The sequence below is a fragment of the Narcine bancroftii genome, chromosome 5, assembly GCF_036971445.1.
Source record: "Narcine bancroftii isolate sNarBan1 chromosome 5, sNarBan1.hap1, whole genome shotgun sequence".
In the NCBI taxonomy this organism is placed as follows: Eukaryota; Metazoa; Chordata; class Chondrichthyes; order Torpediniformes; family Narcinidae; genus Narcine; species Narcine bancroftii.
Genome location: NC_091473.1, coordinates 99398121 through 99523472, shown reverse-complemented (window position 1 = coordinate 99523472; position 125352 = coordinate 99398121). Strand labels below are relative to the sequence as shown.

Sequence of the window (125352 nt, the reverse complement as noted above, 5' to 3'; positions counted from 1 at the left end):
CAAACAGGGGATACATGGGTCCAGACAGTGATGGGAAATGTGATTTTCTCAACATATGTACAAGTGACAGTCCGTGCATTAGTTTTCCAGTCCGTGCATTAGTTTTCCAGTCCGTGCATTAGTTTTCCAGTCCGTGCATTGTATCTTTCTTTCTTTATAGACTTACACGATGAACATTGCAAACCTGTCTTACTTTGAATGAAGCTCATTTTATCTTTCAAATGACTATCCAATTGATACCCGCCCCTTCCTCAGAGACCACACTTTCCCCCTTGGCAATTGAGCAGCGAGAGGGCGGACAAGGAAGCAAGAAATCTTACAAGAGGGGGGTTGGCTCCCCCGCAAGCTGCAGCAGGCAGCCCAGGAGCGAATTATCCTGCGAGCCAGGGTGTCCGGGCCGCTTTAGTGAAACACCAAAGTGTGGAACAATCATTTCCTGGTCGCCCGATGACTAGACCGGGTTGGGCCGGCGTGGGGTCCCGGAGGAAGAGAGGGGTGGCGGCCGATTCCTGGTGCTCTCTGAGCCGCCGCTGTTCTGCCGGAGAGATCGGGTACGGACCAAGGTAAAGGGGCCAGCAGCTGCTTCCTGTTGCTGCTTCATTGCATGAATCATTGGATTCGCCTGGAGTTCCTTCCCATCGATGCTGTAACCAGGTGTTGGACCCAGGGCTGCGAGATAAAGCTGCAGGAAGATTGAGCAATGACCCCCCACCACTCCCCAGCCGCCCTCCAGAGAGAAGGTGATGGTTCTCTGCAGGATACATTGGTGGCTTGACATCTAAAGTCATCCTGAAATGTCATTCCTCAAAAAGAAGAATTGAAAGGGCTGCAATGCGCCCAATAACCATTAAATCAATCCTGGATGGGGTGGCTACCCTGCCAAATCCTCATTCACAAAGTATTGGAATATGGGGTAAAACGCGCCATGGCGAATACTGGCGCTTTCCAGGGAAGTGGTGAGAACACACAGCCTCAGAAATGTAGATTATGCGTCTCCATTGGGGATCAGAGAAGAGGGTGAGCAAATTTAAGTTTTTGGGGGTCACTCGGCCCTTTCAAACTGCCGTGTCAAAATTTGCCCGGTTCGAGGCAGTTAGAAAGGGTCTGACCCGGTCAGCCCCGTCAGAATCCAACTGGGTCCCTGACCTACCTCAGAGTTAGTCAGGGAACCCAGTTAAACTTACCTAGGTCAGATCCACAGGCAATTTGAACAGGAAAATGGCCAACCCGCTTATTCCACGCTTGCGTGCGTGCATCACCGGGCAGCCAACATCTGGACATTCAGCAGTATTTCTGGTGAGTGCGTGATGCGTCATCGCGGGGGCAGGATGCCCCTTAAATCGCCGGGTCAGCAATTTGATGGGTTGATCCCCCTGCAATTTAAAAGGGGCTTCCAGCCCCTTTGCCCCAGTAATAGCACCTGGCTCCCAGGTGCCGCGATTTAAAAAGGGCTATTAACTTGGAGGATCTTTCCTGTGCCGAACACACTAATGTCATCGTAAAAAAAGCACGCCAGGGCCTCTATTTCTTCGTTCGGCATGATGCCAGAAATCCTGGCAAATTTCTACAGATGTGTGGTAGAAAGTGTGCCGACTGGCTGCATCACAGTCTGGTATGGGGACACCAATACCCCTCAACATAAAGCCCTGCAAAAGGTAGTGGACACAGCCTAGGACATCACAGGCAAAACCTTCCCCACTATCAAGAACATCTACAGGGAATGTTGCCGTCAGAGAGCAGCAGCAATCATTAAGGATTCACACGATCTAGCACATGTTCTTTTCTCGCTGCTTCCATTAGTAAAGAGGTATAGGTGCCACAAGACTCGCACCACCCGGTTCAAGAACAGCGGCTATCCCTCCACCATCAGATTCCTCAACAACAAACTTAATTAGGGACTCATTTAGGTATTCTTACTTGTGCACTATATTGATGTTTTCAAATTCTCTCTGTTGCACAATCCGTTTGTTTACATTCATTATCTGTACGTTGTGTACTTTTGCACTACCTATAAGTGGTAATTCTGCCTCGCCCACAGAAAAAGAATCTCAGGGTTGTATGTGATGTCATACTCTGACAATAAATCTGATTTCAGAAACACAGGATAACTCTGATAATCCAATGTTCAGAAGTCCCAATGGTTTCTGGCTCACTGGGTTCTGGTTCCTGCACTCCCTTTAAACTCATCTGATTTATTTGTATGTGTGTACTTTTCATCATCAAAAAATGTGTACGATGTCAATCGAAACAATATCCAATACTCTGGAACATCTACCAGTTTTGTACCAGCAAAGTCTGAAAGTGCCCAAGCAGATGACCTAGAATCGCTGATCGGTTAAAATTCATCAGTTCTGTAAAAATGCCAGACCCATTCCATGCCTTTGGCATCCTTGTTTCAAATAATGGTCGTGGATTGGTTGGGCTATGGGGACAATGTGAAATTTTTGGTTAAATGTTTAGATCCGATGATACTAATGAAGATACCAAGAAGGAAAATGAGAAACGTTCTGATGCTTGTGTAGTGTAGTACTTGTTTTGAAATATTTTAGGTCAAAATGGAATGGCAAAGTGTGAAAGGGTATTAAAATATTCAGAAGGCTTAAGAGTTACAGTTGTGAACAGGTGAGATATTCACTGAAGTGTTTGTTAAGATCATTGCACAGTTGATGATTGTGTACACAGGCCATGTATCATCGAGATGGTTATAGTGCAAATTCAAAGCTGCATGTCCAAGATTCATGGCTTCATATACTGTATTCACTTTCTTAAAAAAATCTTGCTTGCTATCCTATCTTTACCAATCGTGAGTAACCATTTTTAAAGTGCAACTACTTCTCAAAATGTTGTGTGTGCTATTAGCAGTCAGTCTTGATGAAGGGTCACAACGTAAATTGTTGACTATTCTGTTGCTGGACCCACTGAGTTCCTCCAGCTGTTTATTTTTTTTCCATTGAAGACTGCGTCATCTGCTGTGTTTGACCTCTGTCTGTGCTTTTAAGGAAAGGTTAATTCTGCCTCTGCTCAGTACCCAACATTTTTCTGAACATTTCTTGAACAATCATGAATTGATAATCAGGTTGTTGATTTGTTTTTCTCCTTGTCCCTGATTTAGAAGCTGAAGCTACTTGCTGTGTCTTTATCGTTTAAAAGGTCCAAAATCACCATGGGATATCTGATAGTTTATATTGTAAAATTTAATGTGACCATTTTGAAGATAATCTGAAGAGGCCTGTGATGTCACTAGCATCCTTCTTGTCTGAGTTGAAGTACAGCATGTCCTGTCTCAAGGTTTTGTATTTGAAGACTTGAGTGTTTTAAATACTACTCCTTGAGATCTCTTTCATGGATTGTTGATGTCTATTGGAAGATCTTAAGAATTGTACCTGTATCTGCAAGGCTCCAAACTTCAACATTGTTTTGAAAGCTCGTGGTGTACATTAACTCAAAAGAACAAAAAACTTTAGCCATCGCTCATATGAATAATGATTCTTTAGAGACAAATCACGGTTGCTATTGCCCTGTATCTGAACACACTGAGCACTTTAAAATTTGTGCTTGGGGTCGTGGGCTGACGGTGTCATTGCGACATCATCAGCCCTTCCCTTGGCAGCCGCTTCCAGCGCCATTCATTTTATGGAGGAGGTGGAGCACTACAATCCATATTTAAGTGTACCCCCCTTAGATGGAAGCTGGAGCATATTTCAGCAGTCCATCCGCCTTCGGACATTTCTTTGGCGGTAAGTGCAGCGATAGAGAATCTCTGTCTTTGCATTTGCCTTTTTTCTCTATAAAAAGGCCCATTGCTAAGAAGATGAATGGAGACATTACCAACAGAATAATGTTGGAATGGTCCCTAGCACTTCCAAAATAAACCTTCTCAGTGTTAAGTTGCCTTTACATTGTTAAGTGTGAAGTATTTGCATTTGCTAATCTGCCTCCAGCACCTAATCACACATTACCTCAGCCCCAGGAAGGTTCTATCAGATCCTTTGCATTTACAGCTGTGAATCCCTTGGCAGCTGTCAGCTCCTATTTATTGTCTTACCACATTTGCAAGCGGATCTGGGGAAGAGAGATTTCCTTTGCTTTGAAGCTTCCTCTGGGGAGTCTTGATTTCTTTTAAGTATTTCTTCATGAAGTTTTTTTTTGTTTTCCAGTTGGCAGAAATGAGGACTGCATTCTGGCTTCAGGAGGTTAGGAGGCACCGGGCTCACTTGGCGAAGCTGCAGATATCAGCAAAACCTCTCAGCACTCCCAGAAAGAATTCAGATTTGGATAAAAAATATAAAATGAAACATCAGAAGTTAACAAGCAATGGACTATTCTGTTTAGTGAGAGACTTAGGAGTTTGGCCAAGCTGGACTCAACCTAATGTGATTTTGTTATCATGTACAGGACAACATAATATCTTCAGAAATACTGTACACAATGAAGGACATCTATCAAAAAGGTCACTAGCCATCAATCCAAACCCACTCTCCTTCAGAAACATTTCTCACTGCACTCAACATGCTCCTGCCTACATCTTGTCAAGGAAAAGTTTTATTGTGAACAAAGTTGGTGACATACCACGTAACTTCCACACAACTCCTCGGGTCCTCGCCTTGCCGATCGCTCTGATTCTGTTTCTGCTGAAGCCCCTCAAGAAAATTACAGCGATGATTCTTGGCAGGTAAATTGATTGCAGCATCAACATTTCAGTGAATAAGGTGCTCTCCTGATGCAAGCCTAAGATTTTTATAAGGGAATGGCAGCAAGAGGTATGGAATGGGCATTTCAAACTTCAAAGGAAGTATAAACAATTTGGAGATAATGTTATGTGTCACTTCTATGGCAGGGTGAAATTAGATTTAACATGACAGTAAATTGATTTTTTATAATGCATTTAGTAACGATGTAATTTGAGATTCTTAACAGGGCTCCAAGTGTGAGCTATTGGGGATTATCTTCATCTGGATTTCAACTGTATGGAGTCAGTTGCAGCAATTGAAAGAAGGGACATGAAGCTTAACTTCATTTGTTCTGAAAACGATCTCAGTAGAAGGAGAAATGTGGAGAAATATGGAAGTTGTTACATTGGCCACATTTTCATCTCTATTGGTGCACTGTTTGCAGTTTTGGCTCCCTATGTGAGGATAGCTTTGGATGGTCCAAAGAAAGTAACATGACTATTAGATATCTGAAAAAGCAAAATTTAAGGTTAGACACTTTATTTTCAGAAAAGAGATGTTGACACGTTTTCCTTGATATTTTCATATCAAACAATTGATAGAGTGGTAGAAGACTGAAATATCAGGTAGAGCAAATTCACACGACTAAACTCAAGAGTCAAAAATTAGGAATCGGTGGATAAAGTTGAGAAAGGTTACCAGAATATGTAATTGTGGGAATAATTTGTGCTTTTAGAAAAAGGTAGGTGAGAAAGTGCTCAATGTAATTGATTTCTGGAAATGACCTGCTTATCAGGCCTTCATTGTCCTCAATATCCCATGCTGGCAAAAATTCACCTGAAGTCATATGGTCTGTATTGCATTGTATGTTTTTTATAATTTGAATTTTTTTTAAAAGTGTGTTGGTGTGTGATACTATTGGAAATACAAATGATCAATTATGAGAAAAGAACATGGGTAGTTAAAGCTCGACTACTGTTTTACCCCCTCCATAAATCTTCATCCGCGAAGCCAAGCCAAAGACTGTTTAATTGGATGCAAATGCTACACCAGGAATTCTTGACATTATGGAAGTTTCATTGTACTTGTAACAAAATACAGGTGTGCACTGCTTAACGACTGATCGGGCAACGTCCGGCCGCCATATGGTCTGATAGGGTTATAATGGAGTTCAGTCAGAAATCCCGATCGGAGAACGTGAGAACGGGATGTAGCAGACATAACCAGAACTGATGAAGAGGCAAGGGAAAAGGAAACTGCAGATGGAGAAGAAGAACAGATGGAGAAGAGGTTCTCGTTAAGGGGTTAGCCATATTCTTTGCAGACCTTAACAATGAATGCTTTTCGCTGGTAGAGAGGAACGCTCATGCGTGTTTGCTGCATATGAAGAAGTTTATAAAGAAAAGAAAAAGCAAACTGGGCAAACAACACTGGAAATATCCCTGAGGAAGCAACACCTGCCTAAGAAGACCCTCAGCTGGGTCCTTCAGGCATAACAGAGCGACAGTTCATAAATGGAGTTATTTGACCTGAAACTCTTCGAGTGGAACACTATGAGGTAGTTTGAGAACAGTGATGTGGATGATCCTGATTCTCTTTGTTAAACTGTGTGTGAAATAGGCTATGAAAGTGTTTACATAAAAGTTTAAAAAGTGAAAAATAAACAGTTTAATTTATCATAAGTTCAGCATACCTTATTGTTTTATTAAGTATATACAGTAATATAGTGTTCACAAAATGACTACATTGCATTACCTCCAGTTTCACAGAACGTATTGTGGATGTTAAACTGTACAGAAAAATCCCCATTATCCGGCATTCAGTCAAAAAAACGGCAAAAAAAATCAGAATAAATCAAAAGTAAATAAGAATAAATAAAATTTTAAATAAATATTTAAAATTGCATAAGTAATTGTTCTCCAAAACAACACACAGCCCCTTGGGAGCAAACATTCAGCCAGTGGAGTGCCCCAGTCGTGCCCCACTCACAGCAGCCATTTCAATAAAGTTGTGTTTGAATAAAATGGCGGCAACCAGGATGAAGAGCTGGCCGGTGCCACTCACCAGGGTTGAAATCTAAATTTTTGTAGCCACAAAAATGTGTTCCACACACGCAGCAGGTTAAGCTCACTCACTTTATTAGGGCTGGAAAGGCTGCTTTTATACTGTTCAAGTTCCTGCCTGTTTTTTACTTATTGACTGACTCATCCATATGAATAACAATAGCGGGCGGGAACGTCCATGCATATGAAGGCCCTTCTTCCCCAGCCTGTTTCTGCTGAGTTAGCTGGGATGCTTGACCAATGCCATTTTAGGGTTGTTGGTCTGATGCTGCCCCAGCTTCTACCCCTGCCAGTTCGTTGTCCTGGGAGTCGCTTTAGCGATCACTGTCCGCGTCTGCTGCCATGCGATGTGCCGGCCCGATTTCCACAATTGCGGGCTGCCACATGACCCCCCCCCCAGAACCAGTGTAACAATCCATAGTGTCCGTAGATATAGTCCCCAAAGTCTTTTGTGGTCTGCCTATGTGTCAAGGTGTTGGTGTCTCCACAGGTTCTGCTGGGTCTGTGTGGGCAGGTTTGAGTCTATCTGTAGTGAAGGCCTTTGGTTTACCACCCATGTTCAGCTCGAAGGTGGCTCTGTTGTTCTGGATGACTTGAAAGGGGCCTTCGTATGGCTTCTGTAGTGGTGAGCGGTGGGGTTCTCTGCTTACAAACACGTACTCACAGTCCTTGAGTTCTTTGGGTACGTTGGACTTGGCTTGTCCATGAGTGGAGGGTGGGATCGGAGCCAGGTTACTGACCTTTTCGCGCAGCCTGTCCAGGAAGGTGGTTGTCTCCTCCTGCTGTCCTCTGGCCTGTGGAATGAAATTCTCAGGAACCGTGAGTGGGTTCAGTGGAGGATGCATGGAGGTCCTCTTTCGGCTCAATTCGGATGCCTAGTAGTGCCCGTGATAGCTTGTCCACCCAGTTGGGTCTCTTGAGTCTGGTCATGAGGGTGGTCTTTAGGTGCCTGTGGAAACGCTCCACCAGGCCGTTGGCTTGCGGGTGGTATGTGCCCCACAGGTTGGCACTGTCGGTCCACAAACTGGAGGTGAACTGTACGCCTTGGTCAGAAGTGATGTGTTGTGACAATCCGAATCTTGGACAAGAGGAGTGCTTTGGCACAGGACCTGCTGGATGTGTCGGCCAGGGGGATTGCTTCTGGCCACCGGGTGAAGCGGTTGACCTCTGTGAACAGGTAGCGGAAACCCTAAAAGACTGGCAAGGGTCCCATTAGGTCCACGTGAATGTGGTCAAACCTGCGTTCCGTTGGCTTGAAAGGCTGTGGGGGGACTTTGGTGCGTCACTGCACTTTGGCAGTTTGGCACTGCGTACATGCCTTGGCCCACCCTGGGACTTGTTTCTGCAATCCATGCCACTAGCCAGCCTGACCGTAGTCCTGATGGATGCCTGTGCCAGCCCGTGGATAGAGTCAAAAACTCATCGCCTCCATGCTGTTGGAACAATAGGCCACGTCTCACAGCAGGGTGGTAGTACCTGTACCGACTGGAATGTCCTGAAGCCGAAGGCCTGTGACAGCAGTCCTGTACTGCGGGATCTCGTCATCCTGCTGCTGTGTCTCTGCCGGTGCTGCGAAGTCCAAACCATTGACCAGGGAGTGGATGCTGTGTCTTGACAAGGCTTTCGCGACCATATTTTTGCCTGAGATGTGCTGGATGTCGGTGGTGTACTCCGAGATGTAAGACAAGTGTCTCTGTTGGCGAGCTGAGCAGCGATCGGAGATTTTAGCCAGGGAGAAAGTCAGTGGTTTGTGGTCTGTGAAAGCCCTTCCCTCAAGAAAGTACCGGAAATGCTGGATGGCAAAGTACAGCGCCAGTAGCTCTCTACCGAAAGCACTGTACTTTAGTTCAGGGGGCCACGGATGTTTGCTGAAGAAAACTAGTGGGAACCACCTTCCTTCTATCTGCTGCTCCAGGACTCCACCAATCATTGTTCCTGAGGTATCGACTGTGAGGGCCGTGGGTGCATCTGGTCTGGGGTGGGTCAGGAGTGCAGCTTTGGCTAGGTTTGGTTTTCGCAAACGCACGTGTGGATTCATCATCCCAGGTCAGGTCTTTCTCCTTGCCGGACAACAGGATAAACAGAGGACACATCTGTCGGGCAGCTGCTGGGATAAATGGGTAATAAAAGTTTATCATCCCCACAAACTCTTGCAGTCTTTGGTTGTACTGGGCTCCTGGAAGCTGTGGATGGCCTCTACCTTGTCGGGCAGTGGTGTGGCCCCATTCTTTGTAATTCTGTGGCCCAGGAAGTCGATGGTGTTCATGCCAAACTGGCATTTGGCCAGGTTGATGGTGAGGCCGAACTCCTGCAGACGACTACAGAGATTTCAGAAGTGCTGGAGGTGTTCCTGTCGGGTTCTACTGGCCACGAGGATATTGTCGAGGTAGACGAAAGTGCCATCCAAGTCTCAGCCCACTGCATCTATCAGTCACTGGAATGTCTGCGCCACATTTTTGAGCCCGAATGGCATCCTCAGGAACTCGAACAGCCCAAATGGAGTGATGATGGCCATCTTAGGGATGTCATCAGGATGCACCACGATCTGGTGATATCCTCGTATGAGGTCCACTTTTAAGAATATTGTTGCCCCGTGCAGGTTTGCTGCAAAATCCTGGATATGTGGCATGGGGTAACGGTCCGGGGTGGTGGCCTCGTTGAGCCGGCGATAGTTGCCACATGCTCTTCAGCCCCCAGTTGCTTTAGGCACTATGTGCAGGGACAGGCCCATGGGCTGTCTGACTGTCGAACAACACCCAACTCCTCGAGCTTTGCGGAACTCCGCCTTGGCCAGTCGGAGCTTCTCCGGGGGAAGTCGTCTCGCCCTTGCGTGGAGAGGTGGGCCCTTGGTCAGGATGTGATGTCTGATGCCGTGTCGAGGCATCTCCGTTGTGAACTGAGGGGAAAGGATTGCCGGGAATCCTGCTAGCACCTTGGAGAATTCATCCTCCGAGCTGTGGATGGAGTCCAGGTGCACTGCCAGAATACTAGCGCCCCTCAGTACGATGGTCTGGTAGGTCTCGGTGTGGATGAGTTGCTTACCCTTAAGGTGCACTAGAAGGCTGTGGGCACATAGGAAATTTGCTCCGAGGAGTGGTTGTTCCACTGTGGCCAGTGTGAACTCCCACGAGAAGTGACTGCCCCCAAACTGCAGCTCGGCCCTATGAGTGCCATAGGTCCATATACTGCTGTTGTATCAATGTGGGTCTCACTAGCCTGCGCTTAGTGTCCATCCCTGTTGGGATATCATGCTGACCTGTTCCTGTATCCATCAGGAAGTTTCTGCCGGACAAGTTGTCCCAGACGTATAGGAGGCTTTCTTGGTTTCCAGCCGTTGTGGCCATCAACGAATGCTGGCCTTGTTGTTTCCCTGGAACTCGCAGGGGGACTGGCATCGATGGGCCTCGGTGCCCCGTCACTGGTGGTGGAAGCACCATCTGTCGCTGGATTCGCTCCTGCCTCTCGTCTGCTGGTCCTTGCTTGGGGCTGCTCTGGTCTGATTGCGGGATTTCTTTACGAGCCCCACAGTAGCCGAGCACTTCTGTTTCTGTTTCCACAGAATCTCTGCCTATGCTGCGACTTTCTGGGGGTCAGTGAAATCCGCATCCACCAGGAGCAGATGGATGTCTTCAGGCATCTGTTCCAGGAACGCCTGCTCGAACATGATGCCGGTCTGCTCATCTCACAGGAGGGCCAGCATCTCGTTGATGAGTGCCAATGGAGATCTGTCTCCAAGCCCACCTTGGTGGAGCAAACATGCTCCTCGCTCTCGCCGCGAGAGTCCAAAAGTCTCAGTTAATAGCTCTTTGAAGGCAGTGTAAGTGCCTTCCGATGGTGGCTTGTGGATAAAGTTGGCCACTCTATCTGCAGTCTGCGGATCCAGGGCGCTGACCACATGGTAGTACCGGGTGGTCTCTGCTGTGATGCCCTGGATCTGGAACTGAGCCTCCGCCTGGTCGAACCATACGTTGGGTTGAACTGTCTAGAAGGTCGGGAGCTTCAGGCCAACTGCGCTGACTGCTGCTTCGTTCTCCATTGCTAGGTTTAGATTCCTTCTAAACTGTCGGGGTCACCAATTGTAGCCGACTGCTGCAAAGAAACACACACACACAGGTTAAGCTTGTACTGACAATAACCACAACAGCAATGCGAGTATAAGACAGCTTTAATAAACTAATATGTACATTAAGAGGTCTTATCTCTCTGCAAGACAAATTTGAAAAGCTAGACTGTAGCTCTGGACTACTTTATATACAAGGTCATTGGGATGACCCCTGGTGACCTAGTGGTGTAAGTACATATCACCACATTCACTCCCCACTTAAAAAAATTGTTATCTCCCCCAACCCCACCCCCCGTCCTCCTTCCCTTGTTAGTAAGTTCATAAGTCCAAAATTTTTCGTGGCTTCCATTGCCTTCTGGACCTCCTCGGTAGCAATAAAGGGTGGGGAGTGCGGTCTGCCTTTCGGCCTTTCTTGGTGGAGGTGTGGGAGTGGGAAGTACTGGTTGGTCATGTGGGCTGGGGATCCTCTTGTATGGGATTAGGTCCTGCCATCGTCTAGGGTGGTGATATTTCGTGGGGCGGGCATACCCAGGGTCCTGATTTCCGAGGTGGCTGGTATAGTCCTCTGGGGTGACTCGATGGACGACTGTTCTAGTGACTGCTGCTGCGCTCCTTGTTGATCCGTAGACATCAGTGCTTCCTTCCCATTGTTTACACATCTGGCCAGCATGAGATCCCTGGTGGCCACCGAGTCTTCTCTTCCATCTGGGAATGTGACGAAGGTGTACTGAGGGTTCGCGTGCCTCAACTCCACTTGATCCACCAGCGGGTCCACTTTGTGGGGTCTGCAGTGCTTCCGGAGGAGAACAGGTCCCGGTGTCATCATCCATTTAGGCAGCAATGTGCCCGTCGTGGCTTTCCTTGTGAAAGAAAATATATGGTCATGTGGGGTCATGTTAGTGGCAGTACACAACTAAGAATGTATAGGGTGCAGGGCTTCTGGCAACACTTCTTGCCATCTAGTAACAGGCAGGTCTTTTGCTTTTAAAGTCAAGAGGACCGTTTTCCAGATAGTGGCATTTTCCCTTTCGACTTGTCCATTCCCCCTGGGATTGTAACTTGTAGTGCAGCTGGTAGCAATCCCTCTTTCATGCAGATACTGCTGTACTTCTGCGCTCATGAACGCAGCTCCCCTGTGTGTATGTAGTTCGGGTACCCAAATATGCTCAAGATGGGTTGGAGGCATTTTATAACAGTGGCTGCTGATACATCAGAACACGGGATTGCGAAGAGGAAACGGAAATATTCATATATTACGTTTAGGAAATAGACATTTCTATTATTGGATGGGAGCAGGCCTTTAAAATCGAGGCTGAGGTGCTCAAAAGGTTTGATAGCTTTTATCAGGGTGGCTTTATCTGGCCGGTAAAATTGCAGTTTGCATTCCGCACAGATGAGGCAGCTCTTGTTCACTGACCTCACTTCCTCTACTGAAAATCGGAGGTTTTGGGTTTTAATGAAGTGAAACAGTCTAGCGACCCCTGGGTGGCTCAGCTCACTGTGCAAGTTCTGCAACTGGGACATGTGGTTAAGGATGGCGCAAGTGCCTCTCGACAGTGCATCCGGGGGCTCGTTGAGTCTCCTGGGGCGGTATAGAATGTTGTTAAATGTAGATAATTCTCTCTGCCAGCGCAGGATTTTGTCATTCTTAATTCTCCCCCTGTTCTGGTTATTGAACATAAAAGCCACAGACTGTTGGTACGTGACGAGGGTGAAGTGTTTGCACGCCAGATAATGTCGCCAGTGCCTTATTGCTTCCACAATGGCTAGGGCCTCCTTCTCTACTGCTGAGCGTCTTACTTCTGACCCCTGTAGGGTTTGCAAGAAAAAAGCCACCGGTTGTCCGTCTTGGTTTAGAGTGGCTGCCAGAGCCACATCAGATGCATCCGTTTCTGCTTGAAACGTGATTGACTCATCTATGGACCACATGGTAGGTTGAGCGATATGGTCCCTAATGTCCCTGAATGCTCTGGTGGCTGCTGGGCACAGTGGGAAAACTGAGGCTTTTATAAGTGGGCGGGCCCTCTCGGCATAGTTGGGGACCCATTGGGCGTAGAAAGCGAACAACCCCAAACACCCTTTTAGTGCTTTCAGCATGTATGGCACTGGGAGGTCTCGGAGAGGGCGGATACGGGCTGGGACTGGACTGATTTCCCCGTTCTGCACTATGTAGCCCAGGATTGGCAACTTCATGGCGCTAAAGACGCATTTGTCCCTGTTGTACGTTAGGTTCCTTTCCTCGGCTGCCTGGAAGAAGCGTTTTAAATTCGTGTCATGATCCTCCTGAGTGTGGCCATAAATTGTCACATTGTCTAAGTAGGGGAACACCGCTTTCAGTTGGAACTCATCTACTATTTGGTCCATTTCTCTCTGAAACAGGGACACTCCATTGGTGACACCGAAGGGAAGTCGCAGAAATTGATACAGCCTGCCGTCTGCCTCAAATGTCATGTAAATGCGATCGCTGTTTCTAATGGGCAGTTGGTGGTATGCTGCCTTCAGGTCTATGGTGGAGAACACCTTATACTGCGGAAAGTTGTTGACGATGTCTGTTATGCGTGGCAGGGGGTAGGCATCTAGTTGTGTAAATTTGTTGATCCACTGCCATGCGCAGTTTTTCTCCTGACTTTACTACAACCACCTGGGCTCTCTAGAGGCTGGTGCTCTGCTCTATGATGTTTTCCTGTAGTAGCCTGCGGATCTCTGTCCTAATGAAGGCTCTATCCCTTGAGCTGTACCTCCTGCTCTTTGTGGCTATTGGTATGCATTCTGGGGTCAGGTGTTTGAACAGCGGAGGGGGTTCTATGTACAGGACAGACAGGCTGCAGTGTTGTTTCTTCCTAAGGCGTAGTGGGGGGTGAGGCTCGTTGTGCACTATTGTAATGCTTTCTAACTGGCACTGAAAATCTAACCCCAATAGTACCGGGGCACAGAGGTGAGGGAGTACTAGTAATTTGAACCCTTCGTATTTTGTGCTCTGGATTTCTAGAGTAACCCTGCAAAACTGTTTTACCTCAGCTGCAAGGTTGCTGGCTGCTAACAGGATCTGGTGCTCACTCGGGCATGTGGGGAGGGCAAGGCGGTTGACGAACCCCTGGTCAATATAACTTTCAGTGCTTCCACTATCTATTAAGCAATTTACCCTCACATCATTAATTTTGATGCACACAGTGGCGTCAGATAAATTGTGTGGACTCACCTGATTCATGTGTAAGGAAGCAAGTCTGGTGTGTCCTTCATGCCCTTCCGTCCGATAGTACTCGGCGTCATATTCAGCTCCTGAAGACTGTGTCCTCTGCTTTGTAGCATTTGTCCAAGATGGCCGGCTGCACATGGCATTCTTCTTTTTCAGTTTGTGGAGAAAGAAGAGCTTTCCCGCCTCTCATTAGCATGAGAATGGGCCGTGGCTGTGGCCTTGGGACTTCTGCAGACTTTTGCATAATGCCCACATTTTCCACAGTTGGAACAGACATTTTCTCTGGCAGGGCAGAGGGCTCTGGGGTGGTTTCTTTGTCCACAAAAAAGGCACTTGAGACCCTCAAGGTGTGCTGCTGCTGTGAATTCCTGTGAGGCAGGATACTTTTCTTTTCATGGGGCTAGAGAGTCCAGCAGTGTGACGTTTGTCCCAGCCCCAGGGTCCTGTGAGCACTCCTCCAATTCTTTCCTGGTGCTTTCTAAAGCTTCTGCAATAGTCTCTGCCTCATCTAGCCCCACCATTCCTTTCTCCAGCAATCGATGTCTCATCTCAGTGGACCATATGCCTGCAACAATTCTGTCCCTAATAAGGTCCTGAGCTGATACTGTTTTAAAGTTGCAGCCTCTCGCCAGGTCTTTCAGAGAGAGCATAAAGTCTCTGGCAGACTCCCCTACTTGTTATGACCTGGTCATGAGCCTGTACCGGGAGTGGTGTTCACTATGCTCCTCACTGTAATGCCTCTGTAAAATGCTCATTGTCACTTGGTAGGACCTGGAATCCTGTATAAGGGAGTAAGGGTGGTCTCCCAGCTGTGCTAACAGCAGCATTAATAGCTCTTTATCTGATGCCTCAGCACCCTCCACATAATTCAGAAAGCATCTCTGCCAGCGGCCGAAGTGTGTGCCAGCTCCGGGATTTCTGAGGTCAAGCTCCAGCCTGTCTGGTCGCACCACATGGCTAAGCCGCAGTCTCTGGTCCCTTAGGTGTAGCAAGGGAGGATCCTGGGGTACTGGGAGCTGCTGGTAGAGCCTCTGTGAGGCTTATGTCTGCTGGAGGAGTAACCTGGGTGCTTGGGGGTGTTGGCTGAGTCTCTGGCTTTGGGACATTTGCAACGGGCTTAGGGGGGAATCCCAGCGCTAGCGTCAGGTCTCCGTGGTACTGGGGAAACTGCTGCTGGGGGAGTGATGGTAGCGGTGTCTGCTTTCCCTGGCTCTGGAGTGGTTGGAAATTCTGCACATACGTGGCGATTGGGAGCACGACGTGGAGATCCTTCCACCTGCACTTGTAGTTGCCCCTTTCTGATCGGACCGGGGTTTAGGGTCGGTGGCGCCTGTACCGGCAAACCCACGGGCAGGCAGGGCTCTTGGCCATTTCGTACCTGCCCTATCGTACTTCTGTGGTCTTCCCTGCATTCCACCACGATTCTAGTACAGTGGTTCCTTGCTGTCTCTGTCCTCGGAAGCACGTGCGTGCTAGTCGTCTCCGGATTCCATTCCTCAGGAAGAGTCTCCAGGTGGTTGGGAATGTGCGTTGGAGCAGAAGCAGCTTCCATCCTAGTAGCTATCATATTAGTTTATTAAATTGTACTGACAATAACCACAACAGCAGTGCGAGTATAAGACAGCCTCGGTCGAGTGAGGCAGAGAGTGGGAGGCGGCGGCCCCAGTCCGGGCACAGGGAGAGCAGCAGCGGCCCCGGCCCAGGTCCGGGCGAAGGGTAGGCGGCGGCCCCGATACGGGCAGGAGCAAGGGGGAGACGGCGGCCCCGGCCTCGGTCGAGTGAGGCAGGCGGAGGCCCCGATACGGGCAGAGAGTTGGAGGCGGCAGCCCCAGTCCGGGCACAGGGAGAGCAGCAGCGGCCCCGGCCCCGGTCCGGGCGAAGGGTAGACGGCGGCGGCCCCAATATGGGCAGGAGAAAGGGGGAGATGGCGGCCCCGGCCTCGGTCGAGTGAGGCAGGCGGAGGCCCAGATACGGGCAGAGAGTTGGAGGCGGCGGCCCCAGTCCGGGCACAGGGAGAGCTGCGGCGGCCTCGGCCCCCGTCCGGGCAGTATGGATTGACCTAGGAGGGGAGGCAGACCCCTCCAGCCTGGGTAATAAACCTGCATAGGAGAAGGCCACTCCGATATAAAACCTACGACCCAAGGACCTCGCTGCCACGTCCCAGCTCGCTTGGCCACGGCACACGAACCATGGGTGTAAAGGGTGGGGCCAGTACTGCGCGCACTGCACTCCACCTAAAACCTACTTTGCGCAGGCCCGAGGACAGGTCCACGTCCTCCCCCTCCACGTCCTCCCCCTCCAAGTCCTCCCCCTCAAAAGATGCTCACAAACTCAAGCTAGCATGCTGGAACATCAGAACCATGCTAGACAAGGCTGATAGCCACCGACCTGAACGTCGGTCTGCCCTCATCGCACATGAACTCCTCAGACTTGACATCGACATAGCCGCTCTCAGTGAAATCCGCCTGGCAGATGTAGGCAGTCTCCAAGAACGCGGCGCGGGCTACACACTCTACTGGTCTGGCAAGCCTTCGGATGAACGACGCCTATCTGGTGTAGGCTTCATGGTCAAGAGCTTCATTGCCTCCAAACTCGAAAACCTTCCGACAGGCCACTCAGACCGAATCATGTCCATGCGACTCCCCCTTCAAAACAAGCGTTGCATCACCCTCATCAGTGTCTATGCTCCAACCCTCCAGGCGGAACCAGCAGAAAAGGACAAGTTCTACACCGACCTGCGCAACCTCATCCAACGCACCCCTACAGCCGACAAGGTTGTCATCCTTGGCGACTTCAACGCTCGCGTCGGCAAAGACTCAGAAACCTGGCCTGGAATCCTGGGCAAGCATGGCGTCGGCAAGTGCAATGACAATGGGCGCCTCCTGTTGGAGCTCTGCGCAGAACAGCGGCTTGTCATTACAAACACCCTTTTTCAGCAGAGGGATAGCCTTAAGACTACCTGGATGCATCCCCGATCCAAACACTGGCACCTCCTGGACTACATCCTGGTGCGAGAAAGTGACAAACGAGATGTGCTCCACACCAGGGTCATGCCCAGCGCGGAATGCCACACTGACCACCGGCTGGTTCGCTGCAAGCTCAACCTTCACTTCAAGCCAAAGCCCAGGAACAGTAAAGCCCCCAGAAAGAGGTTCAATGTTGGAAACCTGCAGTCAGACGAAGCGAGAGGAAACTTCCAGGCAAACCTCAAAGCAAAGCTCGACGATGCAACCCGCCTCACGGACCCGTCCCCTGAAACCCTCTGGGATCAGTTGAAGACTACCATACTGCAATCCACTGAAGAGGTACTGGGCTTCTCCTCCAGGAAAAACAAGGACTGGTTTGACAAAAACAGCCAGGAAATCCAGGAGCTGCTGGCAAAGAAGCGAGCTGCCCACCAGGCTCACCTTACAAAGCCGTCCTGTCCAGAGAAGAAACAAGCCTTCCGTCGCGCATGCAGCCATCTTCAGCGCAAACTCCGGGAGATCCAAAATGAGTGGTGGACTAGCCTCGCCAAACGAACACAGCTCAGCGCGGACATTGGCGACTTCAGGGGTTTCTACGAGGCTCTAAAGGCTGTGTACGGCCCCTCACCCCAAGTCCAAAGCCCGCTGCGCAGCTCAGACGGCAAAGTCCTCCTCAGCGACAAGATCTCCATCCTCAACCGATGGTCAGAACACTTCCAATCTCTTTTCAGTGCCAACCGCTCAGTCCAAGATTCCGCCCTGCTCCAGCTCCCTCAACAGCCCCTAAGGCTAGAGCTGGATGAAGTCCTCACCCTGGATGAGACATATAAGGCAATCGAACAACTGAAAAGTGGCAAAGCAGCAGGTATGGATGGAATCCCCCCAGAGGTCTGTAAGGCTGGCGGCAAAACTCTGCATGCCAAACTGCATGAGTTTTTCAAGCTTTGTTGGGACCAAGGAAAACTGCCTCAGGATCTTCGTGATGCCACCATCATCACCCTGTACAAAAACAAAGGTGAGAAATCAGATTGCTCAAACTGCAGGGGAATCACGCTGCTCTCCATTGCAGGCAAAATCTTCACTAGGATTCTACTAAATAGAATAATACCTAGTGTCGCCGAGAATATTCTCCCAGAATCACAGTGCGGCTTTCGCGCAAACAGAGGAACTACTGACATGGTCTTTGCCCTCAGACAGCTCCAAGAAAAGTGCAGAGAACAAAACAAAGGACTCTACATCACCTTTGTTGACCTCACCAAAGCCTTCGACACCGTGAGCAGGAAAGGGCTTTGGCAAATACTAGAGCGCATCGGATGTCTCCCAAATTTCCTCAACATGATTATCCAACTGCACGAAAACCAACAAGGTCGGGTCAGATACAGCAATGAGCTCTCTGAACCCTTCTCCATTAACAATGGCGTGAAGCAAGGCTGTGTTCTCGCACCAACCCTCTTTTCAATCTTCTTCAGCATGATGCTGAACCAAGCCATGAAAGACCCCAACAATGAAGACACCGTTTACATCCGGTACCGCACGGATGGCAGTCTCTTCAATCTGAGGCGCCTGCAAGCTCACACCAAGACACAAGAGAAACTTCTCCGTGAACTACTCTTTGCAGACGATGCCGCTTTAGTTGCCCATTCAGAGCCAGCTCTTCAGTGCTTGACGTCCTGCTTTGCGGAAACTGCCAAAGTGTTTGGCCTGGAAGTCAGCCTGAAGAAAACTGAGGTCCTCCATCAGCCAGCTCCCCACCATGACTACCAGCCCCCCCACATCTCCATCGGGCACACAAAACTCAAAACGGTCAACCAGTTTACCTATCTCGGCTGCACCATATCATCAGATGCAAGGATCGACAATGAGATAGACAACAGACTCGCCAAGGCAAATAGCGCCTTTGGAAGACTACACAAAAGAGTCTGGAAAAACAACCAACTGAAAAACCTCACAAAGATAAGCGTATACAGAGCCGTTGTCATACCCACACTCCTGTTCGGCTCCGAATCATGGGTCCTCTACCGGCATCACCTACGGCTCCTAGAACGCTTCCACCAGCGTTGTCTCCGCTCCATCCTCAACATCCATTGGAGCGCTTTCATCCCTAATGTCGAAGTACTCGAGATGGCAGAGGTTGACAGCATCGAGTCCACGCTGCTGAAGATCCAGCTGCGCTGGGTGGGTCACGTCTCCAGAATGGAGGACCATCGCCTTCACAAGATCGTGTTATATGGCGAGCTCTCCACTGGCCACCGTGACATAGGTGCACCAAAGAAAAGGTCCAAGGACTGCCTAAAGAAATCTCTTGGTGCCTGCCACATTGACCACCGCCAGTGGGCTGATAACGCCTCAAACCGTGCATCTTGGCGCCTCACAGTTTGGCGGGCAGCAACCTCCTTTGAAGAAGACCGCAGAGCCCACCTCACTGACAAAAGGCAAAGGAGGAAAAACCCAACACCCAACCCCAACCAACCATTTTTCCCCTGCAGCCGCTGCAACCGTGCCTGCCTGTCCCGCATTGGACTTGTCAGCCACAAACGAGCCTGCAGCTGACGTGGACTTTTACCCCCTCCATAAATCTTCGTCCGCGAAGCCAAGCCAAAGATACACTAAGAGGTCTTGTCTCTCTGCAAGACAAACCAGGAAGGCTAAACTGTTTTATATACAAGGTCACTGGGATGACCCCTGATGACCTAATGGTGTAATTACATATCACCACAAAGCTCACTCACTTTATTAGGGCTGGAAAGACTGCTTTTATACTGTTCAAGTTCCTGCTGTTTTTACTTATTGACTGAGTCATCCATATGAATAATAATAGCGGGTGGGAACATCCATGCATATGAAGGCCCTTCTTCCCCATCCTGTTTCTGCTGAGTTAGCTGTGCAGCTTGACCAATGCCATTTTAGGGCTGTTGGTCTGATGCTGCCCCAGCTTCTACTCCTGCCAGTTCGTTGTCCTGGGAGTCGCTTTAGCGATCTCTGTCCACGTCTGCTGCCGCGTGATATGCCGGCCTGATCTCCGCAATTGTGGGCTGCCACATTTTGTAAGTTATGGGAATTACTTGATCAAAGTGAACTTTACATAATTAAAGACTTCCTGCTATTTTTTTTAAATTACATTTTGAATTGTCTTTTGTCTTAAATGCAGTATCCTTAATGCAGGTGTATTAGGCATTGTAAGAGTGAGTCTCAGTTGACCAGAAAATTGCATTTCCAGCAATCGCAATCCCCATAGATGCTGGATAATGGGGATTTTACTGTAATTGCAATAGATAAAGAAGAAAATGGTGAAAATATTCAGCAGGTCAGGCAGTATTTGTGGCAAGGGAAGCAGTTAATGTTTTGATTTCAGTTCTGACCTAAGGGTTTACCGCCTGAAATGTTAACTGTTTCTCTTTTCACAAGGCGGCCTGTTCTCATGAGCGTTTCCAGTATTTTCTGATCTTATTTCAAATTTCAAGCATCTGCAGTTATTTGATTTTTTTTCAAATAACTGAATTAGTTTTAAAAGCGCTTGAGCTATGTGAGGTCCTGGTTTTTTTTTGTTTAGTAGAAATGATAAAATTAGAAACAGTGCATTTCATTGGCAAGGTTTGATTATTTTTGCTTGAATAAGATGATTTCTGAATGCATCATCGTCTGACAGAAACCAATCATTTGTGTTTGACAACGGGAAGGCTTTCAGCCCCGAGCTTGTTCTTCCAGAAGTTATGTCAACGTTGATCAGTACTTCATGTTCATTCATTTGCTTTAGTAAAAAAAAATCAAATGATATCTCATCTTTAAGTTTTCATTAGTTTCCTGTGGAAAGAGAGATTGAAACTTCACCTGCCCTTTGCAGGGAATTGGGGGAAGTGTATCTATTAGCGCTGTTATAGCTCAAATTGTAAGGTTATGCCCCTAGTTTTGGATAATCCCAAGAGAGAAATTAATGCCACTGCCTCTACCTAATCAGATGTCAAATTTTTAAACACTTCATATGGATCCCTCCAAGGAAAAGGTCAAAGGAATACAAAGCAAATTTCAGCCTTAATATAAATCTGCTGAATCTATGCTGTTCCCGTTCAACACCTGTGCAACATGGGCATTATATTTTATCACTCCAATTCCCTTGACATAAACAAAGCATTACTTTGGTTTCATTCAATATTTTATGAACTTGAACAGTAAATTTTTTGTTAGTTATGTACATGGACATTTATGTATGTGTGTTTTAGCAAGAAAATTGAGAGTTGGGTCTAGATTACTGAGAAGCAGTCCAGTGGTTACACCAGGCTTTCTCTTTGTTACACTCTGTTTAACAAATTACTACCCCATTAATAAATTTATTTTTATTTTTGCCAATCGTTTATGGAACCTCTTTCATTTTAGATACAGCATTGTAACAGGCCCTTCTAGCCCACGCCATGCTGCTAAATTACACCTGGGTGTCAAATTAACTTACTAACCCTCTATGTCTTTAAAATGTGAAAGGAACCAGGAAGCCCTCGCGGTCCCAGTGCGAATGTACAAACCTTACAGGCAGTGCTGGAATTGAACTTGGGTCACTGGCGCTGTAACTGCATTGTGGTAATCATTACACTAACTGTGTCATCCTTTCTGAGGTTATTAAATGCAACACCCCAATGCTTTCTAGTAATCGTTGCCAAAATTGTAACTGTAGATTTGTCACTGTTACACCTCTGCATCTTAAATCCATCTGACTCTAGTTCAGATTGTCCAAAAGCTTAGTCTCCGATAGATTTCAATGATCTTTGAATGATGTAAAATTTAATAGACAGTGTTTACTTTGTTTTGATTTTTATTAATGAATGATGCGATGTTTATAATATTTATAAAGACAATGTCTATAAAGTTTTAGAAAATTGTGGCAAAAGTTATATTTCCTTTGGAGAATAAGCCATTTGTAGCTGATTTATTCACCTTGCATCCTGGAACGATTATCGACAATGTAAGTGCGACAGAAAAAGAGGGCATAGAATTAATTCAGATTTTTTTTTCTGACACAAAGGGGAATGGGAAATGAACAGACCTCCCATTATTCTTTCCTTGGCTTCTGTGAAGCATTTCCCTGGAGGCATAGAGTTGTATAGCATGCAAACGCCCTGCAGCCCACCAAGTCCATGCCTCCCACCAAGTCCATGCCTACCATCAAGTCATTTACACCAATCTTACCCTCATCCCATTTTATTCTTTCCACTCTGCAACCACCTCTCCCTCCCAAGTTCGACCACTTGCTTGCATGCTGGTGATATTTTACTTACCAACATGACTGGGATCAGGATGGAAACTGGAACAACCTGGAGGAAAACCATGTGGTCGTTGGGAGAATGTGCAAACTCCATGCAGGCAGTACCTGAGGTCAGAATTGGAGCTGGGTCTTTGGCAACATAAGGCAGAAGCACTTACTAGCTCCTGGCTGCAATTAAACTGCCTTCTTGAGACTAAAATTCCTCCTTGTTAGCTATGATATTGGTCTTTTCTGTGAAGGCCAATGCAAGGTGTTTATTTAGAATTTTAGACATTTATATGATTTTGGTCAGCAGAAGGCTTTGTTTTCCTTTTTGCAATCTTCATTCCTTACAATTAGGAGTTTTCCAACATTTTACTTGCAAGATTTATTTGCAATAGAGACAGAAAATACTGTCTGAGAAGGTTTGTCATAGGAAACACTGTTAATGTTTCAGATCATTATCTTTCATTAGAACAAGGAAAAAAATTAAAAATGGGTGTGATTCCAATTGCAGAGAATAATGGAGAGAATAAACAGAATGTCCATGAAAGATTGGAGGCCGAGAGAAACTGAATGATTAAAAAGGTGGTAGTGCTGGTTGTCAGAGGATGATGTAGATTGATAGTCACTGTTTATCTGTTTGACTGTGATAAATGTGGACAGAGTAGAAAACAAAGCAATGGTAGAACAAAGAGCGATGAAACACAACAGTTGCGGAATTTGAAATAAAAGGGCATGAGGGAAATATCCAGCCATTTCAGCAGGTGTGTGTGTCTGGAGGGGTGGGTGAGGGAAGAGAGAGACATTTAATATTGTAGGTTGAAGAAGGTGTAACAGCACCGATTTACCACACCTTACAAACAAATAAAGAATGCACTCACACGTTTCTTTCAGCATACCCTGAATTTGACTTCGTTAGTCACTAGGCACAACACTGCATTCTTCAACTCCCCAAACACAACCCAGCTAAACTCTTCTGACCTTCTCATTGGCTCACTGCCACACGGGTGATCCTGACCACTCTCACTCTCCTTCTCTTGCATCTGCGGTTCATCACTTGTATACTGATGCTTAACACACCTGTGCATGTCCCCTATTAACCTTGTGTGTCCCATCGCTTTCGTCAGCACCACCGCTCCTGACGAAGGTAAGTGCGCAACCAAGGTCTCATGAGAATTGTTTACGTGCACCTTCTTTTGCCTCCCTGATTTTTAAATTTTTTTCTGGAGAATCCCTACAATGTTGAGTGTTGGCATAGACTTTCCCGAGATGATAAGAAGCTCCTCAAAGAAATGAAGGAAATTGGAAAGGATCTATTTTGTTGCACAAGTTTCAAGTCAGTAATTCAGATAAAACTTTGATTTTGAATAAGAGAGTGAAATATTTTTATTTTCATTTTCTTGAGGTATTTTACTTCCTTCCTCGGTTTCAGTTTGTATTAATGTCTCTTGAATTGCAATAGTTTCCATTTTAATATTTTACTGCAAAATTGTCCTTGCATTTTATTTTTTTGCTTATTGAAATATTGTGACGTTCCCAGTCTTTTGGCTTTAACTGGGCATTTGAAAGTGCAGCAAGGTGTAAATGCTCGTGTGTTAATTCTATTAAATTTTAGACTCCAGTCAGGCTTTGAAGAACTTTTATTTTAAACATCTTGAATCCAAAGATAGAACTGCCAAACAGAGGCAATGGCACTTGGAAGTTTGTCAGCAGAAGGAGAATTGGCATTGACCAAGGTCCACTCAAAGAATTTCAAGACTCAAAGCAATGAATGCTCTCTAATCCACATTTTCCCAGCTGGGAGAATCCCATTATGTTTCTTCAAGCTATAATGTGATTGGTTTGTTTTCTCAGGAGTATACGGAAATGGTGGCAGGCTCTTCCACCTGATGAACAGAAGATGCTCAAGGACAAGGTGAAAAAGAATAAGTGGAGAATTTTGTTCAGTCTATGTGGCCTTTCAGGTGTGATTGGAATATATTTCTGGACCCATCTGGATAAGAGTCCAATCACAGGACGCACTCGCCTACTGGTGTTCAGCAAACGGCAATTTCTGCAGCTGGCTGAATTTGAGTACCAGTCGGTAAGTGTGCATTCTACATGTAACCAAGCCCTTGTGACTGATGATGTGCCTTCTTTCAGAATTAGAAGCAGAATTTATTGCAATGAACAAGTCACGAAATTTGTTGTTTGGCACTGTGCAAAGATAGACAAACCACCTTACAAAAATTTTTAAAAGTGCATGGAAAGTCAAAGTAAGGCAGTGCCTTTAGTTCATTGATCATTCAGCAATCTAATGGCAGTGTGGAAGAAGCTGTCCTTGTGCCGCTGAGTGCTCGTCTTCAGGCTCCTGTACCTTTTCCCCAATAACCATATAACAATTACAACATAGTAACAGGCCAACTTGACCCTTCTAGTCCATGGTGAACCCTTTCTCCCACCTAAACCCACTGACCTACATCAACCCATAACCCTCCATTCCTTTCCTGCCCATATACATATCCAACTTCTCCTTAAATGCTAATATTGTGCCTACCTCCACCACTTTGTCTGGAAGCTCATTACACTCACCCACCACTCTCTGAGTAAAGAAGTCCCTCCTCATGTTACCTCTAAACTTTTGCCCCCTAACTCTCAACTCATGTCCTCTCATTTGTATCTCCCCTTTCTTAAAGGAAAAAGCCTCTCCACATCAACTCCATCTATGGTCCTAATAATTTTAAATACCTCAATCAAATCCCCTCTCAACCTTGTGTGCATGTGTATTTGGGAGTGGGTAGATGGCATACTGAAATAGGTAGTTGTATACCACTTGAAAAGATTACATAAAATTTATATAATAAATTTGAAATTTTTCAAAAGATTTGGTAAACATATTTACAAATTTAAGGAATTAAGTTGTAATCACCCAACTGAACCTTCCGACTTCTAAAAATTAAGATATGTTCGACTTTATTTGATAGTTTTAATAAGTTTTTATAAATATTATCCAGATGTTCTCTTTTTTCTTTCTTTCTTTTCCATTGGGCTGTTAGGATGGAGGATAGGAGGGGGGAAATTTTTTTTAAATCACTGTATTAATTTTTAATATTTTTGAATAAGAAATTTATGTTTGTTTTTTAATACATGTGTGAAATTAAATTAATTTTTTTTTTAAACCTTGTACGCTCCAAAGAATAAAGACCTAACTTATTTAACCTTTCCCTATAACTTAGACCCTGTAACCACGGCAACATTCTAGTAAATCTTCCCTGTACTCTCTCCAATTTATGAATATCTTTCCTATACTTCGGAGACCAAAACTGTACACAATATTCCAAGTTCGGCCTCCCCAATGTTTTGTACACTTTTAATATCTCAGCTCCTATGCTCCATGCATGAGCAGTGGAGGGGGTCCTTGAGGATAGAGGCTACTTTCATAAGACACTGTCTCTTGTAGATGTCCTCGATGGAGTGAAGTCTGGTGCCTGTGATATTGCAGGCTGAGTTAACAACCCTCAGGAGTTTTTTATTGTCCTGAGCATTGGCATCTACGTACCAGACAGTGATGTAACCAACTAGAATACTCTTCACGGTTCATCTGTAGTTTTCGATAGTCTTTGGTGACATACCAAATCACCTCAAACACCTCACGAAGTATAGCTACTGACAAGCCACCTTTATGATTGCATTGACATGGAGGCTCCAGGACAGATCCTCGGAGAGGTTGACATCAAGGAATTTGAAGTTCTTGACCTTCTCCACTACTGACCCCTTAATAAGGACTGCTTGTTTTCTCCTGACTTCCTCCTGAAGTCCACAATGATCTCCTTGGTTTTGCTAATGTTGAGTGCAAGGTTGCTAGTGTTTCAGCACTCAATGAGCTGATCTATCTCCCTCCAGTACACTTCCTCATTGCTATTTGTGATTCTGCCAACCACTGTGGTGTCATCGGCAAATTTGTAGGGAGCATTGGAATTGTGCCTGGCTACACAGTTATGGGTATATAGTGAGTAGAGCAGTGGGCTAAGTACGCATCCTTGAAGTGTGCCAAGTACGCATCCTTGAAGTGTGCCTGTGTTGATAGTCATTGAGGAGGAAATTTGACCATTTGTCACCACCCTAACAATTGGCTTTTTATATAAAGCTTTAACCCAACCAATAAAATAAGGGTCAAAATTAAATTTCTCTAACACCTTAAATAAAAAATTCCATTTAACCCTTTCAAAAGCTTTTTTCTGCATCCAGTGCAACCACTATTGGGTGATTGGGTTGCTGTCTAGATGCATTGACCAATGTGATCAATCTAAGAATGTTATCAGAGGCATTTCTATTCTTAATAAAACCTGTTTGATCTACACGTATCAATTGAGGTAAATATTTACCAAGTCTATTCGTTAATACTTTCGCCATAATTTTATAATCTACATTTAGTAAAGAAATAGGCCTATACGAAGATACTTTCAATGGATCCCTAACTTTCTTTAAAATCACAGTAATTATAGCACTCGAACAAGATTCTGGCAACACCTGATCCTCAGTTATATGCTGTAGAACATCTCCAAATACCGAGGATAAATCTTCATAAAATACTTTATAAAATTCAGCTGAAAATCCATCATCCCCCGGTGACTTCCCATTCGGCATCTCTTGTATAGCGTCTTTAATCTCAAAATCTGTAAATGAGGCTTCTCATTCCCTAACCTCCTCCTCTCCTAAAACAGGTAAATTTAATTTAGATAAATAAGAATCAATAGAACCAGCTTCCTGCTTTCCCTCAGAAGTATATAATTGTTGATAAAATGAGTAGAACTAGTCATTAATTTACTGAGGTTTATAGGTAACTATTCATTTCTTTTTAACAGCATTAATAATTCGCAATGTCTGTTCTATTTTTAATTATTTTAATTATGAGCCCTCTCACTAATTCATAATAACATTGCTTAGATCAACTAATTAAATGCTCATACTTATAGGTTTGTAGTGTATTATAACGTAGTTTCAACTTCGCTAAAGCTGTCTTTTTATCTTCTGTAACATTTTTCTGAAATTTCTTTTCCAACTCAGTAATTTATTTCTCCAATGTTAAGCTTTCCGCCACATTTTTAAAAAACTTTCGTAGTATAACTAATAATTTGCCCATGCAAATATGCTTTCAAAGCATCCCATAATACAAAAGTACTACTAACTGTATTAATATTCTCAGCCAGAAATAAAGCAATCTTCTTCAACAAAAGTAACAAATTCTGGTTTCTTTAATAGCATTGTATTAAGCTGCCATCTATAAGACAATTGCACCACTTCCGGACTTGCACAAGAGAGAAACAACATAGAATGATCCGATATGTGCTGGCTTTTATATTCGGCTTGAAGTACTCTACCTTGTAAATGTGCCAACATTAAAAAAATCTATTCTAGAAAATGAATCATGTCTAAATGAATGAAAGGAAAAATATTTCTCTGTAGGATTTACTCTCCTCCAAATATCAATTAAATTCAAATCTTTCATCAAGGCCCCTAATTGTATTGCCATCTTTGATTTCCTTATACTTTTTGGTGACCTATCCAACAAAGGATCTAAAACACAATTAAAATCTCCCCCAATCAAAATATTTTCCTTGGCCTGATTTAACAAGAAAAAAGCCTCCGACATAAACCTTTCATCATTCACATTAGGTGCGTAGATATTTAACAAAGTCCATGATTCAGCAAAAGTTTTACAATTCAACCTCAAAACCATCCCTGCATTACCTTCAAAGGATTCTAATTCAAACGGTAATTTCTTATGAATTAAGATCGCTACACCTCTCGCCTTGGAATTGAAAGAAGAAGAAAACACACGACCAACCCAATCTCTATTCAATTTCATATGTTCTTTTTCAGTCAAATGTGTTTCTTGCAAAAAAGCAATATTGACTTTCATTTTTTTATATAAGCCAATACTCGTTTGCGCATAATAGGGTTATTCAATCCCTGGATATTAAAAGTTGCAAAGTTCAAGTTAGACATTTCAGTAAAATTTCCATTATAAAATATTACTCCCCTTTCTAATTCTCTAAATATTCTTGACTCCCCCCATATAAAAATACCACAAAAACAAAAAAAAAATATATATATAAACTTCCCCTCAGTAAACTACTAAAAAGTAGTAACTCCCTAAAAATCTGGATGTGGTAAAACCCACTAGTGGCAGACGACTATCACGCCTCAGTGTCATCCACCACCCACCCCCAATCAGACTTCCACAAAGTAATTATACAGACATATTCAACCCAACGATTCCAATCCCAATGATTGTTCCGGGTTTTCAATATCAAGAAGACTTTGCGTCAATTCAATCTTCTTTCCATTCTTTCTGTGTTTCCCATTCTTTCCATTCCCATTTCCATTTACCCTCTTTTTAGTCGACAATAATGGCGACCGACCATTCCCAAGCAAATCTGGTAACGAGTTAGCAAAAATTAATCTCAAAAAATTGAGATTGAAAATTCCCATAAAAAACTTGTAACCCTTTCAGCACAACACTTCTTTAGCTGAATTAAATTCTCGGCACCTTTAATAATTTTTTGACTCAAATCTGCATAGAAGAACACTCTGTTATTTTGAACCATCATTGGAGTCTGATTTTGCCATGTAACTCGTAATATCATTTCTCTGTCTTGAAATTTCAAGCAACGAATCAAAACTGCCCTTGGTGGTTGACCTGGAAATAGTTTTTTCCTCAATGCTCTTTGCGCTCGATCCAACTCAAGATCATCCGGAAAAAAATTTCTTGCCCAATACCTCAGGAATCCATTTCTTAAAAAACTTTACCGGATCTGAACCTTCCATATCTTCTGGGAGACCAACTATTTTTACATAATTTCTTTGACCTTGATTCTCTGATGAGTCAATCTTCTTCAATAATTCCTTTTTCTGAATCACCCAATCCACAAAAGAATCCTCCACTTTTTCCATTTTTTCTCTATTACAATCCATTTGGTTGTTACATTCAAAAAAGGCTTCTGCAGTGTCCACTGTTTTTATACATCTACTAACATCACTTTTAACTACAGTCATATCTTTCTTCATAGAGGTCATCTCTTCACACATATTGTTCATTTTAGTTTTCACTTCCATAAATCCTTGATTTACCTGTGTAGACATCTGCATTGACATGTTTTCCATTTGGTGAGCAATCCCTTCCAATATTGTAAACACAGAATCCAGTCCAGGTTCCATCACTTCCCCTTGAGGCCTATCTTCTCTGGTCCCAGTCCCCATATATTCTTCCTGTGTTGATTCCAATAGCGCTGGGCTCTCCTCCTCTTCTGACACAATGGTTCCTCTTCTGGTGTGTCTATGGGTCTGGATACCCGTCGACAGCGCGCCGACCTCGTCAGCCCACCGTCTTTCGGGAACCCCAACAGTCCACACCTTCTCTAATAAATCCCGAACTCGCGACGCACCGCGCATGCCCAGTAGAGTCACCGACCGCGCAGGTGCGTCATATGATGCTACACCGCACGCCCCTAGACCACCAGGCATTACCGCGGGCTCACGTATCTATTCCCTCTCGGCCAATCCGCCCACACACACAGGCTCACGTGGGCGCGAGTCAGGGCCGACTGAGCTCATCACAGAACTGGCGCCATCTTGCGGACGTGCGATTAACGCCGGTGTAATACTCAGCCGAGCAGGGGTCCTCTGAGGCTTGGGAACTCCAGTCTACGACTCCGTGGCTTCAACTTGGTAGGTAGGCCTCAATTCTTCAACACTTTTATAGGGTAATTTCTTCTGTAACTGAGTTTTTGATTTCTTCACGTTTGTAGCCATTTCAATCCTCCACTGTTCCAAAGTCTGTAAATACTATTTTTAACAACTTTTACAAGTTTTAAAATCAGGTATATTTATAAGTCTAACTGGGGAAAGGTGAAACTGCACGTCTTCCCTCTATGCTGTCTTGCCACGCCTCCCCCCCCCCCCCCCCCCAACCTTTCTCTGTAACTTGTTGCTTTATCCACAGAGATCAATGTCACAGGCATCTTTCACTTCCTTGTCTTGGGATCATTCCTAGCTCTGGTGTTGCTGACCTCTGCCTTAACTCTCTTTGTCGAACATTGGTGCAGTTGATGTTGGGTGGAAATGTAATTAGATTTTCATTCCATTCACTGAAGTGGTACAGATCTTTGCTTGCACTGGGGGCTTCCTCAATGTGGAGACATTTGGAGACTGAACTCAACTTTGGGGACCACTCTGTGGCAAAAAAAAACATGCTTGTAGCCTAATGCAGAAAGATCGTGCCTCTGGTGGGTCTGTTCCTCACCATTTTTCAACCACAGCAGCTCCACCATTGTGGAATGTTAGAGACTGAGGAGAGTTCAGATGCTGGAATCTGGAGCAAATAGCAAACTGCTGGAAGAATGCAGTGGGTCGAACTGCACCCAAGGTGGGAGAGAAATTGTTTGGGTCAAGACCTTACATCAAATGACAATTCCTTTCCCCACACAAATGCAGCAGGGACCTGCTGAATTCCACCTTTCCATATATCATTAACAGGGTTTTTTTTCTCTCTCTTTGTGCAAATTTCTATCCACTGCCAGTAGAAAAATCTTGTCGGAGTATTTCCTCACTGTTCCATGATGCCTACCTTGACAGCCTTCTTAAATCTTTTCCAGCAATCTGCTGATTGAACAACTTCTAATTTTTTTTATCCTGATTTTGCGAGAAATCAAGATGAATCACTGTGCTCCTTCATATTTTTCTTAGTAAACCACGTTTTCACCATGAACAGTTTCATATGTTTCTCAAATATTACTGGTTTTAATTCCTTTGTTATGGCTTTTTTAAAATTCCTTCTGACTTTTTTTTCCTTGACCACTGAATAATTATTCAATTATAATGAACTTCATTCTCCTCTGGACAAAGCCATATTTACGAATTGGGCTATAACATCATTCTGGACAAAACAGCTTCCACCCTTGTTGATTGTTTTTATTCCAAATGCTTTCTGCATTTATTTGCACACAAATCAAGCCCACTTCTGTCATGGTTTAAATTAATGAGAACAAAGTATAATTAAGAAAAGCGATTGACTTGCAGATTGATGAGAGGTACAGCCTCCAGGGTATTTTGGTTTTTGATAAATGAAAACTGATTTATGCATTGTTTCTGCAGTTGGATCAATTGCATCTTAATTTGCATTCCTCTCAATGTTTTCACTAAAATGAATTACTGGAACATTTTTCTATTTGTCTCATATAATTTGGCATTATACAAATATATTGTCTGCCTCCATATTTTTGTTTATGCACTGTTTTGAAGATGCCTTTGAAGTTGATGTTGAAAGTTGTAGAGATTCTGAATTCCATTTATTCAACTGCAAATGGTTTCCTCTCGTCAGATATCTTGCTGAAGAACTAGAAGCTTTCTGTGGTGTAGTGTCTCTCAGTTTATACTGCTTTTTGCTGAAGTCAAAGAGTGAAAGAGAAACTAATTCTCCTTCAGCCACTAACTCAAGTTCAAAGCCAAGGACACTAAGGCTAGGAGTCTTGGGCTACATTAGAATTATTTGGTTGTGAAGGCAGAGTTGCCACATTTCCAGATATAAATTAGCCAGTAGCTATAGTAGTGAAGCAGGCTGCTACTTTCCCTGAAAGGTCCTGAAACACTGTCAGGCAGCACAAAAAAATTAAACTAGGGCATGACTCCACATTTTCTCTATTTTATTCAGTAGGTAATATAGATTGCATTTCCAATATGATAAATTTAGGTCAGTGGGGAGTACCCTTGTGTTGCATCTTTATTGCAATCTATCTGGTACTGGAAATTTATGTAATAATTGAGAAAAAAAATTAGACATTGAGTTATGTGTATATGCCTCAAACAGGTTTCAATTAACAGCCTTACCTTTTAGAAGATGTCCTTGTAGAATTTTTTATCTTAATTTCTTTATGAACAAATTAAGTTAATTACTTCACAAAATGCACATTGCATAAAGGAAGTTGCTGAGTTCAGGTTCAATAAGCTACCTGTTTAATACTGACAACAAGAATAATGTGCTTAAAAGGATTTTGTGGTGTTTCTTTCCTTAAAGTATAGATCAGATTAAGGGTTCAGCAGCCATTTTCATAATCTGTAGCTTTTATCATTTGATAGTTTCTGTCAGCTAAAAAATGGCTACAATTTTTCAGAATGATTAAATAGTGAATGATTATTCTTTACATTGGAGAAATCTGTACACATTTTACGTGCAGTTTTAAATGGATCTTCCATTCCCTAAATGATTATCCACAAATTCCCCAAATAATTATTTTGCTTTAGGCCATTTTTTAAATAAAAATTGTATTTGTTGTGCACGAAGGGTGAAATCACTGCACTTAGCAACAAAGCACTTATAATTATGTATTACCTACCAGAAATAACTTGCTGCATAATGGAATGATGACCCCCAAAGTCAAAAATAATAGCTTGTCTGACTGTCAAGTTGTAAGTGCAATTGAATGTATTTAACTTGGTACAAAGCACAAGTAAAATTTCACACAATTTTTTTTCCAAGTTTCATTGTGATGAAGGTGGAAGGAAATTTACCACATAAAAGCACGATAAGAACAAAATTATTTAGTTAATTTGAGGAATTATCTTCAAACCTAATTAAGATACCACATGGAAGGCTGGTCTGGAAAGCAAGGTCACATTGGATTCTGGGTCAGCTGACCAACTAGACACAAAATGAAAAAGAGTAGTCGTGGAGGCTTCTTTTTTCAGATAAGAGACCTGTGACCAGTGGTGTGCTGCAAGGATCAATATTACATCCACTGTTGTGTGATAGTTCTATTGACAATTTGGATAAGAATGGAGGTAGCATGCTTAGTAAGTTTGTAGATGACACTAAAATTGCTGGTCTAGTGGACAGTGTAGAAGGCTATCAAAGACTACATTAGGATCAGAATCAACTGAGTCAATGGACTGAGGAATGGGAGATGGAGCTAAGTTTGGTTAAGTGTGAGATGTTACCCAACCAAGGTGAGATGGGCCTTGGAGAGTTAGATCAGAGAGACTAAGGGGTGCAGATACATAGTTGCCCAAAAGTGGTGACACAGGTAGACAGGGTGGTGAAGATGATGTTTGGCACACTTGCCTTCTTCTGTCAGAGCACTGAGTAGGAGTTGAGCCATCATGTTGCAACTGTACAACACGTAGATAAAGCCACATTTGGAGTATTTGCAGTGTTGTGGTTGCCTTGCTATAAGAAGGAAGTCTTAAACTGGAAAGGGTGCAGAAAGGATTCATGAGGATTTACTCAAGTAGGGGGGAGGGGGCTTGAGCTATAAGGAGAGACAACATCATCTCATACTTTCCTCCCAGGAGCATGGGAAATGGTGAGATAAATTATTATTGTCCTTTACTTAGGATAGAGTAGTCTAAAAGTAGAGGGCATAAATTTATCGTGAGAGGGAAAAGATTTAACAGGGATCCAAATGGCAACTTTTTCTACTGATTTATCTGTAAGGGCATCCAGGACCCTCTGCATGCCAACACATTTCAGTCTCTTTCGATTTGAGGAAATATAGATTCATCCTGAGACATACTGCTCTGCATAATACTTTCATAATGGCGTATAGATTGAAAGCAACTACCTCTTTTTTATACACAGATTAGGGAGCGATACCATTCAGTACAGTTGACGGAGCATCTGTAAGGGGAACTTGGTATTGCACATTGACTTAACACAGATGGTTTTTTATACTTCAAGATGCCTCAATGTTTTACAATTCAGTAGTAAGAGTTTCAAAAAGGAAAGATAAGCAATCAGGAGCTTTTGAAAGAAGAGAGGACGTTTGTTTGGCGACAGCTGGAGTCACTATGGGCAGATATTCAAGAATTAAAATAGAGGCTACTGTATGGATGATATGACCTGGCTTAATCAATAAGAATATTTGCCTAACTTGGGCGTCATCATAGGAGTGGAAGTGTGGAGTTTGGGGATGAATTTCAGGACATAACTGAGCTGTTGGGGAAAAAGTTGAAGGGAGAGTCTGTTTAGTACCTTCCAGCTAACAGTGGTATTGTTACAGCTCGTGAGCAGGGCAGCCACATGGCATGGTTTGAAACACAAAATTCTGCAGAAGCTGTTATTGTAGTGGACGCTCAAAAATGTTGGAGGAAATCAGCAGACTCGTAGTCTAAAAGAGGTAAAGATATATTACCAACATTTTGGGTCTGAGTCTTTTTTCGAGGAATGAGAAAAAGCAGGCAGGCACCTGAATCAAAATAATGGCGGGGGGAGCAGAGCAGACCAACAGTCAAAAAGTGATAAATGGATATTGAGAAGAGGTTCGGAGAAAGGTGAGAATTGATTGGAGGAGGGGGGCATTTGGCTCGGTAAATACAGAGCTAGGTTAATGAGACAAAAAGTAGTGGAGAGAGAGGAGTGCACCTAGTTCCACAAGTCCACTTATTAAGTGATCTATCCTGGACACACATCTTCTCGCTTGTCAGGAAGGTGCAACAACTTACTGAGAAGACTTGAGGTGGGCAAGGCTATTGGTCAACATCCTGTTAACTTTCTACTGGAGTTCTATCGAGAGTGCTTGGCCAGATGCATCACAGTGTGATATGGTTGGTGTCGAGCATCAGATCTGAGGTCAATCCACAAAATGATAAGAGAGGCAGAGAGGATCACTGGGGTCTCCCTCACTGACCTCCCCCCCACCAACGTGATGTATCGAGATCATTTTCTGAGGAACGCAAAATTGTTGAGGACCTCTCCCACCCAACACACAGCATCTTTTGCTACTCCTGTTAGGAAAGAGATACAGTACCATCAGGTTGAGAAACAGTTTCTTCCCACCGGCTGTGAGTTTGCTGAATGGCTAAATGAACTGCTCACACTAACTCTCTGAGACAATTATTTATAAAAACAATATTTATTTTTATATATGTACACTTGTTCTGCACATATATCACTTGCCTGTATGCATGTTATGTCTAGTTGTGTGCATGTTTTTGCACCGAGGACAAGAGGAAGCGGTTTAGTCGTGTTGTACTTGTGCGTCAGATCATTGGATGATAAATAAACTTGAACTTGAGAGGGAAAAGGGGAGAGGGAGAGAGTGAGAGAGAGAAATCAAGAACTAATGGAAAGGATATATAGCGATAGGATTGGTATGGGCTAATGGAAACTGGAGGTCTATGTTAATTCCATCTGGTTGGAGGGTGGTGTGCCTCCAATTAGCGGGTGGTCTTGGTCTGGCTGTGCATGAGACCATGGACTGACATGTCGGCAAGGGAATGGAGCAGGGAATTGAAATGCTTCCACTGGGAGATCCCCACTATCATGGCAGACAGAGCTGAGGTGATTAATGAAGCAATCTCTCAGTCTGCATCCAGTCTATGCGATGTAGAGGAGTCCACAATGAGAGCACTGGATGCAGTAGATGACCCCTGCAGATTCACATGAAGTGTTGCTTCAGATAGAATGACTATTGGGGGCCCTGAATGGTCATGAGGGAAGAGGTGTGGGTGAAGGTGGAACACCTTCTGTAGTTACAGGGGTAGGTGTCAAAGGGGTGACTGGTGGGTAGGGAGAAGTGGACAATGGAGTCACAGAGGGAGAGGGGAGGAGCAGGGAAGATGTGTCTGGTGGTGGGATCACGTAGCAAGCTGCGGAAATGGTGGAGGAAGATATGTTGAATAGGTCATCTACTGTATCTGGTGGTCCCAATGTGGTCTCATCTGCATAGAAGAGACAGGATGCAGAAAGGGAGTTCACTTCATTGAGCACCTCTGCTCTGTCCACCGCAATAGCAGGTATCTCCCAGTGTTTTTAGCCACATGGCATGGACTGGACTGTCAAATGGGTCTGAGGATAGAAAGCAAAACACTCAGCAGCACCTCTTCATATTCTCTAACTTTTCTTCTGAGGTTGTTAGATGCACTTTGTATTGAATGATGTTCTTTATGGTAATTGCCTCTTTTTCTGCAGGTGCTGGAGAACTACAAGGATAAATTTCTGCCTACTACTGATCCAGTCTACAAGACCATTCAGTTTGTTTTCAGCCAGTTAGTTGAGAAAAACAAAGATGTACCAGGAGTTTCTGAAACCAAATGGATTATTAACATTGTGGAAGATCCAGAGATAAATGCCTTCGTTTTGCCAGTAAGAAACAATTCCTGGTGAATTTCAAACTTAACATGTTACATTAATATTATTTTCAGTTTTGAAAATTATTGTAGCTAATTCTCTTATGATTTCTGATTTGCAAGAGGTAAAATTAATTTCCCAAACTTCTTTCTTGCGGTCTACATGATAGTATTATCCTACAGTTAATATATCATTACACTATATAATTAGTGAAAAGTCTTCAACATTTCAGTTTTTGTTAATGTGTGCCTTATCCTCAATTCTATATCTGATCAGTTTTATTCTCCATTGTTAATAATAAATAGCATTTATAATGCCTTTTTAAAACATCAGAACACACAAAAATTTGGAGTTGATTTATTAATAAGGCAGATAAGAATTTGAAAGAACAATATTTATCTTTTATTAACTGTGCAATTTGCAAAAGTGAGTAAGGAGGGAGGCTAGTGGGTTGGAGAAAGGTATTGCTGGAAGGCAGCTGAGAGGGACTGCAAAGGCCCTGCAGGAAGGGGAGATGATGTTGCCAAATGAGAGGGGGAAGGTTTTCAAAATTAGTAGTTTGGACAAAGTGGTTCATTGCAGCAGAGATCTGATGTTGAGGGTTCTGAAGTTTTTCCACAGCATAATGGAAGATTCTGTGGGGTACCAGCCATTTGGAATTTCATGCAAAGCAGCTGCCGAGATGAAGGTCTAAAGGCAATATTTTAGCAGAGTTACCATGACCTGAATATAATATTCCAGTTCAAGTCCATTCATGTGTTTCAGATTCTAAGCTGAAGTACAACACGTGGATTATTCCTTTAGAAGAAGAGTCAAATTAACTTAGAAGATGTGGAATCTATATGGGTAGAACTGAAGAATAGCAAGGGGCGGAAAACGTTAGTGGGGGTGGTATATAGGCCTCCAAATTGTAATGTAGAGGCGAGGGAAGGCATAATAAGAGAAATTAGAGAAGCGTGCAATAAGGGAACAGCTGTCATCATGGAAGACTTTAATTTACATATAGATTGGACTAGCCAAATTAGTAAAAATACTGAGGAGGAGGAATTCCTTGAAAGTTTACGGGACGGTTATCTAGACCAATATGTTGAGGAACCAACTTGGGAGCAGGCCATTTTAGACTGGGTATTATGTAATGAAAAGGGGCTAATCAGCAATCTTGTTGTACAAGGCCCTTTGGGTAGGAACGATCACAATATGATTGAATTTTCACTCGACATGGAGAGGGAAGAAATTAAAACCGAGACTAAGGTCCTGAATTATGATGGTATGAGACGGGAGTTGAGTAAGATTGATTGGGTGGTGTTTATGGGGAGGGGGTTGACAGTGGATAGACAATGGAAAGGATTCAAAAATCTAATGGAAGAATTGCAGAAATCGTTTATACCGATTTTGCATAAAAATAAACCAAAAAAGGTGACTCAACCGTGAATAACAAGGGAAATTAGAGACAGCATTAGGTCCAAAAGGAGAACATATCAATTGGCCAAAAAAAGTACCAAATCCGAAGACTGGGAACAGTTCAAGATGCAGCAAAGGAGGACAAAGGGATTAATCAAGAGGGCAAAAATAAATTACGAAAGTAAGCTTGCGGCAAACATAAAAATCAACTGCAAAAGCTTTTATAGATATGTCAAGAGGAAAAGATTGGTGAAATCCGGAGTAGGTCCCTTGCAGTCAGATTCAGGGGAATATATAATGGGGAATAAGGAAATGGCAGACCAATTAAATTCTTACTTTAGTTCTGTTTTCACAAGAGGATTCAAATAACCTCCCAAGGATGTTGGGAAACATAGACTAATTCAAGGGAGGAGCTGAAAGAAATCAGTATCTCTAAGGACATGGTCTTGGGGAAATTGAAGGGATTGAAGGCCGATAAATCCCAAGGGCCTGATAATCTACATCCTAGGGTACTTAAAGAAGTGGACATTCAGATAGCAGATGCTTTAAGAATTATTTTCCAGAACTCGATAGACTCAGGATCAGTACCCATGGATTGGAGGGTAGCTAATGTTACCCCACTATTTAAAAAGGGGGGGTAGAGAAAAAGCGGAGAATTATAGGCCAGTGAGTCTTACATCAGTAGTGGGAAAAATGATGGAATCCATTATTAAGGATGTAATAGCGGAGCATATGACTAGCAGAGAAGGGATCGGACAGAGTCAACATGGATTTACAAAAGGTAAATCGTGCTTGACCAATCTATTGGAATTCTTTGAGATGGTGAGAGGTAAAATAGATGGGGGAGAGCCAGTGTACCTGGATTTCCAAAAGGCCTTCGATAAGGTCCCACATAAATGACTGGCATGCAAAATCAAGGCTCATGGGATTAGGGGCAAGGTATTGATGTGGATTGAGAACTGGCTGGCAGATAGAAGACAGAGAGTTGGGATAAACGGCTCATTTTCCGAGTCTCAGGCGGTAACCAGTGGGGTGCCATAGGGATCTGTACTGGGACCCCAGCTGTTCACAATTTACATTAATGATCGAGATGAGGGGATTGGATGTAATATCTCCAAATTTGCAGATGACACTAAGCTAAGAGGGGTTGTGTACACTGAAGAGGGAGGTCAGGAAGCTCCAGTGTGATTTGGATAAATTGGGGGACTGGGCAGATACATGGCAAATGCACTACAATGTGCATAAATGTGAGGTTATCCACTTTGGTAATACAAACCGGAGGGCAGACTATTATTTGAATGGCAATAGATTGGGAGATGGGGAAATTGCAGAGAGACCTAGGGGTTCTTATGCACCAGTCACTGAAGGCGAGCATGCAGGTACAGCAGCCGGTTAAAAAGGCAAATGGTATGTTGGCCTTCATATCAAGAGGATTTGAGTATAGGAATAAGGATACCTTACTACAGTTGTACAGAGCCTAGCTGAGACCACACCTGGAGTATTGTGTGCAGTTTTGGTCGCCTTATCTGAGGAAGGATGTTCTTGCAATGGAGGGAGTGTAGAGGCAATTCACCAGGCTGATACCTGGAATGGCAGGAATAACTTATGAGGAAAGATTGCGCAAATTGGGATTGTACTCGCTGGAGTTTAGAAGATTGAGAGGGGATCTCGTAGAGACATATAAAATTCTGGCAGGACTGGACAGAATGAATGCGAAAGGGATGTTTCCGATGGTGGGGGAGTCCAAGACCCGGGGTCATGATTCGAGGATAGTAGGCAAACCATTTAGAACCGAGATGAGGAGGAATTTCTTTACCCAGAGGGTGGTGAATCTGTGGAATTCATTGCCACAGAGAGCAGTAGAGGCAGGTTCATTGAATATATTTAAGAGGGAATTAGATATATTTCTTCGGTATAAGGGAATTAGGGGTTACGGAGAAAAGGCGGGGTCAGGGTACTGAACTTTAAGATCAGCCATGATCTCATTGAATGGCGGAGGAGGCTCGAAGGGCCGAATGACCTACTTCTGCTCCTATCTTCTCTGTTTCAATGAAAGGAAAAAAAATCTGATTTTAAAAACTGTTTTTTGCTTTTTTTAAAAAAAATGTTTTTCCACTTCTGTCATGTGGAGTTGAGGTGAAACATTTACTAACTTATTTTCATGTCATCAGTAAACTTGGAAATGTTGCATTTGGTTTCCTCCTCAAGCTCATTAATGTAAATAGTAACCAATTGTGAGCCAATAACCAATCTCTGGGATACCTCACTGGTTCCATCCTTCCACCTTATCAAGGAGCCAGTTATTCTAGCCCTCTGTTTTCAATGTGATGGCATGTTTTCAGTCCATGCTAAAACTTTCTCTAGTACCTTGGGTTCTTAATGCATATGCACTAGCCTCTTGTATGTTACCTTATCAAAAGCCTTTTGGATTTACGTGCATGACATCCCCAAGCTCCCTTCTGCCAAATCTTCTAGTCATATCCTCGAAAAATTCAAGCAAATTTATCAAACATAATTTACCTTGCATAAAATCATGTTGGTTAGTTTTGATTACATTCAGCTTTCCTAAATGATTAGTTATTTCTTTGATTATTGATTCAACAATGAAGACGCTGTTTACATCCGGTACCGCACGGATGGCAGTCTCTTCAATCTGAGGCGCCTGCAAGCTCACACCAAGACACAAGAGAAACTTGTCCGTGAACTACTCTTTGCAGATGATGCCGCTTTAGTTGCCCATTCAGAGCCAGCTCTTCAGCGCTTGACGTCCTGCTTTGCGGAAACTGCCAAAATGTTTGGCCTGGAAGTCAGCCTGAAGAAAACTGAGGTCCTCCATCAGCCAGCTCCCCACCATGACTACCAGCCCCCCCACATCTCCATCGGGCACACAAAACTCAAAACGGTCAACCAGTTTACCTATCTCGGCTGCACCATTTCATCAGATGCAAGGATCGACAATGAGATAGACAACAGACTCGCCAAGGCAAATAGCGCCTTTGGAAGACTACACAAAAGAGTCTGGAAAAACAACCAACTGAAAAACCTCACAAAGATAAGCGTATACAGAGCCGTTGTCATACCCACACTCCTGTTCGGCTCCGAATCATGGGTCCTCTACCGGCACCACCTACGGCTCCTAGAACGCTTCCACCAGCGTTGTCTCCGCTCCATCCTCAACATCCATTGGAGCGCTCACACCCCTAACGTCGAGGTACTCGAGATGGCAGAGGTCGACAGCATCGAGTCCACGCTGCTGAAGATCCAGCTGCGCTGGATGGGTCACGTCTCCAGAATGGAGGACCATCGCCTTCCCAAGATCGTATTATATGGCGAGCTCTCCACTGGCCACCGTGACAGAGGTGCACCAAAGAAAAGGTACAAGGACTGCCTAAAGAAATCTCTTGGTGCCTGCCACATTGACCACCGCCAGTGGGCTGATAACGCCTCAAACCGTGCATCTTGGCGCCTCACAGTTTGGCGGGCAGCAGCCTCCTTTGAAGAAGACCGCAGAGCCCACCTCACTGACAAAAGGCAAAGGAGGAAAAACCCAACACCCAACCCCAACCAACCAATTTTCCCTTGCAACCGCTGCAATCGTGTCTGCCTGTCCCGCATCGGACTGGTCAGCCACAAACGAGCCTGCAGCTGACGTGGACTTTTTACCCCCTCCATAAATCTTCGTCCGCGAAGCCAAGCCAAAGAAAGAAAGTTATTTCTTTGATTATTGACACCAGCATCTTGCTAAAAATAGATATTAATTGAACTGGCTTATAGTTTCCTGCCTTCTGTCTTCCTCCCTTTTTGAGCAAAGGAGCTGTTGATGGACAGCAAGAATCCTAGAAAGAATTATATCATTTAAAACATTAGGGATAACTAGTTCATCTCATTTCTAACTGCACAAAAATAACTAACAATCTATAGGTTATAATGTAATACTGTATCATGTTGTATTTCTAAAATTCTGACAGTAATTCATTTGTGCTATCAGCAGAAATGCTGAGAGGCTCATTGAACATTGGATTGAATTGTCAGCATTTTGGGTTGCTTTTCCTGATAGAGCATCTGAACAGAAATGTCTGATGAAATGGGTAATTCGAATGATGTCTGTTTCTCCTGGCACAGAATGGACATGTGTTTGTATTGACTGGGATGCTGAAAGCTGTGGCAGACATTGATCAACTGGCATGTATTCTAGGTCACGAGATGGCTCATTGTCTCCTTGCACATGGGGTGAGTACACTTTCACCATATTTGGTGGTTTGGAAAGAGAATACTTTAGGAATTAAAATACAGGTTGTATTTCTTTAATCCGGTGAAGTTGGGACTCTGCCATTGCTGGACCACAGGAAAAGCTGGATAATAGAAAGTGCACAGAAAATAGGTGTCAAAAGTGGGGTAGATCCCTCGATCAGACCCATTTTCTGAGCTAAAGGAATCAAATATATCACAAATCAAATTGCAGTTAGCGCAATGCCTTTACAGTGCCAGCGATTGGGACCACAATGTGAATCCCGCGCTGTAAGGGCAGACATATGAACTGTCTGTTTCAGTGATAGAATTTGATATCATATCACTAGAATTTCCAAGACCTGATATGATTTAGGCATCTTTCAGTTCTCATATCCATTACCATTTGGTAAAACAATTGACAGTTGTTGCAGTTAAATGCTTCAAAATATGACTTGTTCTGCTTTAAGTCCATCAAGACAGACTATGTTGGAAGCCCTCAGAGGTCAGGCAGCATTGAAGGGGAGACAAAGAGAGTTGACTTTTTAGGTCACCGACTCTATCGGCACTAGAAAAGTGACAAAACAAGAACACTTTAAGTTGCAGAGAGGGGAAAGATGAAAAGAACAGAGGGAAAGACTGCGATTGGGTGAAGATCAAAGTCATTTAGGTAACAGTTGTTTTAAAAATAGGTAATTGGAGTCTAAAAGGAAGATAAAATATAATAAATTGAAACAGTGCAACTGTGTCCAGAGAGAAGAACTAAAGGATGTTTGCATTAAATTGTTAAAATTAATTGAGTCCTGAGGACCGTTCCTTGCCCAGTCAGAAAATAAAGTACTGTAGCGGCTACTATGGTAGATGCTACTAAATAAAGGCAAACATACACAAAGGTAGTCAACTCAAGACTGGTTTATTGCAGACATACACAGACCTTTTATTCCCTGCCTGTTAATGAGCTCATTAGTGAACAGCTACGCAGGTTAAAGCTATGAGCCATTAGCACCCCGCATCTTTAGGCAGGGGCTTCACCTGATCCACTTGCTGTACTTTGGCACCCAACACTGCTAGCCCACAATGCGTCAAGTAAGTCTGTGAACTGACAGTGGCTGTGCACCCGCTGCAGTATATTCCCAAAGACTAAGAGATGGGAGTGGATTTGACTGATTGGTGATTGGAAACAAGGGATGTGTTTTACTTGGAATTGCCCACACTCTGTTCGGTTTCTTCACTAAAGATGATACACTAAATTGGAAGAAATCCAAGTAATTTACTACTTCAAAAAGAACTAAAGAATCTCTGGGTTGCATGTGACAATAATCTTGACAATAACTTGAACTTTAAACCCATTTAGGACTGTAGATCTGAAGATGGAGTACAAGAAAGAATCAAAAGGTCTTTGACTGTACCTGTTGTGGTTGCATGGAAAGGTGCTAGTGAGAAGGGGGGTGGGGTGGGGATGGTGGCTGGTGGGAATGGAAGAACCAGGGAATATTGGAAAGAATTGTCCCTTCAGAATACTGAAAATAGAAAAATCAAGAAAGTGTGGCCAGTGTTAGAAATTATGGAGGAGGATGATCCCATGGTGCATGGGAGATGAGGACAAAGGGAACCCTATCCACAGTCTTATTAGAAGGAAAATAAGATAGAGCAAAAGTGTTGGAAATAGAGTCACGAGGCTGGGAGCCCTTCCATGTATGGAAAAAGAGATGACATAATTGAGGAGAAAGGAAGATGTATCAAAGACAGTGGTATGGAAAGGTGGATTTGAAAAGGAAACACTTGGACAGTGGCATGGAGTGCTTCTAGAAAATGGAAGGAAGGCATATAGTTGAGACAAGCTGCAGGAGCCTGGTCTCCACTACTTCTCTGTTACTCAGGAAATAAGATGAGATGTGTCAAGTCTTTTGAGACCTTCTTGCAGTAGTTGAATTTGATACTATTTTAATGAGGAAACAATATTACTCATCATTGTAATGCCATGGAATAAAGATGAGGACAGTACAAAAAAAATGTAATCTTTTGATGGTTTATGGGATTTTTTTATGTTAGAGAGGCACTGGGGCTGCTGTGAGTAGACAGTGGATAATCAGGGGGTGACAGAGGAGATCATATTACAGAAGTGGATTTATGGGTAGATTATAATGTTTATATGCATATAATTTGTTTTTCCATATTGAATGAGCATTAACTCAACTATTGTTGTAGGCAGAACATGCAAGTATTATTCAGCTCCTTGATTTTGTGTCCCTCGTTTTTTTGACACTTATTTGGGCTGTGTTCCCTCGAGACAGTCTTGCTCTTCTGGGGCAGTGGATCCAAGGCAAACTGATCCAGGTAAGACTGTTTTCATTTGTTTTCTCATTTGTACATACAAATGTTAGAACCAGGCATAGATTGCTCAGCCCTTAGACTGTGCTTCATTCAATAAGATCAAGACTGAGTGAATCCAGAATTGAGGATATGTTTATGGTAAAAATAATCCATTTGCTTTGGTTTTGCAAGCCTCTATTTTCATTAACCTTTCAGGAGGAATGTTCCAAAGGCTCAAGATGCTCAGTGAAGGGGAAAAAAAAAAGTCTTGTTCTTAAATAGGAAAACCTTTATTTTCAAGCAATGACCTGAACTCTAGATTCTTCCATGAGAAGAAACATTTTCCCCTTATACTCCTGATGAAGACCCCTGAGGCTCTAAGACAGTGGCTCTCAACCTTTTTCTTTCCACTCACATACCACTTTAAGTCATCCCTATGCCATCGGTGCTCTGTGATTAGTAAGGATTGCTTAAGGTGGTATGTGAGTGGGAAGGGAAGGTTGAGAATCACGACTCCACACCCAATTGTTACTGAAATATTTTGCTTGAGAAAAATTGTCATTTGCCCATTTCCTTTGGAGTTATGAAACATGAACATAACAAGTCAATTAGTTATGATTAAAACAGTGGTTTTCAAACTTTTTTTCTACCCACATATTTATTTTTTATTTAATTAAGTATTGTTATAAGCCCAGAGGAACCCAAAACCCAGCAACAATAGAAATTCACTAAGACAATTGGTTAGTTAAACAAAAGTTACTTTTAATTATCTTTAAGCATGAAAACAGAATCAAACTTTAACTTATTACTATTAACAACCCCCATCTAATTCTAAGCGCAGTGCATGTAATGTGTATTTTAGTTCAGAAAAATTCTTTAAAACAACAGTCCAATCTCATTTCTCACTCCTCCAAGTTCACTGGTATCAGGCAATTCTTATACTGTGCACAGAATTTAACATTTATAAAGTTCACCAGGCTTGAAAGGTAAATGGTTACCGCTCAGGAAGGTTCTTTTCGGTTTTCAGAGAGAGATTTGTTGCTCGTTGGACACCCACAACTAATTCCTTCTGATCAGCCACTTCAGTGTCTTGCTGAAGAAATTTTCCCCATCAGTGTCTTCTAGATGATAACCTCTTTCTTTCAGGTCACCACAAAGTTCCTTTTCTGTTTCCCTTATTTCAAGTGAAACATATGCAACCAGTCTTCTCCTTTTGTATGGATCACAAGGGCTTTGACCAGGCTGAACTAAGAACTCACAACCCGTCTTCAAAACGGGATTTTTCCATAAGCTTGCCAGCTTGTCCTGTTCCAGTTCCAACTGTTGCTGTTGAACTGTAGAACTGAATTTTCTCTCTCTCTCTCTCTCTCTCTCTCACTCAGAGAAAACCACATGACCCCTCTTAGAATAGCCAACTGCACTCAGACAGACTACAGCTCCAGACTTAATTTTCCGAGTTCATTCATCTGTTGCTTTTCAAAATATTATTCTATTGTTCCACAGCATGTCCAATTAACACCTGCTTGTGAAATCCTTAAGGCATTCTTCAAAGTTTGTGCAAAGGCATTCAGAGCCTGAACCATCTGGCTTGAGCAGAGGTCCACCATTTTAAATGAGATCTGTTTTGAAGTGTTTGTATCTGTATGTGACCTAAACTTAAAAACCTGCCACAATTTATCTCCTTTAAAACATATCTATATACAATATAAAAATAACATAATCTGTCACAGTATTTTGTAATTAAGTGTTGTGTATCCAACACTTCCTTAATCTCCATGTTGTCCAGCACACAGGCCTGTTCAATTTCAACCTCACTGTGATCAAGGTAATTTTCTCTTGTGTATACAAGAGATTTTCTCTTGTGTATACATGTCAAAGCAAAGCTCGACGTTGCAACCCGCCTCACGGACCCGTCCCCTGAAACCCTCTGGGATCAGTTGAAGGCTACCATACTGCAATCCACTGAAGAGGTACTGGGCTTCTCCTCCAGGAAAAACAAGGACTGGTTTGACGAAAACAGCCAGGAAATCCAGGAGCTGCTGGCAAAGAAGCGAGCTGCCCACCAGGCTCACCTTACAAAGCCGTCCTGTCCAGAGAAGAAACAAGCCTTCCGTCGCGCATGCAGCCATCTTCAGCGCAAACTCCGGGAGATCCAAAATGAGTGGTGGACTAGCCTCGCCAAACGAACACAGCTCAGCGCGGACATTGGCGACTTCAGGGGTTTCTACGAGGCTCTAAAGGCTGTGTATGGCCCCTCACCCCAAGTCCAAAGCCCGCTGCGCAGCTCAGACGGCAAAGTCCTCCTCAGCGACAAGATCTCCATCCTCAACCGATGGTCAGAACACTTCCAATCTCTTTTCAGTACCAACCGCTCAGTCCAAGATTCCGCCCTGCTCCAGCTCCCTCAACAGCCCCTAAGGCTAGAGCTGGATGAGGTTCCCACCCTGGATGAGACATATAAGGCAATCGAACAACTGAAAAGTGGCAAAGCAGCAGGTATGGATGGAATCCCCCCAGAAGTCTGGAAGGCTGGCGGCAAAACTCTGCATGCCAAACTGCATGAGTTTTTCAAGCTTTGTTGGGACCAAGGTAAACTGCCTCAGGATCTTCGTGATGCCACCATCATCACCCTGTACAAAAACAAAGGCGAGAAATCAGACTGCTCAAACTACAGGGGAATCACGTTGCTCTCCATTGCAGGCAAAATCTTCGCTAGGATTCTCCTAAATAGAATAATACCTAGTGTCGCTGAGAATATTCTCCCAGAATCACAGTGCGGCTTTCGCGCAAACAGAGGAACCACTGACATGGTCTTTGCCCTCAGACAGCTCCAAGAAAAGTGCAGAGAACAAAACAAAGGACTCTACATCACCTTTGTTGACCTCACCAAAGCCTTCGACACCGTGAGCAGGAAAGGGCTTTGGCAAATACTAGAGCGCATCGGATGTCCCCCAAAGTTCCTCAACATGATTATCCAACTGCACGAAAACCAACAAGGTCGGGTCAGATACAGCAATGAGCTCTCTGAACCCTTCTCCATTAACAATGGCGTGAAGCAAGGCTGTGTTCTCGCACCAACCCTCTTTTCAATCTTCTTCAGCATGATGCTGAACCAAGCCATGAAAGACCCCAACAATGAAGACGCTGTTTACATCCGGTACCGCACGGATGGCAGTCTCTTCAATCTGAGGCGCCTGCAAGCTCACACCAAGACACAAGAGAAACTTGTCCGTGAACTACTCTTTGCAGATGATGCCGCTTTAGTTGCCCATTCAGAGCCAGCTCTTCAGCGCTTGACGTCCTGCTTTGCGGAAACTGCCAAAATGTTTGGCCTGGAAGTCAGCCTGAAGAAAACTGAGGTCCTCCATCAGCCAGCTCCCCACCATGACTACCAGCCCCCCCACATCTCCATCGGGCACACAAAACTCAAAACGGTCAACCAGTTTACCTATCTCGGCTGCACCATTTCATCAGATGCAAGGATCGACAATGAGATAGACAACAGACTCGCCAAGGCAAATAGCGCCTTTGGAAGACTACACAAAAGAGTCTGGAAAAACAACCAACTGAAAAACCTCACAAAGATAAGCGTATACAGAGCCGTTGTCATACCCACACTCCTGTTCGGCTCCGAATCATGGGTCCTCTACCGGCACCACCTACGGCTCCTAGAACGCTTCCACCAGCGTTGTCTCCGCTCCATCCTCAACATCCATTGGAGCGCTCACACCCCTAACGTCGAGGTACTCGAGATGGCAGAGGTCGACAGCATCGAGTCCACGCTGCTGAAGATCCAGCTGCGCTGGATGGGTCACGTCTCCAGAATGGAGGACCATCGCCTTCCCAAGATCGTATTATATGGCGAGCTCTCCACTGGCCACCGTGACAGAGGTGCACCAAAGAAAAGGTACAAGGACTGCCTAAAGAAATCTCTTGGTGCCTGCCACATTGACCACCGCCAGTGGGCTGATAACGCCTCAAACCGTGCATCTTGGCGCCTCACAGTTTGGCGGGCAGCAGCCTCCTTTGAAGAAGACCGCAGAGCCCACCTCACTGACAAAAGGCAAAGGAGGAAAAACCCAACACCCAACCCCAACCAACCAATTTTCCCTTGCAACCGCTGCAATCGTGTCTGCCTGTCCCGCATCGGACTGGTCAGCCACAAACGAGCCTGCAGCTGACGTGGACTTTTTTACCCCCTCCATAAATCTTCGTCCGCGAAGCCAAGCCAAAGAAAGAATACTGACACAAAGTATTTATTTAGGACCTCCACAACCTTGTCTTCCTCCAGGCACATGTTGCCTCCCTTATCCTTTAGCGGCCCAAACTTCATACTTGTCAAACTTCTGTTCTTCACTTATGCATAGAACACCTGGGGTTCTCCTTAATTCTACATGCCAAGGGGTTTTCATGCCCCCTTCAAGCTCTCCTAAGTCCTTTCTTAAGCTCCTTCCTGGCTATCATATACTTCTCATGAGCCCTTCCGGTTTCCTATATCTAATGTATTCTTTCTTCTTCCTCTTGACTAGTTGCCTGACCTGTTTCGTCAGCCACAGTTCTCTTTTACTATTATCTTTTCCTTGTCCCAGTGGGACAAACCTATCTTGAACCCTGCACAATTGGTCCCTAAATTTTCTCCACATTACTTCTGTGCTTTCACCCTTAAACATCTGTTTCCAGTTTATTCTCAGTGGCTCCTGCCTCATCCCTTCCCTGTTAGAGGTCAGACTTCCCCAGGAGAAATTATAATGATCCAGAAATCTGAACCCCTGCCCCTGGCACTAACATTTCAGCCACGCATTCATCTGCTACAACTTCCTGTTCCTACCCTCTCTGGCGTGTGGCACAGGCAGAAAATCCTGAGATTGCCACCCTTGAGGTCCTGCTTTTTAACTTCTTTCCTAACTCCTTATATTCCCTCAGGTCCTCATCCCTACTCCTATTTTTGTCATTGGTTTCCACATGGACTACGACATCTGGCTGGTCACCTTCACCCTCCAGAATCCTATAAATTCAATCACAGATGTCCCTGACTCTGGCACCTGGGAGGAAACATACCATCTGGGAGTAAAGATCATGTTCACAGAACCTCCTATCAACTTGTCAAACCAATGAGTCCCCAATCACCATTGCTCTCCTCTTCTCCCGCCTCCCTTCTGAGCCAGGGCACCAGCTTCTGTGCTGGTGATATGACCACCACAATTTGTCCCTGGTAGGTCCCTCCCCAACAGTATCCGTTGATGGGAATGGCCACAGAGGTCCTCTGTGTTGTCTGCCTCTTCCCCTTCCCTCTCCAAATTACCTGTCTCCTGAGTTTTAGGGGTGACTACTTCCCCGAAATTCCTGTCTATCACTCTTTGCCTCCCTCAAGATCCACAGTTCATCCAGCTCCAGCTCCATGTCCCCAACTTGGTTTGTCAGGAGCTGCAGCTGGATGCACCTCTTGCAGGTGTAGTCATCAAGAACAAGCGTGCTGTCCTGATTTCCCACATCCTACCACCAGAGCACTGGACTGCCCAAACTACTGCCTCTATTACCTACTCCCAAGTTAATTAAATTTATTAAAGAAACTTACTGGCTTTACCTCTGTGGGAGCAAGCACTTTCTCAGCTTCTGCTCTCTGAATCCTCTCGAGCCAAAGCCTCAATGTTTTACTGTGCCACTCAAACACTGCAACTCCTTTAGCTTCACCTCCCTTTATTTGTTCCTGCCAATTATCTCAATTACGCAATCCCACAAATCAACACTGTGATGCGCTATCGAGCAGAAAAGCAGATACAAAACATAGTCTGTTCAATAGGCTTTATTCTACATAAACTTCCATAGAGCTGGCTGTGAGAGTGGCTGTGCTGGTTCTGAGACTGACCTCGAATGACCGGATGTAGCTTATATCCCGGAGGGTGATTGGCAACTGACCGGGTGGGGCTTGGTCTATTCAGGTCGGCTGATTGACAGCCAGCCAGGTGTTGCGTTGTCCTCCAGTGCTCTTCTGCAGGTACATAGGTTGCCCCCTGCAGTAGGCTAGTGGTTTATCACCACATTCACCCCCTTCTTTAAAAATTGTCCTGGGGAGGGAGGTTATATTTCACATTCTACCAAAATCCCCAAGCATATATACATTATTTACAAGTTTAGACGGTCCGGCGGCCGGCGGAGTCTCTGTGACCGTCACAGGGTTGGCTCCTGGTCAAAGGTCAGCCAGGATAAGTGGGGGCTAGTTGGGGGGGCACGGGCCGGAGCGGCTGGCATGGCCAGAGCAACTGGAGTTGAATGTGTGTGAGGTGTTGGATGCGTGAGGGGGGGGAGCGGGTTTGCACCCACGGTTGGAGTGAGTCCTGGATGCCCAGGGTAGTGTTGGGTGTCCCACAGCTGCCTGGGGTTGGGGGAGTGCGTCAGGTTGGCGTGGTTCTGGGATGAAGGATGCTGTGCTGTGGTGGGTGCTCCTGCTGGTGCCAGGTCTCTTGTTGAGATGGTGTCCTCCCTGCTGCTGCTGAACCTAACGTTGGCATAGTTATGGTTTGCATGTAAGAGGAACACCTGTTCAACCAAGGGTTTGGCCTTGTGGGCTCGCATGTGTCCTGGGGACACAAACCATGCTGGGAGTGATATTCCTGTCGTCGATTTCCTGGGGAACGAAAACAGGCATTCGTGAGGAGTCTCATTGGTAGACGTGCACAGGAGTGACCTGATGGGATGTAGCGCCTCGGGGAGGGCATCCTGCCAGTACTCTACGGACCATCTCTTAGACTTAAGGCCCTGGAGGACTGCCTTCCAGATTACCACGTTTTCGCTATCCACCTGCCCATTTCCTTTTGGGTTGTAACAAGTCGTGTGACTAGTTGCAATGCCTCTTGCTGTCAGGTACTGGTGCAGTTTCTCACCCATGAAGCTAGACACCCGATCACTGTGGATGAACATGGGGTAGCCAAACATGATGAATATCTGCGTCAGCGCGCCGATGACGGTGGCCGTGGAGGTGTCTGGGCATGGGTTGGCGAAAGGGAAGCGGATGTACTCGTCTATGACCATGAGGAAATAGACATTCCAATTCGTGGAAGACAGGGGGCCCTTGAAGTCTATGCTGAGGCGTACAAAGGGCCGAGTGGCCTTTACAACGTGGGCCTGGGATGGGTGGGAGAAGCAGGGTTTGCATTCCGTGCAGACCTAACACGCCTTGGTTGTGGTCATGAGATCCCTGATGGTGTACAGGAGGTTTCGGGACTTGATAAATTGGTATAAGCAGGTGACGCCCGGGTGGTAGAGGGACTCATGCAGGTCCTGCAGCTGGTCGTCGTGGAGCGACACACAGGTCTGGGAGAGGGCATCAGGGGAGTCATTAAACTTCCCCGGACGGTACTGGATGTCATAGCTGTATGTTGCCAGCTTGACACTCCAGTGCAAGATTTTATCGTTCCTGATTTTGCCTTTGTGGGTGGTGTTGTACATAAACGCCACTGCATGCTGGTCAGTGAGGAGGGTTGAACCTCCTGCCGGCCAGGTAGTGGCATCAATGGCGCACTGCTTCCATGATCGCCTGGGCCTCCTTTTCAATGGCAGAATGCCCCAGCTCAGAACCATAGAGGGTCCTGGAGAAGAAGGCAACAGGGTGCCCCTCCTGGTTAAGGATAGCGATGAGGGCCACATCAGAGACATCGCTCTGCACCTGGAAGGGGGAGTCCTCGTCCACGGCATGTATCGTGGCGTCTGCAATATCCTGTCTGATGCACATGAAGACTGCCTGCGCCTCGGGAGGGAGAGGAAAAGTTGTGGCCTGGGCCAGTGGGTGAACCTTGTCTGAGAAGCGAGGGACCCACTGCGAATAATAAGAGAACAGGCCTAGGCACCTGCGGGGGGGGGGGGGGGGGGGGGGGTGGCGGGGCAGCTCCATTAATGGGTGCAGCCGTTCTGGATCTGGGCCGATGATACCATGTGCCACGATGTACCCCAGGATGGCGAGGCGGGTGGTGTTGAACATGCACTTCTCTTTATTGTAATTGAGGTTCAGCTCCTCGGCCATCTGGAGAAATTCCTCCAGGTTTGCATCGTGGTCCTGCTGGTCGTAATTTCTATTTTAACACTTTAATCATGGGTTAAAATGTACTTTTAGTTCTTCCTAACTCTACTTCTGCCTCTCTTTGGTTCTGATGCTTCTTACTAATTTCAGAATCTGCATTATTGGGATTGATTACTACTAAATTTGCCCTGTGTCATGGCTCAGCTTGTTTGAAACTGTTCCTGTGCTTGAGTTTTATCATTTAAACTGTCAATAATTGAGTTAAATACCTCTGATAAGTTCTTCAATTTTAAAATATGGAAATAGTAATTAAAAGTGAGCTCTACACTCTCAAAATGAGACGTTACTTTTGTCTTGCCATCTTATATAGTGAGTCATGGGACAGTGTGGTGTGGATTGGAGGGTGCCGAGGGTAGTGTGGATGCTGGGTTGGGAAAGACAATGGGTGATGGTTTCAGGCAATGCCATTGTCATGCAAATTGTATAATGTAGGAGAGGTGGCAAGGAAGGATGAGGAGGTGATCAAAGTGACAGAGAATATCATGTGTGGTTTTAGGTTGTAACTGTTTCATTGCCTGAGACAGATTGGAACTGATTTAACACTGGTGAGTTGGGCAGTCACTTGGAAGTGGGGAAAAAAGGGCTAATGAAACATGCAGACCCTTCCCATTGGGCTGCCCACCACCTGAAGCAAGCCACTAAAATCAGATAAAATACCAGAAAAGCATCTGGGAGGAAAAGAGCTGTGGGTATTGTATCCATACAAACTGGCAAAAAAAAATAGACAGAGAAATTCTCTCACAAATATGTCTGAGCTGTTATGGATAATTCTCTGGAAGGTGTACAGCTCGGCTCCTGACTGAGGATTCTTTTGAACTCTCTCAGCATGTGATGTTCTATTCAGACCATGAAAGATAACATCAATCACGGTGAAAAATTAGGTTTGATGGAGAGGACCAGTTAACTGCATTACCCAAGTTGCTGCAGAGTGTGTAATGATTTAATTGGTACATTTGCTGGGAGGTGCAGCAGATACATAGTTCTTTATGGTGTGAAGAAAATGCACGTGCAGTAGCTATTATTATTTTTGTTTTTCACAGAACTTTTCCTGTTGGAGTGCACGTTTGCAATGTGATGTTTCATTTCCTACTTTTACCTGAAATTTTATGATAAAGCAGAGTGACCAAGCAGGGCAGAGGAAGTGTGGTCATTGAATAGGAGCTGTGAAAAAAAAAACGACCTCATTACTTATTCTTGCACTAGTCTAGACTTTATCTTAAATGTACCTAATTAATGTAAAAACAAACCAATTTTTTTTTTAAAAAAAGAGAAATCTGGAACACTAGCTGTTCTGTGTTACTTTGCATAAAGTGTTTGAGATTTTAAATCACTGCTTGTGAGATATTGACTATCTTTTGAAATTTCAATTGTAAATTCCAAAGCACGAGTATAAACTACTTTGTAAGAACAGGAGTTGCTAAATTAAATTATTGCAATTACCCACTTTATTGATATGGATTAGTCATGAAGAATAAGATCATATTATCAGTCCTCACTAACAACAGTACATTATTACCTATAGTACATGTTTGATCGACCCTACAACCGAAAACTAGAGCTTGAAGCTGATGAGATTGGACTTCAACTTGCTGCCAAGGTAACTTATGTTCCAGAAAATTTTGAACCCTTCTCTGTCAGTGTATAAGTAGCACAAAATTTCACTTACGACTGATAATACAAACAATTCTTTTTCCCAATCTTATTTTAGAGAAAAACTGGTACTAAATATGCTTTAAATAGACAATTTAAAAACAAATCAATATTCTCATTTTTTTCTGTGTTAGAAATTTTGATTCCTATTATCGGAACAGTGCTCATACTAATATAGTATGACTTTACATTTTTCATTGAGTAAGAATTCAAAATTTGTAGTGAGAAAAAGTATCTGAGATAAACATGTAAATGTTAAAAATACAGGAAGTCAATGGATGAAAGAAAAAGGTAGTTTCACATTTTAGATGGAATATTGCTCAGTTGTACCAAGGAGATCATGGATCTTTGCTAATTTTTAATGCAAAACTTCAGCACTGAGAGCAGAGGGTGGTTACGTCAATCGCCCATTGCACCCAGCCCCCCCCCCCCCCCCCCACCATCTCTTTCACATATGACCTCTCTCCTAAACCTAGGCATGTGTGGATGTGAGAGCCAGCAGTGTTTATTGGCAGCAACTGGAATTGATGAAGATTGCTTCTGGAACCTTTCAAACTCCTGAATGGTTTTCTACACATCCATCAAATGAACGTCGAGTTCAACACCTGGATAACCTGATTCCTAAGGTAAATAGGAACCTGCATTATTCAAGAAAACTGTAGACTCATATGTTTAATTTGTTCAATGTGACTCCCTTCATGGATATAAATGTTATATAAGTATTTCCTCAAATAGTTAACTGTCCTGGGGTCTGAATAATTGATTAAAAAGACTTCAATTCTGCAAGCTGATTTCCAAATTCCTTCTTTCTTGAACTTGACTTTTTGAAGTTGAGATTGTGGGCAATGTTGAACTTTGTCACTTGGCTGAGCTAAATATAAAATTTTCAGTTAGCTGGTCTCCTGTGGACTCAATCTGACTACCAATAGACGAAGTCATGCATGTTCCTTTCAGATTCAGGCAAACTTTTATTATCAGTCATAAGTAATGCCACATAACTTTTCTGATCCTATGTGGTTGTAGTTTCATTCCTTCAAAAGGCAATAACTAAAAATTTTCTGTTTGTTTTCCCTCTCTCAAATACATGGAAGGCAATACAAGATTGGAAAATAGGTGCTTTAATTATTCTTGATTAATACTTTCTCGTTGACTTGACCTGGTTTGAACTATTTGTGTCTTTGTGAGAGTTCGTTAGTCTGATTAGTGAAAAATGCGGCTTCTGTTCCTCACTGTCCCCTTAAATCACCTGTAAGAGGATCAGATGCCTGATGATGGCAAATCTGGATTTAAATGCATGTTTGTAGCTGACAGCACAGTGACACACGTAAGTATTGTTCTCTCACCTCACAACTTAAATTCAGGCCCAGTGGCGAGGTGGTAATTTGGAGTGAGGCTCAGTTGGTGATAATTAGATTAGGTCATTCTTTCTCCAATTTAATTGTATGCCTTTCATCATTTTATAAACTATCTTTTTTATTTTATATAGCTTATAGTTGAAAACCAGAATGCATAGCCACTTGAGAAGCAAAATAGTACAGTCTACAGTATATGATGAAAAACTGAGACATGCAGAAATGAGGCACCAACTTGCCATGACTGGAGGGTGAATGACGTTGGAATGCTCTTTCTGAGCCAAGAATGTTACATTGCCATTTATTGGTCCATACCCAAATATTGTTTTGTTCTTGACTGCTTCATTTTTGGAAGAGTTCTAAATGAAATTCACAATTATATTATGATTAGCAAACATCCTCACTACTGGAAGGAAGTCCATTACTGAAACGGCTGAAATGGTTGGGCCATGATCACTGACCTGGGACACTGATTATTAGCCTCTAACCTTAACCCAACAGCCACAATTCTTTCATTATCAAATGATTAGCATGTTTTCCACTTGACGTCCATTGACTTCTGTTTGCCTAGACACATCAGTCAAAGGATGCCTTAATTTCAAGGGCAGTCATTCTCAGCTCGCCTAGGATATTCATCTCTTTGATTTTGTTTGTACTGCAAATGTGAGGGGTTTGGAGCTGAGTGGTCCTGATAAAATTCAAACCGGGATTGATGAACAAAATAGTAGTGAGATGTCACATGATAGCACATTTGTCACATGTCACATGATAGCACATTTGTCACATGTCACAGGATTAGCACATTTGTCACATGTCACAGGATTAGCACATTTGTCACATGTCACACGAAAGCACATTTGTCACATGTCACATGATCGCACATTTGTCACGTGTCACAGGATTAGCACATTTGTCACGTGTCACACGATAGCACATTTGTCACGTGTCACAGGATTAGCACATTTGTCACATGTCACATGATCGCACATTTGTCACGTGTCACAGGATTAGCACATTTGTCACGTGTCACACGATAGCACATTTGTCACGTGTCACAGGATTAGCACATTTGTCACGTGTCACACGATAGCACATTTGTCACATGTCACAGGATTAGCACATTTGTCACATGTCACACGATAGCACATTTGTCACATGTCACACGATAGCACATTTGTCACATGTCACATGATAGCACATTTGTCACATGTCACAGGATTAGCACATTTGTCACATGTCACACGATAGCACATTTGTCACATGTCACAGGATTAGCACATTTGTCACATGTCACACGATAGCACATTTGTCACATGTCACACGATAGCACATTTGTCACATGTCACACGATAGCACATTTGTCACATGTCACACGATAGCACATTTGTCACATATCACACGATAGCACATTTGTCACATGTCACACGATAGCACATTTGTCACATCACATGATTAGCACATTTGTCACATGTCACATGATTAGCACATTTATCACATGTCACATGATAGCACATTTGTTACATGTCACATGATTAGCACATTTGTCACATGTCACGTGATAGCACATTTGTCACATGTCACATGATGGCACATTTGTGGCCATCATTGATGATTGGAAATAAACTAATTTGGCAGCAATTAGCCAGGTAGAATTTGTTTTGCTTTTCATGCTCGAGTGGATGCCAGATTTGTAATGGTTCTGGACCATCTTAGCTGGAGGCACAGATAATGCCGTAGTGTAGGTCTTCAGTGCTGCAGCTGTTGTCTCGTCTCACAGCTTTTACTGTGTTGTAAGTATTGTCAGCGACTTCCTGATGTAACACAGGGTGTATCAAATTGGCTGAAGAGTTATTTTTGTGATAGTAGAGATTTCAGAAGGAAGCCGAGATGGATCACCCACTGGCTGAATGTGATTGCTTCAGCTTTTATCAAAGACACTTACCTGCTGGGCTCCATGTCGTTCAAAAATTTGAGCCAATTGATTTCAGATCTCTGCTGCCTAGAGCTGTATCTGTGGGAGCTTCTAAAGATAACCTAAAAAGTTTAACAATATGTGTCAGCTGCCCATGATGCTGATTTGTGCTGGTGATATAAATAACTTGGAGGGGTCTGCCTCCCCTCTTAGGTCGGTCCATACTGCCCGGACCGGGGCCTAGGCCGCCGCAGATCACCCTGTGCCTGGACTGGGGCCACCGCCTCCCACTCCCTGCCCGGACCGGGGCCTCCGCCTGCCTCACTCGACCGAGGCCGGGGCCGCCGTCTCCCCCTTGCTCCTGCCCGTATCGGGGCCGCCGCCGTCTACCCTTCGCCCGGACCGGGGCCGGGGCCGCTGCTGCTCTCCCTGTGCCCGGACTGGGGCCGCCGTCTCCCCCTTGCTCCTGCCCGGATCGAGGCCGCCGCCGTCTACCCTTCGCCCGGACCGGGGCCGGGGCCGCTGCTGCTCTCCCTGTGCCCGGACTGGGGCCGCCGTCTCCCCCTTGCTCCTGCCCGTATCGGGGCCGCCGCCGTCTACCCTTCGCCCGGACCGGGGCCGGGGCCGCTGCTGCTCTCCCTGTGCCCGGACTGGGGCCGCCGTCTCCCCCTTGCTCCTGCCCGTATCGGGGCCGCCGCCGTCTACCCTTCGCCCGGACCGGGGCCGGGGCCGCTGCTGCTCTCCCTGTGCCCGGACTGGGGCCGCCGTCTCCCCCTTGCTTCCAATCTCTTTTCAGTACCAACCGCTCAGTCCAAGATTCCGCCCTGCTCCAGCTCCCTCAACAGCCCCTAAGGCTAGAGCTGGATGAGGTTCCCACCCTGGATGAGACATATAAGGCAATCGAACAACTGAAAAGTGGCAAAGCAGCAGGTATGGATGGAATCCCCCCAGAAGTCTGGAAGGCTGGCGGCAAAACTCTGCATGCCAAACTGCATGAGTTTTTCAAGCTTTGTTGGGACCAAGGTAAACTGCCTCAGGATCTTCGTGATGCCACCATCATCACCCTGTACAAAAACAAAGGCGAGAAATCAGACTGCTCAAACTACAGGGGAATCACGTTGCTCTCCATTGCAGGCAAAATCTTCGCTAGGATTCTCCTAAATAGAATAATACCTAGTGTCGCTGAGAATATTCTCCCAGAATCACAGTGCGGCTTTCGCGCAAACAGAGGAACCACTGACATGGTCTTTGCCCTCAGACAGCTCCAAGAAAAGTGCAGAGAACAAAACAAAGGACTCTACATCACCTTTGTTGACCTCACCAAAGCCTTCGACACCGTGAGCAGGAAAGGGCTTTGGCAAATACTAGAGCGCATCGGATGTCCCCCAAAGTTCCTCAACATGATTATCCAACTGCACGAAAACCAACAAGGTCGGGTCAGATACAGCAATGAGCTCTCTGAACCCTTCTCCATTAACAATGGCGTGAAGCAAGGCTGTGTTCTCGCACCAACCCTCTTTTCAATCTTCTTCAGCATGATGCTGAACCAAGCCATGAAAGACCCCAACAATGAAGACGCTGTTTACATCCGGTACCGCACGGATGGCAGTCTCTTCAATCTGAGGCGCCTGCAAGCTCACACCAAGACACAAGAGAAACTTGTCCGTGAACTACTCTTTGCAGATGATGCCGCTTTAGTTGCCCATTCAGAGCCAGCTCTTCAGCGCTTGACGTCCTGCTTTGCGGAAACTGCCAAAATGTTTGGCCTGGAAGTCAGCCTGAAGAAAACTGAGGTCCTCCATCAGCCAGCTCCCCACCATGACTACCAGCCCCCCCACATCTCCATCGGGCACACAAAACTCAAAACGGTCAACCAGTTTACCTATCTCGGCTGCACCATTTCATCAGATGCAAGGATCGACAATGAGATAGACAACAGACTCGCCAAGGCAAATAGCGCCTTTGGAAGACTACACAAAAGAGTCTGGAAAAACAACCAACTGAAAAACCTCACAAAGATAAGCGTATACAGAGCCGTTGTCATACCCACACTCCTGTTCGGCTCCGAATCATGGGTCCTCTACCGGCACCACCTACGGCTCCTAGAACGCTTCCACCAGCGTTGTCTCCGCTCCATCCTCAACATCCATTGGAGCGCTCACACCCCTAACGTCGAGGTACTCGAGATGGCAGAGGTCGACAGCATCGAGTCCACGCTGCTGAAGATCCAGCTGCGCTGGATGGGTCACGTCTCCAGAATGGAGGACCATCGCCTTCCCAAGATCGTATTATATGGCGAGCTCTCCACTGGCCACCGTGACAGAGGTGCACCAAAGAAAAGGTACAAGGACTGCCTAAAGAAATCTCTTGGTGCCTGCCACATTGACCACCGCCAGTGGGCTGATAACGCCTCAAACCGTGCATCTTGGCGCCTCACAGTTTGGCGGGCAGCAGCCTCCTTTGAAGAAGACCGCAGAGCCCACCTCACTGACAAAAGGCAAAGGAGGAAAAACCCAACACCCAACCCCAACCAACCAATTTTCCCTTGGAACCGCTGCAATCGTGTCTGCCTGTCCCGCATCGGACTGGTCAGCCACAAACGAGCCTGCAGCTGACGTGGACTTTTTTTACCCCCTCCATAAATCTTCGTCCGCGAAGCCAAGCCAAAGAAAATAAATAACTTAAAAATAGTTTAAAATTTTATGAGTTCAGAAAGAGTTGAAATACGATCAAAGAGTTGAAGCCTCAAGAGTCTGAAGTCCTACTGGTATGACTTGTAACAGAAAGTGCAAGCTAAAGCTGAAGATTTCAATTGACAAATCAAGGGCTTCCCCCAGAGAAAGAAAGGTCATTTAATTTGTTAAAATTGCCACACAAATATAATGGCACTGACCCAATGAGGAAAGCAGAGTTAGCAAATGGCCAGCAAGAATATGAAACTCTGGAAGTTTGAAGATGTGGGGAAGGAAGGAAAGAAAGCAACTGATGTGCTTTCTTCATGATGTCATTTGTGTGTTGGATCCAGGAAAGATCCTCTGAGATGGTGACTCCCAAAAACTTATATTTGCTCACCCTCTCCACCTCTGATCCACAATTTGCAGGTGATACCACTGTAGTGAGTTGTATCAAGAAAGGTGATGGGCCAGCATGCAGGAGGGAGAATGAAAACCTGGCTGAATGATGCACCAACAACAACCTCTCACTCAATGTCACTGGATTGTACGCCTCTGGTTTTCCCTTCCTAAAGTCAACAATCAGCTCCTTGGTTTTGGTGACATTGAGTGAGAGGTTGTTGGTGGTGACTATTCAGCCAGGTTTTCATTCTCCCTCCTGCATGCTGACTCATCACCCCTTTTTATACAATCCTCTACTGTGGTGTCATCAGCGAACTTGTAGATGTTGTTATTGACGTACTGAGCCACACAGTTGTAGGTGTAAAGTAGTAGAGTAGGGGGCTAAGAACAGAGCCCTGTGGTGCTCTGGTACTGATGGAGATTGTGAAGGAGATGTTCTTACCAATCCTAACTGACTGCGGTCTGGAGGGAAGGAAGTGCAAGATTCAATCATTTTATGGAGTATTTTGTCCCAGGTCTTGGAGTTTGCTGATCCATTTTGAGGTGTTAAATGTCAAACTGTAGTCAATAAAGAGCATTCTAATATATGCATCTTTGCAGTCCAGGTATATAGGCTTTGTGTAGAGCCAGTGAGATGGCATTCGCCTGTAGACCTGTTGTAATGATAGGTGAATTTGGAACCGATCCATATTGCCGCTCAGACAGGAGGTGATATACTTCAACACCAGGCTTTCAAAATACTTCACTTTGATGTGAGTGGCACTAGTCACAAGATCACATCATAAAGGAACAGAAGTAGGCCATTCAGCCCATTGAGTCTGCTCTGCAACTCCACCCTGAGCTTAAACCATCTAGTTCCCAATTTCTGGCCTTTACCCTGTATCCCTTGATACTCTGACTGATAAGGTACCTATCAATCTCCTCCTTCAATTCCCCCTGTGATCGAGCCTCCACAGCTGTATGCAGCAATGAATTCCACAAATCCATGACCCTCTGGCGAAAGAAATTTCTCCTCATCTCTGTTTTAAATGGCTACTGTCTAATTCTAAGACTGTGGCCTCTTTTCCTGGATTCACCCACCAAGGGAAATATCTTATTCATATCTACTCTGTCTAATCCTTTCAGCATTCAAAATGTTTCGATGAGATCCCCTCTCATTCTTCTAAACTCCAGTGAACACAATCCGAGAGCCGCTAAATGTTCCTCATATGTTAGCCCTTGCATTCCAGGAATCATCCTGGTAAATTTTCTCTGTACTCTTTCTAACATCATTACATCCCTTCTAAGAGAAAGGGCCCAAAACTGCATACAGAACTCCAAATGATGTCTCACAGTGCCCCAGAGAGCCTCATCAACACCTTTTTACTCTTACACACTATTCCTCTTGAAATGAATGCCTACGTAGCATTTGGTTTCTTTACTACCGATTCAACCTGGTGGTTAACCTTTAGGATATCCTGCACAAGGACCCCCAAGTCCCTTTGCACTTCTGAATTTTGAATTTAATCGCCATCCAAATAATAATCTTCTCGTTTATTTCCTCTTCCATAATTTACAACTACACATTTCTCAACATTGTATCTCAACTGTCATTTCTTTGCCCACTTTCCTAAGCTGTCCAAGTCTCCCTGTAACCTTTGATACAGATTGTTCTGGACTATCTTATTCTCATAATAAGGTTTCATTAACAATTCACCCTCCAAGTCATATCCACAGGCCATTTCTTTAGTCTCCTGTTCAGTTACTCCTTTCTCCCTTAAGATAGCAAGATTTTTATTTATTTTCTGTTGCTGAATTTACTCTTTTCTTGTCAGAGAAATCTTTACTCCTACAATGACCCTGCCCTTTCAAAAGTACTTCAGAAGTACTGGGCAAATCTCTATCAACTGGATTTTCTTTAGCTATCATCATTTCCTTAGTCACAGACCTAGTTACCGCACATGCAAGATATATCTCACCATCCTCTCTAACTTCATCCTTACTAGTCCGATGTGTTAATCTTAAAACTGATCCAACTTTATCCTCTGCCAAATCATTCCCCAACAAAAATGAGACACCTGCATGGGTAACTTTGGAATTACTCCTACTACAACAGGTCCTTTGACTAATTCTGAATTTAGCACGACATTGTGAAGTGATATTGACTCTACCTCACCTCCAGCACCTTTTAATCAAAGTTGTCTCCCCTGTGTCAGTCCTTTAATCCACAGTTAAAACACATTCTAACAACAATGATTGAGCAGCCCAGTATCTCTAAAAATTTTAACTGGAACCTGTGGTTCTCCCTCATCAAAAGGAGGCACTAGATTTATCTCTCGACTAGTCAAAAACCCTTCCCCAGGAGTTACAGCCTCAGTTCTCGTACTTATTTCTATCTTCATTATTAACTTCTCTAATTGACACTGTCTATCCCTTTCAATTACCTCTAACTCTTATTTCCTCCGTTTTTCAGCTTCCTCTGCCTTATATGTCCTTTGTTTTCTTCTTGCACATTCAATTTCTCCAATTCCAATTGCAATTCCAAAGATCTATTCTCTTGAAAATTTTCTAAGTCTTCCTCAATAACTTTTCCTTCACTTATATAATACTAAACTCCTTTGTATTTGTATTTTCCTCATCCAATGCTTAATTTCAGTAATTTTCAGTGCCTTAGAAATATCCATCAGTTCCTCTTTTTTTCTTGCTTTGCAGCTCTGCAGCTGATGGTTGTCACAAACATGTAACAACATCTATTGCTGCTGTTTTTACAGACACCAGCTTTAAGTTAGCTTGCAAAAATTACAGACACCATAACTTGCAAAAACGAAACCCAATTAACTAATAAATGGTAAGACTGCAATGTTCAAATCCAAAAAGGACAATCCCCCATAAAATGTTACCACTCAGGAGGGTTCTTGCTGGTTTTCAGAGAGAGATTCCTTTTCCAAGACAACCGCAACTGATTCCTTCTCAATCTTGCCCCTTTCAGGGTTCTCCAGATGATCCTCTTTCTTTCAGGTCACCTTTCAGACCGGCGGTCTTCTCCTTTGACCAGGCAGCCTTCCAAAGTTTGCCAGCTTGTGCCTCTGGAACTGATTTCTGTGACTCTTTCTCTCTCACTCGATTCCTCTCCTGCAAAAATTACATGCTCTCCCAGGCAAGCGGTATGTTGATACTTTGTTGCTCCTCTGCAACAAGCACTGCAAAAGTCCTGCAAAAATTGTGTTTTAAAATATGTGTGTGCAACCTGCTCTAGCAATTCCTCCCAAGCCACCTCAAAATACTCTGTCACAATTCCCTGTGACCTCTGACTATCGGGTATATTGATATTGTCTTCCTCAGTGAAGATTGATGCAAAATACTCATGTAGTTCATCTGCCATCTCTTTGTTACCCATTATAATTTATCCAGCATCAATTTAAATCGGTCCTAAATTGACCCGTGTCTCTCTTTTACTCTTCAAGTATTTAAAAAAAACTCTTTTTCTATGTTATTTTCCAACTTCCTTTCATAATTAATCTTTTCTTTCCTAATGACTTTCTTTGTCTCTTTCTGTAAGTTTTAAAAAGTTTCCCAGTCCTCTGGTTTTCCTCTAATTTTTGCTTCCTTGTATGCCCTCCCTTTTGGTTTTATTTTAGCCGTAACCTCTCTTGTTAGCCACATTTGTGCCATTTTTCCATTCATAATTTTTTTTTCTTGGAATTTATGTATCCTGCACTTTCTTTATTTCTTATATAAATATCATCCAATTCTGCTCTGCTGTCTCTCCATCTTGCTTAATTTTCTAGTAAACTTGAGCCAGTTCCTCTCTCACACCACTGTCATTTGTTTTGTTCTACTCAAATATTGACACACCTGATAGCTTTTCCTTTTCAAATTTGAAACTGAACTCAATCATTTTATGCCCACTAAGGGTTCCATTACATTTAATTCCCTAATCACCCCAGGTTCATTACGCATCACCCAATCAAAACCGCTGAACCCTTGGTGGGCTTATTGACAAGCTGTTCCAAAAAGCCAGCCCGTAGGTACTCTATAAACTCTCTCTCCTGAGATCCAGTAACTTCTTGACTTTCCCAATCCCCTTTCATGTTAAAATTCCCCATAATTATTTTGACATTTTTATTCTGCCACATAAAGGCAGCTTCATTCGTGCTGTGTGCTGAAGTTACCATGGCTCAAAAATGCCACATCTCTAGGCCCATTTTGAAAGCTTCTAGTGGATTGTATGAGAATTATGAACATTAGATCAGGTGGTGACCACATAGTGAATGACTGGGTTTTGTGAATGAGATGCGAATGAAAGAGAGTACCTTGTGCAAGATGGTGTGTTACATTCTTCTGTAATGCCATATAACCATATAACCACTTACAGCACAGAACAGGCCAGTTCGGTCCTACTAGTCCATGCCGTAACAAATTCCCACCCTCCTAGTCCCGCTGACTAGCACCCGGTCCATACCCCTCCAGTCCTCTCTTCTCCATGTAACGATCCAGTCTTTCCTTAAATGTAACCGATGATCCTGCCTCGACCACGTCTGCCAGAAGCTCAGTCCACATTCCTACCACCCTTTGCGTAAAGAAATTTCCCCTCATGTTCCCCTTATAATTTTCCCCCTTCAATCTTAAACCATGCCCTCTAGTTTGAATCTCCCCCACTCTTAATTGAAAAAGCCTATCCACATTTACTCTGTCTGTCCCTTTTAAAATCTTAAACACCTCTATCAAGTCCCCCCTCAATCTTCTGCGCTCCAGAGAAAAAAGCCCTAGTCTGCACAAACTTTCCCTGTAACTCAAACCTTGAAATCCTGTCAACATTCTTGTGAACCTTCTCTGTACTCTCTCTATTTTGTTTATATCTTTCCTATAATTTGGTGACCAAAACTGTACACAGTACTCCAAATTTGGCCTCACCAATGCCTTGTACAATTTCATCATAACCTCCCTACTCTTGAATTCAATACTCCGATTTATGAAGGCCAACATTCCAAATGCCTTCTTCACCACACCATCTATCTGAGTATCAGCCTTGAGGGTACTATTTACCATCACTCCTAAATCCCTTTGTTGCTCTGCACATCTCAATAGCCTACCATTTAATGCATATGACCTATTTAGATTTGTCTTTCCAAAATGTAACACCTCACACTTAACTGTATTAAATTCCATCAGCCATTTCTCAGCCCACACTTCCAGCCTTCCTAAATCAACTTTTAATCTATGGTAATCTTCCTCACTGTCCACAACACCACCAATCTTTGTATCATCTGCAAACTTGCTTGTCCAATTCTCCACCCCTACTTCCAGATCGTTAATATATATAACAAACAATAGTGGACCTAGGACCGATCCCTGAGGAACTCCACTAGTCACCGGCCTCCAATTGGACAAACAATTTTCTACCACTACTCTCTGACACCTCCCATCCAACCATTGCTGAATCCATTTCACTACCTCCTTATTTATACTTAATGCCTCCACCTTTTTTTCCTAACCTCCTGTGCGGAACTTTGTCAAAAGCTTTACTAAAGTCTAAATAGACAACATCCACAGCTTTCCCTTCATCAACCTTTTTTTGTAACCCCCTCGAAAAACTCAATCACGTTTGTCAAGCATGATCTACCCCTGACAAAACCATCCTGATTACTCCCTATCAATCCCTGTACCTCCAAATATTTGTAAATACCATCCCTCAGAGCACTTTCCATCAACTTACCCACCACAGACGTCAGACTCACGGGTTTAAATTTGGACCCTTTCTTAAACAGCGGAACCACATGGGCCACCCTCCAATCCTTTGGCACTACCCCCATGACCAGTGACATCCTAAATGTCTCTGTTAATGGCCCCACTATCTGTCCACAAGCCTCCCTGAGTGTCCTTGGGAATATTTTGTCCGGTCCCAGAGATTTATCCACCTTTATCTTTTTCAACACAGCCATCACTACCTCCTCGGTTTTCCTTATATGCTTCATGACCTCCCCACTATTTTTCTTTACTTCAACTGGTTCAATATTTTTTTCCCTAGTGAATACCGAGGCAAAGAAATCATTCAAAATTTCCCCCATTTCCTCTGACTTCTCACTCATCCTACCCTCACTATCTACAAGGGGTCCAATTTTATCCTTCACTAATCTTTTACTTTTAATATACCAATAGAAACCCTTTGGATTTATTTTTACTCTGTCTGCCAAAGCCTCTTCGTGCCTTTTTTTGGCCTTTCTAATTTCTTTCTTAAGATTCCTTCTACACTCCTTGTAGTCCTCCTTCAAACTCTCAGCTCCCTGCTCTTTCTACCACTTTTACACCTCCCTTTTTCTCCTAACCAAATTTCCAATATTCCTCGAAAACCAAGCCTCCCTATGACTTCCATCCTTTCCTTTGATCCTCACTGGGACATATGTACTCTGTACCCGCAAAATTTCCTTTTTGTATATCCTCCATTTTTCATTTACATCCTTACCTGAAAATATCCTGTCCCACTCAATACTCCCCAAATCCCTTCTTATTCCTTCAAAATTTGCTCTTCTCCAATCCAGAACCTCAACTTTAGGCCCCTCCTTGCTCTTCCCTAAAACTACCCGAAAACTAAGAGTTATGATCACTAGACCCAATTTGTTCTCCTACATTAATGTCCGATACCTGACCTAGCTCATTCCCTAACAGGAGATCTAGTATTACACCGTCCCGAGTCGATTCTTCTACTAATTGATTTAGAAAACAATCTTGAACACATTTAACGAACTCTAGCCCATCTAGCCCTCTAACTGTATGGGTATCCTAATCAAAATCTCCCATGATCACTACCTTATGTTTATTACACATATATGCTCTCTCCCTACAAATTTGTTCCTCTAATTTTCTTGGCCCATTTGGTGGTCTGTAATACACCCCTATTAGCACCCTCATGCCTCCTTCACCCCTCAATTCCACCCAAACAGCCTCACTGGACGATCCCTCCAGACCATCCTGCCACTTCACGGCACTAATGCCCTCCTTAACAAGCAGAGCAACTCCTCCCCCTTTTTTACCCCCTGCTCTATCACATCTAAAACAAATGTATCCTGGAATATTAAGTTGCCAGTCCTGCCCCTCCTGTAGCCAGGTCTCACTAATTGCCACAATATCATGACCCCAAGTATCTGTCCATGCTCTAAGCTCAGCTACCTTGCCATAGAAAGAATTTGGTTCTTGCACCTAAATATTTTAAACTCGGCTTTAAAATTCCTGTTGCAGCTTCTTCTTACAAAATTCATGGATACTAGAGTTTGATGTTCCAGATATGATCCATCAGACTTAATTGTTTCATACCTTTTAGACATGTTCTCGTTGGTATGACCCTTCTCCTAACAGTTAGTGTCCTCTGTATCTTCACTCACACGAGCATTTGGTGGGGTCAGGCAAAGAAGCCAAAATTATTTTGACATGTTTGCCAAAGATTTATTTAACAGGAAAGCAGCCCAGCTATGAGACCCTGTCCACATTCCATGATAATAAGACACAAAGATAAAATGCTTATTTATGATGAATTAGATGATGATTTCTGCTAAAAAGGACGAGCAGGTCCTTCAATGTGAATCCCAGGCAATGATCAAAACACCAGGGAAAAAGTTGTTTCCAGAAAGGCAAGAGCAAAAGGGACATTGTAGTATGTTTGTTCTTGAGTTAATATGAACTAATTAAAATGATAACATTTGATTATAGTAGTATTTCCATTTATTGTCTGTAAAATAGAACAGCTTAATTGTTCATATCTAGGTTTAGCTCACTAGCAGTGATGTTAAAAGACATTAAAAGTATGCAACTGTGGGCAGGTCTGGATAGGTTCTCGTCATCTGAAAAAGGGCTTTCACTTTTACAATATGAACAATGATCTGATTTGGTATTGTTAAAGCAGTCCTAATACTGGACACCAATCAATGAAGATCAAAATGTTATCAAATTTAACTTAAGATGTGGAGAAAGTGGCATTGATTGTGATAAGTAAGGTATACTGAAGTAAATTTAAATGATTACCCTGAATCAGGTGTTTAGCAATAGGATAAAATGGAGCATAGCTAAAAATAGCACACCAAACTAACATTTTGGACATCCTCTATGGTAAGGCTGGCCAAACTTGCTTAACGTAAGAGTCACATACAATAAATATCAGATGTCTGAGAGCCGCAAGATGTGAAAAAATATTACATGCACATTTTTACTCTTGCATGCACATCTTGTGACAAACATTTCACGTAAATATTAAGAAATACATGTATGTGATTTTATTTATTTATGTAGTTGTTAAATTGCTCATTTGTATTAGTTTCATTATTCAAAAGTACACATACCACATACACTTGTGTTATAATCGAATTTTGTGGACCAGTTTTTAGGGTAAAATGTAGGGCGTCAACTATAACACGCATATACTTTTGACTGCGGTAAGTACCTGCATTGTTTGGGGCGTCGGGAGCTTGGATAGGCAGGTGAACAGGCCTAGGCGAGAGTCCGCTGCTGGGGCGACTGGACTTCTAGAGGGCAGGCGGCCTAGATCACACTGCACTCCGCTAATTTCACTGCCCAAAACATAGCCACACATGCCACAATCACGCGATCTCAAGCCACGCCCACTAAAACTACCATTGTGAGCACCCCCAGCTCGCACAATTCTTGTCTCAACCAACGTATTTCTGCGAGCTGTACATTATATGTCAAAAAGCCACACGTGGCTGTGGTTTGGCCACCCCTGCTCTTTGAAATAAAATGTGTATATTATATCACCACAAGTTAGCACTCTAACGTTAGTATACAAATAAAAAAGTAATGGCACACAAACCATCAATTGCAAAAGATACATTTCTGGTAATCTGTAATAAAATCAAAATTTTCTGGAAAATAATTGAAGTCATTCAGCATCGGCAAAGAGGGCACTAGTTTTTCATGTTGATGGCCTTTCATCAGAAAATAGAAAGTTGAACTGTGCAAATTGTTTATAACACACTAATATTTACCCCTTTTATGCAGATATTCTAACTACCCGGTATAACTGATTCTATGTTGGTCTTGATAAAGGATTCACATCAGAAACATTGTCCCTCCATTTCTACCCATGGATGTTGTCTGACCTGCTGATCCTCCAACAATTCTTTGTTTTCTAAAGATTCCAGCATCTGGAGCTTTTGTGTTTCTTACAGTTTTTCACTGTATATGCAGGTCTTATGCTACATGCCATTCTGTGACTTTTTAAAATCTTTATTAAAAATCCTACTTCAACATGTTTTAATTTTTAAGAATTTATAAAAGTGGATAGGTTATAAAAGATTTTTATGGTAGGAAGTGTCATCATTGATTTCTAGCTGAAAAGAGGCAGAAAATAGATTTTATAAAAAAGATAAATGCAAGGGGATTGCAAGGAAAGGACAGGGTAGGTGCAAGTTGAAAGATTTAGAATTAAAATATTTGCCATGAATACAATGACCTGCTGTTATTTTGTAGAATTGTAGTTGGATTGTTAAAGAGCCACACAAAATAATGAATATAAATTAACATTAGAAGGAAGAAGTGAAACAAATCTGCAGACGCTGTGATTGTTGTAAAAAAAAACAGAAATGCTGGAGGAACTCAGCAGGTTTTGCAGCGTCCATTGGAGGTAAAGATATATAACCAATGTTTCAGTCCTGAGCCCTTCTTCAAGGAACGAGTAAAAAGCAGGCAGGCACCTGAATTAAAAGACTGGGGAGAAGAGAAAAATGGGAAGTGGGAGGAGTATGGACCAGCAGACAAAAGGTGATAATTGGATATGGGTGGGATGCAGGAGAGGGGAAAGGTGAGAATTGACTGGGAGATGTGGGGGGTTGTTTGGGGCTTTGTCGAAGCAGAGCTGAGGGAAAGGAGGGAAAGTGAAGAGAAAGACAGAGCAAGAGAAAAGGAGACATTGTGAAAGATCGTGTTAATGGAAAAGTGGAGGCTAACGTTAATGCCAACCGGTTGGAATATGAGGTGTTATTCTTCCAATCTGTGGGTGATCTCAGACTGGCAGTGCAGGAGGCCATGAGCAGACATATCGGCAAGTGAATGGGGTGGGGAAGTGAAATGGGTGATCACTGGGAGATCCTCGCTTTTGCTATGGACAGAGCTGGTGTTCAATGAAGTGATCTTCCCAGTCTGCATCCAATCTCCTTAATGTAGAGGAGACTACAGTGGCAGCAACAGATGCAGATTCCAAGTGTTGTTTCTCTGGAAGGACTGTTTGGAACTTCAAATGCTGGTGACGGAGGAGGTGTGGGCGCAAGTGGAGCATCTCCTGCATTCACAGGGGTAGGTGACAAGGGGGTGATTGGTTGGAAGGTAGGAGTGGACGAGGGTGTAACGGAAGTAGTGGTCCCTGCAGAAGGAGGAGAGGAGAAGTTGAGATCACATAGTAGGTTGCAGAGGATAATATGTTGGATGCAGAGGCTGCTGGGTTAGTAGGTGAGGACAAGGGGAATCCTGTCTTTGTTATGCATGGGGGTGAAGGGGGACCGGGCAGGTGTGCAAGTGAGGGCTAAGTTGATAGTGGGAGAGGGGAAGCTACGTTTTTGTAGGAGGACATCTCTTGATAATCTGGCATGGGAGACCTCATCCTGGGAGCAGATGTGATGGAGACAGAGGAATTGAGGGAAAGGAATGGAATCCTTACAGGGCACAGGGTATGAAGAGGTGTAGTTGATGTATCTGGGATTTGGTGGGTTTGTAGATGTTTGTTGAGAGTCTGTCTCCTGAGATTGAGACAGAGAGAGATCAAGAAGGGGTATTACTAGAGATGGACTAAGTAAGTTTGAGTTCAGGGTGGGAGTTGGTGGAAAAGTGGATAAAGTCAACAAGCTCATCATGAGTGCATGAGCCAGCTCCAAAGTTGTTGTCATTGTAGCGAAGGTAGAGTTGAAGCAAGAAATTCAGCAATAGGGTCAAGGACCTGTACGTATACATTCAGCTTTTATTTTAATTAATCTTTACCTTCATTTTAGCATATTGCTGAATAACTGAAGGTTCCAAATACTTTCAACATTCATTCTCCAAGTTGAATACAGAGTCTTGCAGTTCCTTCCAAAATATTTTTATTAAAGTATTCAAATGTTCTAGTATTTCAGGACCAATATATCAACTTAATAACATTTGACTCAGCAGGTTGTGCTGCATCAGTGTGGGGGAAAAAATGGTCGATGTTTTGGGCCTGAACCCATTATCAAGACTGGAAATGAAGTGAAACCAGTATAAATAGAACAGCATGAGAGGAATAGGACGGAGACCCATGTGGAATTGGTGAAGCATGATGGATAGAGAGAGACCAGATAAAAGGAGAGAGAGGCAAGAAAAACCAAAGGGTCAGATGGCATACAGGTTGGAGGAGGGTGATTAAGAATGGGCAATAAAAAGAGAGACCAGATGAAACGAAGGTGGTTGGGGGAAAAAAAGGAGCAGAAGAATCCATGGGGCAATGGGATTGGAGAGGGGAAACACCAAAGAGGAGAGGGTTGAGAATGGATGGGAAGAGTGGAAGTAGTATACAATAGAGAGGGAACTTGCTACCCTGAATCAGACGATTGGCTTCAGGAACTGCAGTCTACTGTGTGCCTGTCCCATTTTGCTTTCTGCAGCCTGAGGATGCTCAGCATTGTAAAGTGAACCATCTCAGTTATTGACAAATGGAGATTGTTGAGGTTGATACTGGCTCGTACTTCCACAGACAAGCTTTTATTATCTTCAAAGCAAAAGATGACCATATAATTAAGATATGGATTTGCAGGGTGAAGTAATTCCTTATTTTTGTAACCTTACAAGTAAACTCTAAGCAATATAGAATATCTCCTTGACCATCTTATTTCTGTAACTAATAATTTTGTTATTGTGTTATTATGCATAAATTTACCTGTCAATAGGTTTAAAATCAAAAAATCCTTTTCAATACATTTTTATAAGATTATAATGATTAATTTGTTTCTGTCTAAAGTCGTGAACTCTTCCGTATTTCCTTCCACTTATTTCAAGCTGCACGGGCTATATATATTGAGCTGAAAATTGTAGTGTATTTGGAAGGCCTTTGGACAATTTTAATTCCTTTGCCTGGAGATTACCTTTTAATTTGTGTATCATCTGTTGTTTGCCAAATAATTGCAAGCTTGTAAACTCCTTTTTTAGTCTCCTATACTTCTAATTTCATTTTGTATATTGATCAATAGTTGAACAAATTTGCCCTAAAATATTTTTATTTTATTTTCTTCATCCTGCTTTTAACACTAATTCATAGGTGTACTGTACTCTTAAGAGTCCAATATACTTGTGGAAGACTCCTTCTGTTCTTATTGAAAACACTACATTTTTATTTTGGCATGTGTTGTGTGAGAAATGAATTCCACATCATTAGCTTTGCTGCGTTGTGCGTCAATGAGCAAGGAACTGAAAAGACAGTGATAGGTTTCTTGATTTTTTTTTGTATATTATATATATATATATATATATATATAATACCACCACAATAAAGCAATGCTCCAACAATGCGTGGCTGCCCTCAGCCATCCATTAAAAATAGCTGAGACTGATGGTAATTTGTTTGTGAAACTTGGTAAGCAATCTATGTAAATTGAGGTCGTGCAACTCACTCCCTTTTGATCGAGGCATTTAAATAATAGGGTTCCATTCCCCTCTGACAGTTTTTTTTTAAAAACAGCAGTAGACTTGTTAAAATTTGTTACCTGCATTGAAAACTTTGGGGATCAGCGATTGTACAACTCTGTCAGGAACGTGATGAGGCAACTCTGAACGTGTTCAGGTGGCTCTTGATCTGTAGAATAATGTAGGAATGGGAATGTTGCATAACTGAAATGGCACCATGTATTTGGTGACTTTTAAGACCCAGTTCCAGCATCCTGTTTTCTTGAGCAGCATTATTACCAATGCATGAAAAATAGCATTTGACAACAGCAACATTTCAGTTTTGACACTTCCCTTTCTACTGAACTGAGTAAGAGAAAGTATGAAGTCTGCTGACAGTATGATTTAACCACATTGCTTTAATCGTGTTCCTGACACCATAAATCACTGTCAGTATAATTAGGACACAATTATGTCCACTGATTTCCATAATAATATGGTATCTTGTGGGTTGATTGGCAGCCATAGAATGGATTTTTTTCCCCTCACTGCATATCTAATTTGTATTTGTTTAGTTGGTTCATAGCCAACACATTTAAAGGTTTCTCTGGTGTCACTGGGGGAAAAAAAAACATTTATTGCTCCTGATCTTGATGGGAAGAAGGCAGATGTCTGTGGATGACTGGGGGAAGGGGGTATGTTCATGTTATTTAATCCCCATTCCTCAAAAGCAAAATCTCTCAAACCTGCACTTAATTAATTTAGAATTTGTTTCAGTCAACCAGGGAAATATTTTCCATTGGCTTCTGAGTTGGTGATGAGCAATAATTAAGTTAAAATTCCCACTAAAATATTAAGAAGGATTATGCCAAATTCAGGTACAAGAGTACAGAATGTATTGCAATGTATAGGACAAATAAATAAATTGTTAAACAAAATGAGGGAGAGGGCTGAGCTATTTTTGACTATTTTAAGAAAGCACTGGCGCTGCAGGCTAAATGGCCTGGCTTACTCATTTAAATTGTTTCCTTGTAATATAGAAGGACATTTGGCCTATCAAGTCTATACCAGCTCCTTAGCAATTCCATGAACCTGTTTCCCTGTGGTTTATTGTTATTTCTCTTATGTAACAAATTCTGTGCATATCGTACTGGAAATGAGGGCTGAACCTGAATTATTTGAGATAGAAGCACCTCTGTTACAGTATATTATACTCTGCTGTAGATGTCTGCAAAAGCTATGATCAGTCATGCCAGTATCATGCATGCTCTTAGTTAAAGTTATGTTAATTTCAAGATTCTCTTCCTGATACAAGTGTTTTCCTATCTCAATCACTATATTTCAAATATGTTTCAATGCAGTGCTTGTGAAAGCCTTTATACATTGAAATTGCATTCTTTTATTTCCATGAAAGCCACATGTGAAAGCTTGGAATTAATCAGTAAAGATGGCCAAGCCTGGCAATGTGATTTGGAGATGGGTATCTGAAACATAAAGGTTGTTGATGTTCCATCATCTGGAATCTGTTAGGCAATTGATCAAAATGATAAGACATGAAACCACAGCTGCTGCAAAATGATACTGGGATGTCAGATTTCATTCACCATGCGTTTGATAGTTCCAGATGAAACTTCCAACAGATGCTACACATTTTAAGAATGTTGCATCTAAATACTAATTTTTCATTGTTGCAGGCTCTTAAACTACGAGAAGGCTGCAGTTGTCCTGCACTGCCAAGTATAGACCCACGGTTGGTTTTCAAGCTTAGTATGGAAGAGCTGATGAAGCGATTGAAGAAATGGGAAGAACCAATCTACACTGTTTCTGAAATCGAGCAGCTACCTCAGCAGCATGAGACTAGCCCGATCCTACTGAAGAGAATACCTGTTGCAGTACAGGCCGTCCAAAGCACAGCAAACTCTCAGGAATAACTTTTTCTTTGCATTTGATTCCATGCAATGCAAATGAGCACTTTGTGCTTCTAATTTAACTGAACAGAAACAAACTGAATAAATCTGAGTGATGACAGTCTCAGAACAAATATTCTGTGTGTTCCAGATCTACCCTTGTTCTTTGTTTCTTTAATCAGGTATGGTTCCCCTTTATTCTAGATTGCAACCAAACAAGTTTGGAGATCTGACTTGAGAAAATACAGATTGTGACAGTCCAAATGAAATATAAGAGTCTTCTCGATGAACTCCCTGATACATTGGCAATAATGGACTCCTTGTCAGTGAAATCTTTTCAAAAAGTTACTAAATGGTAATCATGGCAATTGTGTGAATTGTTTAAGCAAAGTTTGTGAATGAAATAGTAAAATAATCCATTGAGTAGCTCATTGGGTGGCAGGAAGAATAAAGACAAGGAGGGAAATTCTGCCTGAAGCAGGAAAGCAGCATGTCGACATGACAATTAGTATCACCAGGATCTTATGAGTTTGAGAGCAATATTTAGGACTGTTAATCTTATCAAATACATGTAGAAGCTCCCTCATCTGTACTTAAAGCTTGCAGTGTTTTTTTTAACTAGAAGATTGAATTACTGTACTTCTTCTATCTTCTCTCCCATGATGGTACTTAAAAGGAGGATTTCTCTATTAATGGGAAATCAGCTTTTCGTTAATTTTGTGAGAATCCCTCAGTTCCTTCCTAAGTGCAGGGATAATAATTCATCTACTCAGTAAGGAACTGTAGAAATGTATAAAATGGATTTTGTTAGATGTTTGTATTTTTAATTGCAATGAATTTCAAGAAATTCTTGTCTATAAAATATATTTTATGAATTAGTAATCTTTTGTATTTTATAGATCACATGGGCCTTGTACACTCAAGAAAATATGTGTTGCTTAAATAATGGGTTTCCAGCATGGAGCTGACCCTGTACAGACAAAGGTTTCAGTAATGTGAAGCGGCTTATTTTACTGTGTAGTCACCAGTTTGTACCTAATCAATCTGACTTCAGATTTTATTGACAACCCAATGATGTATTTATTTTGGTATTTTCATTTCTGATGTTGCCAAGAAATTGCCTGCTGTTATTAGAGTGTCACAATGATGTATTGGTAGAGCTGCTGTCTCATACCTCCAGTGACCCAGGTTCGATCCCGACCTCTGATGCTGTCTGTGTGGTGTATGTACATTCTCCCAGTGTTGGCACAGGTTTCCCCTGGGTGCTCCCTTTACTGGCTACATCACGAAGATGTGCTGTTGGTGGGTTAATTGGCCACTGCAAATTGTTCCCAACATGGTAAGTGATAGAATCAGGAGGGAGTTGATTGAGATGTTGGGAGAACAACTCGAAGGGAAGTTGGGATTGCTCTGTGAGCTAGCATAGTCCTGATGGACTGACACGTCTCAGCACATATGGAAACTATATGTAATTTAAAAATATTTAACTGACTATCATTTCTCGTTTCAGACACAAATATACTGGATTTTCAGAATGACATTTAATTTGGATTGAAGTCTAAAATGTGAATCTGAACAATTAACTCCAATATGGAATATTTTTCAAGAGCAGTGGAAAGATGAAATCAAATTACATTTCAGAAATTTTATTTAGCCATGTATTATGGAATGAGCATTGTCTCCACTTTTCAAATTTGTAATAATTTTCTTCTGGCCACAGTTTTTTATTTAGTCCTGTTTCATTCTGGCAAGATGGCCCACAAAGAGTGCCAGTTTGATTTGGACGTTTAAAGCAGCTGCCACAGCAGGATTTAAATACCACTTTTATTTACTTGTATATTTCACATCAGCTGTCTTCCAACCATGGATGTATCCTGGCTTTTTCTGAATGTCTAATCCATAACTTCTGGGACTTAACAGGAAAATGTGTGTTTTACACAATGTTCTTACTGGATATCGACAATAACAGAACAGGTTATAAAGAATATGTTCCACAGCAATATGTGGATACCATTATTTGTATGTATGTATCTTCCAGCAACATGAATAATAATAAAGATACTCCAAAGAAGCAATGACAAAAGATTTGCTATTCCTTTCTTCCTGTAACACTCCGAGTCTCCTGTCTCTTCCAGATACATGCACACAGAAACTGAATTCCAGAAGATAGATGGAGTAAGTACAACTATAGCTTTCAACTGAGAAAGTGTAATGAGTTGGAGGTTTGGGCTAAAACAAATACAAGAAACCAGCACCGAGCAAGGTGCACTCATTAACACTTATCTAACCAAAGGTCTGGACCCACTGCAATTCGCCTGTCGTCACAATCGCTCCACAGCAGACACAATATCGCTGGCTCTCCACTCAGCTCTGGATCACCTCGAAAACAGCAACCCATACATATGACTGCTCTTGAAGACCTAAAGATGGGCACTTAGCGGCATAAGGACAGCTTCTTTCCCACTGCCATCAGATTCCTGAATTATCAATGAACCAAAAATGGTGCCTTACTTAGACTTTTCATGCACTATTTTTATTTATTGATGTAATGTGGATTATATGAATGTTTGCACAGCGACGATGGGGCAAAACAAGGAATTTAATGACTTGGGTGGCATGGTTGGTATAGTGGTTAGCGTAACACCTTTACAGTACCGGTCTGTAAGGAGTTTGTACGTTCTCTCTGTGTCTGCATGGGTTTTCCCTGGGGGTTCCAGTTTCCTCCCACTGTTCAAAACGTACTGGGGGTGTAGGTAAAATGGATGGCACGGACTCATGGGCTGAAATGGCCTGTTACCGTGCTGTTTGTGAATATTTGAAAAATTTTAAAAAATCTGATTCTGAAATCATTTAAATTTTTTGAAATTCTTTTGTGAATGTCCTCTATTAAATAAGTACATTATTTTAATGAAATGACTGAATATACTATGTATATTTTTAATTGTTTGGGGCTTTATAATCCTTCATTCATTTTCACATCCAAATGTTGCATGTTGGATTCCTCAAAAACAAGGTCCTGTGGATATTTGCAGTGCTGTTTTAACTTTGGCTGAAGCTTTGTTCCTCATGCATCTGTTTCCTCATCTGGCTGAATTGTCTATTTATCCTCTCATACTGCCGCAATGACCTTGTAGCCAGTTTCATACTTTATCCCTTTCTTCCAGTAGTTTGCTTTAACTTGCACCTGTCCACTGTCAACTTCCTCCCTGCTTGTGGCCTGGCGCACAGTAATTCCTGAATTCTCACTTATTTCAGTGTCTGAATTCCCCCTGGGCTCTGCATTCGCTGCCTTCCAGGGCTTCAACACTAATTCCCTTCATTTTCACTATACAGGTTGGAATCTTAGTGTTAATCAACAATAAAGTCATCTTTGACCACTTCAATATCTGTCTGAGAAAGGTAAAGTCACATAATTGTGTCCTAGTGTGTAGTTTTTGGTCACACTATCAACTTCACCCTTTGTACTATCTGAGCTTACAGTCTCATTTCAATGAACTATTACTACAAGAAAAAACTCTTCAGTCTGGGTTGAATTGATTTCCAGATTACTAGTGTGAAACAACAATGCAATATATAGTAAATTGTGCTGCAGTCACCTAGTTTATTAAGATACAAATGTGTCTGAATGCTCCACTGTAGTGAGCTGAGCGACCGCACGGTTAGACAGACCGAATCGCTGCCCCGGTCGGTTGGTACAAGATGGTGAGGGCCTCCCTTCCCTTCTCAGGAGACACATTGCCTAGGAGATGTCACCACTTCCTGGTTGCATGTCACTGGGCAGACAGTGACTCCACGATGCGCTGACATCACTCTCTTAGAACAGCGTGGCCTAGTCAGGAAGTGGATTGTCCCCTAAAAGCAGCACGAGAGAATCAAATAAAGTCAGTTACTAGTTCATCCTCATGTGTGGTTGTGCTTCATTTCAGTAGCGCCGCTGTTAGTGGCTGCTACAGTGGTGACACTGAAGGCTCCAACATCTTTGGAAGCCACCTCAAATGCGACAAAATGCAGGAGGCTACTACTGCTACAATCGCAACAACTGAGATCAAAGCTATGGGCGTGCATTTGCACCCTTTTGGGCTAACCAGCCCAGGAACTGGTTACAACTGGCTGAGCCACAGTTCCAGGTCAGAGCCATTGTCTCAGACATCACCAGGTTCTGGCACGTTATCGGCACCCTGGACGTTGCTACCACAGCCAAAGTATGCTCCCATGTGGAAAATCCTCCAATGGAGTGTAAGTATGAACAATTCCAACATTTCCTCCTCGATTCCATGGAACTCAGCCAGCATGAGCACACCATCCGCATCCCGAACATGCAAGGCCTGGGCAATAGAAACCCCTCTGAGCTCATGCACAAAATGGTGGCTTCAATGGATGGGCAAACAAACTGTTTATTGTTCGAGGCTCTGTCCTTCTCTAAGTGACCATTGCAAGTTTCCTTGGCAACATCATCGCCCAATAACTGGTAGATAAGGAAGCAGACAGAATTTTCAGCACCCCACCGCAGAACTCAATACATGTATAACCGATCTGCGCCATTGGTGCCTCTGGAACAGGGGTTTCCCCCTCCGTTGGTTCCACCAGCAGTAGCTGCAGCCCAACCACAATAAAATGTGCGCTCAGACAAATGGAGTGATTACTGTTTCTACAACCACAGATGGGGCTGCAACATCCGGTGATGCATCTCTCCATGCTCATACCCAATGCCAAGTTGAGCCTAGTGACGGCAAACTAACAGGCCAGCTGCCAATAGTGGCCTTGGTGGTTGACACACATAAAGGCCAACTCTACCTTAGGGAACAGCGGACAAGGAGGGATTTCCTAGTCGACACCTCATCCTGCTGACGTATTTTGAGCTCAATCACAATTCCATGGGCTTCCCCCTACAGGCAGCCAACAGCTCCTCCATTCCAAGCTTTGGCACCTGCCTGGTAACAATCCATACTGCGGGAACTGTTTTCTATTGGAAGTGCCCAATTGCGTCCATTGGACAAACCCTACTCGGAGCTTATTTCCTCCGCGCACACGAACTCCTGGTGGGCATTAACAGATACTGTTTGGTCAAACCTAGCATGTTCCAGTCATAACCCTTCATGCGACGGCAAAATCCACACTCTAGACCCAATGAATATGCCCTTTTACTGGCCAAGTATCCGTCACCGTTGGCACTCAATTTCCACGACGCTAAACTAGCACATGGCATGGAGCACCACATTGAAACTATTGGACTACCAGTGTATGCACAGGCATGGTGATTCCTGCAGGACAAGCTCCTCCAAGCCAAGACCAAGTTTGCTGCCATGGAGGAGTTGGATATCTGCTGTTCAAACACTTCCTGGGCATCCCCGCTGCTCATGGTCCAGAAATATCTGGCGGTTGGAGTCCATGTGGCAACACAGTCCCCGATAGATATCCCATCCCACACTTCCAAAACTTCGCCACACGGCTTCAGGGTTGCCGAATTTTCCCAAAGGTGGGCCTCGTCAAGGGGTACCATCAAATTCTGGTGCATCCTAATGACATCCAAAAAATGCCTGTTATTACACCTTTTCGAGTTCCTCCGGATGCCTTTTGGATTAAAGAGCACAGCCCAGACATTTGAGCGTCTCATGGACATGGTTGGCAGGGACCTTGATTTCATCTTTATCTATCTGGTTGACATCCTTATCGCCATCTCCGATGCCAGCACACGCAGGACACACCTGACTTGTCTTTACAACAGATTACAGGAGTTCAGACTCATGGTGAACCCAGCTAAGTGCCAAATCAGCCTGGAAAAAGTTGATTTCCATGGACACCATATCACCCATGAGGGCGCCAACCACTGTCGGATAAGGCGGAAGCCATCCAGCGATTTTCCCCAGGCCGAGCACCATCCAAGACCTACAGGAATTCCTAGGGATGGTAAACTTTTATCATCCTTTCCTCCCAGGAGCAGCCACCCTCATGCAGCCCTTATTCGACCTCATCAAACTTGGCGATAAGGCGCTCCAGTGGACACACGAAACCATTGAAGCATTCCAGGCAACTAAAGCGACACTAACAGAGTCCAATCTTTGGTTCATTCTGACTCTTCATCCCCCGGCCCTTACAACAAACACATCGGACAGAGCAGTCAGTGTGGTGTTTGAGCAGTGGGTCGATGAACAGTGTCGCCCCCTGGCTTTCTTCAGCAAACAAATCCGGCACCAGAACTCAAATGCAGCACATTCGACCATGAGCTGTGGTCCCTGTAACTGGTAATACAACATTTCAGGTACATGATAGAAGGAAGGGTTTTCGTCGCCTGTGCAGACCACAAGCCACCGACTCATGCACTCAGCAAGAGTTGGCGAGGTAACAATGATACCTCTCCAACATTTCTGAAAATACTACGTACATTCGCCACAAGTCCAATGTGGTGGCTGGCGCTTTGTCCAGATTAGCCACTCCGCTTTCTCAGGAGGACTCGATGTTGCTCAACTGGCCAAAGACCTGGCAGAGGATGCAGATGTCCAGGCCTACCGGACCGCCATCACCAGCCTGAAGGTTAGCGATTTCTGTCCTTCACTGGGGAGCCCAACTTTACTGTGTGACATGTCCACAGGCTTCCCCAGACCCATCCAACGCGCGACCTGGCGACAACGGGTGTTCAACCAAATGTCTGTCACAGCCTTCGATGAGGTCCACAGTCCGCCTGCTGCCCAACAAATTTGTGTGGCACGGTCTCCGCAGCGATGTAACTCTATGGGCTAAGACTTGTTTGGACTGCCAGCGTGCCAAAGTGCACAGACACACCAAGGCCCCCTCCAGAGTTTTGCCCCGGTGCAACGCTGGTTTTAATTGGCCCACACACCACCATCTGAAAACAGCTCTGAAAGCTTGACTACAAGGCCCAAATTGGATGAACAAACTCCCATGGGTGCTGTTAGGAATTCGCACAGCAGCAAAAGAAGACCTACCAGCGTCATCAGCTGAGATGGTGAACGGCTCCCCGCTTACCATCCCGGGGACATTCACTGCCATGGCCTTGCGGATCTACAGTCCATTGACTTCATTTTTGTTCGCACAGGACAGTAAGGAACACCCCTGCAATGCTCCTACGAAAGCCCATTCAAGGAGTTACGGCGCGATGTTGTTGTCTTCACCCTGGATGTCGGCAGGCGGCAGGATATGTTTAAAATTGACCGCCTCAATTCAGTGCATTTGGACTCAGCCAGCCTATCCCGGCTCCCTAGGTCAGACACAGAGGCCGCCCACAAGTACTGTGACTTGCTCAAAGGGTGGCAGTGATTCCGGGGTTGGGGGGGTGGGGTAGTGTAGTGGGCCGAATGAATGTTCGATTAGACTGGCCGAATCACTGCCTCAGTTGGTTGGTACAAGATGGCGTGAGCCCCCCCACCCCCCCTTCTCAGAAGCCCGTGTTTGGTGACATGCATTGCCCGGGTGATGTTGCCACTTCCTGGTTGCACATCACTGGGCAGGCAGTGACTCCACAATGCACTGAGGTCACTCCCATAGACCTGCGTGCCCCAGACAGGAAGTGAGTCATCCCCTAAAAGCAGCGCGATAGATACAAATAAAGTCCGTTGCTGTGGATTTCAGTACGCTGCCATTAACAGCCGCTACAGCACCATGCTGACCATTGTGCCCATCTGTTCTAATCTCATTTGCTTGCATCAGGTCACCCCTCACACATCCCAACTTCAAACAAGAAACACAAACATAAGATTTCTTAGGTCCTATTATTCATTACTTCTATCCCAGACTTATTTAATGCATCACCTCACATTTTTCAGGATTAAATTCCTCCTGCTATTTCTCTGCCTATTTTATAAACCATCCCCATCATTCTGTTATTTTTCCTTACCATCAATACTCCAATCTTTATCATCTGTGGATTTGCTAAGTGCAGCTACATTCAGATGCAAATTGTAAAATAACAAAAATCATCTTTAACATAAGTATTGTTCTTTTCCCATAGAAATACTTTAAAAAAACTCCAATTTTCTTCAGGTTGATTTTTCTATTCCTACTATCATCTGGCTATCCTGGCATGAATCAGTACATTATCTCTTGATCAAAGCTGCAGAGGATTTACTGTTTTACTAAACATGGGAAACTCATTGGAAGGCAGAATATGGACAAAATGTTGAATGTAATTAATGCAGGTAAGTGTTAACTTCCTGACACCAGCTATGACCCTACTCTATCACAACTTTAATTCTTTACTTCTCCTGGCTTTTTGTTTTCAGCATTTAGAAATAAAACCTTGGCCTAGAAATCATCACAGAAGCAACTTGGGAACAGATTGTAGAACATAGTGAACTTTCAGCTGAGAGCTAGCTTTGTTCCAAATTCTGGAGTTTTGAGAACATCCACATGGTGAATGTTATTCATGTTATTCCACAGTTAAGTAGATGGACATGAACTGGTTGGAGACATGGGGGGACAGGAGGAAGCTTCATTTGGAAACAAAAATTTCTAATGGAGGTCAGTTTTCTAAAGGGTTGAGAGTAGCCAGCATTGATGATATTTCGGATTCTCCAGACCCAAAGAATTTCACATCGACCAGTTCTGACAGTGAGACAGGAAACTATGATTGCCTTTTGAATACTTCTTAAAATCTGAAAACAAAATGATAATGCTAAACTACCTAGTAGGTCAGGCAGCATCTGGAGGAGTAGAAATAATATACCAGCTAGAGGATGTTTCATCTGAACTGTTTTATATCTTTCTACACAGACGCTGCTTGATCGTCCAAGCACCTCCAACGATTCCGATGTTGATTTTGGTTTTTTTTCCTGAAACTAGAGGTAAACCCCATTTTACGTATACCTTACGAAAATTTGCTTTTTACAAAGAAACCTGCATTTGCTTTTATGAAAATAGCCTTCATTAGTAGTGAATGGGTTTTCACTTTCTGCCATTTTGGCTTACAAAAGATTTTATAGAAATAGTCTAGTTCCATAAAGTGGGACATACCCATATTATAATAGGTTGGTTTAATAAGTGGAGGGGTTGTCTAATTCAATAATCTTTATTAACCAGAGGTTTAAATCAGTGGTTGAATGGGGAGGATGATCTTTCCTCCCCCCCCCCCTCCCCCCACACTAAGTAGCTAGATCTGGAATTCTGTGCCAGAAATGAAAATGGGGAATTATTCCTGTAATCAACTTCAAAGAGAATTACTGTCGATTGGTGGAGAGGATTAACAGCTTGCAAAGTTACAGATAAAAGTGAGTGTGGAGCAAGAATAAATGTGCTTTCAAAGAGCCAGCATAGGCATGATGGGCTGAATGACCTCCTGATCTTCATCATCCATCAGAGTATTGAGAGTTCTTGGTTCAAATCTGTCTATTTAAATCTATACCACAATTTTCTGCAGAAACAAATTTAGACAGTTGTGGGCAACAGAAATCAGTTGCTTTATCTTCCCCAAGTTTAAATAAAATTACTCCCACCATTACGTGGAAGAGTGGTTTACCCCAGGATATGGTGCAGTCCTCACATGATTAAAAGTGACCCTTCCATTTGAGTCAGAGCAGGAAAAACGATTTGACCAAAAAGACAAACATTGAATGTTTTAGCTGAATGCATGTATCATTCATAACAATTTATTTGAAGTAACCGCACAAGTAGAAATTAAAGATTAATGTCTAATAGCCATTGCAGAGGCATATTGCAAGGTTATCAAATATTCCTGAATACTTTAAAGAGTCTCACAAAATGGAAAAGGGAGAAGGAAGCCCCTGATAGTAAAGGAAGTGATAAATATGGAGAGGAATGTTTTAAGGTGATAAGTTTTGCTGTGAATTTTTTGATAATCCCAATTATAAAGTGGAAACTTGTTTTAAATGCAGGGGGTCTTGTGTCCAAAAATCACTAGTTTAATCTTCAGGGGTGAATATTAAAGTTAAAGATGGACACTTACCTATTCTGGGGGAAAATATTGCATTGATGGGAAATGTGTAAAATATTCAGATTCTGCCACTGTAAATGGGCCCAGTTATAATGTCAGAACAGCAATTTTAAATATGAATTAGATTGAAGCATATAATTTAATTAACACTTGACACTCAGTGTAATATTAATTCTTAGCTAATTAGTCTTTGTCTTCATTATTAATACTAGATATGAAATGATTTCAGAATGGACTACTGCCTATCAAATCTGCAGAGGGTCTTTCTTCAGTAATTTGGTTATTTATGTTGACATTTAACTCTGATTAGTAAGTTGTTGTCATGGAAACCAAATTAGACTTAAATTAAAAATTAAAATATTACTACTAAGTTGACTGTTAGAACAGATGGAAAAGTCTCAGCTTCCCTCCTTGCCCAGTTTGCTTAAGAAATTGCATTTTAAAAAAAGAACTTGCGTCTGCCTTTTGCAGAAGGTTGAATTTAACTTCCTCTGGGTAAGGCAATGCAACTACCAAAATGGGACAAAAACTGTGGCTTCCTTGCATATCAATTAGTTGCAGTAAAAAGTGCATGACTACTTCCAGTTGTTGACACCCCTGCAGGAGATGATCTGATAGAGTTCAGTGACAAAGTCTGCAGGTTTTATGCATCTCTGAAAGTAGGCCTTATGAAAGCTTTGCTGAAGGGAACACTTAAAGTTAAAGAGAATTAAAAGCCAACTGAATCTACCTTCAGCACATGCACTTCAGCCCAGGGAATTTTTCAAAGAACTTTCATTATCTTCCTTTTACCGAGAGGGTATGTGCTGAAGCTAATCTGTGCAGAGGCACGGTGACAGAGATTGCTGAGTTCGGAGTAGTGTTATGGCATGGTTAGTGACTGTGTTATGCTGCATGGAAGTTGCTGAAGTGATAAACTGGAAAAATGAATCAATTTATTGAAAAAATACTTTTGTTTGACTTCTTGTTTCTAAGAAACCTCGATGATTATTGTACAATGGCATTAAACTGTGTTACTGACTCCTGGACTAATTTCAGGACTATACATATAAAAACAATGTGGCTTGGATAAGAACATTTGTATCAGTCAGAAAAATATTAAACTAAAGCAGCAATGTTGCACTAAAAATATATTCTTCTTTATCAGTGCTTTAACATTTCCCAAAGAACTCCCAGAGGAGTTCTACTTAAAGCTGCGAAAAGTGTGAGAACACCAAGTGATCCAAGTGACTCTCAGCCCATCAAGCCCAGCGATACCAATCCCAGTTTCCAGCACTTGGCCAGTACTTGTCCAAATATTTTTTTTAAGTTATGAATATATCTGCCTCTATTACCACTGTAGGCAATCGATTCCAGACTTTAATCAGATTTCAGATTTATCGTCAGAGTACATACATCACATAGAACTCTGAGATTCCTTTTTTCCTGCGGGCCAGGAAGAATTACCACTAATTGGTAATGCAAAAAATAAACTGTGCACTGCGTAAACAGATAACAAATGTAAACAAACTGTTCCATACAGAGAACAAAAGAAAATCAATGAAGTGACAAGAGTCCTTAAATGAGTTTTTGATTGAGTTTGTTTTTGAGGAGTCTGATGGTGGAGGGGGAGCAGCTGTTCCTGAACCTGTTGGTGCGAGTCTTGTGGCACCTCTACCTCTTTACTGATGGGAGCAGCAAGAACAGATCATGTGCTGGGTGGTGTGGGTCTTTGATGATTGCTGCTGCCCTCCGACCGCAGCTTTCCCTGTAGATGTACTCAATGGTTTTGCCTGTGATGCTCTGGGCTGTGTCCACTACATTTTGGAGGGCTTTGTGCTCAGGGGTATTGGTGTTCCCATATCGGACCATGGTGCAGCCAGACAGCACATGTTCCACCACCCCTCTGTAGAAATTTGCCAGGGTTTCTGGCATCATACAAATTCCTGAGGAGAATCAGCTCCTGAGGTTTGGTGATGTTGAGTGCAAGTTTGTTGTTGGTGCACCATTCAGCCAAGTTTTCAATCTCTACGCTGTATGCTGACTCATCCCCTTCCTTTATACAACCTACTACTGAGGTATCTTCAGTAAATTTGTCGATGGTGTTATTGTCGTGCCGAGCTACACAATCATAGGTGCAAAGTGAGTAGAGCAGGGGGAATAAGTGCACAGTCCTGTGGTGCTTCAGTACAGATGGAAAGTGTGGAGGAGAAGTTCTTACCAATCTTTGCTGATTATAGTCTGGACATAAGGTGTTGAGTCCCATGTCTTGGAGTTTGCTGGTCAGTTTTGAGGGGATAATGGTGTTTTTTTTTTGAAGACTTTATTTAAAATTTTATAACATGAATACAATAGAGAATTACATTTAAAAAAGAAAAATTAAAAAAAATTAAAATGGTATGATCACAATATTACATCAGAAAACTACACAAAATAGCCCCCCCCCCATTAATTGTAACACAATATTAGTAATCTAACTTAAAATTAGTCGAGCCCTCCCCCACCCCAAAATAAAGAGTGAAGAGTTAATAAAATTAACAATATTATATATGGAAAGAAAATACCCACTTACAAAAAAAGAGATAAAACTTAACCTAAAAAAAAATCTAACAACAAAATTTTTTTTAAATCAATACTAAAATATCACACTTAAACATATATTTAAATCGAACTTAAATGCATATAATTAGCAAACGGAGTCCACTTTAACTTATAAAAAGACATCCTATCCTGAATTGAAAAAGATATCCTTTCCATAGTCAAACAAAATTTCATCTCCAAATACCACTTATCTAAAGTTAATATATTTTTATCTTTCCAAGTAAGTGCTATACATTTCTTAGCCACGACTAAAGCTAAATAGATAAAGGAAATCTGATAATCCTCTAAACCTAAATCAATTAATGATTGCATGTTCCCTAATAAAAATATATCGGGATCTAATACAAGATGGATATTATATAAACTGTTAAAAATAGATTGAATACCTTTCCAAAACTATTGCAATCGATCACAAAGCCAAACAGTATGCAAAAAAGTATTGGCCATCTGATCACATCGAAAACAAGAATCCAACTTACTAATTCCAAATTTTTTAAATTTCTCAGGCGTTAAATATAGCTGATTAATAAAATTATAATTAATCATCGCTAGTCTAGCGTTAATTAATTTCCGAATACTATTCTGACAAATTTCCATCCAAGCTTCTTCAGCTATTATAGAACCTAAATCTTTTTCCCATTTCAACTTATCTTTATCCCAGTCTTTTCTACTATCAATTTCTTGTAAAATACAATACAAATCAGATATATATCCCTTTTTTGGTATTGAAAGTACATATTCTTCAAAACTAGATTCAGGTAATAAAATCATATGTCGACCACATCACTGTTTTACAAAAGATCTTAATTGATAATATACAAATATAGAATTTCCACTAATACCATATTTCCTTTCTAATTCGTCAAAGGAACAAAAACAACCCTCAGAAAAACAATCAGATAATTTTTTTTTATTCCCTTCATTTCCCATTGTTTCAAAGTGGTATTGGAGACCGTAAAAGGAACAAGTTGATTATTATATAATGGCAATCTTCCAGAATATATATTTTTAAGTCCCAATTTTTAAAGTTTACTTATCCATAAATTCAATAAATGTTTCAATATTGGCACATCGTAAGTTCGTAGTAAATTTTTATTCCATCGAAACAAAAACTCATGAGGAAATTTTTCTAAAATAACCGTCATTTCTATCTTTACCCAACTAGGTAGGTCATCCATATTCATTAATGCACTAAGAAATTTAAATTGAGCTGCTTCGTAATAATGCTGAAAATTCGGTAATCTTAAACCTCCAAATTGAAAATCCCACATCAATTTTCTCATTGCTACTCTCGGAAATTTTCCCTTCCATAAGAATTCTCTAATCACTTTATATAAGTCCTTAAAAAAACTTTAAAAAAAAATAAGGAATTGATTGAAACAGATATTGTATTCTAGGAAAAATATTCATTTTTATGGTATTAATCCTCCCTAGTAAACCCAAAGGTAGATCCCTCCACCTAATCAAATCTAATTTAATCCTTTTTATTAAAGGAAGATAATTAATTCCTAAATATTTAATTTGTGTAGTCCACTTCAAATTTGTAATATTTTTATACACTGAATAATCATCTTTACAAATTGGCAAAATTTCACTTTTAGCCCAATTTACTTTATAACCAGATAATTGGCCATAAATTTCTAAACATTCTTAAATTGCAGGTAAAGAAGTATCCGGATCCACCAAATATAATAAAACATCATCAGCAAATAAATTAATCTTGTATTCCTCTTTCAGAACTCTCATACCTTTAACATTTTCATTTTGTGCTAAAGGTTCAATAACTATAGCAAATAAAGCAGGTGACAACAGACATCCTTGTCTAGTAGATCTTGTCAAACTAAAAGATTCTGAAATTTGGCCATTAACAGCAATTCTAGCCTTCGGACTATTATATAAAGCCTTTATCAATCCAATAAATGAAGAACCAAAACAAAATTTCTCAAGTACTTTGAACATAAACTTCCATTCCACTCTATCAAAAGCCTTTTCTGCATCCAATGAAACCACTATTAGATAATTCAACTGAAATTTAGATTTATTTATCAAGGTTATTAACCATAAAATATTATCTGACGCATACCTATTTTTTATAAATCCCGTTTGATCACCATGTATAATTTTAGGCAGATATTGAGCTAATCTATTAGCCATAATTTTAGCTACAATTTTATAATCTACATTTAACAACGATATTGGTCTATAAGAAGAAACCTGTAAAGGATCTTTATCTTTTTTTTGGTATAACCGTAATTATTGCGTTAGAACAAGACTCAGGTAATTGAAAAGTATTATAAGTTTGTTGTAATACATCCTTATAAATAGAAGATACATCAGCATAAAAAACTTTATAAAGCTCTATAGAAAACCCATCTTCACCAGGTGCCTTTCCATTTGGCATATCTCTTAATGCCATTTCTATTTCATCGTCTGTAAAAGGTTTATCTAACTCTTGTCTATCTTCTTGATTCAATTGTGGCAAGTTAATATTTTTCAAGAAAGAATCTATTGCGTCTCCAGTTACATCTTTACATTCTGAAGTATATAATTGTTTATAGAAATTACAAAATTCCTCATTAATCTCCTTTTGATTAAAAGTAATACCTGATTTCTTTCTAATCGCTGGTACAATCCTAGATAATTGTTCCTTTTTTAAACTTTGAGCTTTCTCACCCCATTCATAAAACTTATGCTTAGTTCGATTCATTAAACATTCAAACCGATATATTTGTAATTCATTACATTTAAATTTTAAATCAGTTAACTGATTATTTTGCGTTTCGGTAGCATGTTTTTGAAATTCTTTTTCAGTAGCAGTTATCTTTTTCTCTAAGTCTTCAATCTCTTTAATTCTCTCCTTCTTTACTTTAGAGGCATAACTGATAATTTGGCCTCGCAAAAAAAGCTTTCATTGCATCCCATAAAACAAAATGACTAGAAACAGAATTACAGTTAATACCAATAAAAATTTCAATTTGCTGTTTTAAAAAACTAATAAATTCTGGTTTTTGCAATAGCATAGTATTAAATCTCCATCTTGAAGCTTTCTGAACATATTGTGAACTCAAATATTCTAATAATAATAGTGAATGATCCAAACCCAATCTAGTCTTATACTCCACAGATGTAACCCTATCCTGCAAATGTGCTGATATTAAAAAATAATCAATTCTAGAAAAAGAATTATGTCGCGAGGAATAAAAAGAAAAATCTTTCTCTATAGGATTAACTCTTCGCCAAATATCAATTAAATTCAAATCTGCCATCATATTAGTCACTTGAATTGCCATCTTAGACTTCTTAATTTTTCTTGGGTACTTGTCCAATAAAGGCTCCAATACCACATTCAAATCTCCCCCAATCATCACATTAGAGTTCGATTGTCCAAGTAATAAAGACATATCCACAACAAAAACTGTATCTTCAATATTAGGAGCATAAACATCAAGCAAAGTCCATGCCTCATTAAAGATTGTACAATTTAATTTTAATAATCTTCCACCATTTTTCTCTTCGTTCTGTAACTGGAATGCTAGATTCTTATGTACCAAAATTGCCACACCTTTTGCCTTAGAATTAAACGAAGAATAAAAAACTTGCCCAACCCATTCACGTTTAAGTTTCAAATGTTCCTTATCTGTTAAATGAGTTTCCTGTAAAAAAGCAACATCAACTTTTAATTTTTTTAAATAAGCAAGTACCTTCTTACGCTTAATAGGATTATTTAAACCCTGAACATTAAGAGAAGCAAACTTCAATTTAGACATTTCTTACACTCAATAAAACACAACAACAAAAAACAAACAAAAAAAGGAAGAAAAAAAAGAAACCCCCAAAAAAAGGAAAAAAATGGAAGAAAAAAAAACCCTTAATTCCCCTTTGAAATTACAACCAGAAACACAAAAAAAATTAAAAAAAATTATATAAAAAAAATTAATTATTTAAAAAAAGATAATTAAAAAAAAGGCTTCACTCCCTCACCCAAAAATTAGAAAGAAAAAAAAAACAGGTCAGAGGTCACAATGACCTCCTCCTGTTTAAACCGCCTAATGCAGTAACTCCCCCAAAATATTGGGTGTGAGATAACTCACACACAGCTGATGACTTCTGGGAATTAGTGCCCACCCAGTTCCCTCTCCCAACTCCCATCACTATTTGAAATCTTCTCAATAAAAAAAAAATTTTAATCAACTTTGCCATTGCGACCACCGTTTCTTCCATTTCTTCCAGAAATCTGATTCCCATCTTGCAGCTCTGCCCTCTTTGGAGACCGTGGAGGACTACGTCGTTCCTGGAATTGCGTAATTGGCAAAGACTGAGCAAAATCCATAGCTTCTTTAGGATTGTCAAAGAACTTTGCTTGATATCCATCCTGAAAAATCTTCAGTACCGCAGGGTACCTAAATGTTGCCTTATATCCTTTTTTCCATAGCAATTCTTTCACAGAATTAAATTCACGTCGTTGAAACATAATTTCCTGACTCAAATCCAGATAGAAGAAAACACGATTACTCTGAACCATCAAAGGAGATCTATTTTGCTGTGCATTTCTGATAGCCATACGTAAAATAGTCTCTCTATCACAGTAATTTAAACAGCGAACCAGAACAGGTCTTGGATTCTGTCCTGAAAAATGTCTCCTTCTCAAAGCTCTATGAGCCCGTTCCAATATTAAACCTTCAGGAAACTGATCTTGTCCCAACACTTGTGGAATCCATTCAGTGAAAAATTTTCTTGGATATGGCCCTTCTATACCTTCTGGCAAACCAACAATTTTCACATTATTCCGTCTAGATTGATTCTCCAAATAATCAACCATTTTTGCTAGATTTTTATTCTGAATCTGTAACGTTTCAATTGTTTTATTCACATCTTGCAATTGATCTTGTGCATCTGATAATCCTTGATCACACATCTCAAGTCTTTCAATAGTTTCGAATTTAAAAGCTCCATAATCAGCCATCTGTTGAGTATTAACATCCACCAATGCATTAATCTTAGAAGTAAGATTGTTCATAGAATCACCTAAGCGCATCATTGAAGAATATATCTTATGTTCAAGACTCTTGAAAATTATATCAGCATAAGTGGATTCAGACATAGTGGGATCCTGCTGTTCTTGTGGAATCAAAGGACCTTCTATCCCTTCCTTTAATTTAGTAGCTTTTCTTGCAGTTTGGCTCCGTGTAAAAACCCCTGCCACAGACCCCCCCAGAAATGTCAGGAGGCTGATGGTCAGGGTTACCTTTAAGCCAAATCTCATTAAAAAAACTTTGTTACATCAGTATCTGGAAGAGCCGTTGTAACTGGTGGTGCACTTCGCAGCGCCACCGCTATAGCAGTCGAATGACAGCTCTTTAACTCTCCAGCTGGTGGTGCTCCAGCTGGTGGCGCCCCAGCTGATTCAGCTGTCAGTCTCAGTAACAGCACTCACAGTGGACGTTGTGTGAACTACACGCACCCGGCCAGCCCTTTGTTCTAAAGGCTGCCGAGTTCCATCTTCAGAGAGCCCTACCGGTACAGAGCGGAGCTCCAGTGCCGAATCCTGCGCTTCTTCTCCTGGATCCATTCCACGCTGAGCCCTGGCTTTTAGTAAACAGGTAGGCTCAGATAATTTTGGAAAATGTAATTTTTTAACAATCTGTTGATGTTTCCTTTTACTTTTTTTTAGCAAATGTACCATTAGGTGTTAATTCAACACCTCATACTATTTATAAACTTTTTAAAAAGTTTTAACGGGCACTTAATGACAAAACAATAAGTCAGAGTCAGGAGAGGACTGGAAGGCACGTCTGTTCCTTACGCCATCTTGCCACGCCCCCCCAGGGATAATGGTGTTAAATGCCAAACTATAGTCGATAAAGAGCATCCTGATGAATGCATCTTTGCTGTCCAGGTGTTCCAGGGTTTTGTGTAGAGCCAGAGAGATGGCATCCTCCGTAGACCTGTTACTAGGATAGGCGAACTGGAATGGATCCATGTCATCATTCAGACGGGAGCTGATCTGCTTCATCTCCAGCCTTTCAAAACACTTCATCGCTGTTGATGTAAGTGCTACAGGCCGATAGTGGTTAAGGCAGGTTACTACATTCTTCTTTGGCACCAGTATGATTACTGCCTATTTGAAACAGGTGGGTACCATTCCCTGCTGGCTGGAGTGAGATACTGAAGATATCCATGAATGCCTTGGTAATTTGGTCACCACATATCTTTAAGACTCGGCCAGGTTCTCCATCTAGGCCGGATGCTTTCCTGAAGGCAGCATGCACGTTGTCCTCTGATACAGACAGGATGGGATCATCAGGGGATGTGGGGGTGCAGGCGGGGGGTGGTTCTTTGCTTGTTACTGTTGTTAAATCAGTGTAAAGACATCGAGTTCCTCTGGGAGAGAAGCTTTGGATTTGGTTTCGTAGCAGGTTATGGCATTTAGGCCCTGCCACAGCTGTTGGGTGCCCCTCGTTGTTTCCATTTTCATCTGGAATCTCCATTTCGCCTGGGAGATAGCTTCCTGCAGGCCATACCTACTCCTGCTGTACTGATCTGGATCTCTTGACTTAAATGCCTGTGATCTCACTCTCAGCAGGTACTGGATTTCATTGGTCATCCTCTGGCTGACAGAATTTTTCAGTTACCTTCTGTTTCCTAACTCTTACTTAAACCCATTTTTCCATGTCCCTTCTAGTTTGTATTCCTCACTCATACCACTTCCTTATCCTTCTTCATTCCAAATGAGACTAAACTATTCAGTACCTTGTATACTCATGTAATAGTCAAGTTTTGGGGACCAATTTTTCCAGTTAAATTTGGGGGACCAACTTTTACACAGTATAATAGACGATAAGTCAACTTTTACTTTTGATTGTGGCAAGTACTTGCATTATTCAAGGTGACAGGAGCTTAGATGGCCGGGGGTGGGTGGCTAAGGTGAGGGTTCATGTTGAGGCATCAGGAGCTTGGATTGGTGGACAGCTGGGGTGAGAATCTGTGGTCGGGGCATTGGGAGCTTGGAAGGGCGGGCAGTTGGGGCGAAGATCGAGTTGGGGCATCAGGAGTTTGGATGAGTGGGTGGCCAGGGCGAGGATCGGCAGTCGAGGTATCGGGAGCTTGGATGGGTGGGCGGCTGAGGTGATGATTCTCAGATGGGGGGTCAGAAGCTTGAATGGGTGAGTGATCAGGGCCAAAAATAGGTGGGGTCGATATTTACATGGGATTGTCTATACAAGAGCATATGCGGTATCTCTTCATTGTTGAAACATTCCATCGCAGGCAACATCTGGTGAATATCCTCTGCATTCAGCCACTCCTCCCACAAGTATTCTACAGGCCATTGTTGATCCTGAACTTGAAACTCATCAACACTGGAACTACAATGCCAGTGCCAGGATTATCCTGCAGTAATTGATTTCGCCCATGCCATCACATGGGTCTCTATTACAAAAGCTGTAAACTTTCTCAGAAAGAATACAATATTATTAGCTAGATTTGGCCAAATGGTTCCTCTCAGATTTCAGTGATATTAAGGCAGATTGTTTATCTTAAATCCATCTCCCAGCAGGTCCCCATATTACCTAAGAATACAATATTATTAGCTGGAGTTGGCCAAATGGTTCCTCTCAGATTTCAGTGATATTAAGGCAGATTGTTTATCTCAAATCCATCTCCCAGCAGGTCCCCATATTACCTAATTCTCTTGGTGTAATGGGACCATAAGACTTTATCAGCCTTGTCCAAGCATCTCCTTTACTTTTAGGGAGTTCCAAAGATTCATAACCCCAATGTGTAAAGAAATCCCTCGTCTCATCCTTAAATGGTCAACCTCTTATCCCTAGACTATTCTCGCCATTCTAGACTCAACAGCACGTGCCAGTTAATCCTTCCAGAAGCAAGAATGTTCTCATAAGATCACCTCTCCTCTTTCTAAACAACTTTAATTTCTCTTCAAAAAATGAAACTTTCTCAATTAGAAAGAACATAAAATTCTGAGATGGAGCAGAAAAGGAAAGGGAAGGGCCTGTCTCAGAATTCAGAACTTGGGTAATTTCTTCACCGCTGCAACCAATCTGTTCAACCTACAGTGAATAGGTGCAAAAGATATCGGGTCCTTTTTGAAGTTAAACTGACCATCAACATGTATCCTATTTTAATTCTCCCCACATTTCCACAACTTCCCCAAGATTCAACCATTTATTGACACAAGAGAGAGAATTTACAATGGCAATTCTCCTACCACACCATCCTTTTAATGTGAAAAGAAATGTGCACTCTGAAGTTTTGGACACCGAAACCCTGGAAAACAGACTCTGACTATTTACCTATATATGCTTTGTAACTTTTTCAACCTCGATCATGTCATCTCTCAACCTTCACTGTTCCAGTGAAAACAGTCAAGCCTAACCAAACTCTGCTTGTAGTCAAGCTCTCAACACCAGGCAACATTCATGTGAATTCTTCTGCATCCTCTCTTGTTTAATCTCAGTTTTCGTGCAGCATGGCACACAATACTCCAAGTGCAGCCTAACCAATGTTTTGTCTGCTGGGGATAAAAAGTCCAAACTTTTGTATTCAAATCCTTGACCAATGAAGGCGAGCATCCCATGTGCCTTCATCACAGCTGTGTATTTGTGTTGCCACTTTCAAGGAACATGTATATGTTCCCCTTGGTCTCTCTGTTCATCAACACTTCCTAGGGCCCTGAATTCACCATGGTTTTGTTTAACTTTCCAAGACACATTCTCAATTTGCACTTATCAAGGGTTAAATTCCATTTGTCAATCTTTTTCTTGTTTTGCAATTGATCAATATCCTATTGTAACCCCCTCACTGTCTATTATACTGTACCACTAATTGCAAACTTACTAAACATCTTGATGAAGGGCTCAAGCCTGAAACATTGGTGATGTATCTTTACCTTTGCTATGTAAAGGCACTGTTTGACCTGCTGAGTTTCTTCAGCATTGGTGTTTTTTCACTTAACCACAGTGTCAACAGAATCCTGTGCTTTACCCCCAATTATTGCATCTACATTCTCATCCAAATCATGAATATATATGACTAAAGATAGGGGATGCAGAATTAGCCCCTGCAGCCTCCTGCGAGTCAAAGGCCTCCAATCTGAAAAACATTCCTCCCATTGGCTCCCTCTTCTACCTCCAAGATAATTTTGTATGCAATTGGCTGGTTCACTCAGGATTCCATGCATTTTAAGTTTTTGGACTAACCAACCATTCAAGACCTTGTCAAAGACCATATAGGCAAAGTTGACCAGCTTGCCTTTGTCAATCTTCCTGGTCACCTTTTCAAATAACTCATTCAAATTTGTGACTTAGGTTTTCATCTATACAGTCATGCTGACAGTCCCTAATAAGTCCCCTTGCCTTTCCAGATGTAAATAAACCCTCTCTCAGGAATACTTCCAATAGCATTCTGCAGCGGGAAGAAGAACAGCCAGAAGTCGTGGTCCATGTGGGGTCTAATGACTTGGCTAGAAGTGGGGATGAGGTCCTGAAACAGGATTATGTGGAATTAGGTAGGAAGTTAAAAAACAGGACCTCCAAGGTAGTAATCTCTGCATTGCTGCCGGTGCCATGCGCTAGTGAGGGTAGAAATAGGAGGATGTGGAGGATGAATGTGTGGCTAAAGAGATGGTGCAGGGGGCAAGGGATAAGATTTCTGGATCATTGGGATCTCTTCTGGGGAAGGTCGGACCTGTACAAGAGGGACGGACTCCACTTGAACTGGAGGGGGACCAATGTGCTGGCAAGCAGATTTGCTAGAGCTGTGGGGGAAGGTTTAAACTAGTTTGGCAGGAGGTTGGAGAACAGAGTGTGAGAGCAGTGTCAAGGGAGCATGGCCACCTAGATAAGAATAAAAATGATAACAAAGGTAGGATGGAGATTAGGGTAGAAAGTAGAAAAGAGAATGTATGTGAGGATCATTCTCTGAAATGCATATATTTTAATGCAAGAAGCATAGTGAACAAGGTAGATGAGTTTAGAGCATGGACATATACTTGGGGGTCACGATATTGTGGCAATTAGTGAGACCTGGCTACAAGAGGGGCAGGACTGGCAACTTAACGTTCCAGGATACATTTGTTTTAGATGTGATAGATCAGGGGGTAAAAAAGGGGGAGGAGTTGCTCTGCTTGTTAAGGAGGACATTACTGCCGTGAGGTGGCAAGATGGTCTGGAGGGTTCATCCAGTGAGGCTGTTTGGGTGGAATTGAGAGGTGAAGGAGACATGAGGGTGCTAATAGGGGTGTATTACAGACTACCAAATGGGTCAAGAAAACTAGAGGAACAAATGTGTAGAGAGATAATGTATATGTGTGAGAATCATAAGGTAGTGATCATGGGAGATTTTAACTTAACCATATAACTTCCCTCACATTGACTGGGATAGCCATACAGTTAGAGGGCTGGATGGGCTAGAGTTCGTTAAATGTGTTCAAGATTGTTTCCAGAATCAATTAGTAGAAGAAACGACTCGGGACAGTGTAATACTGGATCTCCTGTTAGGAAACGAGCTAGGTCAGGTATCAGACATTAATGTTGGAGATCCAATTGGGTCTAGTGATCATAATTCTGTTAGTTTTAACGTAGTTTTAGGGAAGAGCAAGGAGGGTCCTAAAGTTGAGGTTCTGGATTGGAGAAGAGCAAATTTCGAAGGAATAAGAAGGGATTTGGGGAGTATTGAGTGGGACAGGATATTTTCAGGTGAGGGTGTAAATGAAAAATGGAGGATATTCAAAAAATAAATTTTGAGGGTACAGAGTAGTTATGTCCCAGTGAGGATCAAAGGAAAGGCTGGAAGTCATAGGGAGGCTTGGTTTTCGAGGAATATTGGAAATTTGGTTAGGAGAAAAATGGAGGTGTAAAAGAGGTATAAAGAGCAAGGAGCTGAGAGTTTGAAGGAGGACTACAAGGAGTGTAGAAGGAATCTTAAGAAAGAAATTAGAAAGGCTAAAAAAAAGGCACGAAGAGGCTTTGACAGACAGAGTAAAAATAAATCCAAAGGGTTTCTATAAGTACATTAAAAGTAAAAGATTAGTAAGGGATAAAATTGGACCCCTTGTAGATAGGCTGAGTGAGAAGTCAGAGGAAATGGGGGAAATTTTGAATGATTTCTTTGCCTCGGTATTCACTAGGGAAAAAAATATTGAACCATTTGAGGAAAAGAAAAATAGTGGGGAGGTCATGAAGCATATAAGGATAACTGAGGAGGTAGTGATGGCTGTGTTGAAAAAGATGAAGGTGGATAAATCTCCGAGACTGGACAAAATATTCCCAAGGACACTCAGGGAGGCTGTGGACAGATAGTGGGGCCATTAACAGAGATATTTAGGATGTCACTGGTCACGGGGGTAGTGCCAAAGGATTGGAGGGTAGCGCATGTGGTTCCGCTGTTTAAGAAAGGGTCCAAATTTAAACCTGGGAATTACAGGCCCGTGAGTCTGACGTCTGTGGTGGGTAAGTTGATGGAAAGTGCTCTGAGGGATTGTATTTACAAATATTTGGAGGTACAGGGATTGCTAGGGAGTAATCAGCATGGTTTTGTCAGGGGTAGATCATGCTTGACAAACATGATTGAGTTTTTCGAGGGGGTTACAAAAAAGGTTGATGAAGGGAAAGCTGTGGATGTTGTCTATTTAAACTTTAGTAAAGCTTTTGACAAAGTTCCCCACAGGAGGTTAGGAAAAAAGGTGAAGGCATTAGGTATAAATGAGGAGGTAGTGAAATGGATTCAGCAATGGTTGGAGAGTAGTGGTAGAAAATTGTTTGTCCAATTGGAGGCCGGTGACTAGTGGAGTTCCTCAGGGATCGGTCCTCGGTTCACTATTGTTTGTTATATATATTAACGATCTGGAAGTAGGGGTGGAGAATTGGATAAGCAAGTTTGCGGATGATACAAAATTGGTGGTGTTGTGGACAGTGAGGAAGATTACCGTAGATTAAAAAGTGATTTAGGAAGGCTGGAGGTGTGGGCTGAGAAATGCTCATGGAATTTAATACAGATAAGTGTGAGGTGTTACATTTTGGAAAGGCAAATCTAAATAGGTCATATGCATTAAATGGTAGGCTATTGAGATGTGCAGAGCAACAAAGGGATTTAGGAGTGATGGTAAATAGTACCCTAAAGGCTGATACTCAGGTAGATGGTGTGGTGAAGAAGGCATTTGGAATGTTAGCCTTCATAAATCGGAGTATTGAATTCAAGAGTAGGGAGGTTATGATGAAATTGTACAAGGTATTGGTGAGGCCAAATTTGGAGTACTGTGTACAGTTTTGGTCACCAAATTATAGGAAAGATATAAACAAAATAGAGAGAGTACAGAGAAGGTTCACAAGAACGTTGACAGGATTTCAAGGTTTGAGTTACAGGGAAAGGTTGTGCAGACTGGGGCTTTTTTTCTCTGGAGCGTAGAAGATTGAGAGGGGACTTGATAGAGGTGTTTAAGATTTTAAAAAGGACAGACAGAGTAAATGTGGATAGGCTTTTTCAATTAAGAGTGAGATTCAAACTAGAGGGCATGGTTTAAGATTGAAGGGGGAAAATTATAAGGGAAACATGAGGGGAAATTTTTTTACGCAAAGGGTGGTAGGGATGTGGAATGAGCTTCCGACAGACGTGGTCGAGGCGGGATCATTGGTTACATTTAAGGAAAGACTGGATCGTTACATGGATAGGAGAGGACTGGAGGGGTATGGACCAGGTGCTGGTCAGTGGAATTAGGAGGGTGGTGATTTGTTACGGCATGGACTAGTAGGGCTGAACTGGCCTGTTCTGTGTTGTAAGTGGTTATATGGTTATTTTTTCCACAATTGATGGAAGGCTACTCCTCTTAAATCACAGCATTAGCCATCCTCCAGTCTCTGATACCTCACCAATGACTGACAAAGAAACAAACATCTCTGAGCTGCAGCAACTCCTTCCCTCACTTCCAATAACATCCTAAGATGCATTTTGTCAGGCCCTGGGAATTGATTCACCTTTATGATTTGAGACCACCAGGAATTCCACTTTCGTCGTACGGATATGCTCAGCACATCACTGTTTCCTACTCAGAACTCACTCTCTTCCATGTTCTTCTCTGCAGTAAATATAGATGTAAAGTATTCATTTAAGACTTCACCTGTGGCTCCAGAATTAACAGTTCAGGACTTTAAACTAATAGGATTATGGTCGCTAGTCTCAAATTCTTCCTGTTAACCAGTTGCCCTGTCTCATTTCCTAAATTCTGCCATTTCAAGACTCTACAAGAGAATAAAAACAAGGAGGATTCATGTTAACATTGTGGGAATACAGAGTGAAGAAAATTCCTGCACTATTTAGTATGGAGACCATTGGCATTCACAGACAAGACACAAAAAGAGCTCTGTTTCCTTTTTCCATGCATTAGAGAAATTCCAATCAACAAGTTCTACAGCTTATCTGAAAGTTCTTCAATTTGATAAACCTTAAATAAATATATTAAGAATTACTCCCCTTCTCCAAAATCCATTAAATTCAAGCTTTCAACTTTAAGATATGTTGTGTCAGACACCATAAGTTGAATGGTGTTAACTTCCTTGGAAGACTTGCAGCGGTTTTATTTGCTTTACTGAGGCTCAGCTGTTATGGCTGTTTCAGTAGGTTTACATTGAAAGGCAGTTTTGTTTTAGTGTTCATGTCAAGGTCAGACTGTTATAAACAGGCTACTTTATGAGGCAAAAAAGGCAATGATTGCCAATATAATAAAATGAGTGAAGATTTTTATCATGGAAGAAAAACAATTTTTATCCACAATATTGATGAGGGCCACCAAAATATAAAAATGTATTTGTCAAAAATGCTTGACTAGTCTACACAGCTGAGATACTCCATGATGACTATAATGTTTTCTGGGAGACAGCACTCGCTAATTTCATGCCACATGAAGTACATGGCTGCAGTGAATGACTATTTACCTGGTAGTAAAGTGTTTGTAACTGCTGTGATAATGGACCAGTTTTAATAGATTGCAATGACACTGGAAAATGACATCAACCTTTAATCAGCTTGAAACAAAATAGGGAAATATGATACTGATGGAAGATGCAGCAACCATGTTTACCTCTTTGATGGCGAGATAAATTGGAAATAAGAATGGTAATGTTGTCTATAAAATGTTGCACTATTTAAGCTCATCAGCATCTCCTGTGCCCAGTGCATTAAAACAGTCATTAACCTTTGCTCTATCTTGAAGAAAGATAAAGAAGGGTGAAATGGCTTATCAATTACACTTCCTTACCATCCACAATAAAATGGAACTTCCAATGAAGCAACACGATCTTAATTCTCACAAAAATAGCCGATTTTTTTTGTTTGTCGATTCTACTGAAAAAACACTTTCCTTGTCATTTATCAGTATAATTGCACTCCACTGACAAGCACCATTATGGACTTCAGAAAAAGGAAACCAAGAGAACACAAACCAGTCCTCATCAAGGGGTAAATAACTTCAAATTCCTGGGTGTCAACATTTCTGAAGATCTATCCCAAGACCTTCATATCAATGCAATTATGAACCAGTGGCTATACTTGGTTAGGAGTTTGAGGACATTTTGTACGTCACCAATGACTCTTATAAATTTCTACAGGTGTAGTACTCTGGAGAGTATTTTGACTGGTTGCATCACTGCCTGGTATGAAGATGCAACGGGAAGTGGCAGCAGAATTGTGAGCTCAGACATGGCCATCATGGACAATAGTCTTCACTCTATTAAAGTCATCTACAAGAGTTGATGTCTCAAGAGAGCAGCTCTATCATTCAAGGACCTTCACCACTCAGGCCATGCCCTCTTCTCACTGCTACCATCAGGAAGGAGGTACAGGAGCCTGAAGACAAATACTTAAGGATACAAAAATAGCTTCCTCTGCTCTACCATGAGATTTCTGAATGGACAATGAACCACAGACACTACTTCATTTTTTTTCTCTTCTTGCGGACTATTTTTAAAAATTTTACACCTGTAATGCTGCCACAAAACAACAAATTTCGTGGCACATATTCATGTCAGTAAATTCTGATTCTGAACTACAACTGACTGCTGGCCACCATAATTTATCAGATGTATAAATATGCCATCATATCTTAATTTTCTTTCAGCAGATCCCCATCTGAACAACAACCAGTGTTCACATGGATTCCATTTACCAGGTGAAGATGTGGAGTTAATGTACATAGAGTTAATGTACACCATGGGAACAGGCCAGGGGTCTCTGCCAACATGCCTACACTGATAGTCATGGGCTGATTAGCTCTTCCTACAGAATTTCTTAATGACCAGTAATGACTCAGTTTTGGCCTGGCTCAGCAATGTGTTTTGTCCGACTCCAGGATTTGGATTCTGCAGCTGTCTTGCTGAAGAATTCAGTTACTGTAGAGCCTGAATCACCTGGGCTCTTCTGTGCCACAGGTAACTTGTGATGCAATCCTACAAAATGAAGTGTAGATGCATGTAATAGCTCAGGCATTTTATTGGTACAGGCAGCCCATAAATAAAAGATCATTGCTGCTTTCTTTTGAATCCAGTGTCCTGAACACAACCGAATGTACTGCTGCCAAGTGCTTTCTGAAACCTGGCTTTAAACTTCAAAATCTCCACAAAGGGTAACATTTTATGCAAGAACACAGATGTCTCTGGAAGCCTGCTGAGTGGGTTGCATTGCCTATTTCTTTACAAATCTATGTCATTTCAAATGGGGGAATAAAGACCATTGTGGACTCGAGTAGTGGTCCTCCCTTTCAAATATTCTCCCCTCCTGCTTGTACAGCCTAACGACAGGGGATTTGGCTCAGTGTCATGTAATCAGATCCTTTAAAAAAAACATCTTAGAAGTACTATATTATAGCTGGCATGAGTGTTTGACAGAGTAGATGAGCCAGGGTTTCTGTACTGATGATTCCCAATAATTCCCTACTGACAAGTAATATTTGTGGAGCCATTCAGCAAGGATAGGATCATCTGGAAAATCTTAAGCGATTATGTTGAGATTTGAAGACTGACACTTACACCGGGCATTTCTGAATACGGGCAGTTACAATTGCTTTTGACTAACTTGTATTTATTTGCTTCTTTTATTCTTTATTGTGAAACAGATGACAAATTTAGTAAATGGAGAAAAATTGTTTGGTGCTGTTCAAATTTATTGTAAGGATGCTCAAACCCACTTCTTAAGTGTGTAATTTTGATTTATTCAGGGTTCTATTCACACTCTCCCAATCTTTGTAAATACACCACTGCAATTTTTCCACTAAAAATATATAAATCAAAATGACATAGTGTAGATACATGTTCATGAAATAATTTCTGTATTTATTGATTAAAGGCAAGTTTCTACACCCATTCATGTGCTGGTGAGATGGATCTCAGCAATTCAGGAAGCAACACTTTAAAACATGAGCTGAGCTTAAACAGTGACTTTTTTTGATGCTGGGAATGCACCTAAAACATTATGTCAGGTGAAAAAAGATTAAAGTATAAAGGGTACTAAGACTAGATATTCAAAAAGCATAGATGTAACAAGGTTATTAAAAAGCTGATAGTAATTTGTGCTGAATTTAGTAAAAACTGAAAATACTCAGCAAGTTAGGCAGCACTTCTCAGGTTGGTAATCATTTCAATTGATGGCATTGTTTGGTGACCTGACCTCCACCTCACAGCACCAGCAACTGACTAGACTTTTGTTTTGGAGATTCTCTGTCAGAAAGAAGAGTCCACCACTACACCTGCGTTACTGGCTGAATATTTGCAAATGATGAGTTGGAATACAGGATGGAGATCAAGAACCTGGCTGGCTGGTGCTAGAAAACCAATTTTGTTCTCAAGGTCACCAAGGAGATGATGATTGCTTTTAGGAAGGAGAGGCCGAGGTGCCACACACCTGTCTGTATTGATGGGAAGGAGGTACAAGAATCTGAATTTTCAAGTTCCTTGGAGTTCATATTTTCTAGATGACCTAGAGCCAGTACTTTGAGGCAACTGTGAAGAAGGCACACCAGTTAACTCCAATTTTTAAGGAATATGAGGAAATTTAACGTGTTGTCTGTTACTCTATCAAACCTACAGATGCACTGACTGCTTGCATCAGAGCTTGGATTTGGAATTTGACTTTCCAGGAATGTAGAATGGTGGAGACGGGAGTAAACCTAATGAGGTACATCACAGGTTCTGACTTCCCATCTACTGCAGATAAAAATGTGAGATGACCACCACCCTTTCTCATTGCGACCTTCAGATAGAGAGTACAGAAGCTTGAATGGCAGCACCTCTAGCTTTAAGGACTACTAGTCTACACAGGCAATGGCCCTCAACTATTCCTCTGCTACATTGATGACTACTTTAGTACTGATGAGCTCGTTGACTTTATCCACTTTGCTTGTAACTTCTACCCTAACCTCAAATTCACTTGGTCCATCTCTAGCAACCCTCTCCCTTTCCTCGATCTGTTTCCATTCAGGAAACAAACTCTTGACAGACATCATTACAAACCCACGAATTCTCAGTTACTTTGAATACACCTCTTCCCAACCTGTCCCCTGTAAGGATTCTATTCCATTCTCTCAATTCCTCTATCTCCATCGCATCTACATCAAGATGAGGACTTCCATGCCAGATCATCCTTTTTCAAACAACATGGCTTTCTCTTTACCTCCATCAACTCGGCACTCACCCGCATATCCTTCATTACCCACACATCTGTCCTAACCCCTCCGTCCCCACACGCAACAGGATTCCTTTTGTCCTCACCTACCACCCCACCAGCCTCTGCATCCAACACATCCTCCTCCCCCATTTCCACCACCTACTACATGATCCCACCATCAGACACATATTCCTCTCTCTGCCTTCTGCAGGGACCGGTTCCTCCGTAATTCCCTTGTCCACTCCTCCCCACCAATCATTACCTTGGTACCTACCCCTGTGACTGCAGGAGATGCTCTACTTGCACCCACACCTCCTCCCTCAGCACCATTTGGGACCCCAAACAGTCCTTCCAAGTGAAGCAATATTTCACGTGAATCTGCAGAAGACATCTACTGTATCTGGTGCTCCCACTATAGTCTCCTCTACATCAGAGAGACTGGTCGCAGACTAGGAGATCGCTTTGTTGAGTTTATCGGCTCTGTCTGCTGCAATAGCATGGATCTCCCAGAGGCCACCCATTTCAGTTCTTCATCCCAGTCCCTTGTCGCTATGTCTGTCCAGACTGAGACCACCCGTAAATAGGAGGAACACCTCATCTTCCAACGGGGCACTCTCCAACTGGATGGTGTTAATAATGACTTCTCTGGATTTTGTTTAAAACCCCCCACCCTCTTGCTTCCCCCATAGTCTCTCCAACCCCTGTCTCCTTTCACACAGCCCTGATAAATTCTACCTAGGTCCTTTATCACATTAAATTAACACCTTTTGCTGGTTTGGATTCTTCCCCCATTGTTTGTATTCTGTCTTTTCTGATTTTTACTTGAAGAAGGGCTCAGGCCCAAAATATTGGCAATATATCCACGTCTCCTATAAACACTGAAAAGATCAGCTGAGTTTCTCCAGCATTTCTGCATTTTTACTACAATCACAGCATCTGTAGCCTATCATGCTTCATTTCAGACAGTTTCTTTTCAACAGCTATCACACTCTTGAACTTCCCTTGGCACACGAATCATAACCGCTCTGTTTGTACTATTGAAAGTCTTTTTTTTTTGCACTAAGATTACTGGGAATTTTATATCTAATGCATTTATTGTTTCTTTCAATTTAATTCAATTACTTAACTATGATAGTTTTTTTTTTCTTTGCAACTACCTGGTAGGCTGGAGCCTGCAAGAATTTTAGCACACAGAGTGTGTATGACAATAAAATGATCAAGATGATCATCTATATTTATCACTTCCCAACACCACACTGTCGAATCCAACTTCCCCCCCTTCCCCACCCTCTTCAAAAATCAATAAATAACAAAACACATAAAACAAAGAAATAGCAAAAAGCAAAAAAGGAAAAAATTTGTATCGTCCACTTTCACATATTTAAATCTTATTGTGCACATAATTATGTTGTTTTACGAGATGGAGGTTTGTGGTCAACATTCTCCGACATATTTTAAGTATGGTTCCCAAATTTGTTCAAATAATGTACACTGGTCTTTCAGATGGTATGTAATTTTTTTTCTAATGGAATACACTTGTTTATTTCTGTACCATTGTTGTATTTTAAGATTTGTTTCCATTTTCCAGGTTGTCATAATACATTTTCTTGCTACTGTTAGTGCTATCATAATAAATCTTATTTGGGCTCTGTCTAATTTTAGTCCTAATTTTTTGTCTCTTATATTAATTAACAGAATTTGTTTTGGATCTTTTGGTATATTATTTTTTGTGATTTTGTTTAATATTAGGTTTAGATCTTCCAGGAAAGTTTTCACTTTTCAACATGTCCAAATTGCATGTAAAGTTGATCCAGTCTCTTGTTTGCAACGAAAACATCTATCCAATGCTATTGGGTACCATTCTTTTAATTTCTGAGGAGTAATGTATAATCTATGCAGCCAGTCATATTGTATCATACGTAATCTAGTATTTATTGTGTTCCTCATTGTTCCTGTATATAATTTCTCCCATGTTTCGTTCTTTATCTCTGTGTTTAAATCTTTTTCCCAACTTTGTTTCTGTTTATATTTTGTTTCATCCTTTTCCTTGTATTGTAATTTGATGTACATGTTGGTAATAATTTTTAAAATGATCATTGTGTCTGTGATTAAATATTCATAGTTGCTACTTTCTGGTAATCTCAAACTATTTCCCAGTTTATCTTTTAAATAAGTTTTCATTTGGTAATATGTAAACATTGTACCTTGTGTTATTCCATATTTATCTTTTAATTGCTCAAATGTTAATAAATTATTTCCCAAAAAGCAATCTTCCATTTTCTTGATTCCTTTTCTTTCCCATTCCTTGAAAATTAAATTATCTATTGTAAAGGGGATTAATGGGTTTTGTGTTAATATCATTTTTGGCATTTGATAATTTATCTTTTTTTCTTCCAGGTGTATTCTTTTCCATAATTTAAGTATGTGATGTAGTACTGGTGAATTGTTATATTGCATCAATTTTTCATCCTATTTATAAAGTATGTGTTCCAGGATATTTTTTCCCAATTTGTCTAATTCTATCTTAGTCCAGTCCAGTTTTTCTCCTCTCTGATAAAAATATGTTAAGAACCTTAACTGTGCTGCCCTGTGGCAATTTTCAAAGTTTGGTAGCTGTAACCCTCCTTGTTTGTAACTCCATTCTTGATTTCTTACCTTTCCATAAAAATTTCCTTACTATTTTCTTCAGTTTTGCAAAAGAATTTTGTGTCAGGGGAATTGGTAACGTTTGGAATAGATATTGCACTCATGGGAACATGTTCATCTTAATACAATTTACTCTTCCTATTAAAGTTAACGGTAGTTCTTCCCAATTCTCTAAATCTTCCCGTATTTTTTTAATTAATGGTTCATAGTTTAATTTGTATAAATGTTTTAGGTTGTTATCTATTCTGATACCAAGGTAACGTATCACCTGTGATTGCCATTTTAAATTCTGAATAATCAACTTTGTTCATTGGCATCACTTCACTTTTATTGGTGTTAATCTTGTTCCCTGAAATCTCTCCATATTCTTTCAGTTTGAAATGTAGTTTTTTATTGACTTATCTGGTTCTGTTAAATATATTATGATGTCATCTGTAAATAAGCTGATCTTATATTCATTCTCTTTTATTTTTATTCCTTTTATCATAGTTTCCTTCTTCATCAACTCCACTAGTGGTTCAATAACCAAAGTGAACAGTGAAGGGGATAATGGGCATCCCTGTCTTGTTGACCTGCTTAATTTAAAGTGATCTGATACATATCCATTTATTACTACCTTTGCTAATGGTCCATTATATAATGCTCTAATCTAGTTAATACATTTTTCTGGAGGTTTAAATTTCTGTGACACTTTAAACAAATAGTTCCACTCTACCCTGTCGAAGGCTTTATCTGCGTCTAACGTAACAGCAACCATTGGTGTCTTATTTATTTGTGCTGCATGAATTAAATTGATAAGTTTACAAACATTATCAGCTGCCTGTCTTTTTTTTAAACAAATCCAGTTTGGTCTTGCCTTACTAGTTTTGGTACACAATCATTCAACTTGTTTGCTAGTAATTTTGCTATTAATTTATAATCTGTATTCAATAATGATATTGGTCTGTATGACGTTGGCAATAGCAGGTCTTTTCCTTCTTTCGGAATTACTGTGATTATTGCTGTTTTACATGATTCTGGTAAGTTTTGGGTCTCTTCTACTTCATTCATTACTTCTTGGAGGGGAGGATTAATAGATCCCTAAAAACTTTATAAAACTATAGGGAATCCATCTTCACCTGGTGTTTTATTGTTTGGTAGTTTTATTAATATATCTTATATTTCTTCAGTCTTAAAAGGTTCTGTCAATTTATTTTGTTCTTCTATTTGTAGATGTGGTAGTTCAATGTAAGATAAAAATTCATAAATTTGTCATTTTTTCCTATATTTTCAGTTTGGTATAATTGTTTATAGAATATTTTAAAATTTTCATTAATCTCCAATGGATTATATGTAATCTGTTTATCATCTTTTCTTTTCACTAGAATGGTTCTTTTAGCTTGTTCTGTTTTAAGTTGCCAGGCCAATATTTTGTGTGTTTTCTCTCCCAGTTCATAATATTTTTGATTTGTTTTCATCATATTTTTCTCTATTTTACACGATTGTAATGCTTCATGTTTTAATTTTTTCTCTGCCAGTTATCTCTTTTTCTCTGTATCTTCTCTTTCTGCGAATTCCTTTCCTATGATTATTATCTCTTTTTCCAACTGTTCTACTTCCTGATTATATTCCTTTTAAATTTTAGTCATATAGCTAATTATTTGTCCTCCAATAAAGGCCTCATTGCATCCTATAAAATTAATCTATCTTTTACTGATTCCATATTAATCTCGAAGTATATTTTAATTTGCTGTTCATTATATTTTTTGAATTCTTGTCTTTTTAACAGTTTAGGGTTTAGTCTCCCTCTTTATGTCTTTGGTGGGTCATCCTCTAATTCAATTGTTAATAACAAGTGATCAGATCATAATCTTGCTTTATATTCCATTTTTAAAAAACTCTCCCTTGGATCTGTGCCAATAAGAAAAACATATCAATTCTTGTGTAGGTCTTATGTCTATTTGAGTAGTGTGAATATTCCCTCTCTCTTTTTGGTGTTGCTTCCCTCCATATATCAATTAGTTTCATATCCTGCATTGCTTTTAGTGTAAATTTAGTTATTCTATTCTTATTGTTAATGGTCTTCTCAGTTTTGTCCATCATTGGGTCCAAGTTGAAGTCTCCTCCGAGCAAGAGATGTCCCCATGTATCTGCTATCTTTAGGAAGATGTTCTGCATAAATTCCTGATCTTCTTTGTTAGGTGCATAGATGATTAGTAAATTCCCAAATTCAGAATAAATCTGGCACTTTGTCATTACATATCTACCTGCTGGATCTGTTTTTATTTTTTATTGATTGGTAGATGTTTTGCTGACCAATATAGCTACTCCCCTGGATTTTGAATTGTATGATGATGCCACTACACGGCCTACCCAGGCTCTCTTCAATTTACTGTGTTCTATCTCGGTTAAGTGTGTTTCTTGCACAAAAACAATGTCGATTTTCTCTTTTTTTTTAGTAATGTCAGCAATCTTTTCCTTTTAGTTTGATTGTGTATTCCATTAATATTTACAGTCATGAAATTTAATGTACCCATCTTATACCTCTTTTCTCAATTCTCTCTCATCTCCTCAACTCTTCCATCTCTTTTATTTTTCCAATATTTTTAAAAATTATTTTTGCACATCTCAATTCATGATGACATGGTTAAAAAACAAATGATCCTAGAAACTCTTATAAAAATTAGCACATGAAATATTCCTACCCAAAATAATAATAGTCCCACCTGTATTGGGTTATCTCTGACTCCTTGCCAGACAACCACAATTCCCTTATCTATTTGGGTTGTGGTAATAACCGCAAGCGTCAACAAATTTTGCAGTAGCAGTTCTTTTTCGCTCCCTAGCCCCCTGAGAAACAATATATTATTTTCCAAAAATGTAACAAAGCTTTTTTTTCTTATCTTTTTTTTCCTCCTCATCTTTTTCAAACTTAAACTTTATATTTACATTATTCTTTACAATTTATTTCTATACATTGTTTTACATTGTTTTGATAGTCTTTTTTTAAAATACTTCTCGTTTTGTTGTCTGTTCGGCAATTGTTCTGCAAAGTGTTGGGTATCTTTTGGGTCTGAGAACAGTCTATTTCTTTCCCCAGGAATGAATACTTTTAATACTGCTGAGTGTTGTAGATTATTAAAATTATAGCCTTTCTTCCATAATGTTTGCTTTGTCAAGTTAAACTCTTTCCGTTTCTTTAAGAGCTCGAAGCTGATGTCTGGATAGAAAAATATTTTTTGTCCTTTATATTCCAGTGGTTGTTTATTTTCTTTTACTTTATTCTTTGCCTGCTCTAATATTTTTTTTCTCTCATTGTGTGTCTTAGTAACTTTATTATTATGGAATGTGGTTTTTGGTTTGAATAAGGCTTTGGTGCCGATGTTCTATGTGTTCTTTCAATTTCTATTTTGTCTTGTAGTTCTTCTGCTTCCAAGACGTGGGATCCATCTTTTTATGAATCCCTTTATGTCTACACCTTCTTGTATACCTATTTTTATATTCTTTTGTTTGCTATAATTCTCCAACACATCAATTTTTTGAATTAACAGATCTTGCATCTCTTTAATTTCTTTGTCTCTACCTTTCAGCTTTTCTTTTAGTTTGTTCATTTCTAATTCCACAGCTGTCTGATTTTCCTCCACTTCATCTGTTATTTTTCCTATGTCTTCTATGGCCAGCTCTAGTTTTTGCATTCTATTTTCTGGTTTTTCCATTTCTATTTTTATTGTGTTAAATTCTGTTGTTAAAATGTCTTTCAATGTCTTCATCTGTTCATCAAAATATTCTCTATCTATTAACTGTTTATCTTTTTTTTACCTTCCTCTTTTCTGTGTAAATCTTTATCTTCTTTTTCTTCTCTCTCTAACTCCTCTTGTCTTCTGTTCACCTCTTCTGTCAGTTCAATTTTGTCCCATTGCTGCCCCCCCCTCCCATCAGTGTCTTTTTTGTTATGTACATGCATGGTTGCGCATCATTTTGTGGCTCAGTGAGCCATTTTTGTAGTTCGATTCGAGGAGGGCCATTGCCCAGCTGGGCCTTCAATGGCTTCAGTGATCAGATGTTCTTTTTTAAGGTAAGGCCTACCTCTTTTCTTTCTGCTATTTTCCTGTCTTCTTCTTTATCTGTCTCTCTGGTCTTTTCCTTTTTAGGTGCCATTTCTTGGGGTTTTTTTTGTTTCTTTATCTTTCAAGCCTTCTATGTTTTTTCTTCTTTTTTTCTTTTCTCTCCAGAGGGCAAATCTTCTCTGGTCACTACTCCATCAGCATGACATCACCACCCTATTTCTTCCTACCTTGACTCTATTCTTTCTCCATTTATGTCATTCCTTCCTATTTACATTCGACACCACTGAGCCCTCCAAAACTTAGGTGGTTTTCAGTTAACTGGTTCAAATGGCTCATTTTCTCCAAGCACGCCCCTAGACTCCTCTATCCCATGCTAGGACAGTCTCAGGGTTCTGCTTTGTTCTCAAATAGCAACCTAATCAACCCTCTCCATCAACAGTCTGCCTGGCTGAACATCTCAGAATGAACCACTTATTTAACCATACATGTCGGTGTACAAGACGACTTGTGTATAAGATGACCCCCAGAATTTCCACTTAAAATGCAAGTTTTGAGCTATACATGCTGTACAAGACTACCCCAAATCTGACATGTATCACTGGCCAGTTGAGTGATGTTGTCACAACATTTTAAAAGCAAATGACCCAGTAAAGGTTTAAATTTCATTAGCATATTTTAAAATAAACCACTGTCAGCTCTTTTAACCAACTATTTAAAGCCTGTACAGAGCCCACGGTAGTCAAACTGGGCGGGTGGACCCCGTGCGGGAGTGATGAGACCTCACTGTTAAGGTTTGGATTTTAAACTTGGATGTGGGGTAGTGCTGAGACTTTGCTGTTAAGGTTTGGATTTTATACTAGTTTTGGGGTGACATTTTTAAAATTCAAATACTGTCTTATATGCTGACACATACGGTACTCCAAATTAGAGGTAATAGTAATGGAAACATGCATGAGTATGTACTCATTCATAATTATCATAATCTAAGTGGTGTGGATGTTCCGGGGATTCCCTGTCTGGTGTCTGAGGCAGTTATTTGATTCATATTTACAATATATACAGTTAACCTTGTTTAGAGCGAGGGGATAGATTAGTAGGGAGAATTTTATTTCCTTTTTATTATTGAGACAAATAAGTAAAGGGGGGGGGGTTTAACTCTAGATCATATAACATACCAACATGATCACATCAGAGAAGTATAAAATATCTTACATAAGGGAATTTAAGTGTATTATTTTTGGACATAGTACAAGTTATGGTTTAATTGTTTGATTATTATTTGATGTCCTGAATGTAATAAGTTATGACATAATTATGGTTATGCTTTTCATTTACAATTGATATGTGATATGTGTATGATATGATTTGATTTATGTTATCATTAGTTTACCTTGTGTAAAGGGTTTGTGTTAAACTCAATAAAAAGTATTTTAAAAAGAGATGAAGCTATGCATTGTTTTAGTCTGACTCAATCTCTCCCTCCATCACTTAATTTTCTGATACACGTGTCAACATTCGTACTATTTCTTGTATTTCCACCCGGCACTCACTTCCACCCAGTCCATCTCAGCCTCTGGCTGCACTTTGTGAAAAAAAACAAACACATTTGTGAGTGGAATTTTGATTATTCCTCTAGCTTCAGCCTAAGATGAATTATCATGCATTTACACTGGAATTATTATAAAAGATCTTATTTTGAGGTAAGCAAAGAACATGCTGTTAAAGTTGCCCTTGGGAAATGTTGTCCATTTAAATTTATCATGTGACATTGTGCTGAGTATCTCATTAAACAATGCACTTGTCAAAGATGAACTGAATCCACAAGTACAAGCAATCAGATTGTAAATCATAAATGTATTGTTATTACGGTATGAACATGCCTTCTGGCTATCCATCCCATAAGATGATAATGCTTCCTTTCAGTCAGTTTGTGGGACTTGATATGTGCGTATTGAGGATACCCCACTCCTCAGAAAGGAATAGCATGTGCAAGAATAGATTTGGGAGAGTAGGAGGTTGTACAGGTCCAGACCCACTCTCTTGACATTCCCTCCCAGATCCAGCAGCCTGTTGAGATCCAAGACAGTTGGAGGAAGTTCTGTTGCAGTGAATGGCCAGACCAAGCTTCGATGCAAGAGATGTCTTTCTGCACTTCATGGCACATGTTTGCTAGATGGCCGTTGACCCCATGAGAGGGTTTGTATGCCATTAGACAGGTCTTGTTTTTCATCCTGCAGGGTGTCTAGCCACCCTCTGCACCAGGCAAGCCTGGTGGGGGAGCTGGTTTAGTCACCGACCAGCCGACTGATAGTACTGGGTTACATGGTATCAACAGCACTCTGACGAGTGACCTGACATAGATGGTATGAACATACTAATCAGATAAATGAAAAATATTGAATCAGTTTCTTGAATTCTAATGGATAATATAAACAGTTTGTTTTGTTTCCATGATGGAACCTTTGCATTTTTTTAATAGTTGAGGATGTAAGCATCATAAATGTTTGGATCAAATGTACAGCACTGTTCCTCATTTAAGTCTATTAAATAAGAGAAAGGTTATCCTGAGCTAGCAGGGCCACATGTAGCAATGAGAGAGTACTTGGAAGGGTGAGGGTAGAGGTAATTGGAAGAACCAGTGATGTCGCCTGGCTTTGTTATAGAGTTGGGCAGAACGCTAATCAGGCATAGAAACTCTACATTCACATCAGTGCTTTTTATAAATAAAAATGAACATCTTCCTGTGGTGGCACAAATGATCCTTGTATATCATATAAAGATCTGCAAGGAAATAGGTTGTGAAAGGAATTATAGTGAAGATTAACTGAAGGTCTATGAGGAGCATTACAAATAAATTCAAAAGCAAATTCTTTAGTTGTAAATATACAAAATTACTGGAGAATCTCACCAGGTCTCGCAGCATCCATAGGAGGGAAAGATATTTCACTAATGTTTCACTAACGTAAAATTGGTGGAGGCAAGGAGTTAAGTGGGACACAAGGCTGTGGAAGCGAGTCTGGGTGAGTGCACAGTCGAAGAGCTTGAGAGCAGCAGGACATGTAGATGGGGAAAAGTTCTCACAGAACTCTCTTCGAAGAGAGGAGAATGTGACATAAAAGCGAGGAAGAGGAGGACAAAGGGAATCCCATCCTTGTTCTGAGTGGGTGCAGTCGGGATGAGAACAGAAGTGTAGGAAATGCTGTGGTTGAGAGTAATGACATCATGGTGGAAAGTATGGCATACTAAAGGATCGAGACTCATCGAAGAAGCTCTGTATAGAAAGATGTGAATAGAACAGATATGACAGAGAGATTGAGAGAGTGAAATGGAGGGTGTAGACAGTATCACTGTGGGAGATCAGTGAGTTGTTATAAATGCTGATAGCTAATCTGCCCAGTGACTTGGAGGAAGAAAGATCATAAAAGTGAAGGAAAGAGGCTGAGATAGACTGGATGGAAGTGAGTGCAGAGAAGAAATTGATGGCATAGTTGAAACTTCAACTTTTATGTTTGAACAAGAAACAGTACTAATGCTGACACATGTATCAGAAAATAAGTGGTGGAGAGAGATTGAGTCAGACCAAAACATATTGGATAGCTTCAACTCACACACATTTCCATTGTCATACCTCTAATGAGGAGTGAGTGCATTGTTAAAGAAGTGGTTCATTGTGAGAAGTTCAGCCCAGTAGACTGCTGATGGAGACAGCTAATTAGGTTGCTATTCAAGAACAAAGTACAATCCTTAGACTGTCCTAGCATGGGATGGAGGAAGTCCAGGGATGTGCTTGGAGAAAATGAGCCATTTTGGACCTGTTAACTGGAATCCACCCAAGTATTAGAGAGCTCAGTGGTGTCATATGTAAATAGGAAGGAATGTCACAAATGGACAAAGAATAGAGTCAAGGTAGGAAGAAATACATTCAGAAAGGACAGGTCTGCTTGGTCATCTCTACTTGTGGATCAAAGTAAGGAAGTTGAAGTAGATAGTTTGGTGTTGGAGGGCCATAAGTATGAAAGATGATATTGTTGAGTTTATTGTCATATACATTGAACACTTTACATATGGGCCAAAATTCTTTAGCTGCACTGCAATTAAATATAAACAATAATTCCCATTCTTTTTCTGTGTGAAGCCTGGTTGAGAACATTGCCCTAGCATTAGTCCAAATGATCCTGAACACAGATTTCTCATGTAGAGTATTCTGGGTGAAGAAATTAGTAAGAGAACTCTCACAAGATTGATCTCCACCAGACTGTTCATATTATCTGTAAGAATTCAAGAAACAGATTCAACGAAAGTTTGTCAGTAATTTGATTAGTGTGTTCACTCAGTAATCAACATGAACTCATGATTAAAGTGCCTGAGGTTGTCATGATCAACCTGAAGAGCTGGCATTATTATATGATTCAAAACACAGAATCAAATGAGATTTCTGACACAAGATTAAATTCAAATTAGATGTTTTTTTCCTGCTCTAGATCCCTTTGTTGTGCTTAATGTATAGGAAATTTGAAATTAAAAAAATCTTGCTCTTGTTTTTAAAATCTCTCTTCATCTTTACCCCTTTATCCTTGTCCTGTAATCCTTTCCTCTCACTTAGTCTTCCAAATACATGCAGTCTTCAAACATGCCTCATGATTATCCCAGAATGTATCATAATTGCTGCATTCTCAGCTGCATCTCATTACCTGCCAATGACCTTCCTTCTCAAAACCGTTCTGAAATATTTTAATCTCCTTGTTTCTCTCAGCTGATCCTTAAAATGTACAAGAAATAAAGGCAACTTAGCACGATTTGAACAGTTAACAGTTAAATTTAACATTCCTAAAAGGCTTTTTTTTTTAGATATTTACAAATTAGGCATTTTGCTCAGTCTAAACTTTCTAAATTTGAGTTCCCAAAACCAATGCTCTGGATTTACTTTTTGATATAAAATTTCATCATGGCGGCTTGATAGCAACCATTTATGAAAATCTGATGGATCTAAAAATGAGTTCTGGAAATGCAAATAGGAGGGAATGGGAAAGAGATTTAAATATCTCTTTCAGATGAAGATTGGGATACTACTCTTGAGTTGATTAATAACACCTCATTTTGTGCACAACATTGCTTATTGCAATTCAAAGTGGTATATAGAATACATTGGTCTAAGGTTAAATTATCCCATTTTTATTCTGACATGGATTCAATATGTGACAGATGTGGAATTCATGAGATGTCACTGGTTCATGTTATGGGAGTATCCAAAACTGGAAGAGTTTTGGGGATGATTTTTTTTTTACAGGTTGTTTCAGAGATTCTTTGAATCAAGATAGATCCTTAACCTCATATTTCTTTGTTTAGTTATTCTCAACAGGAAAATATTTCCTTGAACCAAAATCAGAGAAGAGTTGTAGCTTTTACCTTGTTGATAGCCAGATGAGTAATTTTAATTGAATGGAAAGATAGTCTACCACCAACACACATGCATTGGATACAAGATATCAAGTCTTGTTTGAGCTTGGAGAAAATTAGATATACTATTAAAGAAACTATGATTGATTTTGACAAATTATGGGGCCCATTCATGGATTACTATCACAATTTCATTATATAGGCTTGAGTGCTCTGGGTATTCACTCGATGTGCAAAGGTCAAAACTCGATCCCTGGCTTATTTTTCCTTTTTTTCTTCCTTTGTGGTTGACCATGCTAAGAGGTGGGGTAGGATTACTATGGTGGTGGTGTGGGGTGGGGGGGGGGGGGGTCTTTTCCTTTTTCTTTCTCTCCTTTTATCCATTTTTCATTCTTATATAGAGATTACTTTATATAGACATCTTATCAGATTCATACACTTAGAATATTAACCAAAGCTCCTTAGTTTTTTATTATTAATAAGATTAATGTATACATTACTGTACATTTAGTTTATTATTCATATTCTGTATGTTAATGCATTAGGATTGATAAGTATTTTCTTTCCTAAATTTTACTCTCTCCTAAATTAATAAAAATATTAAAAAATTAAGAAATAAGCAAAAGGAGATTCAACCCCCAGCTCTGCCATTCAGTAGGATCATCCACTATCTCATCCTTTCATTCCTTTAATATTGAAAAGTCCATCGTTCTCTGCCTTGAGTATAAACAATCATCAAGACTCCTCAATAGAGGATTCTAAAAATTCATTATCCTCTGGGCAAAAATATTTCTTCTCATCTCCATTATGAATGATCCTCCCCTTAATTTGCGACTGCAACCCTGATTCTAATTACACTAACTGGGGAAATATCAAATCCCATCCATCCCATCAAGACCCTTAAGAATTTTGCACAGTTCAGTGAGATCACCTCTCATTCTTCTGAACTCAAGAGACTAACGATCCATTTAATATCTCCTCATATTAACAACCTGCCATCCCAGAAATCAATCAATGGTGAATCTTCACTGAACTCCCTCTATTATTGTATAGAGGCTAGATCTGCACAGTCTTAATGGGGCTCTATACAATTGGAAAAGATTGTATCTATTCTCATGCTTTGCTTTTCATGCAATATATTGGCTTCTAAATACTTGCTCCATCTGTTTAACTGAACAAATTGCCAGCTTACAAACTGAATCAGTAACTGCTGGAATACAACAGTATGGAAGCTAAGAATGGCTTGATGGTGATGGGGGATGGGGGAATTAGTGGAGGTGAAATGGATGAATTTGCCTGAGCAGAGGAGACAGGATGCGAGCTTGGCATTAGTCATTTGAAAGGGATGTGCTACATCAGAAGAGTACCGAGTTGTAGAGCCAACTGATTTTAGCTATTCTTTATCATATATTGTATGCTATAATGTCTTCATGCTGATAGAAATTTTAACATTTGTATGAAATTAAATGTATTCCTTCCACATTGATTTTTGTTTCACTTGTGACAGAGTATATAGAAATGTTTTATGGAAGATAAATTGGGAAAGGTTTGTTAGAGTAGGTTACATACAAACACTTATTTAAAATACTGGAGTTCTGCCCCATGCTAGACATTTTAGCTCCACAGCTTTTGCAAGAACTTTGAAGAGTACTTGAGACTTCACTAATGGATTGTTGTTTACAAAATGCAACAGATGAAAGATCTTGTCGGAGCTGCCTTCTGTCTGGAGATGTTCTAAGAAGGTCATGTGGTTTTGCAAGCAGAGAGAGTCAAACAGGCTTTCTTTCAGAGAGAGTGACAGGGATCATTCTACATTGTTACATCCAGCAAGAGCAGCTGGGACTGGAACAGGACAAGCTGGGAAGCTTGTGGAAAGCCCCATTTTGGAAGATGGCCTGGTCAAAGCCTTTGTGGTCCTTGCAAGAGGAGAGGACTGGCTGTCTAATGTTTCACTTGGAATAAGGAAACAGAAAGGAACTCTGTGGTGACCTGAAAGAAAGAGGTTATCCTCTGGAGAACCCTGAAGGGACAAGTTTCGTCAGCAAGACACTGAAGTAGCTGATTAAAAAGGAACAACAAATCTCTCTCTCTCTGACAAGAACCTTCCTGAGCAGTAACCATTTAACTTTCAAGCACCAAAGTCTAGTGAACTTTATGAATGTTAAATTCTGTGACCAGTATAAGAATTGCCTGCAACCAGTGAACTTGGGGGAACGAGAAGTGAGATTGGACTGTGAACCAAAGAACTTTTTCTGAACTTACACACACATTACATACATGTGCACTTAGAATTAGAAGGGGGTTAGTTAAGTCAATAGCAATAAGTTAAAGTTTGATTCTATTTTCATGTTTAAAGATAATTAAAATCAACTTTTGTTTAAGTAACCATTTGTCTTGGTGAATATCTATTGCTGCTGGGTTTATGGGTCCTCTGGGCTAGTAACACACTATATACACGGATATGTGTGTGTATATATATATTTATGTATGTGACTAATTTTCTTAATAGTTGATTGAAGAATAAAAGAACCTTATTTATTACTCGTTCATATAAATTGATACTAAAAATAAGTTGAGTTTTCAAACATTTATTAAACAATTTTAAATATTTTTAACATCATTATAAGTTGCTAAATGTTGTTACAGGCCGTTAAACATTGTTAGTGGGTCAATAGTATAATGCTGGAACATCCTCTGTGTCTTCCATTTCACAGAACAAAAGAAAAACTTAAACTAAAAGCCTCATCTCCCTAACAAGCCAAGAGACCAGTTATGACCCTGGCTCAAGACATTGCTAGGAGATGGCATAAAAATGTTAAACAAAACCACAAAGCCACAAACAGACTGCATGTTGAGCATGAAATGCATCTTAACTCCTGCAATACCAGCCCTTAATTATTATGTTTTAAAAATAATAATTAACATCAAAAAATTTTAAAAATCAAACATAGTTCAAAAGAAAATAAATGTCAATTATCAAAGCTTCCTGCCTCTTGTAAAAGGCAGCTTTTGGTGATTGGTCTGTTCAGAAAGCCAGTTTTAGTCTTGATCTAAACTTGACATACAAGTCCCATTTTGTCCTGGATGGTATCAACAATCTTTCCAAACATCCAGGAACTTCGAGACGCTGAATTGTCCACAATAATCATGATATCCCCAGCTGTGAAATTGTGCCTTATCTGACCATTTCTGTTGCTCCTGCAACAGTGGAAGATATTCTTTCACTCATCTGTTCCAAAACAAATCTGATATAAATTGTACTTGTTTCCCCTTGCAGCAAGCATATGTCTTCCCTCTGAAATGGCCCCAGTGGCATCGAAGGCTTAGTCTTAAGAAGCAAAAGGTGATTCAGAATAACTGCCTCTAGATCATATGGATCTCCAGAAGTCTTAGTAATTGGACAACTGTTGAGGATAGCTTCAACTTCACATAAAACTGTGCAAAGACCCTACTCGTTAAGATTCTGTCCATCTAGGATGGAATTGAGAACTTTCACACTGATCTAATCAATCTTTCCCATACATCTCCATGGTGTGAGCCAGCGGGGGGTGGAAAATCCAAATGATTACTTTCTGGACTAGTTCATAATGAATCTGACCATGATTCCAGTCCATAAGCACTTTTTTTCAATTTGTGTTGAGCCCCCACAAAATTAGTACCATTGTCAAATCGTAGTTCTTTTACCTGACCACACCTGGCAATAAAACTCTGAAGGGGATTAATGAAGTGATGACGCCAATTCAATGTGAATTACTCTTATGGTTAAACATGTGAAAATAACATCACAACATTCCTTCCCCGCTTTACTCAAAAGGGTCCAAAATAATCAACTCCAACATATCTGAATGGAGGCTCATCAGGAGAGACTCCATCCAGGGGCAAATCTGCCATTGTCCAGGAGAAGTATTTACACACCAACAAACAACAGATTTTGACATCATTTTTCTGATTGATCCAGTAGCACCAGGAATCCAATATTTTTGGCGTAGATTGGATAACATATGGTTGCAACCACTATGGCCCACCTCTTTATGAATATGCCAAATTAGAGATGTAAAGATCCTTGGCTGGTATGACAGAATATGTCACCTCCTCTGGCATTGCTGCTCTGCTAAATCACCACCCCCCCCCCACCCCCGCCGATGACTTTTAATATGCCATTCTCCAGAATGGGGTTGAGTTTACAAATGTGGCCTGTACTTTTAATATTCATTCCCTTTCTCAGACTTGAAATATCATCTCCAAATCTCTTCCTCTGGCAAAAGCAGATTATCTCCTTCTCAGCATTAACCAGTTCTTCATCTGTGAGACCTTTGTTTGCTTGATCCTCAAGATCTGCTGTCTCTTTTTGTGTTGGATCTCTTCGTTGAATGTTATCGAGGTGAAGCTGAGCAAAAAAAAACACTTGTTTGTTTATTTTTCTGCTACGATACAAAAACAGTCTTTTAAGTCTGAGCATCCATGTTGTTGCCCTTTTCAATTGATTCCAGGATGAGAAGTAATGAATTAAATGGGTAGCTGGATCTACTTGTTCAGTATTATCTGAACAGCATTTGCAGTCTTACTCCCAATTTCGGTGTTCTCTGGTAAGATTTCTTCTAATTTATCAGGATTTTGAGGCCACTCTTCCTGAGGTTGTAGTAGAAGCTAAGGCCCGGACACCCACAGTTCTTTCTTCAGAAAAGACTTGAATTTCAAAACTTGGGAAGCCAGATCAGCAGGGATTGTTAACTGTATCAACTTATCTCCATTGAATTGGACGCAAGACTTTATTAATTTCATTGATTCTGTTAGCCACGAAAGTTTGAAACTTGTGGTTTTATTGTTGATGTATTTGAGCACAGAGGTGCTATCAGTCCAAATTATAGAGCCTGTTAGTTCCATCTGCAACTCTCTTTTCAACATTGTGTCCATTCTGCTCGCCATGGTAGCAGCTGTCAGCTCCATTCAAGGGATAGTAGCTGGTTTTAATAGAGCTACTCTGGCCTTTCCATTGAAAATCCACAATGTACCTGATCCTGGTTCTGGTTATTATGCAGTAACAAGTAACTAACAGTTCCAGAACCATCTTCACGTGCATCAGCAAAATGATGTAATCGAGCAGATGTCACAGTTCCAAAATTCATGGGTTTGAAGCATCTGTCAATCTTGAAGTCTTCCAGCTTCTGAAGATCCTGAATCCAACACGTCCATTCCTGTTCAATGGAGTCTGGTATCATGTCATCCTAATCACTCTTCTTCCTACATAAATCTTGCAGGAGTTTCTTGGCAGTCAGTACAACTGGTGCCAATATGCCTAGAGGATCATATATCAAAATGACTGTTGACAGAATCCACCTTCTTGTGAGAGAATGGTCCTTCAAAATGATTTTGAACTTAAAAACGTCACACTGAACACACGCATCAGGAAGGTTGGAATGGTCTGAGTCCAGATCCTTCATTTGTTTTATCCTCTCTGTTTCAGCCTTGGTAGCCAACACGTGACCATTGTTACTTATCCATTTGGTAGAATAGGAAGCCTCCCTTCAAACAGATCACTCACAACTCATGATAAAGAGCTATTGCGTTTTCTTCTGTAGCTACAGAAATGAGAGAGTCATCTACATAGAGGTTATTCCTAATGGTGCTTATAGCTTGTGAGCTAAACGGTTCCCTATTGTCCTCAGCACACTTCCTAAGGGCAAAATCCATGCAAATAGATGTTATGTCCATGGTTTAATGTCATTTTGATGTGGGATGTTACCTTTAGGCAGAGTTTTCTGAGTGTATACACCTGGGAGTTCACAAAAGTCATTATTATGATTTTAACTTGACCTATAGTTTTCAATAAAATTTTTGACCTTCCTTGATTAAGCTTATTCATTAGCCCCACAATGCAAAATGATGCAGTGCTTCCTGGGTCAAGTACTGTATAAGTATATATTATTGCACTTCCTTTTTTGCCCTTGACTTACACATGTACTATTAAAAGTTTCCAATTGTTCTCACCGACCCAGTCAGACCATTTGTTTAGACAAAGGCTACAGCACTGTTTTCAACTGCTTCTTTTCTTGCTCTTTGTTCTTTTTCCATATTCTTCTTTTCCTGGAAGATGTGTAGCAATTTGGGATACTTCTAACTGAATATGTCGCAGCTGAGTCACTTTTTGCAGTTTTTGCTGATGTGTCCTTTGCACAGACGGCCAAAACATACTCCATTTTCCTTCAGAAAAGTGATTTTCGAAGGTTTTCCAAGATGGTTGCCAACCAAAGTTCTTTGATTCTCCAAAGGAAGCTATAGCATTTGCTCAAGAGCTGCCAATTACTCAGTTTCAACAGAGACATAGTCCGCCGCGATCTCTAAAGAGACAAGAGATGGAAGAAAAGAGCCGTGCTCCAAGAAGGAATGGTTATAATGGTGACTCGGCAGTTGGAGCTGATTAAAAGAAGAGTTGTCCTTTTTTTTTCTAATTTTTTTTTAAAAAGGGATATTAAATAATGATGATGTTAGTTTAAGATGAAGTGAGAGTTGGGGGAGAGGACTGGATAGGCACTATTTCCTGAAAGTCATCTGCTACGTGTGAATTATCTCACACCCATTTTTTTTTTGGGAGTTACCGCATTGCGTGGTTTAGATGGGAGGGGGTATTTTTAACCTCCTACCCGTTTTTTTTTCCTTTTTTTTTGTATTATTAGATTAAAGAGTGAAGGGTTTATTTTTTAATATATAAAAAAAAGCATAAGAAAGTATTTGATTGTTTAAAAAACTAAAAATTGATGTGGTTTTTTTTTGTAAAGTTTATTCAGTAGATAAGGAATATTTGAAATTTAAATGTGAATGGGATGGATAAGTTTTTTTTATATTTTTTCTTTAACATTAAGGTGAAAGGAGTAGTAATTCTGGTGTATATTATTTTGCTATTTTAGTTATAGAACGAAGGGAATAATGGTGAAAGTTATAAATTGAATTGTACAAATCTTAATGAGGCTTGAATTTTGTTTGTGGTTTATGCTCCATTTGTTGAAAATATAGATTTTGTTGTAGATGTGTTTTTATTATTTGGATATCTGAATTTTAACGTAATGATTGGGGATATTTAAATGTGGTATTGGAGCTTTTATTAGATAAATATTCAAGAGTAAAAGGGAAAAATGGTGGAAGAGTACTAAAATTGAATTGTACAATGCTTAATGAGGTTTGAATTTTGTTTTAAGATGGTGGTTTATGTGACTAATATGATGATAGATGTGAAGTTAGTTGATATTTGGTGAAGGTTTATCTCTATAAAGTTTTTTTTTTCATTTTTTTCATGCTACAATTTTTTTTAAGAATTGATTATTGTTTAAGAATTTTTGATAGATAATGTTACTAATTTACTAATTTTTTATATTAAGTTTGAGTTAAATATATGTTTCATCTTAACTCCATTTATTAAATATATGCATTTAAGTTTGATTTAAATATGTTTTTTAAGTCTGATATCTTAGTATTAATTACTTTTCTTTTTGTTAGTATTTTAATCGGTTATGTTTTTGTTTTTTTTTTCTCACATATATTATTAACTTTATTAATTCTTCACTCTTTATTTTTGGGGGGAAAGGGGGGGTTGGACTAATTTGAGTTGGGTTATTAATGTGTAATAATTATTGGGGAGGGTATAGTTTATTTAGATTACTGATACTGTATTGTAATTTTATTATTTTATTCTTAATTTTTTAATGTAATTCTATATGTTATTCATGTTATAAAATCTTAAATAAAGTTTAAAAAAAAAGAAAAATGATTTTCTCCCTGTGTGTCTTCTATTCCAATTGTGTACACTTTTTCAAAGCATGTTTATCTTACAGAACAAATATTTTTTCACAGCAGGCAAACATTCCTTTTCCTTAATTTCTTTATCTGCCACTGCCATGGAGGTGGCAAATGTTCTATTTTCAATTTTGGTCAAGGGTATGATTTGCAACTCTCAACTTCTTTGATATTTCCTTACTCTGGATTTGTGACAAAGTCCACTTGCCCCTCAATGAACTCCACCAAATCCATAAAAGTAGCCGTTTGATTGTATTTTTTTTTGTATTCAACAAATGAACTTCTCCATAGCTCTCTCATCCTGTAAGGTAATTTATTTAAAATGATTAGCATATTAGTAGATATGTCAAGCTCTTGCAGATGGCTGATCTCAGCCATGACACTGCAACATCCTCTTAGAAAGAGGACATAAGCTTGAACAACTTTTGTGACATCTGGTTTTTTTGACAACCATAAAATAACTTTCTCTAATATAAGCTGTAGCAATTTTATGCTTATTGCCAAAATGCTTCTTTAGTAAAGATTTAT

At 41.4% G+C, this 125352-nt stretch overlaps 1 protein-coding gene across 1 annotated transcript; it reads left to right on the top strand.

Moving 5' to 3' along the window:
• Positions 1-4166: 4166 nt before the first annotated feature.
• oma1 (OMA1 zinc metallopeptidase) lies at positions 4167-76879 on the top strand. Its single transcript, XM_069938497.1, is given in 10 exon segments — positions 4167-4208; positions 4210-4287; positions 4290-4672; positions 24046-24274; positions 36137-36310; positions 41819-41926; positions 44132-44260; positions 53833-53907; positions 54437-54586; positions 74584-76879. Coding segments are annotated over 10 exon segments (1605 nt in total). The 3' UTR covers positions 74821-76879.
• Positions 76880-125352: the final 48473 nt, after the last annotated feature.